The sequence below is a fragment of the Mixophyes fleayi genome, chromosome 3, assembly GCF_038048845.1.
Source record: "Mixophyes fleayi isolate aMixFle1 chromosome 3, aMixFle1.hap1, whole genome shotgun sequence".
Taxonomy (NCBI): Eukaryota; Metazoa; Chordata; class Amphibia; order Anura; family Limnodynastidae; genus Mixophyes; species Mixophyes fleayi.
In genome coordinates, this window is record NC_134404.1 from 123,510,562 (window position 1) to 123,654,740 (window position 144,179).

At 40.1% G+C, this 144,179-nt stretch overlaps 2 protein-coding genes across 3 annotated transcripts; one reads left to right on the plus strand and one right to left on the minus strand.

Annotated features, from left to right (window-relative positions):
• Positions 1-27,389: 27,389 nt before the first annotated feature.
• UTS2B (urotensin 2B) lies at positions 27,390-40,105 on the plus strand. The gene is made up of 5 exons (XM_075200584.1): positions 27,390-27,489; positions 31,842-31,943; positions 35,699-35,736; positions 37,878-37,971; positions 39,853-40,105. The coding sequence occupies exons 1-5, from the start codon at positions 27,390-27,392 to the stop codon at positions 39,876-39,878; spliced, it is 360 nt and encodes a 119-aa protein (XP_075056685.1). The 3' UTR covers positions 39,879-40,105.
• A 2,031-nt stretch (positions 40,106-42,136) lies between these two features.
• On the minus strand, positions 42,137-85,654 carry OSTN (osteocrin). 2 transcript variants are annotated; one of them, XM_075202291.1, is made up of 6 exons: positions 85,583-85,654; positions 71,662-71,748; positions 65,496-65,710; positions 62,310-62,366; positions 51,586-51,682; positions 42,137-46,656 (listed from the first exon to the last, which is right to left on the minus strand). In XM_075202291.1, the coding sequence occupies exons 2-5, from the start codon at positions 71,746-71,748 to the stop codon at positions 51,598-51,600; spliced, it is 444 nt and encodes a 147-aa protein (XP_075058392.1). In that variant the 5' UTR covers positions 85,583-85,654; the 3' UTR covers positions 42,137-46,656; positions 51,586-51,597. The 2 variants fall into 2 exon arrangements, with proteins under 2 accessions (XP_075058392.1, XP_075058394.1); XM_075202293.1 differs by lacking the exon at positions 62,310-62,366.
• Positions 85,655-144,179: the final 58,525 nt, after the last annotated feature.

Consider the following 144,179-nt stretch of genomic DNA (forward strand, 5'->3'; position numbering starts at 1 on the left):
ACAAGCTGTGCATGCTTGTATTTCTTTTTGTGTAACAGTCTGGAGATGTGAAGAGTTAACCCTTTGCTTGCTGGTGTGGGTCTTGCTAGTCTGTGAGCAGCTAGAAGCCTTGTGTGCCAGTGTGGGAAACTATATTGGGGTCCTATTGCCCGTATTCAATAGGTGGTGGCATACCTAAAGTGTGTGAGGTGTGAGCGCTGTTTGGGGGCGATTCATTATGTCTATAACCTGTGTGATAAGTAAAGAGAGACTGCAGGCTGGAATTGTGTGACCTCATTTAGCAAACACCCTAAAGTCACGGCAGCTCGGAGCGTGTTCGTGACAAATTGGTGGCATATCAGTGGGATTATTTAATTTCTTAGAGTATTAAGTGCATGATTTAAGCAATTAACCCTTGCACGTATAAACTTATTGTAACCTTGCGAGGAATACACTAGTTTTACAAGGATAAAACTCAGGACTTATTATTATTTTTAAAGACATACATACAAAGCAGTTTCCTTCCCTATCTCTGTTTTTCTTTCCTATCTTTTATTTTGCAACGTAACTGAGGAGATGGCTGCGGCATATAAACGCATGACAAAGGAAGCTCTGATTTTACATTGTGAGGATGAAGGAATTCCCACTAGTGGCATAAGCAAGGAATAATTGATAGAAGCTCTAGTGGAGAGAGACCAGCACCAAATCATAAATGTGTCCCAGGATGGGCACAGCCAGTATTCAGAAGCGGACCTGACTGTGTATCAGGGGCAGGCTGGCCAGGGGGGCCGCTCAATCTTACCGCTGATAGGGTCGGGCAGTAGTCCGGCTGGCCGCCCCCCGGATAGAATATCTTCTGTTTTTACCGGCGACCAGGTGAGAAATTTGAGAAGGAGACTGCTCTATAATTTCAGTGTCAGAATGTGAAATGCCAGACTTACATATAGCACTCCTCAGGATTCTGTTAGTGCCTAAGTTGTTCTTCAGCCTCAGTGTGTTTTTCATGCACTGTTGTGACTGTTTTGGATATAACAGATCTACACTCTATGGAAGAAGGTGGTGAATGGGAACTTAAGGAACAATCATGACTCTGTTGGGCACTCTCTTTTGCAATGGGCATTTTAGTACATATACAAGCAGTAGCAGGACCCCTACTAGCCAAATGTGGGCATGCTCTGAGTCTTTTCTTGCCACTACAATTTGGACACATCACCACATTCATCAATTACTTTTCCCTTAATCCTTACATCAAGAGCTGATATTTTCTTTGAGATAAAAACAGTATCTCAAACAGTATTGACAAACAGTGTTTGGATTTTTAGGATGCTTTCTTACACTTTGTTCTTATATGACTGTTTTAACTAGTAGAGCTTGAAAAAGTACTACTACTGCCAGCACTAGTTCTGGTATGCTCCTGATCTGTAGACTGATCAGTGGTTGACATGAGGAGTCACACTACTTGAAGTTGGAGTTATTTGTATCTGTCAACACACCAGTTGAACGTCCAATGTGATAAGAAAAGGACGGACTGTTACCTTTTAATTCTTCTGACACATCTTCACAATATAATTCAAATTTAGACTATTTGATTCTTAAAATAAATCTTTTTTGGGGGGGGGGGGGGCTGCTGGTCAGAGTCAAAGAGCACCCTGATTTTGGGCAACTAAATACTTCAAATGACACTGATACTGCCTCTCACACAATTGCTTTATATTAATACACTTGGAATTTTAAAAGCAAGAAATCTATTTGTTTTTTTGGGGTGTGCTGCTCAGTCACCCTGTTTTTTCTGAACTAAATAGTTCAGATGTCTATACTATATTTACTATAATATACTATTACAACAACCAGTAACTACAGCTTGTCTACTCTTCACTTTCTGGCACCCAGTTGAGCAACACACAATTTTAGTAGACTGATCTCTAAATAAACTGCAATACTATCACAGCTATTGCAATGTAAATTTCCTCTTTCACCCTGCCCAACCCTCTTCAAGCATTTTTCTTAGCAGCTTAGCACTATTCTGAGGTGGCCTTCTATGAGCCCTGATCTGAATCCTATTGAACTTCTATGGCAAGAGCTGAAATGGGGCAGCACGCTGGCTTAATGGTTAGCACTTCTGCCTCAAAGCACTGAAAGTATGAGTTCAATTCCCGACTATGGTCCTTATCTGTATGGAGTTTGTGTGGGTTTCCTCGGGGTGCTCCAGTTTCCTCCCATACTCCAAAAACATAGTGGTAGGTTAATTGGATGCTATCAAATTGACCATAGTCTCTCCCTCTATGTGTGTGTGTGTGTGTGTATGTTAGGAAACTTAGACTGTAAGCTCCAATGGGGCATTCACTGATGTGAATGAGTTCTTTGTACAGCGCTGCGAAATTAATGGCACTATATAAATATCTGCTGTTGATAATGATGAAACATGCAGTAGGGGGAAGGCATTCATCGAACCTGAGACAGCTGGAGGAGTTTACTAAAGGAGAGTGGGCCAAACTAACTGTTGACAGGTGCAGAAGTCTCATTGAAAGCTAGAGAAATCGCTTGATTGCAGTGATTGCTGATAAAGGTTGCGCAACAAAATATTAAGTTAGGGGTGGTCCCTTAAGTAAAGATGGATGACAATTACTTTTGTAAGTTTCAAGTTATTTTAAAGAGAAATATGGATACCTCTTTTTTGGTGGAAGGGTGCCTACAAATTTGTTCATGTCAATATGAACAATGAATTAGCTTTGCTTATATTAGCAGGAGGCCCTTATGATACCTCAGAGACCAGAGCCGTAACTAGGGTGGTGCGGGCGGTGCCGTTGCCCAGGGCGCAAGCCCAAGGGGGCGCTGCAGCTGCCCGCTACCTGGCTCTGTATCTTTTGCCTTCTACTTCCGCAAACCGTTCCAAATGCCGAACTTCCTGTCAGTGGAACGCACATGCGTTCTACTGCGTAAGTAGAAGGCTGAAGATCTATCATGTTCTATCACCAGGTGGGAAGCAGCGCTCAATATACAAAACTAAAACCTTTTGAGGCCACTTTAGGAAATACCAGGTTTTTTTTCTACATCCAACAAATCTCTATATCCAGGGGCAGCGGTCACTTGACTATTGTTATTTACCTGTTATTATTCAGGTTCTTTATAGCTACAACATGGTAGCGTTATTAATACAGAAAACACTGTAATTCAACGTTGTGATAAATTCTGATACTAACTAAATGCTGCATAACTATATATGTTTATACTAAATTATAGTTTATTTAGTAAAAGCTGTAAACATGTTTTTAAATAGAATTTTGACTTTTCAAAATTCTATGCTGCTACAAGTGTTACTGGCTTCATTTTTAAGTGTACTTTTCCTAATGACTTGTCATTTTTCTGTCAATTATGGATGTGCCCTACCCCAAATATAAATCTGCAAATACATTTTAAATTTGCTTCCCCTTCCAATGCAACATGGTTTTGCCTTACTCGCTTACTGTTGCTTAACATTCCTTAATGAATCAGGCCCATAGTGTGCCCCCTATTTAAAAATTGGTAATGTGAACTTTATCCAGGGCCCACAAATGGTTAAAAAAAACAAAATCCATGCTCCATATATAGAGTGAAACTTGCTATACAAAGTTTTTTTCTAATTAGGGACTGACTGAAACTGAAAATCAGATATGGTAATAAAAACTCTTAAGTGCAGCTGTTATACCTTTATTTCTTTATTACTTAAAGCCTATAAAAAAAATACTAGTTTCAATGTTGCAATAGTTGTAGTGCATTCAGTATTTCAATGGAATGTACATTTTGAACACCTTTATGCAACCTTTTCCTGACAACCCACTATCAGAAGTCGTTATGTGGGTTTTTACTTGTGATTTATGTGTAACAAATAATATTGAGCACAAAACAGTGGTGCTGAAGCAGAGTGGGATGCATGCTAGTTTGTGTAGCTTATCTTGCCCAGAATGTAGGAGTAGGGTTATACCCCTATGCAGACTGGTGCTTGTGGAGAGACAGGACAGGGGAGGAAAGGGCTGTTCTAACGAAGCCCGAGTACAGTACAGGTGCATTGCTTAATTTTATCAATAAAATTCCACTGAGGCAGCGGAGCAATCCTCAGCTGCTCAGTGATATTGGGCTGGAGCGTTAAGGATTAATTTACCATTTCACTGAGCTGGTCTCTGCTGATCTGCGTCTAGTCACTTTGCGCGTGAGCAGTGGAACTGGAAGCTCGGAATTTATATAAATTGTTAATAATAGTTAAAAAAAAATATAAAAACATAAAAAAATAAATAAAATTTAATCATAGGAAAAATGCATTATTCAAAGAATAAAACATATTTTCCATGACTTACTTCTGTTATTGCCATCATCACAGAGTGATAATAGAACAGGTATTATGGCAGTATGCATACCACCTCAATCTTTGTTAAATAAGCTTCCCATTGCAAAGCATGGGGAATATATCAGCGGTGATAGCCAGCAAATCTTGCCACCAGTGGGGGTTGCTGCCAGCAATAGCAGTGTTATCACTGATGTTATCCCCTTGATGTAAAGGGCAATGCCCTTCGCCGGGAAAAACACCCATTTTCACCCATTGATACATTTTTGCTAAAGCACTGAATTACCAAAAAAATCTCCACACAACAACTCCTTATCAACTGTTTGCTGACTGTATGATGTGCAAGAAGGTTTTAAGCTTTAATATTGATGTCAACACATATTCTGCTTTGGTGCGGTGTCTGAATAAGAGGCTATATGCAAATATGGATGTATGGTTCCATGGGGTCAGTGGCAGAACTACCATTGGTGCAGTAGGTGCAGTGCACCGGCGTCCATGGAGATAATGGGGCCTGCTGCACGGCAGAAGCAGAGTGTCAGGGGCCGCGGTTCCCTCCTCCTCTCCTACCTACATCGGGAACCACAGCTCGCTAGTTCCGCCCCTGCATGGGGTGGTTAAAAAGCAACAGAAAGAAGAAAAAAAACCTCATGTAAATAAGCCATTGGGTTGTGTGATCCAGCTGCAATTCAGCTTTAATTTTCCTCTAATAAGATTAGTAATGACACAGATTTGCACCTGACCACAACCTGTATGCTATATTGCACAAATGACTGATCAGTGGTCTTGTTTCCTGTTACAACATTTGCTTTAACTCAAACATGTTCCTGTATTTATCCTTTTGCCTTTTTTCAGTTCCTCCTTGCCCTTTAGCTTACTTGTTATGTGCTTGACAATATTCCCCGTAATTATGAATTTTCTGTATGGATAAATTTAGCATGTTTATTTACATATAAGTCAAAATATAGCAATCATTCAGCGGTAATGTTCATTTTCCAAATATTTATTTTTAGCACTGGAAAGTTTTCTAAATAATTTTATTAAATATTGTTAATTTAACTAAACATTTTATTTGTGTCTTCTAATAATGGTTTGTAATGGTGTTACACCATTTTTTTTTAATCAAAACTGTTTTATTGAGTTTTATAGACAAAGGAGTAACCTACAAGAATATAGGGAATCCATGAAGACAGATAAATCAAATCTGCAAAATACAGTACAATAATGCAAACAAACAAAGCACATTCCAATCCAGTTTATGGGGAAACAAACATAGGAGCGCGAATGAGGGGGAGGTGGATAAAGGAGGGACGTATTTTCAAGAAAGCAAGGGAGAAAAATGATCTTTCTGAGAAAAAGGGTATGTGTGACAGGTTGCAAAGAAGGGATGAGGAAGGGCATGTAGGGAGGAAGAGGAAAGTCGCTGAGGGATTGAGTTGGAAAGTGAAAGAGCAGCCAAATAAGATTACACAGTGGACAGTGGAGGTTATCCTTCATAGAAGTTTGTCCATGGGTTCCATGTAGTTTGAGAAATGATGGGGGTATTATGCAAGTTGGCCGTGATACTCTCCATACGATATGTGGATCATATACTTTGTATGGTAGAGAACATAGAGGGTGGGGAGACATTGTTCTAGTGAGCCAATATAAGACATTTTGCTGCATTCAAAATATGTTATAACATTTCCCAAGGTGGCCGCAAATAGACCAACATTGGAGTGAGCAACTGGTATGTCTAAAAATGATCTGATTAAAATCAATAAGATCTATTTCAAGCATGATTATAAATCTACTCAGCACATGAGCTCTCTGCCTATGTGTGCCATCATCTTCCTACCACACCAACGGTCCCCAGTGTGATTTGGTCACTCACCCTTAGCTCTAAACCCCCATGACTACACTTCTACAAGGAATATCCTGTAGGTGGGAAGTACAGAGAGAACTGCAGGTAGGGATTAAAGAGGGGGAAAATTGTGCACAGCTCTCCCTTACACAAAGCTTTTTCAAATATTCTCCCTAGTTAAAGATAAGATTTTTTTTTTACTTTATTTTATATCTTTTTCTACCATATATTATATAAACTTTTCAATAAAATGTTGCTTTTTTTATTTGCTTAAATAAAGATAAACATTAAGAATACATATTATATGTAACATGCAATTGAAATCCATTCACTGAATGAGCTACTTGCCATAGAATTACTAATGGCTGGTTGCTCTTAAACTCTTAATAGCGCTAATCATTGGACCCCTTGAAGAGGCAGGAACTAAGTGATTTGTGTCCTGGCCCTCTGGTTGCTAGCATACTATGTTCAAAGTGAATACAGTTGGCCTCATTTACAGTTGGACATAAATCTATTTGTGAGATAAAAATGTGCATTTCCATACTGCATATGTGTACTAAAATGCATCCATATTTAGATTTCACCGTATCTTATACCTGCAGTCTCTTATGTCTATGAAGACTGAGTGGGGGTGGAAAGTGTACACGAAAGTGTTGTACACCCCCTGGAGATACAACCTAATGAGACTTGAACGCATTTCTAGATACTAGACACACTTATCTATTCGGTTTTCTTCCTTGTCACTTCCATTTGATTACTGCAGGCAAGGAGATTCCCATTGTATTTATAATGCGGTTATCAAATGTGGACATGATTGTAGTTCATTAAATTTTATAGGGAAATTGTGACGCCCTTAATAATAACACTGTCAAGACACTATTCTCTCTTATGTATGTGGCACTTGTTTTTTTCAGTGTATGAATTGGGTAGTATGACTTACACAATTATAACTACACTATGAAGCCAAATCCCTACACTATATGTGGGCTTAAGTATGCACATTTGTATGCTTGATGTAGAAATACTGCTGTTTTTTGAGTTGAACATATCTTGAAAAACGTGACTTACAATGCATACGTTAGACTGCATTTTTTGTGACCGAATGTTTATGCATCCATTTGGGCAGCAAACCTCATCAAAATCTAAATGCAGGCCAGTGTGCTTAATGTGATCAGTAACTGGGGGAAGTTGGGTGACCTAGTGACATCTTAGTATTGCTACACTGACTGCTGCCTGGACCTTAACTGTTTCCTGGACTCCGACTTCATTTTGATATCACAACCTTGTCCTGGTACTATATCCTACATTGTCTGCTCTATCCAACCCTGGAGGAGCTGGGCACCCATTTCTACCCATTGTCCTGTGTCCATGTTTAATAATTAGACTAAGGTGATAATTAATAATTTCTGTACACTACAATCAGTTGCAATACGATTATTATGCAACATAATTATTATCTAACTTTTAAATATGTTTAATGGATTTTCTAACTTTTCATATAAAATTTAAAGTTGTGAACAGCCTAAATAATGTTTTCAACATTTAAATGACCTCAAGTTTGGTATCATTCTGTTCGCATTTGCATGAGAACATGTCCGGTATTATCTATGTAGTGTTCGCACATTGCAAATACTAGTTATAATAATATCACTTTTCATACACCAAATAGCAAGTCAAGAGATGTCATAAAAGAACCAGTTTATACAGGTCTAGAGGCGTGAGCCTGAGGAAGGACACCTGACCAATTCAAGGAACAATGACCAGAGGAATAAAACAATGGGACATCAAGTACTTGGGAGGTCATGACTCATTGAACTATGAATGTGGACCTTAATACTGTAACTGTGTATCTTTGTGATGTCACTATTTTTACAACTGTACAGTGCATAAATTGTTCACCTCTGGCTTTGGAAACCAGAGCATTCTAAAAGAAGCTTGTGTTAATGCTAACAGCACAAGTGTATGCCTGCCAAACTTTGCCTTGTAATACTTTGTGAATAAAACCTGTGTGCTTTAGAATAACAGCAATCGCATTGGAGAATCTTTATTGCAAATGATGGATACGGACGTAACCATTTGGGGCTCGTGAGTGGACTCCACACTACTCCTAGGACTCGTAGACCTACGGATTTCGTTTTATCAACAATGGATAGAAAGGCATTACATGAGGTAAGAACGCATATCATTCTATACTTTTATTTACATCTTGTGTTGATAAGCTGAATTCCTACTTTAAGAATCTATCAGAGGTGCTGGAGTGAACCTAGAGGGACGAAGGTAAAATTGTTTTACATAGACCTATTTTGTAAATACTATGCATAGCATTAGTTTGATTAAAAGAGCATATTACATTTCTATACTGCCACAGATTGATATATAGAGATTCTGATGAGTTATAATAAAGTAAATTGTGAAACATATCTAGGAAAGAAAGTTGCCAACAATAGGAAATTTTACTAACAATATGATCATGTGTGTATGTGTGATGTGAAGCAAAGGGAATAATTTGTATTGGTGCACAACACGGACTGTTAATAGTACCATCTAGCCAAGTGATTAAAGTATAATATATTGTGTACCATAATATATTGTAAACTATATATATATATATATATATATATATATATATATATATATATATATATAATAATTTATATATTGTGAAATATTTTCGTATTCTATATAATCCATTTAAAGAGTATCCTCGCTGGGAAAAAAAAAAAAAGTTTCTAGATGTGAAGGCGTATCCTCACAGGAAGTAAGTTTCAAGGCTCCCCGGCAGACCAGTCCGACGCTGTCCCACCCTCATTTTCTGCTATAGACACCAATAACCATTTCCCACATGCTTGTGTGGCCCAGATTTCGGAAATCTGGGCCACACCAGTAATCTATAAATGGTTAAATTAACTAATAATCAGAATAAGAACCAAAAGTAAAAATGAATATATCTGTTACTAATAAAACTTTTTTTTTTTTTTAGACACGGCCAGATCTGTATTAATTTCTCCTCTAAATTTGTCTGTCACTAGGGAAACCATTCTATCTGTGGGAATAACAAGAGCGGTGCCTCATTGGCCCTTGATTGCATCAGCAGAAGTTACTATTGGACCATTGCAAACTAAATAATATTTTCTTCTAGCTGCAGCAGCCCCTACTGTTTTTATCGGTATCCTTATGGACTAAAGATGGACAGGACACAAGATTGATGGCTAATAAAGCTCCTGTTATGATTAAAAGAGAATGGGGGAGGGGCTACAGACTAGTACAAGATTTAAGGGGGATTAATAAAATAATTGAAAACCAATTCCAAGTAGTATCAGAATGACACCTTTAGAAAATCCAGCTGTCATTCTGATAGAAATCTCTTTTTCTGAAAACCATTTTATAATTATTGCTGTTTTCTTTTCTGTCCCTATACACCCTGACTGTTAGTACCTCTTTATTCTTTCTTATAAAGTAGCAGAAAGAGACACTTGGATCCATTCTACCCACTGCAGAAAAGTCAACAATCCAGAGAAGATTCAAGACCGAGGCTGACACTACAACCCTGTCACTCGTGAATCTGTTCCGTCAGCCAAGTATGTCGCAAGGTCTACTCTTCCATCATGGAGAGACAGTTTTCCTGATTTTCTTTTTGTAGTGTATTTCTCATCTTTATTTTTTTCCAGGGCAATCTATTTTTGCAATGGTGAGCAGGCGACAGTGATTAGTTTGAGTAATGATATTGATGTTGTGGAGGAGAATATGTTATCACAATCGGTTCAACCTAACACTTCATTCAGTTCAGGGGTAAGGAAAAGGTCTGCTAACCTTGGAGCTCGGAGACAGTGCGAGGGGCTATTGTCTGAAGAATACTGTATTTGTGTGTGACCCCATAATCAAAGAGAAGTGCATCCAGCAATGTCAGTCTAAAAATGATTTGAACCTGGGTGGACATCCATTAGATGATCATCATTAATCGGTGGGTAAGCTTTAAACCAAACTGATTGCTGGGTTCTCATGTGCCTCAGGGACAAAATAATGTGAAATTAGTACCATTTCCATTAAATATCTCTGAGGTTCTTGAATTACATTGGGGGAGACCAATAGAAGGGAGGTATAATATTACAAGATCCCTTAGTTTGACACTTTGTTAATACTCAGTAGACAAGTCTCTGTGTCTGAATTTTATGCATGCAAAGAAACTTGAGCATTGGGAAGCAGAACGGAACAATCAGACAATAGCCCGCTCCACAAGTGTTGGTAACAGCCCCGTTCATAACGTTAAAGTAAGTTCCTTCAAAAAGGCTGAAGGGTATTATAAACAAAGCTATGTTAATAGACATAAGAAAGTATTGGTTGGAAAAGCTAACTTTGTGTAAAACTATAACTGATCGTTTTGTACCTTATATCCTTCCAGATATATATTACATTTGTGGACAAAGGGCTTACAAATGGTTAACTCCGAGCTCCAAAGAAATATGTTTTCTAGGAAAGATAGTTTTCCCATGATAAAATGACTGACATTCACAGAACAATCTCACCTCCATACGTACACACACAATATGAAACAGCGTCAAAAGAAATATGATTCTGGGGAAGGACCCATAGCTGTAAATTTAATTACAGAATCCACAGGGTTTCAATTCTTGGTTGCATTGGACCTCACCAAGACTGCTCAGGGAACTCTAAATTATAAATATATATATATATGCAAACTCTTGCTAAACTAAGTCATAACATTACAGAGATGTGTGATGACATATTCAGGTATAAGGGAAAAGACCTGTAAGTTTACAAGAACTTGTAACCAAGAAGTAATTAGTACAGCATCTAATGGTACTAAATTATCTCACTGCTATTGCTGGTGAATATTGTGTGATGTTAAGCAAAAATTGAGTAAGTAGTCTCAAACCATGTTACAATGCAAGAGGTGCAAATTTGTTTTTATTTTGCACATAAGTTAAATACTGTCTGTTTTTTCATGTAGTACACAAATACTTTATAGCTTATTTGTGTGCTACATTAAAAAACAGACAGTATTTAACTTATGTGCAAAATAGAAAACTAATTTACATTGGTCGACTGGGAAAATAGTCCAGTAGAGTAAGACACGTATGGCCTGTTGTCTCTTTACCTGTATGTATTGCTGTTGCAAATTTCAGCTTATTACCTGGTGCCTATCAGAAGTTTTCTGTTGTATTCGGTAAGGAGACTGCCAATATTTCAGAGGGAAGATTTATTCCCTATTTACCCGGAGAGTAAGGCTATGGAGGAATACATTAAAGAAAATTTAGAGAAGGGGTTTACCAGCACATCCAAACCTCCTGCAGGACCCAGATTATTTATTGTCTCTAAAAAGATGGTGGTTTATCATCATCATCATCATCATAAATATCATCATCAACATTTATTTAAAAATTCATATAATTGCTGCAAATTCCATAGCGCTTTAAAATTGGGATATGCACTTGCATAGATTATAAAGGTCACTGTAAAATTACTGTCAATAATAAATACCTGTTACCTCTAATCTTTGAAATCTTTGACCAATTAAATGAGGTGGTTATTTTTTCTAAGATTAATTTTCAGGTGCTTTTACTGTAATTGGAATCAATGAAAGCAAGGAGAGGAAAACAGCATTCAGTACACACATTGCAAATTCTGAATATATTGTGATGCCATTTAGCTTTTATAATGCTGCAGTAGTTTTCCACGATCTTATTAATGAGGTGCTAAGAGGGCAGCAGTGGAGTTTGTATGTTCTTCCTGAGTTTGTGTGGATTTCCTCTGGGTGCTCCGGTTTCCTCCAACAGTCCAAACACATACAGGTAGCTTAATTGACTTCTGATAAAATGTGTGTGTGTGTGTGTGTGTGTGTTAACTCCTATAGGTCAGGGACTAATGTGAATGATTACATATTCTCTTTTCAGTGCTGTATAATACGATTGGTGATATATAAATAAACAATAATTATAAAGAATTCCTGGTTAGCATCTTGGTGGTTTATTTAGACAATATTCTCAATTTCTATTTCTTTGTTCTGAGCCTAGTTCTCCTAGTTCCCTTAGATTGTACGCTCCTCTGAGCAGGGCCATCTCTCCTCCTGTTTCCACCACTTCTAACTCTGCTCTCCAGCTACTTAGCCCTCCTCCTCGAGGGTCCTCCACCCCACGTCCACTCTCGCTCCCTCCTCCCCCCTGGGGGTCTCCCTGTCTTCCGCGCCCTCCTTCTTGGGCTCCGTTGTTTGCGGATCCTCCCTCCCCCTTCCCCGCCCTCTTTAGCTGTGCATTGAGCTTACTGAGTTGCTGTGTTTACTGTACTGTGCTGTCTCCCATTGTATTGTAATTTTGTTTGTCTCTGTACGGCGCTGCGGATGCCTTGTGGCGCCTTATAAATAAATATTAATAATAATAATAATAATGTCCAGATGGTCCTACAAAAGCTGAAAGAGAATCTATTGTATACCAAGATGGAAAAATGTAAGTACGAGATTCTTATTTCCTTTGGTGTATTAACACACAAAAGGGATTCGCCATGGATTCTGGTAAAGTCCAGGCAATTTTGGTGTGGGCACCATCCACCAATCTTAAGACTTTCAACAGATTGTTGGGCTTTGCTAATTATTACGGCACATTTATTAAATCCTTCTCTACAATAGTAACACATATAACAACTCTAACTAGGAAAAGGGCCAATCCAGCTTTGTAGACTATTTAAGCTCTGGCTGTCTTTGATTCTTTGAAGTCAGCTTTTACCTTGGCCATGATCCTCCAACGCTCTAAAGTTGAGGTGGACACTTTTGAATTAGCTGTGCTGTTTTTGCGCTAATGGATCCAGGTGATAAAAACCTGCATCCCTGTGCCTTTTTCTCTATAAAAGTTGGCCTCCCTGAGTTAAAGTATAATGTGCCAATTATCAACCTCTAACCTTATCAAGGCTTAATAGGCTCTCTTCTTTTCTATATTTAACTGACAGACTTGGGTCCAAGAATAAGAAAGCTGATGCCTTGTCCCTGAGTTTATTATGAGTATATATGGAGGTTCCAGAAAATATTGATATGATTCCTTCTAATCAGATATAAGCAGCTTTAACTCAGGATATTTCTAGGCAGCTATTACAGGCCCCGGATCAGTCCCCTGCGGACACCGCACCTTATTTTATTTGTTTCTAGAGCACTTAGATGGGCTGTTTTATCTGGAATCCATGAAAATAAGCTTGCTGGTCATTCTGGTATTTCTAATACCACCAAGCTCTGTCTGATTGCCCACTTTGAAGATGGATGTCAAGGATTTTGTACGGGCTTGTGAGGACTGTACCTGAAAAACAAATCCAAAGACTCTTCCTTATGGTCAACTCTTGCTTTACCCTTTCCCAAAGAAGCCTTGGTTCCCTCTTTTGGCAGATTTTATCATTGTTCTGCCCTCTTCTAAGGGTTTCAACTCCATCTGGGTCATAGTGGAATGGTTTAGCAAAATGTCCGACTTTGTACCTCTTACTTCTCCCCTCTATATTTCTCCCTTTGCCCCCTCCATGTCTCTCTCATTGCTGCCCCCTCTATATCTCTCCCATTGCCATCTCCATGTCTCCCATTGCCTCCTCCATGTCTCTTTCCATCGGTCCCTCCATGTCTCTCTTCCTCTGTCCCTCCATGTCTCTCTTATTGCAGCTCCCTCCATATCTCTCTCATTGCAGTCCCCTCCATGTCTATCTCATTGCAGCCCCCTACCTATAGCTCTGATTGCAGTTCCCTCTCTACAGTTCTCATTGCAGCCCCTTTCCTATAGTTCTCATTGCAGCCCCCTCCCTATAATTCTCATTGCAGCCCCCTTCCTATAATTCTCATTACAGCCCCCTCCCTATAGTTCCCATTACAGCCCACTACCTATAGTTCTTATTACAGCCCTCTCCCTATGGTTGTCATTACAGCTCCCTCCCTATAGTTCTCATTGCATCTCCCTCCCTAAAGTTCTCATTACAACCCCCACCCTCTAGATCTCTTTAGAGCTCCTTCCCTATAGTTCTCATTGCAATCCCTCCCTATAGCACTCATTATAGGTCCCTCCCTATAATTCACATTGCAGCTCCCTCCCTATAGTTCTTTTACAGCCTCCTCATTATGGTTCTCATTGCAGCCCCATCCCTATAGTTCTAATTTCAGTTCCCTCCCTATAGTTCTCGTTACAACCCCCTCCCTATAAATCTCCTTACAACCCCTTCCCTATAGTTCTCATTGCAACCCCATCCCTATAGTTCTCATTATAGGCCCCGCTATATAGTTCTTATTACAGACCTCTCCCTTTAGTTACCTTTACAGCCCACTCCATATAGCCCCCTGTGCCGCCCCCTTAATCTGGCCCTAACCAGATCTAATAATGTTAGTGTAAAGAGGAGATCTATTAGACTCTCCACTTACTTATTTATTTTTAAAAAAATAAATAAGAAAAGCCTTCAATAAAGAGTGAAAACTGTTGTAAAAGCAAAACAGATCATGAAAAATATAATGGCTGTCTCATTCATTTTATATGACGTGCTGTACACGTTCTGTAATTCAACTGTGCAAGAATGTGCCCCATTCCAGGAAAACTATGTGTTGTGACTTGTCTGGGGATGTGGTGTCGTGATGTGTCTGGGGGGGGGTGTCGTGATGTGTCTGGGGATGTGGTGTCGTGATGTGTCTGGGGGGGGGTGTCGTGATGTGTCTGGGGAGGGTGTGATGTGTCTGGGGAGGGCGTGATGTGGCTGGAGAGGGCGTGAAAAATATAAAGTTTTATTAAAATGCATGTATTATATACTGCATCTGTGTTATGTACTGGGTTCACTTTTTGCTCGACTTTCCATATTTTATGTACCTATACATTTTCCAAACAGATCCCAACATTGCGGGATCCAGAAAATAATCCAGTACCAGGTTCTGAAAGCTGCAATAACAGGTAGTAGCAATACAATTTTAATACATAATATGTCATTTCCATAGAGACGCAGCCACACCCCATGTTGACCATGCCCCCAACACTATGTGGTGGTCTCAAAAAGTTGCTGTACTAGGGAAACAAAAATTCCTCTTGGTGGCTCTGTGTGTACAGATGTGGGAGTACTATATACTTGTGTACAACTGAAGAGATATTGTACAGTGTAGCGTTACATAAACATACAATAACAGAATTTCTAATTCACTGGTGGTCTACAATATGGATGTGTTGGTTCGCCTAGGATCTATGGCTTTTAGAGGACCTAGAAATTCTCTTCTCAAACTCAGGAGCACATTTAACATTTTTGTGAGCTTGCGCAGTACGGAAATACATAAAAAAATTAAAAATAAAAAGAACATATGTGTAAATCTACAGCAAGTCCTAAGGAAGCATGGAATGAGGGAATGATGGAATGATGTATACTTCAATGACCTTGGGGTAATGTTCTAGCTGCGCTTTGCAAAATACATGGTTTAGGGTGAATGTCAACAAATTATTTATTATTTGTAACATACTGTAACTATTGCATATACCACATACCTACTATAATAACATATTACATGAAGGTCAAATAGAAAGCTGAATGGCGGATTTACAACACTATGAATTTATGAAGTGATTAAGAAACAATTAATTATAGCACTCAGTTCTTACGCATGCTGTTATTTTACATAATTGATCTGTTTTTTCTTCTATATTTGGTGCTCAGTCTGAATCAAAACTATCCATTAAAAGGAAGCTTGAAGTAATTGAACCTTAGCCACGACATTCAGATGGCAGTAAAAGGCTCTCTGATCAACATAGCTCTTAAATTGAAAAACAGCTTTTATGCTAATCATAGAGAAGAAGTTTGTTGTAAATTATATTATCTTTGATTTTCAGATTGAAGTTTAACTTGTATTATAGAGAGATGTTTGTATATTTCTGTTCTGGGGAGCAAAGTTGACAATTATTTTTAACAAAAAAAAGGCAGCTGTTGTCCTCACCACAGCCATCGTTTTATTTTCCTCTACTGCTGCTCTACTTTAGCAGCCCCTCTCTGCCAGTCTCTGTACTGGCACCCTGTCTTTTACAGATTTCAATGCAAACTCAGTCACACCTCTCACCCTACGTCTCCTGTCTCATTTCACATTCTCTCTGCCCCAATCTGCTCTGCCAGCGACTACTGCCTTACTACCCCATTGATTACAGTTTCTCACCCCCATCTCAAGGACTTAATCTGTCTCTCATACCAGCTCTACTCCCTCACTAAGGGCCACACTCTTTTTTTTTTTTTTTCTACCACTCTCCCCTGCAATGTAAGCTCTCATGGGCAGGCCTCTCTTTCCTTTAGTTCTCCTTTAACCATTACACTTTCTGACTAGTCCTCTAGACCTTCAGGCCTACTTCCCCTGCACATTTTCTGAAGCCCATGCTCCTAGGCACAAGCCCACAATACGTCTGTATTACTTATCACTTATGTTCACTGTCTAGTCATTAACTTTATCTGCAATAATATTTTCTCTGTTAACTTGCAGGTTTTTGTATAGCCATGTATAGTGCAATTATTTATTTTTCATAGCTGTCCGTGTATTATTATTATTATTATTAAGGGTCCACAGCACCGTACATAGGGGTATTGTGTATAAATGAAAATGTCCACTCTGTTCACCTCCTATGTACAGTAGAGATGAGCAGTTCAGATTCAAAAAATTCCAACAGAAGATCCGAAAGTTGGGGTTCCGAGTGAAACCAAGTCATTTCAGATCTCAAAACAAGGCAAAATGTAAATTCCAGGGAAACATCGATGTAAAACTTGCAAGTTTATATCTTCGTTATGTAATCCACCCTTGTTTTCTCATGCAATTTTAGAACAGATAGCGTGTAGGGAGTATGTTAGTTGCAGTGCTTTGCTCTGTAAATAGTGTTTAGGATGGAAATCTAGAATACAATGTACTATACTATACTAGTACTATACAGAATACTCTATACTAGTGCATAGACTGAGTTAGATATCATTCCGAACTAACTAGTATATTTAATGGTGAAAAACAGTGTGTTTTTGCTGTGTGACTATTATCAGCAGAACCCAAAAAACAATTAGATTTATTTATTTTAAAATGTTAAGCTTTTTTAATGAAAGAAATCTTGTGTGGGACAGTGACGTCTGTATTAAGTGGGAAAAAATTGGGAGTTTTGTGTTTGATGGTCAACATCTGAACCCCGCCAAAAAAAATCTATATTCTAAACTTTTTTTGTATTTTTAAATACTTGTCAAGTTGTTAAGGCTTATTCAGTGACATCTATTTTAAGTGGAGAAAAAAGGGAGTTTGCGTGTAAGGGTTTTTCTTGACATTTTTGACATTCAACGACCGAATGTAGAACATTGCAGCAACTGCAAAAAAAATGTCATCTGACAGGCCACCAATTGAAGCAAGCTCATTAAATAAATTAAACAACAGAAAACATTTAGTGTAAAAATGTTGACACCCTACGCACACACTAAATTTGGAATGTTAGCCAGCATGCATTATGGAGATTGAAGAGTCAGTAAGAATCAGATATCATTAGATGGACAGACGCATCAGTAGATATTTAGACAAGTAGATAACTAATTGTAAAGGGCTACGTAATTTGCTGTCACTATATAAACATATGTTAATGATAGATAAAGGTGGTCTGTATTCATACTAAAAAATTTAAAGACTACTAATATGCACTTCTCGATGGGTAGAGCGCAAAAGTGGAGCTTTCAAATACCTTGTTTTACTTAGGTGATTGTTTATGTTATGAGTAAGGTAGATGTGGGCCATAATGCTGTTCTTGTGAATCAAACAACGAGACTTGTTAGGTGGAGTGCACTCTATGGGTATGTAATGATAAGAAATTAATTTAATTAGATAAATTAAACCTCAAATAAAATTAGTTTAAGGTGCAAGAGATACAATTGTTGAAACACTACACACTAAATTTGCAATGTTAGACTGCATGCATCATGGATAGTGAAGGGGCAGTAACAATCAGATGTCATAAGATGGTGTGACTGGATGGGTATCATGCACCTCACCAGTTTAATTCCATTCTGATCCTTATGTACATTGGTTTCCCTTGGTTACTGCTATCTGCTGTACAGCTTGGTGTTCCTCTATCCTCGGACGCCATCTTGCCAAGTATTCTGCACATGCACAACACCGGGAACCTTTAAAACCTCTGCTCCGTGGTGATTGGATGATCACCAGCCAGTTCTCTTTATAAGGGTCCTCCTGCTTTCTATGGATGTCAGATCATCAGGTCTCCCTACCTGATAGGAAGCATCATCTTTGACTCCTGTTCGTGCTTATACTTACCTTTTATTTCTGACTTCATGGGTTAGACCGTTCATTAATCGGTTGCAGCGTCACTCATTATCGGTCCTGTTCCAGAGTTATAACACCTGTGGGGATCTCAGTGCTACTGGTCTCTGCAGTTCATTGCTTCACAACATTACCTGTTCAGCTTACTCCACAGTCAAGACCTGTGGCCTCACTGCAGAGAATTGATCATCATCGAACCTGTTCCAGAATTATAACACCTGTGTGGATCTCAGAACTTCTGCTCTCTGCAGCTCAGCACTTCACAGCTACGCCTGTTCAGCCTTACCTGCTGCTAAGACCTGTGACTATAGTGCTTCACTCAACATTCGTCCTTTTCCTGAATTACTACACTAGCGTATACCTCAGTCCTTCTGAGTCCTGCAGCTCATCGCTTCACAGCATCATTGTTCAGCTTATTTTGCTGTTAAGACCTGTGACTAAACTGCATTGCTCAGCATCTGTCCTGTTCCTGAGTTTCTACACTAATGCATACCTCGGTCCTTCTGAGTCCGGCAGTTCATCGCTTCACAGTACTACCTGCTCAGCTTATTCCATTATCAAGACTCGTGGCTATACTGCTGCTCATCGTACAGCATCCGTCCAGTTCCTGAATTTCCATATACCTGAGGCTACATTCCATTCTGCCTTACAACTACTTCGTGGTTCTCCAAATTATCTGCTCTGCGCCCCCTAGAGGACCGCGTCTTGTGGTTGAGAGCAGCTAAGACCATATTCCTTTGCGGAAATCCCTGGTGAATACCTCTCTTCCGTTAGACTTCGCACCTCTCTTGGGATAAACTGTCACTCAAGCAGAGATCAAGACCATTCCCACTATCAGGCTTTTGTGACAATGGGCTTACTTTTCCACAGTCTGTTGGGAAAGATGGATGAAGGGTTGTTCTTTTTACACAGTTTATCTGGGTTTCTTTCTCACCATCAGTAACCGACTGTTACTGACCACTTCTACTGGTGTCACCTTGCCACTAGACACTCGCTGACTGTGAATGTCAACTGCACAATAGTTGTAGGAGAATCTCTCTGCCACCACTAAGCCCCTCACGGCACCCAGAACCGATTACTTCTGAGTAGCTGGTATAGCTGATACAACACCTCTTAGGTGTGGGCTGGCTGGTACCTCCTGACCGTTTACTATGGATCAGGCCTGCTGGGTAGCGGGCAGTGTGTTGACACAGAGATGCTGGATTCAACACACGTCACCCTGCAAATGGATTAGAGTGTAAGCTCTTATCTGTTGGTCACAGGATATAGCAGGCAATAGGCGTCAGGCAGAATTTTCAAGCAGCGATGTTCATTGCACAATGATCCTGACAAGGACCTTTTCAAACTAGTTGATGGCACTAGTGATCATCCAGTAGTACAGATAGTATATTACAGCTCTTATATACTGTTTCTGACACACATGTTGGCAGAGGTTAACCCAGCCCCCTTCCTAGCTGGCCCCACAAAATCTGAGATATTACATCACATGTTTTAACATCAGGATGTAATATATTCTCTAAACTTGGATTTAACATCATTTAAAATTGACACATGTCACATCATTCTGTGATTTCCTAAATCACTTGCTGTTGCAATATTCATGTAGTTCACCTATCTTTTAAAGTGCTACGGAATTTGCTAGCGCTACATAAATGTTTATGATAATAGCCGGAGATGGCCTGCACCTGTACTAAAATACTTGAAAGACTACACACACAATAAATTTTAAACATAATAGGGCATCCATCATAGACACTGATGCTACAGAAACAGGCAGAGGTCTTTGGATGAACAGTGGTACGAATAAATAGAGTTAAATATTTATAAAAGTAAATAAACGAAGTTGGCCTGCACCCATACTAAATAATTCAAAGACTAGCACTATGACCTTCTTGATGAACAGAGAGTTAATCAGAGGCCTTGAGTGCAGCAAGAAAGCAAATGCAGCAATGGCAGAGTTTCAAAACCCTTCATTAAGACAAAAGTGGGCACAAGACCTTAACTACGAACAGCTACATTAATAGACATTTAAAAGATGATGAGAGTGCATAATGTTAAAAAGGGCAAGACCATAGTTTAACAAACCAAGCATTTCCTCGGCAGGGACTGACATATTTGTGGCTGAAATGCTTGATTTGTTTGGACCCCACAAAAGCCAACATTTTGGTTGTTGAACTGGAGAATAGATAGGGATGTTAAGAAATTAATCATGGGCATTTGGATAACAGTTGTCACTGGTCATCTTCCTCAATGGTGACAAATGACAATGTTATCATCACTTTCATCATCAGCACCATCAAAGATGTCTACATCAATTACATTTTCATTTAAAAAAAAAGAAGATACAACAAGTAGGTAACTGTTAGGCAGCATGTATGACACACTGGAGAGGGTTAGCAGCAATACTTTGACCAAAATTGGTGAAAATGTGGACAGTTGTCAAGAGATCATTAGATATTGACTGTAATTGACTGTTAATGTTATAAATAGTAATATAAAATCACATATTTTACCTCTTTTTCACTATTTTTAATCAACTCCAGATCCAAAACCAAAACCTTGGACAAAACCTGTAACAAAACCAAAACATGAAGACGTTTTAGAACAAAAGTCAAATCCAAAACCAAAACACGGGGGTCAGCTCAAATCTCTAATGTACAGCACTGAGGACTATTTGTGGCACCTTATAAAGCAAAGATGATAATAATAATAATAATGCAATCTCTTCCTTAAATAAATAAAAATGCAATGTGCAATAAAGACAATTCTGATGTCCCTTCAATCTCAAGATTAATTTATGATTAATTTAAGCCATAAACTGAGCAGTATTTTAGGAGAAAAACAAACCGTTTTCTCAAATGAAAGGTTATTTTTAAAGTGGTAGGAGGTTGGACTTTCGTGTGATGTTCACACTTTTTAACATTGCACATCTCCTGATTTTTTTTCTGCCTCTTCCAGAATCTAGGCCCATTTCTACCTTGTGGAGGCATCTCCAGAGCTTGGAAAGTAGGCATACAGCTAGAAGTGTGCTGGCTGGACCATGTAGCGACACTGATGTAAAACCAAAAGGATTCACAGTGCACATCCAGTACGCTTCATAAATTAACATTAGTGAAGGTGCAATGTCACAGATATACTACATATTCTGGTAACTTTTCTAAGACATACTTTGCCAAAAATTGAAATCATGTTTAAATGGTCAGGATATTATTAGGATATATAATACACTGGTTTAATTATTTGTTATCAAACTGTATTATAATTATAAAAGGCATATACTTATCGTCTCAAAACATTAGCGACAAATATTTACTGTAGTAATTCATTTAAGAAAAAACTTTTGTTCTAGATATGCCTTATTGAACAAATAAATCACCTATATGAATTAATTGAAAAGCATAAACATTTATTTTAGGGTTACCTGGTCTGTTGTCATAAAACAGCCGCCAATGTAGTCCTCTGTAGAACTGATTAGAAAGACAATAATAGCATATCCAAACATTCTGTGAAGTGAATCACTGTTGGTCATCTCCAGTACTCAGTTTTGTAATATCCTTGAGTGCCACTGGGTATAATTGGTGGTTTTATAGTTTACAACTGTTTAATTAAGTTGTGCTCAAAACAGACAGTCTTAAATCTAGAGATGTTCACTGACCCCCGTGTTCTGGTTTTGGTTTTGGTTTTGGCAAAACCGCCCTTGCATGTTTTGGTTTTGGTTTTGGATCCCATTTTTTTTCCCCTAAAATCCCTATTTTTTTTTCTGAAATCAAATATTTTTGCTCCCTCCCCCCTACATTATTATTAACCACAATAACACTAATTTCAAGTCATTTGCAGTCAATTTTGTCCACCTCACAGGTCACAATATTATTTTCATACACTTTCAAACAAAGACTGCAGATTTAGAAGACTAAGCCTGCCAGACGTATTATTTCTATTTCAGCAATGACAATTAGCAATGGAGCAATAGAGCTCTGCTGCATGTCACTGGAGACTTTAAAGAACACAGCTACCCCTCCTCTTTCTTTTCTACCTATGACGCTGCCCAACTGCACTAGAGACTGCCAAGAACTGTGCTACTACTTCTGTGTCCCTCTGTGAAATGCCACTGGATCACCGTGGAGGGCAGTACATAAAGAATCCAAAGCTTGCGAGATCCGACGACGTAACGATAACGGTTTGCCTCGTTTTCAATTCCAAATTTGCGCGAAAGTACCGAGCCGGCTCGGCTCAGTACTCGGATCTGCTAAATTCCGGTGTGTTCGGTTCTCGGGGAACCGAGCCTTAGCATCTCTACTTAAATCTACACTGTTAGTTTCTAAGGACTGAAGTGTAGAATTGTAGCACTATATAGTAGATTTTAGTCATGTGATGGTCTGGCTTAGGACTTGGAACACTACTTAGGACAAGTCAATTTCTGGCACAACAAGGTGAATATTTTGTGGAACAGTTTGAACACATTTTTAAATGACTATTATCCAGCTTTTGGTACCAAAATATCCAGGATTATTGTGTCTCAGAGCTGCTGGTCTTAATCTATATAGTTTAATTTACTTTATTACCAGTATTATTTGTGTTAAGTCCATTGGGCAGGGCCGGATTAACCCAAGGTCTAACTGGGCTAAAGCCCAGAGGCCCACATCTGGGAGGCCCTTGAAACTACTGAGCCTGTCACCCCCCACCCCATCCCTGATTGCTTACCTCCGACTTTCTTCTCTGTTCTTCCATCACTCACCCCCTGCTGTAGTCCTTCCACGGCGGGCAGGAGGGGGACCTGCATTGGCCCGGGGGCCTCCATTCTCGTAATCCGGCCCTGCCATTGGGGAACATATTTTTTAAATAAATAACACTAAAATTGAGTAGAACTTGTTTCTGGAATGTCTATATATAATGAGAGAGCAGAGCAAACAGCACAGTGAGTGTTATCAATCAGACTGCAGTGGATAAGGACTCCACAAGTTCTATTATAAGCTGCCTTTTTTACCACTCACAGCTATTAACACTATTCTCAGTAGACAATGTGCAGTGATGTAGATCAGACTGGTCTGTTTGTAGTAAAAATGTTATATCCTTGTAACTTACCAACGCGATCAACCCTAATCAAGGGCTTCCTTGGGGATGTGAATCATAGGGTAGAAAGGACCTGCCTGTAAAAGGTAAGTTTTGAGGGAGCATTTGAATAATTGTAGGTTGTGTGGGAAGAGTTTGGAGGGGCAAGGCAAGGAGTTCCATAGGATAAATAGATAAAGAATTCTTGGAGACAGGAGTGAGAGGAGGTTAGGTTGGAGAGGGCAGGACCAGCTTTACCATTAGACAGCTTTAGGCAGCTACCTAGGGCCCAAGGCTCGGCACAACTGAGGTCGGGAACTAAAATGAAGAATGTCTCAGAATGAGACGATCTTGTTCCATGTAATGCTGGTGGCTGAGCTTAACTATAATCTTTTCCACAGCCGTTGGTCACCACACAGCTTCAGAGTTACTTTGGCCCGGTCACTGATTGATCAGATGCAGGGGGGCAGGTGATTGGGGCGGTCACCATACCCCCAAGGCACACTGTCTCTTCCGGTTCAATGGGACACACTGTCCCTCTCTCCTCCTCACTGACTGTCGGCTGTGGCATCATCATCCCGTCCTGACACTGCACTTACTGGAGCAGCTGACAGAAAAGTAGACTGAAAAAATAAGACCATAGTAAGTTAAGCAAATAATTATGTGATAGGAGGGCACAGTGCGAAAATAGATACAGTGTCGCAGGAGGACACAGTGCAATAGGAGGGCACAGTGTGTAAAGAAAACACTGTGTGATAGGAGGGAACAGTGTGAAAATGTGGTAGCAGTGTGATAGGGGCAAAAACGTGATAAAGGGGGCAGCAGTGTGATAAGGGTCCAAGTGTAATGATGAGGGCACATTGTAATAGGAGGGCACAGTGTGAAAAAGGGTCAGCAGTGTGAATAGGGGACAACAGTATGATGAAGAAGGCCCAGTGTGAATTACAGGTAAGATAGTGAAGTCAGATAGCATTCTCAATTTATTATTCATTTACATTAAAATTAAAAAGAAAGAAGCCAGAGACAATCTGAAAGTTCTGAATATTAATATTTCATCAGTAATGGGTATGCAGACCAAATCTCACATCAAATAATACATTTTGTCTCTCCTGCCACTTGGTGTATCTTAGTCTGTTCTCCCTCCTTTTTTTGGGTTACCTCAATTAAAATGTATTCTACATCTACATACACTCTCTTTGTGAAATAATTACGGTCAATACTGTCTGGAATTATCTGTATGTTGGAGATTATTGTCATCAGTTATGTAAACTTTTGTGTCACACATATTATACATTATAATATTTCCAATGCGCACGAAAATACGTCCATGACAGGATGGACCGTCTATGCCAACGTCTTTTGTGTTGCTAGCAACTGGTTGGGCTTGCCTTGGCACCGTCCCCTTTCTTTATTCCAAATGCGCCCTCTAACCACAGTAGGAGGGTCTTAAGTTGCTGCCACCACTGGACTCCTTAGCAGCATCCAGAACAGCGTGTCTCTGGGTAACTGTCACTGCTAGTGTACCTCCTTGCTGGTACAACTGGGCTGGTACCATGACCTCTTGCCTTCAGATCAGGATTGCTGTAGATGGTACCCCTGGCCTATCACACTGGCCAGAGCTGCAGGTAGTGGGCAAAGCGTTGGTACTGGAAAGCTGGGTACAACCGCAAAACAGCCGGAAATGGATTAGATTTGGTCTAATCTGTAGGTCACAGGAATTAGGCGTCAAAGCAAGGTGCTTAAGCAGTGATGTTTATTAGCTCAGGAAGACCTAAAAAGGACAGTTACAGCCACTAGTTGAAGGTAGAATTGACATCCAGAAAGGTACAGATGGAATGATACATTTCACTACGAATCAGTGCTCTTTTTATACACATTTTGACATACGTCAGCAGGGGGTAACGCCGTCCCCTGATCCTTCCCTGCCCAACACGTCTGAGTTATTTTTAGTATCAGGACGCAATATGTTTCCCAAAACATAGATTTAAATGCAATGCAAAGTTAACAAAATTTCAACTAATCCTCTTTATCCCAAAACCTTCTGTGTGCATTATTCGGACAGGATCTGAGATGGAGGATAACAAACCACACAGACCGAGAGGCAGCACCCCCCACTATGTATAGAGGCTAAACAGATGAATTGGCCCCTGAGATGAAAAGTTCTAATTAGGATGAGGGAATTTCTTTAGAAAAATTATACAAATCCAATCATGGCTTCCTGTTTCAGAAGTTCCAAATCAATATATCAGAGATGAATGCATTTCCTATACAGAAATATAACAAAATCTAATAAAATAAGTACATTTCTAATACACAGTATCAAGAATCCGTACATTTGCAATGATATAATTTGGCACACTGTGCTAGTAATTTAAATATATTATTGCAATAAGTTATTTATAAATGATCCAGTCACAACGTCCATATCTAGATTTTTGCCTATCTTAAACTTGCCGCTCCTTACACCTGGAGAGGCAGAATGGGGGAGAGCAAGTGTAAGTTTAGTAACATTAGGTCATTTTTATTTGCACGTAGTACACACCCTGGGGGTGCAACATTTTTAGACATGGACGTATCCCCAGATAAACTAAAGAAGGTTTTTCTTTGGAGGGTATTGAGGCCTGGTGCAAAGCTATATGATGATGATGATGTCACCTACAGTATATAACCACATCTGATTGGCTGTTTCCGTATTGACTCCTTCAGCTGAATAATTAATGCATTGGGGCTAGCTTAGGAGCCGTCTATTCGAATTACTTGTCATTTTCTTTTGGACCAATAAAGGAAAGAAGATGCCCATTGCTTTTAAGAAGTTCTTAATACATTGACAAGTACTCAAATCAGACTGTTGTCGGCTTATTCTGTCAAGGTTTTTTTCCTGAAATGTAACAATTTGAATAGTTCGAAGCTTGCACCAGCTGTGGGAGAGGGAAAGAGTGCTAAAGGTCAGAGGAGAAAAGGAGTGGTTGGCCTGGGGTGTACCTCATGACGAGGCCACAGAAGTTTTCTCCAGGTCAAATTCAAATTCTAGATTGTATCTTTTTGAACTAAACACCAAAAATAATACTTTTATAAATTGGGCTAATATTAGCTGCACTCTGAAATAGAAGCAACAATAAAGCACCTGCACATGCAAACAATTTGGAAGACATCAATGAATACAGACCAAAAATTGTCATCTTCTTCTAGATAAGAAACTTTGGCAGAGAAAATGAGAAATATGACAATGACAGATAGCTGTAGAAAATCAAAGGGAAGAGGAGTCACACCTGAAGTCATGAGCAGCAGAGGACATCCATTCATCTAAAATTAATCAAACCACTGGTCAATTTCTGCACTGTGCTCTCTTAAGAAACACAATGTATTACAACTTCTCCTGACACTTCTGAAGACCTGCTATGTCTCTTTGATGAATTTCATATTTGTCTTTAATCTTTCTCCACTCCCCGTTTTATCATCTTCCTCACTGAACTAATCCAATAGCATCATGTTATGAGCTATCGAAGTCATCTTAAAGATCTTGGACCTAAAATCAATTTAATTAGTGATTCTTGAGCCTTCTTTGCGGCATTCATTACAAACATCTCATTGTAATTAAAATGAAAGCTTGGAAATGCAACAATAAATTACCATGAGCCTGCCACCAGTCCCTAATTTGTATTTACCGTGTGTATCCCAGCACTCATTTTATTGGTCATATTCTCGATAGATTGATCTAGGTCTGACGTCAAGAAATTCACGCAGTTCATTTGTCAGTTTTCCAAGAGTTTAATACCATTGACAGGATGAATGATTTTCATTGGGAGTTTTTGGAATATGACACAACTCCTAGAACCATTTAAAAGTGAGCTGACCTGGGGGAGATGCACATTCAAATCCCAGGTTCTCAGCACAGCTCCATCAACCAGAGGAGCAATATGATGGATAAAGCCACTTCTGTACATCTGTGCCTTGGGACATTAACTTTCCTGTTCATGATCTCTGTGCAGGCAGCTCAAGGGAAACCTTATTTAGTGCAAGGTAAGTATTCCATATTCTATAGTTTGGTTGCTGATATATGCTGTTATAGTATACTTCAGTCATAAAAGCCCATGATTATATCCAAATACTAAAACTGTATAAGTGTTTTATTTAAGGAAATGTGTTTTTTCATGCATTTTAAAAAAAATGAAATACATCATATATTGGAAATGTAGAAACATACAATAGTGATGGCAGATAACGACAAATTGGTCCATCTACAACCTGCACATTTTACTTATTAGTGAATTGTGTTTATATCAATGATTTGTTTATATTAAGCATGTTTAATGTTCCTTACTGTTGGCCCCCATCTATAGAAGTTTATTCCAAGCATCTACCCCCTTTTTAGTACAGTAGCATGTTTTACCTGTACTTCTGAGCGTGTCCCCACAAGCTTAAGACTCTGTCCCCTACTTATAGAAGTCAACTTGTTCTTGAAGATAACTCTTTTCTTAACTTTGTTGAAATATATTTACTTATGTCTGCAATCAATAGCCATGTAAAGATGATATGGTTCCCTGTCCTTTTAATCTAGCTATCTTTTAGACAGCATGTGACACAATTTTATACCTTTTCCATGATATGTGATACAGCCAGATAATCTACAACATTTATAATTCATAAATGAATATTTGATAGATGATTTATTGGAACACGAACACGCAGATCTGATCGAAGAGTTTTAACATCTACTCATAGCTGCACAGGCATGTTATATTTTTTGTCCAATTATATATATATATATATATATATATATATATATATATATATATATAATCTCTCTCTAAAGACTGCACAGCAATTAACTAAATTGAAATATTGATCTCTATGAAATGATTAGGCACCTGTGCATTAGTGTCTGTTTGCTATATGTTTGTTTATAATAATGACCTCTGAAGATAGAACAATGTCGACCATGCTATAAAATAAGGGACATTTGAACACAACACACTACATTTAAACGTTAATGGTGTAAAGAGTAAACATGCACTTGCTGCTACTAGCAATCTGAATTATGTATGAAATGTGCTTCATGGTTCATTAGATACATTTTTAATATCAGCAGTCAAGTGATCAGGTGTGGACTCTAGTCCTTCTATATGAGCTATGGACAATTTGAGGTACTGCAAGTTAGAATAATAGTTAATTTATCCAGTATGTTGCCAGATTTTATTTTGAAATGAAGAGCTGACAATGTTTAGTGTATGGTATATAGATAATTGGTATAACCTGACTGTAAGACTGGCTTGACTAGCAAGCAGAACTAATACTAGGAGCAAATTAAGTAGCTTATAGTTCTCAATAACATATGACTATGTTGCAAATTTGTAATAGATTGTGGCTCGTCTACTACTAAATTCCTTAATGAAATGGGACCATGAGCGTTATTTACTAATAATGCATTTAGGTATAAATTTGCACCAAACTGAAACAAGCAATAATACACGCTTCCATTGCGAATTAAAATTACACTAGACAGATAAAAGTTAATAGTTGCTTGGTTGCTAAAATATAATTCACATTTGCAACAAGATGTAAATAGCCCTCCATATCATATCCTTTTCTGAACTCCGCAGGAATCTAGATTTAAAGTGTAGTAATTGTTCATGCAGTTGCTATGGCTCAACAAACATAAAAACATTGCCCCTTGTAAAGATAAAATATTTCTCTAGAAATAAGCAAGATATGATTACTTCATAATCCATTCAAAATACTCAGGATGTAAGGATCGTGAAAGCATATGTGCCAACTTGATCAATATTACCCAGGACTAAATGTTCTTCACCCATTTTTCACTTCAATTTCCCAACTGAATTAAATGGCTGACTAGTGGTTGATGCATGCTGTATGTAGTAATAGTCCTTATATGTATTTAAACTGAAAATTATTTTGCACCTATAAAGCAAGTGTGTTTTATGCGCCCAATATGAAATAATTAGAGAGGCAGCTATTGGCAAATCTGGCGTTATAATCATTGCAGTGAGAGGTTGCCACCATAATAAAGCTTAAGCCTATCCTAAACCTATATTTCTTCTTTCACCCTGGAATTAAAAGAATTATAGGTCTGTGTACATATGTTTAATTTTAGTCACTAGAGTGCACCCTGTTACTTTACTTTAAATATGTTTCTTAATAGAAAGTGTATCATGTATGTAAAGCCTCATACACTTATATCATGCATATAAATCCTTGTCAGTACTATATATGTCTATGTGTAATTACATTATAGAAGTAGAATTTCCAGCAACCAAGGAAGGATAAAAGCTGCTTTTCGCTAATGGGAAATATTTCTGGCCAGACCCTTTCATCTCATTAATAGGCCAATTATCTCAGAATTCACCCTCCTTTGTCAAACCTCAGCAGAACCGATACCAGCAGGGGACCCCAAGAGAGGGATGCTGGGCATAAAACCCTAGGACATAAAACCCTAGGACATTTTTTAACAGTAATGGTTAACAATAGTGGTCCTTGTCAATTTAGCTCCACCAGAGGGAGACACAGGAAAAAGTTGTGTAGCTATCTGGGAATACAGGTTTCTAGCAGACCTCCGCGTGTGGTGGGCTAGGGAGGTCCAAGAAAGATTCAACAAAGATGTTGCAGTGGTATATTATGGTTTTGGGGCATCTTTTATTTAATAAAGTTGATTCTAAGATTGTGCGTGTGTTTACTTATTTTAGTCTTTTAGTAAATGTATACTTAGGGAGCTGTGTCCATTAAACGAGGACCACTGGGATGGCAAATATTCCATTCTATTGTTTTCAACTTTGTTCATTAACCCAGCCACTACAAACTAGGAGATTGGAAACAGCATTGGACGGGTAGCCTCTTGGAGGGGGTGCTTGCTTTCTTTTGTACACCTCTTATATACACCAGCCCTATGCTAATCAGTCTGGTGTTGGTTTCTATAGCAGGAACATCCCACGCTCCTGGTCTCATGGATATAGCTGAAGCCAGCCCGAGTTGTCTAGTGCTGGAGTTGGTTGTGGACTGGATATGATATGCTGCACCATTTTTATTTATTTATTGCTTTTAACAGCACAGATCCTGTGAAGTCATGGTCAGCATTGGGGTTAGGGTGATGGGCGTGTTATTTTGATTTTGCTAGAATGAAGTGGGAATGCAACAAAATGCCATGCCACCACAAAGGAATTACATTCCACTATGTCCCTGTCCTCTCCTACTGTTAATCTGTCACAATAATATCATCTTGTCATGTGACTTCTCCTTTCATGTGGTACGTCATATGCCCTGCACAGAACACTAAGAAGATATATAGGTGAGCAGAGGTCATGCGAGGCACATACTTGGGAGCAGCATATCATGTCAGACAGTACATACTGGTGTTTAATAAAAAAATAAATTCTGGGGATGTTCCAGGTAGTAATTTTGCACATAGGCCCATTGTATTCCGACCATGGCCTTATCTGTGAGGAGTTTGTATGTTCTCCACGTGTTTGCGTGGGTTTCCTCCGGGTGCTCCCGTTTCCTCCCACACTATAAAAACATACTAGTAGGTTAAGTGGCTGCTAACAAATTGACGCTAGTTTGTCTGTCTGTGTGTGTGTTAGGGAATTTAGACTGTAAGCCCCAATGGGACAGGGACTGATGTGAGTGAGTTCTCTGTACAGCGCTGCAGAATTAATGGTGCTATATAAATAAATGGTGATGATGATGATGATTGTATTCCTAAAACGCTCCTGCCAGGATCGCTATTCCTTAGGTCATAACAAAGGATCTTACTCAGTAATATATACTGGGAGTAATATACTAAGAGGAAACCCCTTTAATAGAGCCTGGGAACAGTCCTATCCCCTGTACTATCCAAATCAGACTGTCATTAGCACAGAGTTATTATTTGACATAAAATATATATGTATTGCTGCCCAACTTCCCCTATCGTACACGTTATCAACATTGCAGATATAATGTTTATGATTTTGCAACAATTTTAGTTCTCCATTCATTTTTTTTTTATTCCAGCTATGTGATGCTTTAATATCTTTTCTGTGAAGACTGATCCAGTTCATTCAGCATGTCATGTCATGTTTTTAGTACATTTCAGTGATCATGAATAAAAAACATTGTAATAGCATACAGAACACTAGGCATGATTTTTGATGATTCCTGTTTCTATCACTTATTAACTAAAGAATTGATGCAGCAAATAATTTGTTTATTCTGAAATGCATAATTACAAGTTTTGTCCATTGCCATTTTGCAATTTTCTCTTGACACGTTCTTGTGAAAGTTAGCTTAATTTGTAATTTTAAAAGAAAAGTGAAAATATAAAAAATATATTTTAGATTTAATTGTTGTAATTTTAATTGTTTAATATTTTTTTTTAATAGAAAATGAACTGTTTCCAGAGAAAGAAGATGTAAATCCCCAGGACATGCTCCTGACGCTTCTCCTTAATAAACACCTACCCCTCAGAAGACCCTCACATATTGGTAAGAAGTTCCTAGTATACAAAAGGAACTATGAAAAACATACAAAAGCAATAGAAATACAACTGACATAAAGACTCAATAGCAATTATTCAATTCAGTTCTATTTTATGGCAATTCCCTTAAAGCACTACATTTTGAAAATATTGAAACCCAATTCAAAACTTAAAAAAACTATGTTGCACTCTGGACTGGTGCTAGCATTTGCAGGGACCCCTTGCTGTGTCTTCACTGCACATGCACAGCTCTCCTGCACCAAACCGAGGTACCTATTTCGATCCCTTCTGTATTCAGATAAGGGACATGGAGGTTAAGGGAGAAGGTGCCCATGCTGGAAAATATGGTGGGTGGGTAGGGTAAGCCCGCCGTCCCCCTGCCACATTTGACATGTTCTGCTGTACCTGGTTGCACTAGTAACAATTTTTTTTATTGTTGAACCACAGAATGCATTTTACATGCATTTAACTATTGTATTTTCAAATGTGCATGTAAATCTCTTTCTCTTCCTTTGCAGTCCACACTATCCATCCATGTATTCTCTCCTCTTCACCTTCTTGTTGCTGTCATTTAGTGCCCCCGGGTCCAGTTTCCCAATTGACAATTTTGCAACCTGCCTCACTTATTTCCTATCCTTTGACCTGCCTACTATCATACTGGGTGATTTCAACATTCCCATTGATAACACCACTATCTCTGCTGCTGCTAAACTTCTTTCAAATAAGTCCTCCTTTGGTCTCTTCCAGTGCACTTTATCTCCCACCCACTGTGATGGATACTCCCTTGACCTTGTCTTCTTCCACTTCAGCTCCATCTCTAGCTTCTCTAACATGGCCTTCCCACTCTGACCACAACCTGCTTTTCTCCCCCCTGCACCCAAATCCACAAACACACAGCAACACCTAAATACTCTAGACCCAATCCAATTATTATTTTCACTAGTACAACTACTCTCTCCAATGACTACCCCATCCTGCGCTAATCAGTCTGCCTCTTTATACAACAAAACACTTACTTCAGCCAAAGACAATGCAGCTCCAGCTACCCCATATAGTATCCAATGATCTGAACCTCAACCATGGCATACCAAATATACCCACTACCTTTAAAAATATCGCTCCTATGCCTTACTGGTCTTCCCCAAAATAGACTCAAACCCCTACAATCTATTTTGCACGTAGCGGCAAGATTGATTTTCCTTGCAAATCTTTATTCCTCTGCTAAATCACTCTGTATGTCTCTACACTGGTTACCTGTTTTCTACCAAATCCAATATAAAATACTTTTACTAACCTACAACGCCATCAGCAAAGCTGCACCAACATACATCTCCTCTCTTGTCTCAAAATATCTCCCAACTCGCCAACTCCGTTCTGCACTAGATTTGCGTCTCTCAACCACACTCATTACATCCTCCCATTCCAGGTTACAGGACTTTTTTCGGGCGGCACCCACTCTATGGAATTCTCTCCCTCGCACAATAAGACTTTCCTCTGGTCTACAAACTTTCAAGCGTTCTTTGAAAACCCACCTTTTCAGACAAGCTTATAATATTCCTCAACCACCCTCTTAACCTCACTACATTACCCTATTACCACCCGTTACACAACTACCCCTTGACCAACATTGTTGTGTGACAGGGTCATTTAGCTTATGAGTCACTTTTACCTTTGCAGTCTGGCTGGGCCAAAATGCAAAATGTAGACTTAACCTCATGTGTCAAACTCCCATTGTCCCATAGATTGTAAGCTTGAAGCAGGGCCTTCTCACCTCTTTGTCTGTTATACCCACTTTGTTTATTAGTTTACTATGTTTGTCCCCAATTGTAAAGCGCTACGGAATATGTTGGCGCTATATAAATAAATGATGATGATGATGATGATGTGCCAACTTCCTCCACTATAAATTAAGTATGTAATCTTACAACACTGCCACTTTACTTGCCAAGCAAACAAACTTTGCTTCTTTAATATCTATCCAGTCTTCTAACTCCTATAGACTCCTTCAACTCGTTTTTCTGTCCACCTACACCTCCTCCCAATTCCTACCTCACAGCCCATGATTTTTCCAACTACTTCAAAGAAAAAAATTGACATAATTTGACAAGCTATTTCCTCATGTCTAATCATGCACACCCTCCAACCTTCTCCTACTCTTCACAGTTCATTCTCTCCAGTAACCAAAGACAAAGTCTCTGGACTCATCTCTTTATCTCATCCAACAGCCTTGCCCCTTCAACCCTTTTCCCTCTCAACTTTTCCGCTCACTCTCTCCCACTGCATAGTCACCAATAACTCACCTTTTTCACCTGTCTCCATCTTCTGACACAACCATCCTCTAAACACATGTTCATATCACCATTCCTAAAAAAATATCTCTTGACCCAGACTCTGTGTCCGACTACTGCTGTGTTTTTTCCCTCCCCTTCCCCTCCAACCAATTTAGCGACTTATGTACATCCATCTGTCTCATTTTCTCTTCTTTCACTCCACTCTCTGCAATTGGGCTACTGTCCCCAACATTGTACTGAGACTGCTCTCACAAAAATGATCAATGATGATCTACTTTCAGCAAAATCTAATGGTCACTTCACCATATTCCTCCTTCTGGATCTCTGTTCTCCTCCACAACTTCAACCCATTGGTCTTCATGACACTGTTCTGCCCTGGTTCACTTCCTACTTATCAAATTGTTAATTTGTATTTCTACCTCTGGCACATTCACCCTTCCACTCCCACTATATTTTCCGCTATGATTTTTTCACTGTACACATCTTCTCTTGTGGAACTAATTTGCTCATATGATCTCCAGTACCAACTCTACACTGGTGACACCCACATCCACCTCTCCATCTCACATCTCCTCTTCTTTGCTTTCTCATGTAAGTAAATATCTCTCTGTTACCTCCACAAGGGTGTTCCAACACTGCTTAAAGCTCAGCATGTCCAAAGCAGAGCTTTTCATTCTGCACCCCCCTCAGATCTCCCTCACCATCAATAACGCCACAATTTCCTCAGTCTCCTAAGCCCAATGCCTTAGTGTGACTTTATTCCTGACATCCAGTCTCTCTTCCAATTATGTCAAATCTGCCATAGAAATATTGCCAGAAAATGCCACTTTCTTACCCAAGATCCTACCAAAACTCTTATAACTTTCTCATTATGTCCCGCCTTGACTACTGCACCTTTCTTCTATTACCTCGCCCATCTGTCCCTGCTTCACTCCATCTTAAATGCAGCAGCAAGACTGATCTTCCTCTCTTGTCAATATATATCTACCACTCTCCTTTGCAACTCACTACACTGGATCCATATGTCATCCAGAATCCAATTCAAATTACTCAACCTTACCTACGAGGCCTTCAAAAAGACCACCCCTTACTACATCTCAAATCTTATCTCTGACCTACACTCCTTGCTCCTCTTGTTTCAGCTGTGCTCTCTTTTAATTAGTATATAAGGTCTATCATGAGCAGGACCCTCCCTACCCTTTTTTCATGCCTGCATTTATTTTATCTACCTTGTATGTCTCTTTTTAATGCATCTCCTGCTTTCCCCACTGACTGTCCGGAACTTTGGAGCACTGTGGCGCCTTACAAATCCACAATGATAATAGCAATAATGACGATAATGATAATAATATAATCATTTCTAATTAAATTGTTAGCTTGGTGAATAGACATTTGATATGATTATATTTCTGGTAACAAGAAGTAGCCAGCAAGTTTATAAATATTTGTCTGGTATTGTGTCTATTTGTAGAGATGGATCTGGAAAGCAAGTTAGAGCAACTAGAACAGGTAAGTTAGTATATAAAGATATGTTTTTTATAGCTGCATTCATTGATTCACTAATAACAAACAACAGTAATATTTAATGATTTAATAAATATGATTCATTTGTATAGTAAATTGACAATGCATTACCAATTTAACATTTAACAATCAAAGTAATAATTGTATGTACTTCTGGGGCAAAGCTATAAAATGAAAGAGAATTAAACCGAACATTCCTTTAAAAATGTGCATTTTTGTATACAAAATTTTAACCCATAAGCGCTGTTGTCATTAAATTTGCGTAATTGGTGTCTACCAGCTATAAGGATAGTTGTGTGATGAGACCACATAAGCAAGCCTATTTAGTAAGGACTCATTAGTTAAAATTAATTATAACATGTTTTGAACTCGTCATCTTTACTAAATAAAAAATGAAAAATTATTTTTCTATTTATTAAAAAACATAAAATTCAAACAATTGGCAGAGATAAACACTAGTACTTTGTATTTATACATACTGTAAATAAAACATGCTTGTTTCACATATGTAGTATACTGTATATCTAGTGTTGAACATGAGTATTATTATTTATTCTTATGCTTCATTTAATTATACCTTATTTATTAAGTCTTATTGCACTTTCCACCTGTCTACCTATAATCAATGTAAATTGTATCTACAATAGTGATAAATCAATGCTTACTAATGCTCCCAAGGTTGGAGATAATTGGAATAACATTAGAATAATATATGTATGGTAATCCTCAAGTGATGGACAAGTTTAGGAGGACATACTGTTCAAATCAACCAATTTAATGAATATATTGTTCACTAGAACTATTGCTTTTTATTTATCAAGGTTTATGCTAATTTGCATAGGTGACAGTAAAACGGGAGAAGGTGCTTTGGAATGTTTTTACCCAGCAGTAAAGCTCTGGGAGTTTTGCCGACAGTTGAGTGCTCTTAACTCTTCAATGAAGTTTAAAATTTAACAGAAATTTCCGTTCAATTTCTGGCTCTACTATCTACACCGTTGCTCTGCACAATTAGTACCACAAGGTCTATGCTAAAAGTCTACATAAGTTGAGGCATGGAATGAACAATAGGGATAACAGTATAGGTGGCAACACTGACACTTTATTATAGACATTAATATTCTTCCTCTAGCAGATGATCAAGTACTGGTAACATTGTTGTATTACTTTCTTAATAAGATGTTATTTATTTTATTGTAGTGGTTCATATCCATTTCATTATGGCTGAGTCTTCGTAATCCATTTTTTGTGTAGAATTATTGTGTATTGCCAATTCATAAATAAATATATACAACTATAATCATATTTTAATATGATCATTTTGCAGATATCTGTAATATTTTATTTTTCATTTCTTAAGATAAATATATGTAATATCTAGAAAACAGGACGCTAACTATGAATAGAACAACTTAGTGATTGGACACACCATTGACTCACATACTGTACATCAGCTAAGTCTAGGCTAAAAATTATTTTAAAAAATGTCTCCAGCTAGCAAAACATTGGTGGTCAATGGTGGTCCATGCCCATTGCCATTCAGAAGATACTACCCCTTCCTGTCTGTTTTCTTTAAATATCCTTTTTCTGTTGCAGGAAGTAGGAAACATTTGAGCTGTGTTGATTTCAGTGTTGATGAAATTGTGTGTCAAGACAACTAATTGTATGGCTGTAATGGCAGATAGCTCATCATCCACAAGTGACAGGTGTGGTAGGGGTATCACCCAACAGCAGTGGTCCAGGATATCAGATATCCCAGACATCCTGATAGTTGAGGTCTAGGAAGTTTACCATTAGATATTGAGGTTGGCTGAAAACCTCCTTTAACCTTGGATTAACCTTGGACCTGGATTATCTTTGTATGGTTTTGAATGTGGTGGAGATCTATTTTAGAAACCTCAAACCTCATACCTATTGCATTGATATTGTATCTTCATGTTTCTGCTTGACTTGAATAAAGCATCCTTACTTTCATTTAAAATGCATCTATAGTTAGTACAGTACTTTACCTGGCACGAGGAACACTATACTAATCCACATGAAATGTTATTTCTTTTATGTATTCTATAGTTAAATCTAATTGTGCTGTAACACATCTATAAAACTAAAACATTGTATATCTGATACAGCTGGAAAAACTGAAGGAACAGCTATTGGAAGATAAGACTGGAGATATGTCATACACCGTGGACAGGTTGTCAGCATCACATCCTAAGAAACGAGGTATGTGTTGTCTTTATGGATAAATTAAAATAATTTTGTTTAGAAAACTGATCATTAAAATTATGTAGTGTATGATTAATTCTAACCCATACATTACCTTTTTAGCCACCACTTCAGAAAAAATGTGACTCTAAAGAATGTATTAGACTTAATGACACTGACAGCCTCTAGAAATTATTTATCCTGTTGCTCGCTCATTAAGAAATAATGGCAAATAATATTATATATATATATATATACTGCACATGTATGTACATATACTTCTTACTATTATTTTGGCAATATTTTAAATGTATGTTAATAATTACAGCATTAAAATGTAATGGGGCATACAGTAGGGCACACATAATCATGTATTTACATTTAAAATGTTTTTCTTGCAATGTCTTGTATTTCTTGCAATAACAAAAATAGAAATGCAATTTAATAAAAAGTATAAAGGTTATGTCTTTACACACACCCACCTATGCGATTACATTCCACACAGAACCCAAGAGGGCTACTTTAAAGGGATGCCTGTAGTGTACAGTTTATTTACTATATATCATCATCATTGTTTATTTCTAAGCATAAATAGCAACGCTGTGGTTGTTTAGATGTTTACTAGGTCTCACTGGCCCATTTCAGCAACCACAAATCTGATTTCTCCATACTGTGTCAGGAAAGGAAATATGCATACTCATGATTATCCTTCAGGAGAAGATGACTGCAACCAGAGACATTCCTAATAAAGTTGTCACCTGAGAGTCCCCCAGTAAGCCTATAAGACTTCCAGACACCACTCTGGCTTAATATTCACTTATGGTTGATACACATGGTGTTAAAATCAAATGTTCATTGTGTGTTGTTAAATTGTGGTAAATGTATTTTAAAACTGATAGTCCATAAATAATGTAAGCAAACTGAGCTCTACACACACAATTGCTGACAAGCACTGGCTTTGCGTCAACTTCAATGTTGTCTGCAAGGTCCCCTAGTGTTGATGCTTGGTACAAAATAATGGCATTTAATTAGGCAATAAGTACACAGTGCACCGTTGTAGGGAATCACTGAAAATGTGCTTTGAATGCTATGTTAAAAGTGAGGTGACAAGATTTTTTTTAGCTTCCTTCAATGCCCATAACAGTGAAGTTCTAGGAGCACTGCAGGCAGTTGAGTGCTCTCTGCCAAGCTCCCATGGCCTCACTGCCCCAGTTACTAAGTCAAGTGTTCTGGGAAGTGAAGTACAAGAGCTCCAATCAGAGCCCCTGTCAGTGAGCTATACCGCACTGACATTGATGAATGTTCTCTGCACTGAGAGGTGACAGTGCGTCCTAACAAGAACCCTTTTTCTTTTTAAACTTCTCAAATTTTGCCTAAACATGCTGCCATGACAAAATACTCATTTTTCCTCATAATAAATTGCTCTACTGCCATGTGATCACTTTACTTTCTTCCCATAATACTTTGCAAAACATGTCTGATTGCCTACCACACTAAACGTTGCCCACACATTCCTGGCTATATAATCTGTCAAAAAGGACACATTTAGTATGTGATTAAATCTCCTGATGACCCAGGGCAGTGCTCAAGCCTTGGGCTCACACTCCACTCAAGGTCACCTAAATATTTTTATTTATTAACAAGTCATTGACCCATCTATGTAAAAATATACACAACAAACCTCATACTCCTCATCTTAACTTACTCTGTCTCTTATTAAAGGCATACTTGCTCCAAAGAGTTTGTCTGGGCATGCTTTGAGTTACTGGGTTCCAGGCTAGCACTAAAAACACCCCAATTATAATCTGTGATTGTATATATAGACTTATGTATGTTTTCATCTCACATCCCTTTGTTCAATGTTAGCTAATATCCTTGCTTTTTTCTGTCTTTCCACAGCTTGCTTTTGGAAATATTGTGTGTGAAGATTACCCAGGAGCAGAGAGCATATTCATTATAATTCTTATTAGAGCTTTGTCATATAGACCAAATGAAAAAGAACAACAATCAAAACCTGTGAAGTTATTTTTTAAGCAATGTTTGTAATTTAATTGTGTATATGGTGTTTGTCTTAGTGGAAAGTTACACATGACTCAGTATTGAACTCCTCATATTCTTGAGCTTCGTGGGCTTCACAATTCATTAAAAATATAGCATCACTTGTATCATTAGAAGTTATGAATTTATTACTGTGTTTTCAGTTACAGTTACATAATCCACTTTTGTCTTTATGATACAATGTATATTATTCTTTACAATATTACTTGTTAAGAGAGCAAGAAGCAAATTTTTGTTTCATTCGTTCAATAAAAATATATCAGTTATATATATATATATATATATACAAACTGTTCACATTTTCATAACTGGGATTCCTGGTGCTGTTACAGCTGCTCCTAATACTACAGAGGTTGCATCCTTTGACCTAGAAATGCAGCAAGACTACTACTTTTTGCTTTAGACCATATTGGCAGCACGGTGGCTTAGTGGCTAGCACTTCTGTCTCACAGCACTGGGGTCATGAGTTCGATTCCCAATCATAGCCTTATCTGTGTGGAGTTTGTATGTTCTGCCCGTGTTTGAGTGGGTTTTCTCCTGGTGCTCCGGTTTCCTTCCACACTCCAAAAACATACTGGCAGGTTAATTGGCTGCTATTAAATTGCCCTTAGTCTCTCTTGGTGTGTGTATGTATATAAATAGATGATGATGATTGCTAATTCAAATAAACATAAATACTGCAAGCAACTTACACAATTAACTAGGGGTTGGTATATTGTACATATCCAACACTTAAAAGACAATTAATTTTCAAAAATGTCATCTATGAATTATGAAAACAAAAATGTCATCTATGAATTATGAAAAATAAATAAATATATTGTTCAGTGTTAACCTGATATTCCACTGTAGCTCTGTTAAAATGTTAAAGTATACTGTCCTACTCCACAGCAGCTGAAGCTCCTCCCATATTCTGACCTGTCCCTAGCACATTGTGTTGGGCTGGGGCTGGAACTGTGACTGGAGCAACTGGCAGAAGATGTGACATCCACCACATCTTGGGAGGTGGACATGCTGCCTAAGGGGGCCCACTACCTCATCCATTAATTCAGCACCTTGGCCCCCCCACATCTCAGGAGTGGCTGCTGATTAGAAAGGGGGCCTTCCACGTTCCTTAATTCACTACAGACCCTCCCTCCCCTAATAAATATCTTTGGGACCCATACTGCTGTACTCTTGATGCTGGTCCTGTGTGTTACTTTCAATACTGGTCTGCAGCAGGGCTGGATTAAGATTTTTGGAGACACCAGGGCAAGTAGCTTGTGGGGTCCCCTGCAATTTAAACTTCATTGTCCAAAATGTTTGCCCAACCTGCGTATGATCAAGTTGAGCAAACTCGGCCTGCATACACAGCTCTCTTTGCCACACTGCAGAGGGGAGCCAATAGGCTTGTGTGGATCCATAATGTGTGACCTTGGTACTCTGCTGTGCAGATAGTATACTGCCTGCAGACAGCTTGATGATGATGACTATGATGTCACATAGGGAGTCTGTCTAGAGTTGTTAATGAATGTTTCATTCTAGTTGCTTGCTGTCAACATCCTTGAATGTGCTGTCAAGCAGACTTCCTTTCCCCAACCAGCACTGTGATTTGGAAGGATATATAGTTGAAAATATGTCATTGGGACTCACAGAATTTTCTGAAAATGCTATTTCTGGGGTCACAAAATATTTTTAGGCAAATATTAATTTAATTACAGATGTTATTTATGGATGGAATTACCCTTTAACATTGACTTCTTTCTGTAGTATATGGAACATACCAAATCATAAATCTATTTTTGCATTTATTAATATACACCCATAAAAGCAGAGGGGATTTTTAAGGGAGTTGAACATACTTGCACCTGTCTGCAAAAGACTGTTGGAAGTTAGGTTTTAGAATCATTATTTAAAACTAGAAATTCTCCCTTGTCTAAAAACCACACATGTTCTATACTTCTGCTAAAAACAAACATTGATGTGAACAGACAAAAATATAGGTCCTGTGTGGTCTCATTGTGGTTTAGTTATCATGGCTGCCAACTACTAATGTATCTTACCTCATTGTGTAAACGAAAAAGAAAACAGACCATTATTTTGTACTTTAACACATATATGAGAAAGAACACACACACAAAAATAATTTCCATTATTACATTTTATTTAAAACAAAAGTGTGTTGTGGAGTTTAACAGTAATAAAGGCAGAAGGGATGTGCCAATACATTTCTGAAAAAAATATACGTATTTAAAATGAACAGAACACTGCTCCTTCATTACAACTAATGACAAAATTGGTGTTATCATTACTGTGATGTTAAAACAGTGGTATTAAAGCGTACTTGATATCTTTAATGGACATTTGTTCAGAAAAATACAAACCAATAAAAAAAACATAAAAAACAGGCTTACATAAAGCTAGATGAGTACAAGTTGGAGGCGGAAGAGGTATGATTGAAAATTTTTTAAAACACTAATTTTAGTATAAAAGTGATTTATATAGCAAAATATATCGTACCTTTCCACCTTCAGATTCCTTCAACTTATTTTTTGCCTACGTCTTGTTGCAACAATAACGCAATACATTGCTTTTACATTCCTTCTTATTTCTCTTGATTTATGGTGTGCATTTATATCACAATGAGTTATATCTTTTTGTTGCCCTGGGCTATGCCACAGCTCTGCTATTCTCTGCACTCAATACATTTGTAGGTTTGGGACATATCCCAGAGATACAAAAAGAAACAACTCTGCCTGATGATATAAATATAAGTCTTGAAAGCACAAAAGCCAATAAATTAAAGTAATCTGAAGGTGGGAAACCACCTCCAGGGGCTGATCTATGCAGCTGTCTTCCCCACTCCTCTTACAGCCCTGGCCAAAAACCGAGGAGGTGGTATGTCCCAGACAGCCAATCCCAAGCCTCCCTTCGCTGCCACTTTAAGATGGTGAATTAAAATGATTTGCCAGTATGCTACAAGCAGCCGTTTTTCAAGGGGATCTGGCTGGGGAATTGGGTGGACTGCACTATCACCTTTTGCTAGATGATAGTGCAACTTTAATATGATGGCTCTCAATGGAGGACTGTACAGTCAAGTTTACTAGCAATCACTGTATGGAGGGAGTGCTATACTCATATAATACATAGTTGAACTACATTGCCCTGCAATGTGCCAGTGTCAACACCCTCTTAATAGCAGACATTGATATAACTGGACAAAAGAATACAGCATTCTATTTGTGTAAATACAAATCTACAAATCTGTTACATACATCAAAGTGTAGTGGTTAAACACTAATAATATATCTGTTATCTAGCATTCTGCAAGAATGAGTGTCTCGAAAATTAATAACAACTAACTATATTTGGTTCCTGATGGGGAATAAGTAATTACATATATTTTAAAGTGTTATGTATATCAGAAGAAAACATAGATAATCCTGCTCTCCAGTAGAGCAGATAAGAGAGAAGGTGATAACAGGAATAGGAGCTGCCTGACAAAGTACAATAAAAAGTCTAAAGCTGGCAATTTTATCAACCAACTTGACAGATGAGAAATGTCAGCTGAAAATCAGTTATCTAGAGACTGCGATCACTGTGTGTGTGTGTGGTTATCAGAAGCCGAGCTAATAGTGTCCAATAAGATCTGCATGTTCTTTATAACAATTTAACTGCTGGATCTGTTTAGTTTGGTACCTATGCTTGTGGCCATATTGGAATCCTAAGTGAATGGGGTGGAAAATGGTCTGGATTTGAATGTGTATGATGGCCAGCTTATGGCAACATGTCCTGTGAAATGTATCCAACAATGAAATAACGTAGATTGGTGACAGAGGACAGGGCATATTCCAATTATGGTTAAGAATTATGGAAGTTCTAGTCAAACAAAGGCTGCAACAATTATCCAAGGTGTCCTGGATGCTGCCTGGCATATAACTAATGAATTTTTAAAGTAATTGCAAAGTGAGTTGGGACTGAGTTACAGTCCCATATTTGAGTTACAGTCCCATATTTACAAATGCTAAGCATAACAAAAGCAGAAAAGTTTTAGTAATTAAACCCAAACAATAAAGCACACAAGAAAATTTGCAATTGCAATTTGTGAAAATACATTTTACAAACTGTTCTGCTGTTTAAAACCAGTGACCTGTCACATAGATCATGCAAACAAAAATAAAAGCATCATACAATGTATAACATGTTATTGTGGACCAGCCACTCCACATGCAAAGTCTAGCCACCCTGGGGTTTGCCTCATATTGTTATAGTTAGAACAAGTCATGCATAAAGTATTATTTTTATAACAAGAAACATATGTACATAATTTGAAGCAATTGGACCTATTTGTATCGTCAAAAATGTTGCTAAATTTAACTTGATTGTCACATTTTTCCATTACAAATCTATAATACATAATGAAATAAATGTTTTAGCAATTAAATCATTTGATGCAACTCAACCCAAGACAGTGTGGGCCTGAGTCATTAAGAAAAGTATTACAAAAAAGAAAAACATTTTCTCTGGGACAAACCCTGTTACAATGCGAGGGTTAGGTTATTATTTTGCACATAAGTTAAATACTGGCTGTTTTTTCATGTAGCACACAAATACTTGATAGCATTATTTTTACACTGAAAGTGAAAGTTGATCTAGGACATGTCCTATCCCAACTATAATCTGTCCCCCATATTTTAAGTTTATCTCCCCCTCCAATGCAACATGGTCTTGCCAAAATGGAAAGTTACTCCATTTTTTTTGCTTTGCTCTCTTTAATGACTCTATGTTTTTAGAGCATAAACTGCATTTTAAAGAGTACTAGTCACACAATTTTGAAAATGCAACATTATTAGTACAGCCTGAGTAAAAACCTAATTGTTATGCACATATATTACACATATATTATTTGTGAGAAATACAGTAATAAAACTGTGCCCTTGCCTCTTTGTCAAGCTCTGCCTGCTAACATGTCTTAGGCAATATATGAGGACATATACTTGTGTGACAAATGAAATATTCATTGTGATTGGTCAAGTCACTCAGCAGTTGTGGCGCTCACATCCAATCCTGGAAGGTCTTCTCCGGTTTGATCTGCCTAGCTGCTGCTAATCGCGATAAATACTGTAATGTGGCTGGGGGATTTCATCAATACAAGTTAGCTGTTGTTGTAGTCCTGTGAGTCAATCTCCAGGAAGTCTAAACTTATGTGATTATTCTGCCCCAATTAGCTGAAAACAGTTTGTTGATTCTCAGGAGCATGTGCACAAGTTCTTGACAGTATAAAGGATGTTCATACTGTCTTTAATATTCATGGATATGTATTTACACCTGCACAGAAGATGGTTAACTTCAAGCAGACATGTAAAAAGATTCAGTAGATGCTATATAGCCTTAGCACACAGAATATTTAACAGTTTTAGCTATATGTTGACTATTCAGGTATCTGTTTAATGTGCATTTGTGTGTAGGTGACAAGTATTCTTTAAAATTATGTTTTTTCTTTTGCATTGGCAAATAAACAGTTTGCAACTTTTGGTGGTGGTGTTATTAAATGGGACGATAAGCATGAACTATATGTCTATGCAAGTACTTGGTATGGATAGGTATACATACCATTCTTGTGCTAAACTTCAGTGAAATCAAATATGTTTTCTTCTACTTGTACACACAACACTATCAGGGTAAGGAAATGTACTTTTAATAAAGCAGACATGTAAATATTTATGTCTGTAGGTAAGGTAAGTATGAAGCAAACCGTATATATTTAAGGGGTTATATATCAGTACAGTTTAGTTTACTTTGAGTAGTATATTAGTATTTTATGGTGCCCAGTTCCAGCTCTTTAAATAACCAATAAGGTAGCCGGCCTGTGTCTAGAACAGGATTAGGTAACCTGTGCTTCTCCAGGTGCTGTGGAATTACATGTTGAACATACCGAGACTGACATTTAGGTGCGAGTATAGAGGATAGAGAAACACAGGCTGTCTGCATCTGCTCTAGAAGAAGTCATAGTTACTTAAAGTACATGTAATGCAATGTGAATCTTAGGTTACATAAGAAAAGGGAGGCAGAAATAGTCTTGAACTAGAGGATTACTACACAAATGAAAATCAGTTATATAAAAATTGTTTAAATAAATGGAAAATTTATACATTTGATATACATACAAATAACAGTGTTTCGGTAGGTAGAAGCTGGCTTAAAGTATACATGTCTTACATTATATGTGATTACTTGTATGAATGTTCCAAAAGTGAGTGGTGCTGTGTGTAGAGGGGGCATGAAATGCAGTGACACTCTATAATGTATTAAATCTATTAAAACTATGGTAAGATTCAATGCAGGATACATATTCTTATCCAATTGAATCACAAATGCTGATATTTGAGCCTAAAGAAACACAAATCCTACGGTGTTAAGATCTGATTACCAGGCAGTACAGTATTACACATACACCCTGTGACTTCAGAAGGCACACCCTGGCTGTAAAAGTTCTGATCTGATGGATTGAATCTATTATTGTTTTGACAGAGGATGTGAAATTGATTTATAGATGGTCAATTCATTAATCATTGTAACATAAATCAGAAGATGGAGCTCTGAAAGGTATTAGCAGAGTTTTGGTGGCATCTGAGATGTATCATATATCATCCTGGGTGTAAATACCTGCAAAAATAAAAACAGGCAGGAATTGTTCCACAAGGCAAGACAAAATGCCAAATAATGTATTCTTATTCCCATCCAATTTTCTAATTACAAAAAGTACTTATTTTGTAAGTGAATATGCTAGAACCATGCATAATGGTATTAAAATATGTTACCATCTCCCATTATAAAGCTAAGATCAACAACCTCTGCAGAGCTTTATAAATTGACTCAATTTATTTCTACAAATTAGTCACTGTGACACAGTGGAAAACTTACTGAACAATGTTACTGTTATGTCAAGCAAATTATATTAGAGAGAGAAGAACAACAATTCATTTGTATACAATTATATATATATATATATATATATATATATATATATATATTTGCTGTATATACTGCTATACATGTTCAGTGTAAATGTGAAGGTTGAATTAGTCTTGTGGTACTCATAGGCCTTAGATTAATCATGTAGGGCAGGAGGGAACTATATTAAATATTGCTCACACAGAACAGTTCCATGGCAATAAAATTGGTATACTGGCTTGTGAATCACTTATCCAGGAGTTTATGTTAGAAAAAAAGGCATTAGAACACAACCAATTCTGTGCAGTCAAGTCTTCTGCCAGATGCTAGTAACTTCCACAGAGGCTACACATAATTATGCATGTTAAGTGATATGGTGAGGGTCACAGTAAACTAAGGCTGTCCTATGATAGGTGAATCATGTAAGACAGAGGAGACTGCCTTTAGGAAAATACATATTCTAAATGAGCAATAACACTACTTAGTGGTAACACTAACAGGTTGTAGGGATCCCCTTTTCAAAGCATGCATAATTATACAGTATTGATGCAAATAAAGTATTCGTCCAGGGAGGACCATTCATTTGCAGCAAATAGTGATGACTACTATAATCACTTATTTCATCTGTTTAGTGTTGATTTACAATAGGATAAGTGCTCACTAACTCACGGGCCTCCTAATAACTTTATATTAAGATGATTGGTTCAGTCCACTTTTATGAGAAAGTGAGCAAGTAGGATATGGGGATACAGTGTTATATATATATTGCTCCCGTGTGCTCAAGCTTAATGAAGCTGCAATCATGGAAAACATAAAGGTCGCAGCAATACTCACCATCTTGTTCTGTGCAAATTTATGTAACTAAATGACTAACACTTCTGTATAAATTTTAATATAAAGACATAGGTGCTTCTGCTTCATAAAAGACAAGGGAACAACTTCATCCCAATTGTAAAGCGCTACGGAATTTGCTGGCACTATAGAAATAAATGTTGATGATGATTCCCTGGACTTTTATGAAACAATCATATAGAATGAGTCAGTCCTCTAAGTGCAAATTTAGAAGCGGCGGTATTTTAAATGTAACAGCCAAGCCCCAGAAGCTATAGGGAAGTTGATAGGTTTAAACTAATTGAAGCCCTAATTGTATATGCTTTTTAACACTATTTAATAAAACACAAAGGGGGGAATACAATTGGCCGTGTTACTTGAAAATGTAACGCGACCTGTGCATTATTACCTTTATTACGGTAATAGTGCGCGCAAATACCATTGTTACAGTAGTTTTAATGCTGGCTTTTTGCTCGCAACTCCCTGAGCTGCGAGCAGAAAGCCGGGTTAAACTTACCGTAATAACGGTAATAGCTTTAATGCAGCGGTACTTCAGGGGAATTGAATTCCACCCAAAGACATATTAAGTGACAGCACTTAATGGGCCTGAATCATAAAGGAGTGCAAAGCATAAAAAAGGAGTAAATGTGCACCTTGGCAAAACCATGTTGCATTAAAAGGGGAGGTAAAATGTAAAATGTGGGGACAGATTTATAGTTGGAATAGAGCATGTCCTAGATCAACATTACATTTCAGTGTAATAATAAAGCTAGCAAGTATTTGTGTGCTACATGAAAAAACAGCCAGTATTTACCTTATGTGCAAAAATAATAAACTAATTTGCAGTTGCACCCCTTGCATTGTAACATGGTTTATCCAGTAGCAATCTTACTCCCTTTTTTTTTTGCTTTTCTCTCCTTAATGACTCAGGCTCCATATGTCTTTGTATTTACTAAATATTGTTTAAAAGGATCTATAATTAAGGCTCTGTGCCCTCCATCTCTCCCATGTCACACACACTTATGGGACACACAGACACACATAATTGTGTCATACATTGGACATTTAAAATGTTTTAGGGGTCCGAGCTGTCTATGAAGAAGTAGGATTATCCTTATATGCTGCCAATTGACCTATATATTAAGGAGTGTCTCATCCCAAAGCAATATACATTATATTATTATTATTATTAATTTTTCATTTATAAGGCGCCACAAGGCGTCCGCAGCGCCGTACAGGGACATACAAATTACAATACAATGGGAGACAGCACAGTACAGTAAACAGTAAGCACAGTAACTCAGTAAGCTCAATGCACAGCTAGAGAGGGCGGGGAAGGGGGAGGGAGGATCCGTAAACGACGGGGCCCAAGAAGGAGGGCGCGGAAGGCAGGGAGACCCCCAGGGGGAGGAGGGAGCGAGAGTGGATGTGGGGTGGAGGACCCTCGAGGAGGAGGGCTAAGTAGCTGAAGAGCAGAGTTAAAAGTGGTGGAAACAGGAGGAGAGATGGCCCTGCTCAGAGGAGCATACAATCTAAGGGGAGGGGTGGACAGACAGAGACGCAGGGGAGAGAGGGAGAGTAGGGGGACGAAGGCAGAAGATAAGGTAGGAAGTTAAGTGGGAGACAGAAAGGCTTTAAGAAAAAGGTGGGTTTTTAGGGCCGTTTGAAACTGGACAGATTAGGGGAAGTTCTGATGGAGGGAGGGAGCTTGTTCCAGTGGAGGGGGGCAGTGCAGGCGAAGTCTTGGATACACGCGTGGGAGGAGGTTATAAGGGGGGAAGAGAGGCGACGGTCAGAGGCAGAACGGAGAGGGCGGGATGGAGCATGAATAGAGAGGAGGGTGGAGATGTAGGGCGCAGTGGAGTTGGCGAGGGCCTCGTAGGTGAGTGTGAGGAGCTTAAAGAGGATTCTGAAGGGGAATGGGAGCCAGTGAAGGGCTAGGTAGAGGGGGGAGACAGAAGAGGAGCGGCGAGAAAGGAAAATAAGCCTAGCGGCAGCGTTAAGAACAGTTCGAAGGGGATCGAGATGAGAGTGGGGGGAGATGATCAGAGAGTGGATAAGGCATTTGGTGGCATCTTGGGAGAGGAAGGGCCGGATGCGAGCGATGTTACACAGCTGGAAGCGGCAGGATTTAGCAAGAGAGAGGATGTAGGGGCCAAAGGAGAGAGAGGAGTTGATGATGACACCAAGGCAGTGAAGTTGGGGGACAGGGGAGATAGAGGTGTTGTCGACAGTGATGGAGAGGTCAGAAGGGGATGAGGTATGAGAGGGAGGAAATACTATGAGCTCAGTTTTAGCAAGGTTAAGTTTGAGGAATCGAGAGGACATCCAGGAGGAGATGGCAGAGAGGCAGGCGGACACCCTAGAGAGGAGGGAGGGAGGGAGAGAGATCAGGAGAGGAGAGGGATAGTTGAGTGTCGTCAGCGTGAAGGTGGTAGCTGAAGCCTAAGGAGCTGATGAGTTGACCCAGGGAGGAGGTGTATAGAGAGAATAGTAAGGGTCCCAGAACAGAGCCCTGAGGGACCCCGACTGGAAGGGTGGACGGGGGGGAGAGAGACCCAGAGGTGGTGACAGAGAAGGATCGGTGAGTAAGGTAAGAGGTGAACCAGGACAGGACTGGGCCGGAGAGGCCGAAAGACTGGAGGGTGTGAAGGAGGAGAGATGGTCAACGGTGTCGAAGGCTGCAGAGAGGTCAAGGAGGATGAGAAGGGATAAGTGGCCCCTGGCTTTAGCAGAGAGGAGGTCATTGGTGACTTTAGCCAGGGCAGTTTCAGTGGAGTGGAGGGGGCGGAAACCAGACTGGAGAGGATCAAGGAGGGAGTATTCAGAAAGGTAGGAGGTGAGACGGCTGCAGACGAGCCTCTCGAGAATTTTGGAGGCAAAAGGGAGAAGAGATATGGGGCGATAGTTCGAGAGAGAAGTGGGGTCGAGATTAGGTTTCTTAAGAATGGGGGATACGAGAGCATGTTTGAAGGAGATGGGGAAGATGCCAGTGAAGAGGGAGAGATTAAAGAGGTGGGCGAGGTGGGAGCAGGTGGTGGGAGAAAGGGAGCGAAGAAGGTGCACATAGAGGTGCACAGAAAAATGAGCAGATATTTCTGTCAAATCTCCGCTGCAAAGTGTCTCACGGACGTTCCGGAGACACTTCGTGGCTAATTGATTTTCCCCCTAAACTGACACACACACATGGGACACACAGACAGACACACATGGGACACACAGACAGACAAACGCAAGGGACACACAGACAGAGACACACAGACAGAGACAAACACACACAAGTAACACAGACAGAGACACACAAGGAACACACAGACAGAGACACACAAGGGACACACAGATAGAGATACACATGGGACAGACAGACACACATGGGACACACAAACAGAGACACACACAAGGGACACACAGACAGACACACACAAGGGCCACACAGACAGAGACACGCATGGAACACACAGACAGACACACACAAGGGACACACAGACAGACACACACATGGTACACACAGACAGACACACACAAGGGACACACAGACAGACACACACATGGGACACACAGACAGACACACACAAAGGACAGACAGACACACACATGGGGCACACAGACACACACAAGAGACACATAGACAGAGACACACATGGGACATACAGTGTGTACCCAACATTAGATAGAGCAGTGAGAAGTGGCGAAAAGTATACTGTTGTATACCAGACCACTTCTACTACTAGAATGGGTAATATTCTCTTCTGCTTATAAACTGATAAGACATTGTTGATAAAGAAGCAGAAAACATTTTGTGTTACTCACTATAACAATCTGTTAGCCTCTAGTACTAGCAAGGCGGTTTGTGCCAATTCGGTCAATTGGAATCCCATATTTCCTTTTTGGAAGATCCACCACTTTCCTGCAAACACAAAAACATTGTATCAGTCTGAGATGGAAGTCAGTAATCCAACATTTTCTTTTCTTCTGTTTTTCAAGGAGCACATTACATAGTTTTTGCTCTTTATAATTGTTACTTATGTGGATCTGGCTATAAAGAAGCTTGTGTGGTTTAGGGTGACATGTAAATTTTAGCACTGGAGTTAGAGTTCATTGAAACATTGTACCCTTTATTTAATCAGCCTGATGTACTACTTGCTCATCCATTCCCTACCCATGTTACAGCTGTTTCAGTCCTCTATCTCATCTTTACACTTTCAATTCTACTCACGGCTTTGTTTGCCATCACAAGTATAAAGAATTGAAACTGAGTTTCAACCACTCTCCTCTCTCATGATTCTGCAAAAACTCAGCTACTCCATCACCTCCTCTTTATTACTCTCCATTCAACATTTCCACCCACTCCCACCCACGTCTCCCACATCATTACTCCATGTTATCCAGACATCCAGGAATAAACTACATCTACTACAGCCTTACTCTGCGCTACTTCTCTGATTGCACAGTACATTGCAACTAGGTAATTCTTTTAATTCCTTATTTTTTTGCTATTGTCAGGAATCCCAATGTTTGCCAAATTATTTTTCTTCCTCTCCTTTCATGGCATTATATTTTGGATTATATCATCCCTCACCCATCCTGCAACACACACCTCTGTCCACATTGCCCCTTCATTACTTCACTCACCTCTAGTGAACACTCATGAAATGTCCTATTTAAATTTAATAGTTATAACAGCCTCACCCTTTCACCAGAAACTAAAAGGACACACTTCTTACAATCCTCTTTCCTATCTTTCTTCCTGCTTCTATTAGCTGGTGATATATCACCTAATCCAGGCCCCCCTCACTTCCCCCACACACATATATCTGTACACTACAGAAATCCAGCAAATCTCAAACCATCACCTGTCTCCCCTCTCTTCCAAAGTCCTTTAAATGTGCCCTTTGGAATGCATGCTCTGTTTTCAACAAACTTACCTCCATACACAAGCTCTTCCTCTCAAACAACCTTAACCTTCTAGAAATAACAAAAACATGGCTCACGCAAGCAGACACTGCCTCACCTACAGTTCTATCAAACGTCCCATCACTCACGTACACATCTTTTGAAGTTCATAGTATTAGGATTTTTAACCCATTCTCATTGCTTGTTACTGTCATCTATCGCCCCCTGGACCACACCAACAATTTCTTGAACACTTCACTGCATGGCTCCCTCACGTCTTATCCTCTGACATCCCCACCCTCATCATGGGTGATTTCAACATCCCTATTGCTAATTCACGTTCTAATGCTGCTTGCAGACTACTCTCTCTAACCTCCACACTTGACCTCTCCCAGTGAATTGAATCCGCTACTCATTAGGATGGCCACTGTCTTGATCTTGTTTTCTCTAGACTATGCTCAGATTCTGATTTCCTTAACACTCCTTTCCCCCTCTCGGATTATCTTCTTATTAGCTACTCACTCACCCCCAGTTCTTTACCCTCCCCAGTGTCAAACTCTTCCAAGCCTCCTCACACCCGCAGGAATATTAACGCTATTGATTTTCAACAGTTTTCCACCTCTATTCAACACCTTCTGTCCACAATTTCTATATTCTCCTTCCCTAATAGGGCAGTACCTCATTTTCACCAAACCCTAGCAACTGCCCTTGATCAAGTGGCTCCAGCGACTCAACATACTCCGCGTACACTTCGTTGCCAACCGTGGCACACTAAAGTAATACGAACTCTACAAAAACTTTCTCGTACAGCAGAACGCCACTGGCGTAAATCTTGTACCTCTAATGATTTCATCACATATACTGGTATCTACCACTCCTATTGAAATGCTCTGGACATTGCAAAACAAACATTCTTCCAATCTCTCATCTATGCTCAGGTTTCTAACCTGTTTTTAACACATTTAAAGCTCTTCTCAATCCTCCCACCCCAAGCCAGGATCTTTCTTCCTATTTCAAGGACAAAATAGATAAGATCAGACTTGAAGTGGTATCATCTCCCTCAACAAGCAATCAGCTCAATTCCTTTGTAGCACCCTCTGACACTCTTTATTCATTTGATCCCACAAATGAAGAGGAAGTTTCTACTCTCTTCTCATCTTCCTACTCTACCTCCTGTCCTCTTTATCCCGTTCACTAACAAATTGATGATGATGATGATGATAAAACCCAATATTGTGCATAATATATTTCAGTTAGTATTAGTGTGCCAATTATTAACAGCCCCAGGAATCCTTTCTTCAACATACCGTATATTTGATTAGTAAAGTCCTGGTATAGCCTGCTTTCCTCTGCAATTGTTTTTTTAACCATGCTAAAAGGGTCTCATGTATTTGTCTTGTTGTCAAACATGCAATACTTAACTGTAGTAGTGTGCCCCGCTCTTTTCTTTGTCGCTCTTTTCATTTATCTTTATATACCTTATATTACTTACTTTTCCTGCACTCAATTTTTTTTATAGTGGACCTTGGTGCAGTTTGGAGACTTCAAACTTAGAGATTTCCAATACAAAATAACCAATGTAGAGCAGGGAAAGCCTATTAGCTACATATTAAAGGAAATAATGCATCACTATGGGACAGGCCCCCTGCCCCTCAGCCCAGCCTGCCCCTGGTGTACAGCTACTTTGTCACCCATTGCCACATCATTGAATCACCACTATACATCCAGTTTAACAGCTCTACCCGAGCCTAACAGAAGCAAAGCTACACATTTTCATACTGCTTTTCCATGTCTGAACAGAAGGATATAAAATTTCTTTACCAAAATCTTTTGCATTTATATCAAAACCAAAAAGAAAGCAAAACCAAAAACAAATGGGAAATTAAATTTGACTATTAAATAGTACCCCCTTCAAGGAATGGCCCCTTCGAAGATTTTCTGATGACATCATTTATGAAACCACATGACAAGATACATCATTATTGATGTCACATGATCACATAAAACAAATAGACGCGGTAGTAATTCCTGTCGCCAGCAATAGGGCTTTTTGCCCTTTAAACAATAGACCCTACAAAATTCATTCAATATTTCTTTATTTTAATTCAACCTAGTGCCTGTGCTATCTTTCACGGCAGGCTAAGATCTCAGACATGCTACAAACCAAATAAATCAATGGTAAATTAAACTACGGTACTAGCTCTATTGGCATGTTGTGTGGCATGCTAGACATTCTGACATGCTGAAAATTATACCATGGTTATCTACTAACATAATGCAAATTAAGCTAATGTCAGAAGCACCCTGTAACAGATCAAAGGATGCTAGAATTCTCATTTCAGCTAAGCACAGCTCATTTTGCACAATTAATCGAATTTGCTCATTTTAATTTTTTTTTTAGGGTCTTCATTTCCAGGAAATATACACTCAAGGCCTGATGTTGATATAGGAGCAAAACAAAAAAAAAAAGGAGTAAATTTGCTTCTGGACAAACCGCAAGTGACTCATCAAGGAACGTGTCTGCCGCAGATTAATTGTGCGTATTGTACGCAAAATTAATCTGCGCATGCCCAGAACTGGACCATACGTGACTAAACACATCAACGTTCATTTCATCCTTGTACACAAAGGACACTTACTACAGCCTACAATTTCTGGGAGGGAACGGGGCGGTGAAGGGGCGTTTGCCCATGGTCACTGTATAGTAAGCGCACAGAGCCACAACCGAATCAAGCTCTGAGCATCTCAAAGTGACTTGTTTTTCTGGCGGATCTCTTGATCCAGCTTCAGGGCTAGTCTAAGGGGTATATTTTCTAAACTAAGGGTTTGAAAAAGTGGAGGTGTTGCCTATAGCAACCAGATTCTAGCTGTCATTTTGTTGAATGTACTAAATAAATGACAGCTAGAATCTGATTGGTTGCTATAGGCAACATCTCTACTTTATTAAACCTGCAGTTTGGTAAATATACCCCTAAGTCTTGATTACTAGTGATGACCGTCTCAAATGCCTGCTTTGACATGTTTGCAATCAGGAGCAACTGCAGTAATGTATTTTATGTAGACATTAAAATCATTCTAATAAACATATTTAATGGAAAAAAACATGTTTTTTGTTTTAAACTGTTTTGTCATTAATGCTTATATTATTGACAGGTGACATTTTTTTTTTTATGTGCGTTGTTTTGAGGATCTATATTCCACATAGGCATTGGACGTACCCTGCAATGTCAAGGTTTTACCAAGGTGAAAATGTGCTCTTTTTTTTTTTTGCCTTGCTCCTAACTCAGCATCAGGTCCTCAGTGTCCATACCCTGACTGGTTTATCAAACATTTTATTTAGAAGGTATTTCATTTATGCAGCGGTTACCTCTTGTTTGAAGTGTTCTGTCCTAGCTAGGTGTGAATTACAGAATACTAGCTTTGTTGAAAATCTAGCAGTATGTTAGTAATTATAGTTAACATAAACACAGCGACCCACAGGCTGTTTATTTTTGTGCTTTAATAAAGAAGCTATTCTGTACTATGTGCAGTAAAAATTCCTCTACTTGTAAGAACATTTATTTCTTAGACAACTCTGAACCTTACAGAGAGGACAGGGGGAAGTGCAGGACTATAAAGTGGACTCCAGCTTTGCCTTTCACTGGAATGTTAAACGTCTATGTTCGTGGATGGACAAGCTATCTAGTTTCTAGGGTGAAGATGCCAAGATGCGCCCTACTCCATAGCTTGATGATAAGCTTACAACAAAGAGCCAATTGCAGGGTGGCTAGTATACAAAATATAACTCATTACCTAGTGTCTAGTGTAGGCAGGGCCGGCGCCACCATTAGGCAGCTGCCTAGGGCGCCGGTCTCAGGGGGGCGGCACTGCGGCCGAGGAGACTATTAATAAAACAATTAAAACAATTAATAGTAGGTTAAGTTTAAGCGGGCGGCGCGATCGCCCAGGGCGGATCGTCCGCCCGCAATATAGTGCTCCTGCTGCAGACCTAAGCGGTGCTGCTATTGTGCAGCACCGCATTTTCAAATGTGCCCGGCGCCTGGCAGCATTGTGACGTCATGACGCTGCCAGTGTAGAGGAGCCGACAGGAGTGTGGCAGGAGTAAATACAGAGGAAAGAAGCAAGAAACAAGAGGCGGAGAAGAGAATGAAAGATAAGTAAAGGTGAGTATAGAAAGCGGGGAGGGGTAGTGAAAGTATGCAACAGAGAAACGGAGGGGAGGGTGAGAGAAGTATGCTGCAGAGAACCGAGGGGGGGGGGGGGGGGTGGATGCTACATAAAATGTATGTGGTGGGGGAGAATGCATGCTACAGAAAGTGTGTGTGGGTGGGATAATGGATGCTACAGAAAATGTATGGGGGAGAGAATAGATGCTACAGATAATGGGGGAGAATGGATGCTACAGAAAATGTGTGTTGGGGGGATGGATGCTACAGAAAATGTGTGTGTGGGGGATAATGCATGCTACAGAAAGTGTGTGTGGGGGGGATAATGGATGCTACAGAAAGTGTGTGTGGGCGGATAATGGATGCTACAGAAAATGTATGGGGGAGAGAATAGATGCTACAGATAATGGGGGGAGAATGGATGCTACAGAAAAATGTGTGTGGGAGGAGAATGGATGCTACAGAAAATGTGTGTGGGGGAGAATGAATGCTACAGAAAATGTGTTTGTGTGGGGGGAGAATGGATGCTACATAAAATGTGTGTGTGGTGGGAGAATGGATGGTACAAAAAATTGGGGAGGGGGAAGAGGCTGGAGAAAATGGGGATCCCGGGGATTACACTTATAAATGTCCTTAAGTTAGAGACTATGGAGTCTATGTACTAAAATAGTGCCGTGACAAATTGCAGCTATGCAAGGGCATATGTGACATATGTGAGAATAGCTAGTGGGCAGATGGGCATGTGTGAGAGAAGTTGGTGGGCAGCGGGATACATGTCAGTCTGTAACAGGTGAGTGATATAAAGTTTTCTTTTTTGTGTTTGTTTTGTTCTGAAATCTAACATCTAGAGCCTTCCCTCTAGATATCCTGTGTTTGCTCCTGGGCAGCAGTGAAGCCTGGACAGCATCCTGCACCAGACATCAGTGCTGCGTCAGACATCTGGACTGCATCCCAGCAAGCCAAGAGGAGGTAAGAGTTATTATTTTTCATTTTAGAAATGTCAAGTGTGTTAGGGGCTGTGAAATATTTTTTTTTTTTATTATTTGAGGGGGGGGGGGGGGGGTCGACAAGCTTAAGCTTTGCCTAGGGTGCCAAGCAACCTTGCACCTGCCCTGAGTGTAGGTAGCAAAGTTCATTGTTGGTCACTAGTATATAACACAGACCTCTACAGCGGCGCACGGAGGATTGTCGGGGGGGGTTTCCCCCTGCCGACCCAAAAACCCCCCCAAAAAACAGAGAGAGAGCTGCTGCGCATGTGCAGCAACTCCGTTTCGCCAGCGCTGTCCTATACAGCAGCTGCGGTGCTGTCTAAGAAGCATCTGCGGCGGTGCTGTATACAATACAGCACCGCTGCGGACGCTTCTTTGACAGCGCCGCGGCTGCTGTATAGGACAGTGGCCACTAGAGACTCAGAAACCCCCCCTGCGTGCGCCACTGCTCTATCAGGTGGGCTGTGTACAACAGAACCAATTACCTAGTGACCAGTATATAATAAAGCCCATTCCTTAGTTGCCCAGTGAACAATGCAGAGCCCATTCCCCAGAGAGGGTGCTCAGGCTGTGAGAGTGATTTTGCTGCATGAGCTCTGCTTCTGAGAATAGAGTCTTCATTGCCCATTGGACCATCGCCAACTGATAGCAGCTCTGTTTCTTCTCTCATTATGAGCTCTGGCAGCCCTTCATCAAATAATAGAAGCTAATTATGCTTAGTTTCCTGTTTGATGTTGAATTCTGCAGACAGAGTCCATTGTAGGAGAGAAAATAAAGCTAATATCAGCATATATTACAGAATCTGGACACTTCTACTATGTCTGAAGTGCTGGAAGAAATGATGGTAATTACTGAAATATGTATTATTTCATTTAGTCAGTCCAGAATATTTCAAATGAGAATAAGAATATGACTGGTTGGACAGTGTTACAGTTCATCCCCAATTTAAATCCCTGTTTGAAGATAATTTGAATACACACACAGGAAAATGTAATGAGGCTGTGTAAAGAGAAATTATCATATATAAGTGTATTTCTTCTCTACTGAGGAACTGCAACTAGTGCAAATCTGTGACGGTGCTAAAATAAATTTAACAAACATTAGGTTATCATTCTCACAACAAGTTGCAAAATAGTCCTAAAAATAATGATCCAAATAACAATTTGGACAATCCTAAAAGGAGCACTAAAATGGCATATTGAAGGCGTCAAGTTAAAGTACATCTTATTTACAAACAATGTATATGTGCTAAAGATAATTAGTAAATTTAGGCAACTTCTTTACCAGTTGCTGCTGAATTAAGCTAGCCACTAATAGCGGATACAAACATGTTTGCACTTAGCTTTTACATTGCCTTATTAAGTGAGCCTGAAGGATAGTTTTATTTGTGATGATCAGGGGCCGGCTCGCAAATTTTAGCCCCTTTTTAACATTTCCCGCACAGCTCTGAGTGCAATGAATTATTTAGAAAATCCACTAATTTATTTACTGCGTTATGAGCAGAGCACTTTGAGCAATAAACATTATCATCTTACTACTGAGAACCATCGCTAATATATATATGAATCAAATACTTAAGTAGTTGTGAATTTCCTTTTTTCAATTAATACTATTTTATAAAAAGATTATTTCCCACGCTATCACTAACAGTTGTTTCTTGGCTCCCTCTTGTGGAAAATCTTCATAATTGCACCTCACGACGTAATTTTCAGTATGACATTTCCACAAAGCTTTCTTGTATATTGAACAATTAGCAAAAAACATTCAAGTAAATAAAAGGACTTTAATAAAGCACAGGAAAGAACCACTATTCCATAGATACAGATTGTCATGATGATAGTGTGTTAGGTGAAGCCAAAGTCTTAAGGATACAAATATTGTTAATAGGAACACTCATGATGCAGATTTTTTACTGCACTGATGATATATGTAGGGAAGACATCAAACATAGCAAATACATGATGTCAGCATACAGGTATGCAAACATTTCCTAATGCTACCGTGATGAAGGCAGATGGTCTGAAGATGTAATGTAACTCCAGGGTTTGATAGATACATAACAAGAAACTTTAGCAGAATGTACAGTACATGGCATCTGGTGAGAAGTGCTGACTGCTGAACTGAACATACGAAATAAATCTGAAAGCAAACTATTCATCTGTTTTAAAGCAAGAACATTATAATCTTATGGGCTGTGATTTAATTGCAACCCTGAGGTCATGATGTTCTTGATGTTCAAAATTAGATTTTACTTTAACCTCCTATGAGCTCACTTATACATGTGTGCAGACAACATGCCTAGAAGACTACATAGAGTAGTCATTTCAGTAAACCAATAGTTACACAATAGAATCAGTACTTCTGTATAAAGATATATGGTAGATAGTTATGCTTAATGCATTACAACAGTCACATTTGTCAGTGTAGCTTTCTCCAATATTATAATAATGCCTTTATTGTTTATAGTGATTCTGTAAAGTTATATAAAAAATATTTATATTGAATCCATTGTCAGGTTCATTTCCAATTTGTTGTTTATAGTTTAATGAGCGTACAAAATTGAGGCTGTTATAAAGGTTGAATCATTGGCATTATCTGCTGTTCATTAGTGTGATCATTTCTGGAATGCAGATAGACAGGTGCAAAGAGCGAACTCATAATGATGCCCACGTGCATACATCACTTTATGGGACTACTGGGAAAATTTGCAGGCAGTCCTTGAGTATATATTCTTGGTGTGTATTCAGAGTGTGCAGGGCTTTAATGAAGGCTGCTTTAAGACATTAGTGAGCTCCCACACTCGTAAGTGAAGTAACTGTATCCCAAAACTAGAGTGTATTAAGTTTTATGGCCAAAAAAATACAGTTCTAGTTTTAGGGTTGTTGATAAGGAGTCTGAAATGAGAATGTGGATTGGTTCAGACATAAGACTTCAGTTAACGTTAATACTAGTAATAATAATATTATGTAAGGGTAGTTTTTTTTATTTTAAACAATTATTTGCCACAGCTAAGATTGTCTTGCTACCCTGCAATGGTTGCCTGACTTCCCATTACATCAGACACCATTACATTGAAATCTAGGTGCCTTCTACTCCAGGAGGTTCATTTTGTTTCGTTATCAAAACTATCCTTGTTTTAATGTGGAGGAAAGGGTTTGCTCCTAACTTGCAGAAATGGGAACAGGAATTTTTTTGGAAATAGTGATGTCAATGTAAACATGCTGTCTCAATGCCATATTATAAATAAAGCCTATTGTTGTACATTCATTATATGTTTTATATACATCCAATATAGCACATTTACATGTTTCCATTCTGCTTGTTTCTATCCATACAGAGATTCTCCACCTCTTCATATCATTTCATTTTTTTAGCATTTTGCAAGGAAGTTTATATATTTTATCATTCTATGATTACACTTACACTCAGTGGCTAAGTGGTTAGCACTTCTGCCTTACAGCACTGGGGCCATGAGTTCAATTCCAGACTATGGCCTTATCTGTGAGGAGTTTGTATGTTCTCCCCGTGCTTGCGTAGATTTCCTCCGGGTGCTTTGGTTTCCTCCCACACTCCAAAAACATACTGGTAGGTTAATTGGCTGCTAACAAATTGACCCTAGTCTGTGTGTGTGTGTGTGTGTGTGTGTGTATGTGTTAGGGAATTTAGACTGTAAGCCTCAATGGGAGAGGGACTGATTTGAGTGAGTTGTCTGTACAGCGCTGTGGAATTAATGGTGCTATATAAATAAATGGTAATAATAATAATACACTTAATCCTTTCTAATGCTAACTGAAAAAGCTTTTTTTAATAAATAGTTGATTTAGACGGTTGGCAAGTAGGAGGTTCTTGATATTACTATTCTTATGGTTGATGAAGTTCTTCAATTGGGTGTGAACCCCTAAAAGATTTTGGAACCAAGACCCTTCCTCTCTGAGGAGCACACCTGTACACTTCTCTCCACGAGTATTGCCATTGTTTAAATGTGGCCTCAAATCCCATCCAGTCAGGTGCTGTCATTTCTGTGCATTCTCACTGTGGTAATTAAAAAATGTTCTATGGTGGACATTGTCACGTTAGAGACAAGAATTTCTAGGATAAATTATGCGCTAACATGACCGAAAAGTGAGGTTAAAATAATAATTGTCTTGACCTATGGGAGACAGCAGTGGATATTACCTTAATTATTGGTGTTGGTATTGGACAAATATGATTGTATATTGTACATTTCTTCAGAAACATTTTACAAGAAAGCCAGCGCCAGGTAATAATATGTATTAATTATGTTTATTAAAATAATAACTATAATAATATTAAGTCATTTTGTTCAGTGGTCATTTAAGTGCAGCACAAGCTAGTGTTTACATCACTGTAGTGGATCAGGGAAATATAATTATGCAGGAAGTTGCTCCAATGTGCTTAGCATGAGAGTAAAGCAGAAAAGAAAGATTGTTATGTTTGTAAAGGAGAGAGAACACTACTGTCTTACCTTTTCTTGGGTGTCTGAACAGCTCTGTTTACATGGGAAAAGATGGGAGCTCGGAGCCTGGGGGTATAATCCGAATAAACTTCCTTAGGGATTGGGTAACTTTAACTTGCTCAAGCAGGCACAATACATTAGACAACAGTAGTCACATGATGGGGGGAATGGAACTCCCCATTCTGGTCCAGCCCCAACTTTTACATGTAAATATGTTATAGGCAGCAGCTTTGGATGCTCTGCGAAACATTTCAATATTTCAATTTGACATGCAGCATGTACATGAAAATAATTAAATATGGCCTATAAAACTTGTATGTGTTTGTGTATGAATTTATTTCAATAATGTTCCCATGTAAAGTTATTTTCAGGTTGATTTTACCCCAGGAAACCTTCAGCAGGGGATGCATGTTAGTGTTGGGCTTACTTTATGTCGCAATGTTTAGCTATGATAATTCTGTAAAATCACCCACTTATTCAAAACTCATTTTAACTCCAAATCATGAGGACCACATAGGGCTCATTTACATTGACAGATTTTCTTTGCACTGCAGTCTAGTAAATACATTTCAGGGGTTCGTAAATGTTAACTGAACTTTATTGAAGCAGCTTGTACTGACTTTAAGTGATTTTTTTCAAGAATTTTACCTTCACCACTTTGTACCTCTCTCCACCCTGGGAAAAGGGGGAATTGGGGGAGGGTGGTGTGGGTTAGAGTTTAAAGACGTTGACTTATGGTGTGACTTACCCAATGTTCAGACCTGAAAGGGGCAGGGCTTACAGGGATCCAGAAGGACTTTGTCAGGAAGTTACCTTGGTTAGGCTGATTTAGGAATATTTTGGTGAGTGGGAAGCGATGATTTGGGAGCTGGGCTTATTTTGTCCTGATAATTTTCCTGGATAAATGTTGGGTGACATGCTATACTGTCATAACTACCACCAATGCCGATTTCTGGGTTTCCCTTGGGTGGAAAGAAGTATGTCCTCAATTGAGGTGTTTTAGGCAGCACAATGTATGGTTTGGACAAAATTTGAGCAGATCTGGGATGTGACCTAAGTTGTCACAATTTGTTGACAGGTATGTTTTGTGCACAATATTTCTTTCCATTGAGGGCTGTGATTGGAACTTTTATTTCTACACAGTAGAGACTAAGTTTATTATTAGGAGGGTTGGGTTAGTGTCTAGGCTTGGGGTATTTTTAGGGCTGGCATGCCTAATGGCATGTCAAGTAGAAAAAGAGGGACACTTGCCTTGTAGAGTCACAAATACACTTACTGGGCACAGCAACTAAACCATTTATTAATGGAAATATGAAAAATACAGTGTTGAATAGATCATTTTCTTCCATGCAAAATATGGTATATGTGTCAGGTTGGTGGGGCTAAACGACAATACAAATAGCTGCAGGTTTTCTCTGTTTTATATTATGGTAATTTGGCAATGTATATTTTAACTGATATGAAACATTTTGCTGCCCTCCCCACACATATAGCTGAAAATGATGACTTTGTCTTATTATAGAAATGCCCCTAAAGAGAAGGAATGCAAAGTAAATGTAATCCCCTCGTATAATTGATAAATACAGTCCTGGCCACTCTGCATACATGGGAAAAAGCTATATCGAGTTGTTAGGGAAGCAACAGTGTGCTTTGACCAGCCAGGACTTTCTGTGCAGTATTGAGATGTTGTAAAAAAAAAAGCATATAGACTAGGACTAGAGTTAAATCTTTTACTATGTTAAGGATAAGATTATTGGTTGGGTTTAGGATTAGCACAAGCAATATACATATGTGCATTTCAGTTCAGCATACACTACCTACTAGTATAAACAAAAGCAAAGGGATGAAGTGGGAAAAATAAAAATATGAGGCACAATATGCTAATTTACTAACATAGTACATAAGCCCTAATGTATAGGCTGATTTGAGTTTGTGGGATATTTGGGTCGGTTCTTAGTCTGATGGATATAATGCTTTAGAGGGAGATTGGTGTATGGGGTAAGAGGAGTCTGGATAAGGTTCTGTGAAAAGGTGAGTTTAAAAGTTGAAACATTGAGGAACAATTTAAAGGAGCTAAGGAGAGAGAAGACACATATTTAAAGTCCGGTAGATGTGCGTATGAGTAGTACAAAAGTTATGGTGATTAACAGGACTTGGGGGTTATGTAGTGAACATAATGGATGAATGAGAATAGGGCTAGCTTTAGTCAGAACACAGTTCTAGGATGGGGTCAACCAATGCAGACATTAACCATTAGCATTACATTCATGAAGACTTTTAGGGTGCTCAAAGGTAAAAAGTAGGCATGCATTGCCTGGTGCGGACTAAATTTGACGAAGCCCAATATACCCTTAGAAAATTATTAATCTAACTAATGTCCATTACACAATACAGCCTCTCTCAATGCACAATGCACAGTCCCCCCACCTGATGGCCTTTATGTGGTGCAGACACAGACTTTCTGATAACATTTCAATGAACAGACCTAACCTGATGTCTAGTAATAATGTTCAGACCCCCAAACCGATGCCTACCTGTGAGCTCTGTTTAACACTGCAACACCCGTTCTGATATCCTTTGTACAATGAAAACTCAAATGTTAAAATCCATACCGATTCAACAATAAATAAACATACTGATCCCTCAAAAAGTTTGTGCTGTTTTGTCAACAGGGGTTGTGCATATGCAAAATGCCTGGCTGGGACATGTGACCTGTGTTCTGGGACTTCATTCAGGAAAGCCAGGCAGTACAACCAAGGACAGCATTGACTGATTTTGTTCAATGAACAGCACCAGCCAATTAGAATTTAGTGATTGGCTGCCGGCATACATTAAACTGTGTTGTCATTGACTGCTCTGTAGCCAAAGTGCGCATCAGATGGCAATAAACCATCGCATACCTGGGATGGTTAGCAAATATCTAAAAAATTTTAAAATAGTGTATGGGAGTCACCACAAGGGTTGGGAACCAAGACAATTGCCATCATTGCTATGGTCAGATGCCAGCCTGGTTTGGGAGAATACTTTAGTTGCATATGCAGAGAGGGCCTGATTTGTTGGTTCCTTTGTAGGGTTAGGACAGTTCTTTACCATTTATATGGTGTATGTGTTGTGCTTTTCAAAATATTTAGTGTTCAATTTAATGTTCTGTTAATCATATGCATGCACATATCTTTCAGCTACAAGGTAACTTACCTTTGTTTTCCCTTTATTTCAGTGGTGCCTGCTGAAATCCTGTCTAGAGGAGACCCAAAGCCAGGGAAGCTTCGTTTCTTCTTGGTCTCAATCACATCATTTTCCAGAGAGACAAGCTCGTCCAGAAGCAGGAGTTTAGCTGCCAAGTCTGCTGACTTCTCTTCACTCGAAACTGAACGTTGACCAACATCCAAAACAATTGAAGAGTCAAACCTCTGTACAGTAAAATGCAATTTGGAAGTAAACAAATGTTTTAAAATTTACTGTTTCAGATTACAGATGAGGTAAGTTATCTAAGCAAAAATACCTGTTTAAGATAAGAAGAGAGGAATATTGCACAGTTTTATATATGCAGGTAACATAAGGCATTGCTTATTGTTTCATTCTGTAAACTTCAAGAAGTGTATTTTGGCTGTTGACTGCTATCTGTCTCAACAAGAAGGTAGCTAAGGATCACACATGATCAGAAAACAGAGAAGCAGGACTGATCCTGACCAATCTACTGCCTGAGGCAGCAATAATATGATTACATTCTATTTCTCAAACAATCATAATCATAATTTGTTTTAGTGTGCTGTATATTCTGGCAAACATTGACACTTTAATGTATATTAGATACACTGTATCACCAAGATGAGAACTGTATAATAAATAATAATAATAATAATAATAATAATAATAATAATAAAAGGTGTACTTTTCAAAACTGCTTTCCAACATTTGACAACACTTATGAACACACATCCTTCATGGAATTCATATCTGAACGCAAAAGACATTTACGACTGTCTACGACTTGAGTATCAGAACAAGAGTATGGAAGGGGCAGAATCATTCCAACACAGATGCGGCCAATTCAAGTGCTCGGTTTCTCAAAAGTATGTTTGGTTTCAGCCGTATCGTTTGCACCCAATACAGGGAAGGTGTAAATGCTGACCCATAGTGATGACTCTCACAGCCTAGTGTTTCATTTAAAAAGTACACATATGTGTGCCACTAGTTAGCACAGAACATGTGTATGCCAGTAAGATAGACTATAAATATATATATATATATATATATATATATATATATATACACACACACTTATAGTATGCATTGAAAGCATCTTTATTATGTATTTAATGTAAAAATACATATTTCTGCAAACGATTATACTATTAGGAGTTCTTCAATTACAGTTTTTTTATGCATTCTGATGTGACATTTTATAGAAAATATGCTTGTATGTATATTGCAGTCTATTCTGTCCGTCTATATATGACAAGTACCATTTAGTAGAAATGTACTTACACCCAGATTCAAATCAAGACGCATCTTGAGATGCTTGGATATAAATACGGTCCGAATTAGGCTCAAGTTCCGTACTCTTTTTAATCATACTTGCCTACTCTCCTGGAATTTGCAGGAAGCTCCCGAATTTCGGGCAGTCCTTCCAGACTCCCAGACTCCCAGAAGAGTAGTCGAACCTCCCAGACCCTGTAAAATTCCGAAATTTTCCGCATTGAATAACCCCTGTCCCTCACTATTCAATAACTTGAATTTCTGTATTTTTTGTTAAGGGGCGGGGCTACAGTGATGTAATGATGACAACACTTCTCCTCCTTTTCTCTGTCACATGATCTGTACTCCGATCACCCGGAGTACAGATTTAAAAAGTAGGAAAGTATGTTTATACGTAACTTGCATGCAAATTGGGATCAGACTTAAATCAGGCCCATTGTATCCACAGTACCTCACACATTAGTTACATCAGCAGTGTCACATATGATTACACCAGCAGTGTCACACAGAGAATGCCAGTAGTATCGCATATTGGGCCTGATTCAAGAGTAAGCGTAACTTACGATTGAAGCGGAAGTGTTTGCATTATATGCGTATGTATATCATGTTCAGAGTTGAAGATGTGTCCATGTCTGAATGAGAAGCAGATGTGACTGCTTGACAACAAACACACCGCTCAGATATTAACATCCAACTTGTGGACATGTACAAAAACCTTTTATTTTATATAATAGAAGCACAATCTATGGTCGAGTGACTACTAAAGTCTCAATAAGCATCTACGAATCATTCACAAACTCTAATTATGCTAGTTCGGGTGTTCATCATCGTCATTATCCGCTACTTACACCTGCCCCTGACCACTGCAAATAAAACCGATTTTAAAACGTATGTGCATCTGTATGCAATTGCTTAAATCCACCTTACTGCACATTGCCTACATTAGAATACACATTCCCTCCTCCATCACGCCTCTTCAGATGAAAGGAGTCATAAGTGACAAACAGTCGCAGCTCTGAATAGCTGAAGTTGCATAAGTTCACTTTCTGAGGTTGCACAGTGCAAAAATACACAAAGATTTGCTATGCAAATGTACGTACGTCTCACTCTTAATCAGGCCCATTATATCCACAGAACCCTTACACATTCGTTACATCAGCAGTGTCACACACAGAATGCCAGTAGTGCAAAGTTGCCTGTAACAACCAATCAGATTCTAGCTGTTATTTTGTAGAATGTACTAAATAAATGATAACTAGATTCTGATTGGTTGCTATAGGCATCTCCACTTTTTCAAACCCACAGCTTGATAAATTTACCTCTAAGAGTTTGCATTGTGGGGGTGGAGACTGCACATCTTTGGAGGTTTTTCTGATTTTGTGGTAGTTTGCATAAACTTTCTAGCAGTGCAAAATGGGCAGATCCATACACCACGTCTAAAGTGGTTGTAGTCAGCCTCGGTTACTTATACACTGACATAAAAGAGGCTCTAACAAGATGTAATTTTGCAGACAAAAAGGAAATGTAATTTATTTGGGTGTGGTCAAAATGTGTTGGTATGTAGTACTTTGTGGTGATGTTTTCACTTTTACTGATATTCTCATTTCTGTTGCAGACCAACAGTGTGTGCGGCAGACAAACTTAAAAACCGGAATGGCGCATACAGTACATTGAATGTGTATAAAAGACTAATAGGCACTATTACATATGAAAAACATTTTGCCTCGTTGTATGTTTATACAGTTCATAAATCACTCCTATTGTATAGCAAAATTGACCGTTTCACTGGTTACTATTTAGACACATGATTCACGGACTAAACAGTATTCTTTATTGATGTACGCTACACTTAAAAAATGGAGCAATAGAGAGGACGATTTCTTCTCTCTGGAATAAATCACAGCAAGCAAACATAGACCTACCCTCACACAGGTCAAACCAGCCAATTGGGTTGAAGATTATAATTCACTAAGAGTTCACCCCTCACAATAAACTTCCTTCAAAATCTACAGTCCTCACTGAACTGCTCCCTGTAATCCATCACCAGGTACAGAGAAACAAAGCACCCAGGATCAGTCCGTTCTAGTGTCCTCAGATGAGTCTGACTCCTTAGATAAGAGCCAGGATATCCACAGCACCCTCCCTTCACTTTACATGTCCTCTAAGTACTTGTCATATTCCCCTTGATAAGAGCATTGGACACCCTGAAGCTAAATGCATTTTTTCAATCAAAACCTAAAATCATGACAGACTCCTAAGTCATCAAGGAAAGGAAAGCAAAAAAAGGAATAACTTTGCTCCTGGACAAACCATGTTACAATGCAAGGGGTGGAAATTAGTTTATTATTTTGTATGTAAGGAAAATACTGGCTGCCTTTAATGTAGCACACAAATACTTGATAGTCTTATTTTTACACTGAAATTTAAAGTTGATCTAGGAAATGCTCTACCCCAACTATAAATCTGTCCCCACATTTTAAAGTTAGCTCTCCCTCCAATGCAACATGGTTTTGTTAGGGTGCAAAGTTACTCCTTTTTTTTTGCTTCACTTTCCAGAATGACTCAGGTCCCATGTGTTTATAACAGGGGTACAAGCCACGAGCTCCATTAAATCCATTGGAAGACTTTAAACGAACTACAATTGTGTAATAAATGTTTAATAATAGCTAGTGACTACAGCATTGCAGTCTAAATGTTAGCCTCTAAAAGTGGTTCAGTGATGTAAAAGATGCTCCTTGCCTTGCTCAGGCATTCTGTATTGCCTACAGGATAAGTTGTGATTAGAAAAACTTGCATGCATGGACAATAATCATCTGCTTGCTCCCCTATTATAATAGACTTACCTATACAGCCATCGTATAGGATTGTGCTCAATGAATCATTGTTGGTTTCTGCCGTATCATTGCCCAATACAGGGCAGGTGTAAATGCTGACTGATAATGATGACTGACACGGCATAGTCTTTGATTTAAAAGTACAAGAACAGAGCATCCGATAGGAGGCTTTCCCAACGTTGCTTTCACTTACCCTAAAACTCTGGTGACTGTCGCAAAGTGACATTGCACAGGCGTGACCTAAGGTCATGCATGCGCAAAGCGACTTTGCGTTAGTCCCCATTGACTGTTATGGGGACTGCTGTTTAATGCGGTAATTTGACCAATGCAGGAGATATCTCCTGCATTAGGCTTTTCTTAAATTACAATTTCACTTAAAAATGTCTAAACCATATGGAAAAAACAGCTTCCACATGGTTTAGGGGTTCATAAATTGGCCCGTATGTCACAAGCAAAGCAACTGACTATCTGCATCATTCAGATATATTTGTTAGCACTTTGCAGCAATGTGCATACCAGGTGCGGGCTGGCAATTTCAGCCCGGGGGGCGCACAGGCGGCCGCATCACATGACACGGGATGCGGCCGCGTCATTGATGACGCGGCCGCATCGCGTGTCATTTGATGCGGCCGCCGGTAAAAATATCGGTGATTCTGAGCGGCCTGGGGGGGCGATGCCCCCCTGCCCCCCAGCCCAGCCCGTCCCTGGTGCATACATTACATTATCTTTATTTCTCATAAAAGCACTATTATGCCATGAGGATTTTGCTGTATTTTGTTAATCCCAAAACCAAATAGTTCTTTGTAATGCAAAGGTACCTTTATAAAAGTGTTATTAGGTGTTAAAAAAACACATAACTAAACATAGTTTTAAATAGTCTCATAATGACATATTATTAGTATGTTGTAGCTGTCTGACCAGAAGAACACTTTTTTCTGTATCAAGGCTGCAATATTTCTGTGTATGTAGTGTAAATGTATGTTATATGTGCTGTATTTGATATGTTCTTGCACGTCATAACAGCTCAGACAGTGTTATAAATGTACCTGTGTGAGTGAAATATAAATGAAAAATACCTCCTATATAGGTATTACATATTGGGACATTGTCTTACATTGACCTTGGTCTTATAAGTATATGATTGGCACTCAGTTCATTAGTGCTATGCCAATCACACCACCATCACCTGGCTGAAAACTTACATGCTGTAATCTAGGAGGGGAATGAGCAAAGAGGAAAAATGATGAAACAAAAAAGACATCTCTATTGGCACCGCTACCCGTAAGATGCCTATATGGAAAATATAGCTCTGTAGGAACAATGCTCCCAGCATCAGGTGTTACACATTCGTAAGCAACAGAGAAGAAGATCTTTCGGCTACATTACTTTACCTTTTGTTTGCTGATGTAATGTCTCTTGTAATGACGTGTGTAAGTCACTCCATAATTTAATGCAACTTATGCCTTTTACAGATTACGTTTTGGGTCTATGTAAAAAGCCCATGAAAAAATTGAATTATCTTCCTTAGTGTCTTGGAGACAATACATTATCTTACTACTTGCATCTTAAGAGCAACAAACTATACTGAAAAACTATGTGTATCTCGCTGCATTAAATGTCAGTATTACACATGAATATTGGTCTGAATGCATACTTGCCAACATTTTAAAGTAAGTTTTAGTGACAGGTTCTAGGCAAGTCCATCTAATCACCTCATGCATAGTACTGTCAAGGCAGACCAATCCCCATCAACATACTGTATATCTACTGAACTTGGCAATAATGTTATGTTTTTGCAGTTTAATTACTCTCATTCAATAAATATTTACATAGGAAGTCAGCATCAAATGAATTGGTCATTAGATTTGCAGCAAATATTCAGAAGAAGAGAAATTTTACTTAGCATTTGGTCAGATTTGAAAAACATTTCCATGGACAAAAAATTCTATGGACAAATCTCGGAACCCTGGAACTGTCCCTTTAAGTTAGGGACAGTTGGCAACCATGGTATTGGAAGTAAAATGATTCTACAGTACTTACTGCCCTACCTCTGTAGAAGCCTCAATGTAACCCGTCCACTTCAGTAGAGTAACAGCAAGGAAAATGTAGGCGCTCACATTGCTCCATTCCAGCATCTGTAAAGCAGATTAATGAATATATATACATATATATATATATATATATATATATATATATATATATATATATATATATATATTACAAAAGATTAGCATCAGATTTCTGGATTAGACTAAAAAGATAGCAAAATATCTATATCTTTGAATTAATACTAGCAATGATTTACAAAGCGCTAACAATTCCTGTGGGTAATTTGCATACAAACAGAAGGAGCTGGCAATCTAAGGTGATTGGGAGAACAGATGACATGCAATATCTTAAAAACCGAAATAGAGGTCAAAGTTACAATAAAATATATGTGATTAGCCTACATGCACACATAGACTTTATGAACATGTAAATGTATTCAGTCCTGGATTAGGAGAGGAAATATAAATTAAATTAAAATTCACCGAAGCTTTAAACGGATAAAATACATATTCTAGAAATGTATTATTTTGAACAGTTCCTGGCATTGAATCCACATTTAGAGTGAAATTTCAATCAGAGCCTCACATTTGAATTAAACATTCGCTGTAATAGGTTTTACCAGCATAATAATGCATCTTTATATTTAAGCTGTACAGTGACATTGGCAACAAATGGTGATTTGCAATAAGAGGTACTGGATCCAACATTAAACAGTTTTGCCCAAAAGTAAAAATAAATAAATAAACAAACATATATTAAAATAAAATAAAAAGCTAGACAATTTTAACAATATACAAAAGTTTATATTGTGCGGTCTAAACATCTGGGTAAACTTTAGCTTGTATTTCAGCTTGAGGGTAATATTTGATCACCCTTTACTAATTGTACAGTGCTGAGATAATTATTGGTGCTTTAGAAATTCTGGTTGATAAAATAATAACAAATTGTGACGATTCACAATGAAGTACTGTAAGTGGGCTGTGAGCACAAAGGCAATTAAATAGAGAGCTGTGTAAAGTGATTTAATTACATTTAGAAGGATTCAAGATCAATAAAGTGATGAAAGGAACTTATGAGAACTTTTCCTTGAAAGCTCTGAATAAATTGCAGATGGGCAACACTTTCAAATTACACATAAACATCAATGATAATTTTGCACAACAAAGACATGGTTACATTTATAAACATAAGTAAACGCTGATCCAGAGAAATTGAAATACTTTTTAAGATTTGGTATGAAATATTTATTCCCAATCGCAATGAAAATGGAAACTGGCACCAATCATGTTTTATGTGTCCTTCCATGGATCACCAGTGGAGAAACATCTCTGAGAAATACATAGTTTTTTCAAACTCAGAAAATTAATTTTCATAAAATATATTTCTATAGTACCTTATCTCCATACTGGAGTATCTGGTGATCTCCCAGTTCTGTAATACAGAACAGCAATTCAATAAATCTCATCATCTCTAAATTGCGGCAGAGGGGGCGTGAACAAGAGAACCAACTGCAAGACTCAGTCTCTCAATTGTGGCTTGTGATTGGTCCTGCTGCTAACACTTCACTCCCTACTTTTTTGTCTGGGGCTAAAATGGATATATGTAGAAGCCTGCAGATCTTTGGCGAAGGGGAAGGGTCATGGAGGAAAATTATTTTGTAAGTGATAGTGTGGGTTTAAAAACCTATATTCTATAAATGTAAACATTGCAAACATGGTTAATCATGAGATATGAGATAGGAATATTTGACTTAATATTTAATAAGGTTTACATTATTGTGACAGACCCGGGCCTTATATTGGGAATATCATGCCAACCTGGTCTGTCATAAGTGGGCCAATTGAACAACTGTGGTCCACTCTGTTATTAAATGCTGCCCGGTGGCCAGATCTGTTATTGCTGTGGTGTCCAGAGAGGGAGGGAGAGACAGCTCACAGGAAGTGTGAAACAGCTGTGGACTATGTGACATGCAAAAAGAGTGGAAGGGGTTAAAAATAGAAAGGTCAGGACCTTATCTAAAATCATGAGGTGGACTCTCCCTGTTTGCTAACTATCGCTCCAGCAACTCTTCAACACAGTCTGAATGGCACCATCACTGCAGGTGGGAGTTCACTGAAATCATGCTCTATTTACACCCCTGTTACCACCCAAACTCTTCACACCACCAATCACAAGAGGACAATGATCCAGGGAGGTGGCCAGGATTGGTTGTCTTGTGAGAAGGGACAAAAAAGAGATGTCTGGGGGGGGGGGGGGGGGGTGTTGTTGGAGAATCTTGAGAGTGTAAGGACTTGAACTGATTGAGAGGAACTGTATTCTCTAAGGGCCAGAAAGGAATGCTTGAAGCAGGAGCTTCTCAGGACAGATCAGACAGTGTACCTCTGGGACTGATTCTGTCACCACTCCATCAGGAGACACTCATAGATTCTGGGTATGTGGTAAGCCTACATCGGTAGAGAGTCTAATACCCAGGGTCCCACCAAGCCGGTGAAGAGTTGGCAGAGCGGCTGGGATCAGCAAGATACACAGAACTACCTTACGGATCAGAACCTTTGGTCCACTTGGACTTTCAGCTGTGAATTTTATTACCAGGAGTTTGGGCCTGCTAGGACTCTGTGCTGGGAGGTAACCTGCTGGGGAGTTTGTTGGGGAGTTTTGTACTTGCACAGGTGATTTTCTGACATTTGCTATATTTGGTGGGGGAAGAAGTTTCTCACTGTTGTATTTTACTAAGTGTGTGCACTTTGTTTAATAATAGGGATTATTATCACTTTTTTGTCTCTTACCTGTGTGACCTGTGAACCTAGAGGTATCTAGTGAGCTTTGGTTCCAATCCCAGTGTCCTCACAATTATTGTGATGGATCTTTAATTCATAGGTATATAATGTATATGTATTCAGAACTGTGCTGTACTTCATTATTCAGAATACAATCCTAACCCACAGTCCTACGATTGGTCAATCAGGGATTACATGCAGACTGAGAGACCAATCAGGAAATTCTCAGCATTACAAATACTACCTAAGACGGACAGCTTAAAAGTACTTTCTTGAAAAAGTCTGTTCCACAGATGAGGCGCCCACTAATACAGGATATCCGGTTCAGCGCGTGCGTTCCACAATGGAATGCACATGGTCATTTTCATCCATGTACACATCGCTGATCTTCACTGGGTACACAGCCAAGTACATCACGCCTACTAACGGCAAGTATACAATCTCTTGTCACCACCTTACTATTGCATCAGCAACTTTGTGGACAACAACGACAGCAATAGTACATTACGATTGACTTTACTCCTTTTTAACTCCCAAAGCAGCATTGTTGGATAATACAGCACCATATATCGTACATTGGCTGGACACTTGTGTTTTTGTTATTCCTCTAGAATTTTTCAAGGAATGGATTGTATTGTGATTGGGAACTTTTGAGGTTGAACTTTTTTAGACTCCTACACTGTCATGTATACGTATATCAATTTGTGAAAAATAGCTGTGGCATTTTGGGATTGTGGACCACAGAGCTGGACTATTAACAATTAATTATTTTTATGAGGATTTTTATTATGATGCAATATCACAAGATGGAGGTTTATATGGTATATGATTATGATGTTTTATGTTGTTCTTAAGATTTTTTATGCTTGATATGTTTTTATATGATGTCAATAAATTTGCTTTTATATATAAACCAGTATCCTTTGAGTTAGATTAAGCAACCATCATTAGGAATTGTCAGTGAGGGATATATAGGATCCAATTTATCCTAATCAAAAAGGTTCTGCACTTTGTGACAATCAGTTGGTGTAAGACATTAGTTGTCATCACTCAATACATTCTGTATCAACCCATGATTAATTATTATACACGTTCTTTGTCATACCGCAACTGATTCAGACACACTTAATCATAGGAATATCATAACTAAAGTCAATGAGCGCCTACCTGTTTCTTTTATCTATATTTCATTTTTCATCTAAAAAATGCTTTTATATATTTTTTTTACCACTATGAAATTAGGAACCTGGCATCCTTCATACTCATTGACAAAAAGAACTGCACTCTACCACCAGCTTGTGGATAATCAATAACTATTGATCAATCACTATTACAGACCATAACACAGAGCATGAACAGAGCAGAGTCATACCGGCACGCTTCTTTCATTCACTACAAACCCTCTGACTGCAATCTGAGATATGTATGAGAGATGCATTGTTCAAAAAAATCCCCCGCCTGCACACAACTGTACTGTCTCTAACCTGATGTGTTACTATTACATCCGAGTCCTAGATTGAAACATAATAATATATCACACTTGCCCATTCTTCCACAATATCTGGAAGACTAAAAGGTTTATTTGAGAACACCCAGCAGGCATTTTTTGTAATAGGAAGCTTAAGGTGGGTGGAGACGTGACATAATGCTACAAATCACGTTATGATACATCTTGTCCTTCTCAGTGATGCTGAGTTAGGCGCAAAGCAAAAAATGGATCAAATTTGAACGTTGGCAAAACCATGTTGCTTTGGAGGGGGAGGCACATTTAAAATGTGGGGACCAACTTAAAGTTGGAATAGGGATGTGCACCGGCCACTTTTGGTGTCTCGTGTTTTGTGGTTTGGATTCGGATTTGCTTGAGGTTTTGGGTTTGGATTTGTTTCGCAAAACACCTGACGAAAGGTTTTGGTTCAGATTTAAGGTTTTGGATTCGGATTTATTTTGAAAAAAACATAAAAAGTGCTAAAAACCAGTTTTGTGTTTTTTTTTTCACTCCTACGCTATTATTAACCTCAATAACATTCAATAACAATCATTTCCACTAATTTCCAGTCTATTCTGAACACCTCACAATATTGTTTTTAGGCCAAAAGATTGCACCGAGGTAGCTTGAGCACATAATGCCAAAAAAAGAGGTACAAGATGGAATTGTTCTGGGCCCTCCCTCCCACCCCTCACGAGATTCGACGCGAGACTTGGATGACAGAGCCTCGTTTTCAATTTTTTGCCCGCCGGAAATATCCGAACAGTGCTCGGATCCCGTTCAGATCCGCACTGTTCGGGTGGGCTCGGATAAGCGGAATCCGAGCCCGCTCATCTCTAAGTTGGAATAGGGCATGTTCTAAATCAACTTAAATTTCAGTGTAAAAATAAAGCTATCAAGTATTTGTATGCTACATGAAAAAACAGCCAGTATTTACCTTGTGTGCAAAAAAATAATAATAATTTGCACCGCTTGTATTGTAACATGGTTCCTCCAGGAGCAAATGTAATCATTTTTCTTTGCTTTGCTCATAACTCTGCATCAAGGCCATGATGACCACATTATCACAACTGTGTGCCTTGCCTCTGCCACTCGATGATGCAAATGACATCATCAAGTCACTTATACTGTTCATAATATTAGGTAAGTATGTAATAAATATAATATAGATTTATTTAATGTTTTATTCACAGTTTTTTATATAGCGCTTACATATTACAAAGCACTTTACAGAGAATAATCATTTACATGAGTCCCTGTCCCAGTAGAGCTGTTAATCTATATTCCCGACTACACAGACACACATACACAAGGACTAATTTTGTCAGAAGCCAATCAACCACCTAGTGGAAATCGACCAAATGACAGAGCATACAAACTCCACACAGGTAGAGCCTGAGCCATTAAGGAGAGCAAGGCAAAAAAGGAGTAAATTTGCTCCTGGACAAACCATGCAAGGGGTGCAAATTAGTTTATTATTTTGCACGTAAGAAAAATACTGGCTACTTTTTCATGTAGCACACAAATACCTGATAGTTTTATTTTTTACACTGAAATTTAAAGTTAATCTAAGACATGCCCTACCTATATTTATAAATCTGTCCACACATTTTAAAGTTACCTCCCCCTCCAATGCAACATCGGTTTGTCAAGGATCAATGTTACTCCTTTTTTATGCTTTGCTCTCCTTAATGAGTCAGGCCTGTAGAGTCCAAGTTGCAATTGACCCCTTGAACCCACTGGTGTGAAGCAGCAATGCTAACCACTGTGCCACCATGCTTTCCGTATACGGCTAGAGAATTGTGTCATACAGAGACACACGGATATCATAACTGTAGTACTTGCACTTCATAAATACGTTTATCAATTAAAACATATATACATATATAGATTTATTTCTTGATATACAGTGATTTTTCAATTTATTATATAACTGAAGTTGGTGAATGTGCAATATTACCCAACACGCTTTCTTTATTCCATGTACAGAGTGCCTTGTTTAGTTTTGGTGTGTCTGATTCTTACAAACGCAGACTCCGATCAATCCTACAATAGAGTATCCATGAATAGTGTTAAATTATAACTGTATGCATGTAGAAGTATAAAGAGGCTCTATTGCCCCTTCGATAACCACATCCTGATTATTTGGACGTGAGGATGTAAAAATAAACGGGCAGCCTAAATACACACATTTAATATGGCTTAATGTGCTTGCTTGGGTTTATTCATCCAAAAGACTGGATTTCTTAAAATAGGATATGGTATACTAACAAAAATAAACCCTAGCACCTGCCTTACAAAAGACACTTGATTAAGCGGTTGAAATTAGACGCGTGCAGAATTTGGAAGTTGTAACATTTGCTGTCTCCGATTTCCTCACCCTGGCGCCCAAAACAAAATGCTGAGGTTAAAGGTGATTTAGGGGGAAATATATTTTTAGACTTCAGGCTATTTTTGGTATTTTTGGGGAGATCCAAACTTGTGACCTCTCCTGACTCCTTCACTGTGATGATATGTAGAACCTTTTCATTTTGCATTCCATATAAACCAATGGGCAACGCCTTGGCTTTCTGAAATATATATCAGACTATGGCGTTACCATTTGTATAATTACAATTCTTAAATAACTTGCAAAGTAAAAATTGAGGACAAGGTTACTGTATGTTTTTCAGATGGAATAAAGATATCAATTTAGTATAACTCTTTACTACTTTTAAATTTTAGGTACATTTTAAATATCTATTATTCACTACAAATCTCAAGGTTTTTTACTCCTATATAGCCACACCAATTGTGGGGTATCACTGGGAATACATGGTTTAGTCTACCACCAAAAATGCCATGTTGCTTTTTACAAAAACTGCGCTGTCTTTTTGTAGGATATTAATTTATTCTATTTTATTTACATTTTTATAGGGAAAACAGGCATACAATGCAAATGATGGAAGGGTTACAAAATACAGTAAGGATGCTTAACACAAAAGCTTGCATATTGTACATTACATCATGTAGAGAAATAGTCTGAGATTTCAGGGCAAATAAAATCCATTAGAGCGGCATATTTTCTTTGCACATTGAAGTTTGACAGCTCATATTACTTGTTTGAACATAATTTGGCATTTGCAGACCTGTGATATCTGAATTATTCTCCTGCACACTTTATAATAGATTATATCTACTGTTCGAGAACTAGACTTATTTATGGCTCTTAACCGTAGTTTACAACGTGTCAAGACTTTGTTGCTTGTCCAACTTAAACAGAGATGCAAGGAAACAGGCGAGTGAACATATTTCTGCCATAACGAGGCATAATAAACATCAGCATTACGATAAACCTGCAGCACTATAGAAGGCTTTGAAGTTAACAATAAAACATGGGGATCTACGTACAAAACTTTAAATGTGAGAAACCTTTTCACCATATGATTTTATATGCAAAATTAAGGTGCAATGGTGCATGCTGGAAAATTCTTAGAGATGAGCACAGCAATTTTCCATTCTAGTCGAATAGAATAAAATGTGTATAGTACGTTTATGTCTTAGAGTCATTATCGCATGTAATATTCCGAATTCACAAGTTTCTGTTTATTGAATAAGCAGCATCCCCGGGCTTGTATACTACTTGGTGGCAAATGTACAGTCATTACTTGTGCTGCAAGCTATGACTCATGTCTGGGGACTGACAAACAGATTAGAGGTAGGAATTAACCATTATTGTGCGGGCTCTCAGGTGCGCACGCAGGATTTCCCCCCCCCCACCCCCCCACCCAAAAAAAAAAGAAAAAACAGCGAGAGAGCTTCTGCGCATGCGCCCGCACATGCTCAGCAGCTCCGTTTCAGCAGCACTGTACTATACAGCAGCCTGCGGAGGTGCTGTATACAATACAGCACCGCCGCGGATGCTTCTTTGACAGCGCCGCGGCTGCTGTATAGTACAGTGCCGCTATGTGGGGTACTTCGTTAGAGGAGGTGAGGGGTTTCTGGAGACCCAGAAACCCCCCCTGCGAGCTCCCCTTGCTCGCCGTGTGTTATGCACTGTTTGTGTGTGTTTATGATGTTTTATAAGAGGGTATGTGTGATCTTTAATCAGCGCAAAATGAATCTCCCCAAAACTTGTACAATTCTTGCTAAATATAACAAAAATTGTATTATAACATATATACAAGCCTTTGGCATGTGACCTTGTGTTTGTTCTGTTATAGCTATTTTCTGGAAAGAAAACTAATGAAATGAATGAATTGCTTTATTCTTTATAAAAATCACTTTTTCAGCTGTCAATATTTTTAAAAAATTGTTAAAATGTTTTTCTTTACAATTTTGTCCTTGTACTAAGTAGAACTAAAAGTCCAAACAGGACAGGTAAGTTAACCATTACTACTCCTGCCCTGTATTGCCGAGGTGGCTGACTATCACTCCGCTGCCCCGGTTATATTTGATTGAAAAATTACGATGATAGGTGATGTTTTATCTCTGCAACAAGCAGAATAAAAAAAGTCAGCCTCATCGCCGCAACAGTATGGCTGGTCTTCTTGACAAGCAAAAAATGAACAGAAATGGTGTAGAAGGATATATTTTCATTTACATAATAATTATTGTTCCCTCTATGGTGAGCACTCTACAAATGGAAGGTAATGGGTTGCATTAACCAGCATATTTTCAATGTAGTCATTTGAGGTGAAGTTTGTATTGATTTTTTTTTTTCATTTCCAGAGTACACAGCTTAGAGCAGGCCAGGCCAACCTGTGGCTCTCCAGGTTTTATGATACTACAAGCCCCATCATGCTTTCAGTGTAGATAGCCAGCCAGTGGTTTACAAGGTTTTCTGGGACTTGTAGTTTCACAACACCTGGAGAGCCACAGGTTAGCCAGACTTGGCTTAGAGGGACCAACAAAGGTCATGTATCTTTAATAAAATGCTTATGTTAAATACTTTAACGTGTCTTAATGCTTAATTGTTTCATTCAACTTTTTTCCCTAAAATTCAAGATGACCCTATTGTGGTTGCTTTTTTAACATACCACCCAGTGTCTGCTGTTTCAATGTCCTGATACATCTGGAGTCCTCTGGAATTCTGCATAAAGCATTAATGAGAAAATATATGAAGTTTTTGTTGGGCCTCTCTGTCTGTATGTAGTACTCAGTATTGTTTTATTAATGTTTGTTCCCAATTGTAAAGCGCTACTGAATTTGCTGGCGCTATATAAATAAATGTTGTTGATGATGATGACCTACCAAAGAAGGACTACCGCCTAAGTGTTACTATACATACAGAGGTGGGGAAGCCAGGGAGAACATACGGTATGTCTAACAGTGAACATCTATTTATTATTATAATAAAATGGAGATTAATGATTTCTGTCATTACAACAAAGGGTAGTTATAAAATAAGAATATATTCTAATGAGAAAAATTTCAAATATATGGTTCAGTTACATTAACCATAAGAACAGAAATACTCTGACTAGAACCATTGATCAATGGCTTTTCACAAAAACAAGTGAACGCCTTGTAAAGATTTTTATTAACCGAATGTTTTTAAAACAAGTAATATAGAAAATTCCTTTTTTACAACACAACCTTTCTATTAGAAACTCAGAGGCATTATAAAATCTCTTCCATTTTTGAACCCACTATATTTCCATTTACTGTAAAGGAATGAGTCAGGGGGAAGTGACCACAAAACATTTCTTCCCCTGCCTGGAAATCAGAAAGAACTAAGGAAATAAATAACCAAAACTTCAAAGAGTGGGTTTACTTTACCTATTTGTCACTTTGTATAAATAAAATAAAAGATCTTTTTGCCATTTGATTCTAATAATGATAAATGTTTAATCATATACTAAGAGTGAAGGAAATTAGAGAATCATGCAGAAAATGTTCCATGGTAGCCTCTATTATATTATGTTGTAAGAGGGATGTTAGTAGGATCTACATTTACCTATCAAGTACATCAAGCTAGTTTTTTCAACATGTTACCTTAAAGGTAATATACCTGAGCAATTGTCTTGAAAGAGTTCATTGTCTGAATGTGTGGGGCGTCAACATTATCTAGCAAGCTAAGGGCTAACTGTATCCCATAAAGCAGGGGTCAGGGTCCTTTTTTACCTTTTATCCCCAAATATATTTAGATATGCCGACGTTATCCTCTTGATTTGAAAGGAAGGAAATCATATATTATTAATTATTGGAATTCAAAATTTGCTTGAATCTATTCAAAATTTCTTTGAAAGCTTCAACTTCAAAACTTCAGGTTTTGGAGAAATGATGTTGCTTCATTTTTGATACGAGAGCATCAATATTGGGGCATTTTGATGTCAGAGCAATTTGGATACAGCCTTCAGCGTCCAATCGATTTCTCTGCTTTGTTTTTATGCTCGTTAGAGTGGAAAATCCTTGTTCGCAAAGGTAGGTTGTTGCAAAAAGCAGCAACTTTTTGACTACTGCCTCATGAGCAATTTTGAATGCCTTTGCAGCTGTTGACATCCAAAAATATGAAAGATCTGCTTTGTTTTCAAATGCAATACGTGCTTTATTATTGCATCGAAGCTCAAGAAGTGCCTCTGCCAACCCTTGAGGCTCTTCTGGTACAACAGCAATTTCACATTTAAAGGTGGTTTACAATCATGTGAATCGGCAACATTACCCCCAGGAATTTCATTTTTACCCCATTTGGGGTAATTTACCCCTGTTCCCTGACCACAGCCATAAAGGTATCTTCATGCGTCTGTAAAACTACATTATACATTCACATTTTTGAGATAACACCTTTACCCCAACCACTCCACACAGCAGAATGAATTTACTATCATTATCCCAGATCTATTTACTACAAATTCGACTAATAATGATAATTACAAATATAGTTTGGAACGGCAAGAGGCGGAACCCAAATATTGCATTTCCAAACAGTTTCCGTGACACAGTCTGTTCTATGGATCTCAATGGAGGACTTTCCTCATCTCTTTGTATCATTTACTATGAATGAAAAGAATATTACAAGTCACAGAATGGTTAACAGGTTGAGTGCTTTTAAACAGATCTCTGAGGTGACTTTTAGTAAAAATTATCGTAATGGGCATTAAAGAGATAACATCAGAATTCTCGGTTAATACAGATATTTTTTGCAGGAATTTATACATCTATTAATATCAATTGTTTATTACAAATGTATAGTTTGATTGGTTCTAATCTAAATATATTATGGATAATAACGGAAGCTAGAAAAGTATACTGAAAACTGTACAGGTAAGTAGTATTGACATCTGTTGTTTTCTACAAATTAACTTCGCTCATTCTTTGAATGGTGAAAGACCTGTTTAAAAATGTCAAAAAAATTTCACCTCACCAGCTATGACACTATAAAAGTGAGCAGCTGTGACAATACTGGGTGAGAGACAAATTTTTAACAAGTTTTACCATAATTACCTGTAGTTTAATACACAGAAATGGTGCCGTTTATAGTGTGCCAGAGTAATTAGCTTTGCATGCTATTTCCATCAGGTATTGTTAAGAACAAATTTAAATCCCGCACAGGCACATAGGATTTGAAATACATTTTTAGCTAGCTACATCACAAATCAGAACACTTTAATTGCACCTAAATAATCTGAAAACGCTTGTAGGACTGTCCTTCATTTCTGTTCAGCAATAACTTCCCGCTGTAATCCAAGGTCACTTATTAATTTATACTACAGTATCTACCTATCGGATAATACACAGGACCTTATAAATAAGAATTTAATATATACACAGCTGTTCTTATGTGGTTTATATTTTTAATTACTATAAATACTTACCTTAATTATATGTTGAAAATTAAGTTTTTCATCAGTTTTATCCATCAGTTAATAATTTAAAATTCAAATGTTAACTTTGAAGGCCCGGATAAGCTTAAATTGATTATCTGAACACTGCATTTCTACAGCAAGTGTTATATTGACACCTGGTGATTCATGTCTTTATTATTATTATTTCTTGTGCTGTTCATGTGTTACCATTTAACATTGTGTTACTAAAACATTATTTCCTACTATATAACGTGTAAGAAGGATATTATAATAAATATAATTAATGTAGTGTATTATTACCAGTACTATCTGTCCTATGCATTTTAAAAAATAAACAAATAGAGACAAACAGAATAATTTTTCTGGATTACAGACAATTCTAACCTACTTACATTTCATTGTTCAAGTTAGTGGCAAAATGTTTATCATGAAATATCTCTATAGTTGCTGCTTTATTTAGATTAAATGATTGTTTTGCTGTTGCTCCTCTTCAAGTTAGAATAATATTTATAAAATAGCAGGCAGGTGATATTCGTTGTTTTTTTGCTATAGCATTGAACTATTATTCAAATAAAATATGAATTAGAAACAGAACACGTAGATGTTCTATTTTAAAGCATGCATGTTTCATACATAAAATATTGACACCGTTTTTAAGATGGATAGTATATAAGATATTTACAGACCCAATTGTTTTTCTACACTGCCACAAATTATTTACATTTATTTTGCTTGATAATTGTAATAAAACTACATTATTGGCTAAAAAAACAATAGCACACATAAAAATGTAGTTATCACTTCTATTTATATACTGCTTTCAAACACACTTTTGAATTGAACTTTTTTTTGCTAGGTTAATGTAAATAATCTTTACTTTGCACACTTTTTCCACATGTACAGTAATGTCTGAGCTTAATCTGGGCTCATACACAGTAGAGTGAACAATGAAGTGGGTGATGGCTATGCTGTGTTTAGTAAGCAGATAGTAATGCATGATAAAACACAAATGTCATTTTTACATTTTTATGCCAGACCACTGTATAAAAATACATCATATAATATTATAATCATTTTGATTAAAATTATATAGGTCTGTTTAATATTTTTTTATCTTATCTTTTATGATGAATATGTCATGTAAAGCAGTGTTTTAGTTGTGGCTTTACAGTGTTGCTATATCACTATATTATTAAATTTAATATAATATTTATATCTCGCTCCCTAAAAAATATGGAAAACCACAAATGACACCTGTGTGGGTTCCCAGAAACAGATTCCAGTCCAACTCCACAAATATAGTACCTGAATTCATCTATTATTCCTGAACTTCCCCAGTGCATATACGGATTTATAATAAAGTTAAAATATATGCTGAAGGGTTTAAAAACAAGACAAAATATATCCGGACAGAAGGGCCTGGTTTAATACAGAATCAAGAGGAGGGAAGTTACAATCACTAACAAGTATGGCAATACTTTATTTTTTATAAATTAAAGAACAGAATGGATAACTCAAAATAAATATCTCAAATGAATTTACTGCCAAGTAATTCAACATCGTATTTAATTCACTATTAACACGATACATTATTTTTCATTGCTTTTTTCTTCATAATTAAAATTGCAAAAACACTATTTGTTTTGCCTATAATAAAATATCATTGATATATTTTTATTTGGTGACTCTCACAACCTGGTACTTTTTGTCCCAAAATAGTACAGATATTAATTTGACCAAGAAAGAGCGAGTAACAACAAATGCTATAGCATCGTATGTAAATTTATAATGTACTAATAACATTTAATAGGCATGTTGTTATAAAGAAGAGAATATTATTTGTCACATTGCTTATCCCTCTCCCACTTACCTTGAAAAGAATTCAACTGATTGAACGTTTGCGTCTGCTGTGTGTATTCCTGTCTCCTCCTCCTCCTGTTTAATCCTTGCTTTTTGAGCTTGTTGTGAGAGATTTTATAGACCCTGCTCCAGCCTCCACACTCCAATCCCTGCCTAGGTTTCTCTTACATCATTTTTTAGAGATTTTCCACTGATCTTTATTTTAAGACTGTGCTTCCTCTGTGTAACTCACTATCCTTTTTACCTTTGTTCCCTTTTTATTGTAGGCTGCAGATGACCACTGTTAAACGCAAAAAAAAATAAAAATGAAATAATGTGCTGGGAAGCATCAGCGTTCGTTTACTGCAGTCATAATACATACACATGTCTTATCTATACCTATGTTTTTGCAACTAGTTAATATAAGGATTGCATTTTTTTATCACGGTTGTGTTTGATATGTATATATGTAGATCTAGGTCACTTGCTGTAAAAATTATCCTCACTGTGTTAGTGGCATATGCTGGAAACATCTCAGCTGTGTGTCTGATGGTAAATAATCTGTAATTACAATGCTTATTTCATTTTGCCGCTGCATTCCACTTGATATATCCAAACCTCAGAAAATAGGCTAGTTTCTGGAGCTAAAACAAAAGTAATAGAATCAATCATTATTCTGAATTGTGGTTTTATGCTTTTTCATTTTTACTTGTAGTGATTATTTTATATCCATATTTTCTTACTTTCTTTTAAGTGATGCATGCCAAAGCAATTTTATTCTGCCTAAATATGTTTGTGATAACAGAGTGTACTCAATTTGTTAAAGGGAAGTTGATTGATATGGATGAATCACCATTTTTTTTACAGGCTTTGTTCGCCTAAAAATAGACCCAAACGGGATTGATTTAAGTTAAAATGTATCAAAATAAAATGATGTTGAGTATGTAACACAGTAATGGGAGCTGGATTTATGCAGAATACTCCGACTCCCCAAAAGACGGATGCAATGTAGGGGAGGTGTTAGCCAAATTGTTGTAGAGAGTGCATCAAATGCTTACACATAGGATAGTGTCTATTTATTATTGGATGGGCTTACTCTCTAGTTCTGTAGCTTGCCAGCTTTATAGGGTTTTGCTAGATGTCAGTAACTTATCATCACTGGCAATTCCTATTGGTGCTCACCAGCACCAATAGCAGAGACTCTGTCCATTTGCAATTAATTTCTCCTCTAGCCAGATATGAGGTCAGAATATTACCATTGTAATATAACATACTAACAGTTGACATCATGCTATAGGTCTGAACACAAGAGCAGGTGGATGTCTATAGATGGGTCTTAAACATGGTATACATCAGTTTCTGGCTCCCTAAGAACTGTATCAATTTTATGTGAGTAGGGTTCACTAGTGTAATAACTTCTCTCTGTTTTTGACCAGCAGCCTTAGCAAAAGAATCTTGTTGTCAAGCTAACACTGTCCCCCATGAAAGCAAAAGCTGGAGCCAAGTGCCCACATTTAGAATACAGCCATAGATACAATTGTTCTACCTTAATGGGGAATTTACCTTTTTTTAGAACTGTTTTAACAAGGCTCCCCATGTAGCAAATATGTGAGCCTGTAGTCAGATTTATGGGAGAGGCATGGATGCAGATGTGGTGACTTCTAGCTTCAGCTAATGGAGGAACCCCATTATCTGATACATGAGACTCCCAGGTAAAGATAAACACTTTCTTCAAGCAAACTCACCCTTATCTACAAAGATTACTTTGTGAAGAAAATGGGAAAAGGTTGTTCAGACACTGCCATAACAATCCATGCTTATTAGTTCCCTACTCTTTTCCAGCTGTTCCTCACTACCACCTCCAAGCCGGTCTGTTTCTCCAGCAAAAAGTCCTATAGTACATCGTTAAGAGGGCATTGCTCCTTTTCATGCGTACAGATGTGTTATACTCACTGATAGGTGTCTATTGTGTATTTGGCTAAGTATTAGTATGTATGTATCTTACCAATACTATTCAGCCAACATACTCTGTTGTGAATCAAGTTTAATTTATGTATTATATATGCCCCTCTCTCTTCACTTCCCTTCCTTTCCCTACCCTTCCCTTCCTGCTTCCCTTCTGTACCCTTTCCTTCAAAAACAATAAAACCCATTGAAAAAGGAGATAAATGTCCCCATAAAAGATTAGAGAAATTTAAACATGGATTAATGAAAGTACAGTATACAATGTTCACTCCAGTGGAAATTAGTATGTAGTTCATATCTTTTGCACTAAAGTAAGTTTCATAATACCCTTCAAGGCTTTAGAGCCAGACTCCATTCATTTATTGTTTATATGTCCAATTTTTTAATTGGCAAGGAACAGATGAGTGTTAACATAGCGTCATTTGCAAAAAAGTTCCTAATTTACAACTAAACATTAAATCTAATAATTATGGAGAGAATTAATTTATAAACAACATGTGTCTTGATGCATCACAATGAATAGAGATAAAACCTAAATTTACTTCTACAAATTGCAATATATATTATAATATAGAGGATTAAAATGAATAAATACTCAAGAATGAGATTTGTGTTATGCAATGAAATGTTTAAATTGTGAATTTAGGATAGTTTTCCCGATATAGCCTGTCACTGCAACGTCTCATTCTCCTCCTTTGTAAACTGCCTTGAGGTGCTGGTAATTGAGAGTCATCACCCATTGAAGATGTAACAGTTATGCAGAGGGCTTCTACTTCCTAAAGTACATGTATATATATATATATATATATATATATATATATGTATGTATATGTATGTATATATATATATGTATGTATATGTATGTGTATGTATGTGTATATGTATGTGTATGAGTGTGTATATGTATATGTATGTATGCATGTATGTACGTACGTACGTACGCACGTATGTGTATGAGTGTGTATATGTGTATGTATGTATGTATGTATGTGTATATATATATATATATATATGTATATATATATATATATATATATATATATATATATGTATGTGTGTGTGTGTATATATATATATATATATATATATGTAGACAACAAGATATAAACACTGGCGCTCAATGCAGTATTGTATAAATGAAGTGATAAAGTTAAACCCACATATACACCTCTTCCATGTGAGGAGGCAGCCTTCCTTCAAAACTCTGGCTGGTAAGGCCGAAAATAGATGTGGTAGGTGCAACAGAAGGAGGGCGCAATAGTGATGTCAACAGATTATACTGAACAAGGTGGGTACAGAATAGGTTGGCATAAGGATGTGATACAAATCTCTGGGTTGGTATCCAACAATAATGTAGTTGAACCAGTTCACAAATCCAAACGCTAGACAGAATGTTCAAGCATGACAGTCACTGATGTAAAGATAGTCAATTTCTAATGCCACAGTATGAGGTGTGCTAGCTAACCATATGGAGCTCGTTGAACAGAAGTAATACTGTTTGCGATTCAACAGATAGACAGGATTAAGTGGAATTGCGTGTAACGATACAGTTCACCAGATAACAAATCAAATAGGTGGGAGCGTACCAGAAAGTAAAATAAAACCAGCTTATCTGTATCAGGGTCTCCGACAGGAAATCTCAGCTCCGTCTGGTGTGTCAGGAACAGGCAAAACAGCAACTGTGCTTCTGTGGGTTTGACAATCACAAGGTGGTGAAATCCTGGATCAGTTGTTTTGTAGCCTCTCACAGTCCAGTCCACAGAGTGCTTTGAAACCCAGCTGAGCCATTCACATGTCTGTCCTCTCATTCACTGGTTTCAGGAGTCATATATATATATATATGTATGTGTGTATGTATATATATATATATATATATATATATATTTATTTATTTGCCGTATGTGGATCATAGGCAGCTTGCAGGCCTTGGTTAGTGAGAAACGCTTTTGAATACTGAAGGCAATGTTTAGATTGATGCTGAGCAAATCAAGCACTTGTGTGTACATATTTTGCTTATTTTTTTAGGCTGTTAGCATTAAAGCACCAGGCTATAAGAAAACACTTTGAATGTGTAATATGTGCAATATCAAAATGGAGCCCTTACTGACAGATTCACAACGGCAGCGGTAGAAATGAGTGAGATTTTCAAAACTGTTCTGTGAAATATTCGCCTTGTTCTGCATTTGGCAGCAAATGGCAGAATTTGGTCTTAAGGGTTCCCAGTCCTACCACAACCACACCACACAGAAGAATGAATTGAACATTGTCATCTCAGATCTACTTATAGATTATAAATTTAGCAAATCAAAAATCAAGAAATACATTGTTGAATTGCATTCTGCAAAATGACAAAAAAAGCCCTCAACTTATAGTTTATATCTGTTGAACTTCGCACCTCTGGGTTTTTTTTTGTTTTTTGATAGCCGAAGGTCACCGCGGCTGTCAAAAAGTTTAAATACAGATACAAGTTTAAAAAAAAAAGTCCCCTCGCCTGACCACTATTAACCCTAGTGCTGCCAACCTACTGCTGGTTGTGTGAAAATCGGGGGAAAATTTGTGTGGGGTCCCCTCGATTTTCACATACCCAGCACTAGGCAAACCAGTCTGGGGTAGGTGGCACAATAGAAGGGGGACACGCGGCAGGGGTCCCCCTGCCATAATGACATACCAACCCCAGGCTGTTCAGCGCTGGGCTGGATTCCCTAGGGACTAGGGTCCACTGAAAAAAACGAGCGGGCCGCCCCTCTAAGAATAACCAGCCCAGTGCTGAAATGACTATGGCTCTTTGTACCTCCGTGGACTGTGGGTAGTAGGGTAATAACGGCAAAATGTATGTGAAAAAAACAAACAGACGCCATATCGTTTTGTGGAACTACAAGTCCCAGCCATGCCAGGGTGCCCTAAACAGTACCTGCTTGTAAAGTCCCAAATAATTTGTAATTCCACAGTCCCTGATTGTAAAGTCAAAATAATTTGTAATTCCAAAGTCCCTGCTTGTAAATATCTTCTGTTCTTCTTGGGAAAAAGTCCCCCTTGTTGCTTGCAGTTTTCTTTTCTGCCCAGTAGGGGTCCCATAGTTGTAATCCAAATCCCGCACATGCTTGAAAAAGAAATAAACCCAGTTTACAAACAACGCAAACTTCTGCTTGTACAGTGTACACGCAGACTGTCTTGCCTAGTGCTGGTTATGTGAAAATCGTGGGGACCCCACGCAAATTTTTACCCGATTTTCACGCAACCAGCTGTAGGCTGGTAGCACTAGGGTTAATAGTGGTCGGACGGGGGGACCCCATGCTTCTTTTTTTAAAACTTCCATCTGATTTTAAACTTTTGACAGCCGCCGGACCTCAGGCTGTATAGACAGACAGTGTAACAGTGATGTGTTTACTATACACTCTACAAGCAAGCAGCGTGTTGTCTATGGGATTTTTAACCTAAAGACAGGAGAGTTTGCTAAAACCGGGAGAGTTCGCTAAACTCGGGAGTGTTTGAAATCACAGCAAATTGCCAGTGATGACCAACGATTTTGAAAATCAGTGTAAAAATGCAGTTTGATACATTTGACGACTATGGGACTAAACTCGTGGGTTATCAGTCGCGATTTGCCGCGATTTTTGCTGGAAAAATCGGAACTTGATGCATTTACCCTCAGGTCTCATCTAGTAAGTAGTGACTCTGATTTTATTTCCTATTTTATTTTCTGAAACTTATTTGTGGAAAATTTATAGTATGTCTTGTTATAAACTATTTTTGTAATTAAGCCTTGGAAACATTTTTCAGATTAAATACATTTGATCTAGCGGGTTCTCTGTGATTCTTTTTGAACTTACGAAGCCCAGGGAGACTCATGCTATATGGGTATGTGATTTAAGTGTGAAATACTTATCCAGTGGGTTGTCATGGTCATTTAGTCTTTTGTTTGATCAGTAAAGCTTGTCCACGTATCCGTAGTTATGTGCATAGTCGGTACAAATGCAATTTGTAGGGGCTGACTTTCTGTTTGGTCTCCCGGTACAACTGAGGAATTGTTGTTCAGGAGAAATGGAATCCAGATAGAATATGGTAATATGAACACATGACCTGAATTAATCTGCTAAAAGCTGATACGTTGATAGCGCTACGGAATTTGCTGGCACTATATAAATTAATGTTGATGATGAATGTTGATGATGATAGTAGAAATTGGACACACATCTATTGCTAACATAGCTGTCATGGCTTTAGTGATCCTCTGTGTAACAGGATGCTGACTGTTTTAGATTGTAAGCTCCAATGGGGCAGGGACTGATGTAAATGAGTTCTCTGTATACAGCGCTGCAGAATTAGTGACGCTATATAAATATATAGATGATACATGATGATGATACAAACAAAACCAAAAATATAGATCTGTATGGCGCACTATGTGAACTAACTACACCAAATTAGGATTAATAAAATAAAAAAATATTATATTAAAGAAGACACTTAGTACCAAGTCAAGATTAGTAGCGCAGCTGTCAAGGGTTTGTGAAGCCCTGAAAATCAGAAACTAGATGAAAAAGAGAGTAAGACAGCACTAGAAATAATCTAGTATAACCACGAATAAAAAGAATAGTAGAAAACATACATTTATTATAACATATCATAATAATAAAACAATGATAAAAAAGATAAATAAAAACAATAAATAATAAATGATCGATCTCTCAATCCCTGCACGGAAACTGATAGAATGAGGAATAATGTAAATAGTAAACCAGCGCAATATTTGCAGATGTTTATGAGCTGAAGAAATAACCACAAATGGTCATCAAAAAAAATAATTATAATAAATCTATGGTACAGCGCTTAACCATGATAAAAAAATGTACAACGTCATGTAGCTACAGAGTCACGAGTCCTTATGGTTGCACAATGTGCTCCTCTCAGTCTGCTGACAAATGGCTAATAAATCTCCATACAGTGAAAAGATTCTCCCGGCACGTCTCTGTAAAACCTGTATCACATTCCAAACTGGTCACCAGCTTCGTGTTGAACCAATGGGACTTCCGTGTTAGAAAACAGAGTTGAGAAACTTGGCCCTTCGCTCCAATGAAGTTGGGGGCTATCACAGCATGTGAACAAGATTCTATGTAATTCTACTATTCCTTAGCATCGTGGTTATACTAGATTAGTTCCAGCACTGTCCTAGATGATGATGATGATGGCTGTCATACTTGGTACCACTTGCAAACTCTTGCTTCACAGACAAGTGTGTTTAAAACTATGCTTACTCTTCTTGGTCCCCTTCTGCAAAGAAGTTTCCGCCCCAGCAGCAGCAGCATCTGTAGAGCAAGGATGTCTCTTGGGAATCATGGATTTACATTTAAAAATTGAATGTTGGATTACGTTTTAATAATGAGGAGGTTGATGAGGAAGGTGTTGACTGTGAAGATTGCATGTGCTAGCTATCCATTCTGCTGCTAGCTGATGCTAGACTGTTTGTTTCTATAAAAGCTTTTTCAGCTTTTGATAAATTACTTGAATGAATTCAGTGGAAATGACATAACAGGGTGGAGGTGTCTAGATGGTAAACACCCCTACTTCTCTTATAGTGCTGTCACAAAATTGTACTTTCGCTAATTAGTTTACAAAAATACTAATATACTATTACTGTCAGTAGTCACTGATTGTCTACTCTTCACTGTCTCACACCTACTTTATCAACACACAATACCAGCACAGTAGTCTGGTAACAAATAGTTAGGATTTTTCCAGCAAATCACAGCTATTTTGATATACATTGCCTCCTTCACCCTTTCTAATCCTCTACACCCATCTTTATGAGTATACAATTGCAGAAACAACCTCCATACATGCTATCAATTGTAAATTGGCAATTGAGAACAGGAGGAATGGCTATATATATATATATATATATATATATAGAAGATCTCAATCCCAAAAATGTTTAGATCTGAATTTTGCGCAAGAAAACCTCACGACTTGGTTCAACTTGGTATCCCAAAATTCGGATTTCTCAGAATTCACACTGCTCATTTCTCATGGAAGACCAAGGGTAAATAAGCTGCAGTACTGGGAATGATCTCTGTATATGGTTCTGTGCAGCATAAGGCAGGTTACTCATGCTTGCAGCTGATACTGAGGCAGGTTGGGCCTGAGATAATAAGAGGCATATCTGCCGATTTTGTGCATATTGTCCTCAAAATCCCTGTGCACATGCTCAGAACCGGACAATACGCAACAGAACACAGCCATGTCCAAGTACTCTTCGAGTGCAAACGACACTTACTGCAGCCTACCATATAGTGGAGGGAATGGGGTGGGAAATGGGTGGATGCACAAAGTCAATGTCCAGTAAATGCGTTCCACACCCAAGTCAAACTAATGTGCACACAGAAGTGCGCTGATCTTTTGCTGTATCCCTTGCTCCAGCCAGTGGTCTAGTCAAAGTCCCATTTACTAGTTGTGACAGCTGAGTGTGCATGTAAAAACATTTGTTTGCAATCAGGTGCAGCTGTAAAAATGTCTGTTATGTACATTAGTTATTAAGAACACCCTAATAAATTTTTCTAGAAAAAAACAAACAAATATTTCTTCAAAAAATGTCCATATATAATCATAAATATATTATAATATTGACATGTAACATTAATTGAATATATATATTTTTGAGATTTTGTATTCCTCATAGGTATTGTACGTATCCTGCAGTGTCTGGTCTAGTATAGCAGAGTGCACCCATAGTCATCACCACATGTATCTTTAGATGCATTCCTTGATGACTTTGGTAGTATGCAGACCTGAGTTACGTACATGCAGTTTAAAACAAATACACGCTGCACTCAGTGTGTTTGCCTTAATGATTCAAGCCTGTTGAGTGCATCATACGAGTGCAGTGGTAGGGCATGAAATAGTATCACAAAATAAAATGTATAGATAGAGATCGGATGTAAATGCTGCCAATTTTTAGTATAACACAAGTTCCTAAGCAAGGTTCCAAAGAATAATTTATAAGAGAAAATAACTATGGCAATGTTCAATGCAGGCAACACTGTAGAAATCAAAAGTCGGGGCAGTCAACATAACAGCAAGGACAGAAAATAGACCAGGAATCAGAAACAGAGCAGAAGCCAAAGATATGCTGAGATCAGGAATCATACAACATTAAAACAAAACATTAGCAGGTCCAGTGAATAGTCTACGAGGTATGTCTATTAAATAACGAGACTGTGATTCCACCTAGTAAACAAAGCAGTCAGAACCGGTTATAACTGCATACGTAGTAACCTTGAACCGGTCTGAACCTGCATGACAAGCTGCAACACTCTATGACGTTCAGTTGATTGTGAGTCGCCATTTAGTTTTTTTGTTTATTTCTGTAGAGTGCCGAAAATAAGTTTAAAAGTTGAACAACGTGTCAATTTGAAATTCTTAATAAAATTGCACAAAACACCAACAGAATGTTTTCAAATGCTTACTACGGCCTGTGGGAATGACTGCCTGTCTCGTGCGTGTGTGTTTGAGTGGCACAAAAGATTTAGCGAGAGAATGTCGAAGATGATGAATGCTCTGGACGACCTTGCACTTCAACAACCGAAGAAAATGTAGAAAAAATCAGTCAGATTGCTCAAAAAGACCTGACTCAGTGTTCAAATGATGGCTGAATCCGTGAACATTGACAAAGACACCCTATAGAAGATTTGATGCGTGAGGATCTTAACATGACTAAAATTTGTGCAAAGATGGTTCCAAGGGTTCTCACACCAGAGCAAAACAACATTGCAAGGAAGGTTGTGTTGATATTCTGCAGCAACCTGACACAGATCCAAACCTGTTTCATAAAATAATCACTTGTGATGAGACCTGGATCTTCCAGTATGATCCTGAAACCAAAAGACAGTCAATGCACTGGAAAACACAGTCATCACCAAGAATGAAAAAAGCTTGTCAAAGCAAGTCAAAATTCAAAGCAATGCTCATTGTTTTTTTCGATATCAGGGGTGTAATTTTTGAAGAATGGGTTCCAGAAAGCACAACAGTTAATCAGCATTATTACAAGGAAGTTTTGCAAAATCTGAGAGATGTTTGTATACACCAATTTCTCACTTAGGATGCCACTAAAATAATCATTATCTCTAATTGTCACTAACCTCTCATACTGATCATTTTCTGCTGCCTCATTTTGCAAATCAATACACTTAATTCCAATTCTATTCCAAATAAAATGTAATGATCTAACACAGTTCCAGCTGGCATCACTTACTTAATCTATTTTAAAAATTGATCCCATCGTGACTCATTGAATGGAATCTACCACAAAATTTTAGACTGTTTCTAAGACTCCAACCTCCAAATGCTTCCCCAGAAACATTTCCTTATTAAAAAATACCACAATGAAATGTTTTAGTTCACCATTCCTCTTTATATGTGTTATGTGCGTTGTCTACCCATATTTTACATATGTTGGTATTCCTATCTCCTTAGTTTGGAAGCGGTGTCACTCAGCATCATCATTGCTACACATTAATATGTATGTGATGTTCATGTGGGTACACTGAATAGTGCTGTATCTAGTTGAAGGAGTGGCACAGAGTGAGTTTCCTTCATCTAGAGGGACCAAACAGTGTGGGTAATACAATGTTGTAGGTTGTACTCCATGCTCTGTGTTTCCACAATAAATTCATGTTAATGCTAACACTGGCTTATTTTATAAACTTCAGTGCAGGAAACACATTCTATGCAGACCATCCTTGTTCTAGTATAACTATTGTGGTTCATTTGTAAGGCAATTCCACCGCTCTGGCAGTGGGGACAACAGAGAATGTATAAAGCAAAGTTAAGGTAGATAAAAAGAATACAGATGTGAAAACCAAGGGTAGCAACAGCTCTCCTCATGAGAGTACAATCTAGTTAAAAGAGAGCAGAACTGAGACAAGAAGAATGAGGGTGGCTCAAAGTGGACATTGTGGTGGTAGGATAGGAGTACCAGTGTGAGTAGTATAGGATAGCATAGGTTCTAGCTCTAGAGTGGGAGTAGGACAGGATCTAGTAAAGAAATGGGTTTTCAGAGAGTGCTTAAAGATTTGAAGGCTGGGGAGAAGTCCTGGTATGGAATTCCAAAGGTGTGTAATGGGAGAAGTCATGTAGGCAGGATGGAATGTTGGTTATCAAAAATGAGGCAAGATGCACAAAGTAGAGCTAACAGGGAGAGTATTTTTAGATGAGATTTGAGATGTTCTGGAGAACACTGGGTTCCAGTGTAAAACTAAGAGGGAATGAAGAAGATTGCAAGATTTGGAATGTATGAAGGGGTGGTGTTGTTGAGGACTGAGTGAGGGTGAATAATTTGAATTGGCTTTTAGAGGATTTGGACAGCCAGTATACAGATTTGAAGATCAGTTTTGATGGACCAGTTATGATGGATTTAAATTGGAAAAGATGGGTGAAGGGAATAACAGATAGGAGGAGGTTGCATTAGTTGAAAAGGTGGCGAAAGAATCGATAAGAGCTTTGGTTACATCTTATGCGAGGAAAGGGAATATGCTAGCAATATATAAATAATGATGGAAAAGGGAAAAATAGGATACACAAAGAGGGCATTATAGAGAGGCTAATGGCAATAAGGAAGGCTGCCAGGCCAATTGAAAGAGCTGCCAGTCTAATAGAGAAAGCTGGCAGTTTACCAAAGAGAGTTGCCAGAATCACAGTGGGAACTGCTAGTATCAGAGTGAAAGCTACCAATTTAGAGAGGGATCTGCTAGTGTCAGAAAACAAGCTGCCAGTGCCAGATATGGAGCTGTTACAGAGGTCCAGAAGAAGTACATATCTGTTCCAGATGTCCAGAGATATTTCAGAATCATACCAGTTGTCTGTATAGTGTCCTGGCTTTGTTCCAGTTATTACAGGTGCTGTAATTTGCTACTTACTACTATTTGGCCTAGTGATGAAAATTTCTCCAAAACCATACAGCCCTTGGATCTCTGCTTCATCTTCCCACCAGGTCTCCATGATCCAGTGTACATGCAAATGAGGTAATCCGCTAAATATTGCAACATACCATATACTAGGCTGACCTGAATAAAACTGCCAGGATTACTCGTCCCCTCAACTTCTACACATATTTATGGCCATTACCATGGCCATAAATATGACATTTTCATATTTTCATAGTCATTATTGTTGGAATTACTACCCCATCATCTTCTTCTTCAAGAAATATATATATTATCTTTGCTAGTTATTAGAGAGGGACTTTGAGTGGCTCATTTATAGTTGGACACATTTGCTGCCGAATTTACATGTAATCATGATGTTGACACATATTAGATACCAGGGCCGGACTGGGAATAAAAATCAGCCCTGGCATTTAAAGCACACAGGCCCACATGTTGTGGGCTCCATGCACTATATTGTTGCACACTGATGCTGGCGCAGTGCACGTTGCTGGTGCTGTACAACATGATGTAGTATGAGTGTGTGTGTGGGGGGGGGAGAATTATTTCTCCTAATGACCCTCAACATTACATTGTTAGCACCCCAATTATATCAATAAATACCATGACAATACATTATTAGTGCCCAAATTACAGCAATAAATAACCCACCACACACACTCATACTACATCAATCACCCCCACATTACAGCAACCGGCATCACCCCCCACATTACAGCAACCGGCATCACCCCCACATTACAGCAACCAGCATCACCCCCACCTTACAGCAACCAGCATCACCCCCCACATTACAGCATCCGGCATCACCCCCCACATTACAGCAACCAGCATCACCCCCACATTACAGCAACCGGCATCACCCCCCACATTACAGAAACCGGCATCACCCCCCACATTACAGCAACCAGCATCACCCCCACATTACAGCAACTAGCATCACCCCCACATTACAGCAACCAGCATCACCCACACATTACAGCAACCAGCATCACCCCCACATTACAGCAACCAGCATCACCCACACATTACAGCAACCAGCATCACCCCCACATTACAGCAATACCCTCTCCTACTTATTAACAATACTAAGCCCCAAACACACTACAGCATTGCCACCACCACATACTACAGCAATACCACCAATTATACAGGCGCCACTGTAGGAAACCATTGTTTTGCTTTTTTCAAATCTCCCACAAAATAGCAACAACAGAGTACTTACACACATATAGGTAACAGATACCCTTTTTCCTCAATTAAATAGTAATGGCAGAATTTTCATGAATCATTCCACATGAAATAAAACTCTAACATATATCTAAAAAAACATAATTATTGAATGATCATTTGAACCCACACAGCCGCATTAAAAGTATTTCCATCTACAGCAAAATGTCAGAGAAAAGAAAATATTTTTTTTACTAACTTTTTCTAGTAACTGGATATGCGTCTTTTCTATTCATTTTAAATAACACAGTATATAAATTAAGGGCGATATTGGAGGTGGGTGAGAGATAATTGGTTGTGAACCATCAGTTTGATGGAAAACAGATAGGAAATATTTAGATTATTTACCTGGAGACGTCTACCCCCTTAACTCACAGGCAGGGCCGACAAGAGGATTTTTGGGCCACGATACAGCAACTTCTTTGGGCTCCCATCATATTAAACAATGAAAGACTTGCCTTTGGCAAAAGTTCATATTATGCCACACCGTAGTGTGCCCAGTTCATATTATGCCACATCATAGTGCCCCAAGGCCATATTATGCCACAATATTGTCCCCAAATAATATTATGCCATAGTAGTGCCCCCAAATCATTAGTAGTGCCCAGACAAAAACTCATTCTCAAATAAAAATTGGTACAACATTTCAGATACTGAGAGTGTGAATCCCAGGAGCAGCTTAATACACCATTTACAATGCAAACAAAAATAGATATATTGACACAATCACAGATAAAATTTATGACAAGCAATGTTTTTTCCTCCTAATTAAAAATCTCTGTACAGATAGATATGCAAGAAATATTACAGCGCAATAATGAACATTACATAGTGTTTTAAACGTCATTGGATACACAGTAGTGCCCCCAGTTCATGAAAAGATGGTTAAAAACACATTGCACATGGGAAAATATATGAACTTACCTGATTATGGTATTCTGAGTTCTTTTCTCCTACTTGGCACGCTGGGCGAGGAGGGATCCGCAGCTGTCAACTCACACAGGCAGTCGGGAGCAGGAACAGAGGGCAGTGGTCGAAGCGGAAATTTAGAAGTGGGGGTATGGAAAATATAAGTGAATGGAGTATGAAGGCTTGATTTTTTTTTATTTATTTTTTTTAACACCTGTCCCCTCTGTGCATTCCCATTCTTCACTACTACTTGTGTTTTATGATAGCTGCATCCCTGACATTCACATTCTTAAGATGTCTCTCCCTTTACACTTTATTTTACCTATGCCCCTGCACCATCTTCTCCTTTATCCCTCTCACTTAACCCCCTGCACCACCTTCTCCCCTGACTCTCTCACCCCTCTCCCAGCACCCCCTACCCCCTGGCTCTCTCACCCCCCTCCCAGCACCTCCTTCCCCTTTGGCTCTCTCACCCCCTCTCCCAGCAGCCCCTACCACCCTGGGTCTCTCACCCCCTCTGCCAGCAACCCCTACCACCCTGGGTCTCTCACCCCCTCTCCCAGTAGCCCGTACCACCCTGGCTCTCTGACCCCCTCTCCCAGCAGCCCCTACCACCCTGGCTCTCTGACCCCCTCTCCCAGCAGCCCCTACCACCCTGGCTCTCTCACCCCCTCTCCCAGCAGCCCCTACCACCCTGGCTCTCTCACCCCCTCTTCCAGCAGCCCCTACCCCCCCTGGATCTCTCACCCCCTCTCCCAGCAGCCCCTACCCCCCCTGGGTCTCTCACCTCCTCTCCCAGCAGCCCCTACCCCCCCTGGGTCTCTCACCCCCTCTCCCAGCAGCCCCTACCCCCCCTGGATCTCTCACCCCCTCTCCAAGCAGCCCCTACCACCCTGGGTCTCTCACCCCCTCTCCCAGTAGCCCCTACCCCCCCTGGATCTCTCAATCCATCTCCCAGCAGCCCCTACCACCCTGGGTCTCTCACCCGCTCTCCCAGCAGCCCCTACCACCCTGGGTCTCTCACCCCCTCTCCCAGCAGCCCCTACCCCCCTGGATCTCTCAGCCCATCTCCCAGCAGCCCCTACCACCGTGGGTCTCTCAAACCCTCTCCCAGCAGCCCCTACCACCCTGGGTCTCTCACCCCCTCTTCCAGCAGCCCCTACCCCCCCTGGATCTCTCAGCCCATCTCCCAGCAGCCCCTACCACCCTGGGTCTCTCAAACCCTCTCCCAGCAGCCCCTACCACCCTGGGTCTCTCACCCCCTCTCCCAGCAGCCCCTACCCCCCCTGGGTCTCTCACCCCCTCTCCCAGCAGCCCCTACCCCCCTGGGTCTCTCACCCCCTCTCCCAGCAGCCCCTACCCCCCTGGATCTCTCACCCCCTCTCCCAGCAGCCCCTACCACCCTGGGTCTCTCACCCCCTCTCCCAGCAGCCCCTACCCCCTGGGTCTCTCACCCCCTCTCCCAGTAGCCCCTACCCCCCTGGATCTCTCAGCCCCTCTCCCAGCAGCCCCTACCACCCTGGGTCTCTCACCCCCTCTTCCAGCAGCCCCTACCACCCTGGGTCTCTCACCCCCCCTCTACCAGCAGCCCCTACCCCCCTGGGTCTCTCACCCCCTCTCCCAGCAGCCCCTACCCCCCTGGATCTCTCAGCCCATCTCCCAGCAGCCCCTACCACCCTGGGTCTCTCACCCCCTCTCCCAGCAGCCCCTACCCCCCCTGGATCTCTCAACCCATCTCCCAGCAGCCCCTACCACCCTGGGTCTCTCACCCTCTCTCCCAGCAGCCCCTACCACCCTGGGTCTCTCAAACCCTCTCCCAGCAGCCCCTACCACCCTGGGTCTCTCACCCCCTCTCCCAGCAGCCCCTACCCCCCCTGGATCTCTCAGCCCATCTCCCAGCAGCCCCTACCACCCTGGGTCTCTCAAACCCTCTCCCAGCAGCCCCTACCACCCTGGGTCTCTCACCCCCTCTCCCAGCAGCCCCTACCCCCCCTGGATCTCTCAGCCCATCTCCCAGCAGCCCCTACCACCCTGGCCTTCTCACACTCATGCAACTCGCGGCACCCCCGCGACCCCCCCCCCCCCCCGAAATTTGTGGCACCCCCGCAACCCCCCCCCCCGAAAATCGCGGTTATATAGATGTAGGGCATCTATATAACTACTCCTTGATTATATCTGCAGGTTTGCCAAATTTCAACCTCCATACCATATGGTCTATATATTAAGCCAATATAAGTACAATATTAATGTGCATCCAGATCATTTTAATCACAATTTTTATCTATGAGCACAATTTTACCCTATATTTCGCTTTTGAAATTTATGACAATAAAAGTTATGTTTTAAGAGGGTACTTATACTTGTTCAATTAAAGGTTAATTTCAGAGGATTGAGTGCACCTAATTAAAAGAAACTTCTGTTCTTTTCTGTTCAATATGATACGATTGTGTTTCTAGGAAGCACCCCAGCGAAATATGTCTATTTATTTATCATTATCATAATATATATGTATTAACGCTGGGATCGAATCCTCCAGTTGGTGCAGTAGAATAACCCCTTTTTCTGTACATATTAGATACATCAATCAACTTGGTGATGATGACCGGTGTTTTAATAAAAATAAGTTAAACACACAGCATGTCCCACCCCAAGAGCAAACTAAGCCCCCGTGCCGATAGCCTGATCTGGTTATCGCTAATTCTGGGGGATAAGCAGGATATCCCTCACCCACACTCATCTCTCATTCTACTCTGCTCCTCCCCACTTATGTTTCATTGCATCCACCTCTCATCTCTTCTTTCCTTTATATGCATCCCTCACCTTTTCATCTCCCTGTCTTAGTCACTGCTCTGTTCACTGTCACTGGGGCTCCTTCTGCTTTACACCTCTCCCCATCCAGTGATTCCCATCGTCCTGATCTTCTAACCTTCTTCCCCCTTGGATCTCCCGAAAATCTCTCCCTCCCAATCCCCTTACTTTCTCCAGATATGTTCCATAGCAGGTTCACTTGGTCTTTAATTATGTCTAGCCCTCGCTTGTTCATTCACACCCTCCACTTCCTCCTTCCAGCTCCCTATCCACTAGACCCCTCACCCATATCTCTTCCACCCACGTCTCCCTCCCCACCTCCCTCCTAATGTTTACAGACAGTGACATCTCTCCTAACACAGGGCCCTTTCCTCATCCCATTCCCCCTCCCAATTTTCTACCTATATCTGCATTTTTGCAATCCCGCAAACCTTACCTACATCTCTCGACTTCCCTCCCTACCCTTGTCCTCTGCTCTCATTATACCCTGTAATGACCTGGTAAGGCTGTTACCCTTTACAACTGCACCCACACCTCTGCCCTGAAGTCTGCTGTCCCACCTACAACTCTTAGCCTTCGATGATCTAAACCCAACTGTGGCTCCTCATACAGACCAGGTAACTGCAAAAATGCTCTTGTACCACAGAGCTCCACTAAAGGAAACCTCGCTCTCATCCTGACTTCATTTCAAATTCACCCTGTCATTTTACAACATTGCCTTATCTCTATCCAAATAGTCCAACAAATCTCCTCCTTTGCCCTCTCCTTCCTCTCCCCCTTGTCACTCTCCATTCTTAACTTTATCACCCACTTCGCCTACAAAATTGATTCTATCAAGAAAACTTCTATGTTTCACTTTCAGTACCCTCACCTACTACCCTCCTACTCTTACCAATCCACCATGTGCTACTTTCCCCTCCATTTCTATACATATTCTTATTTTATCTCCTTCCCCATCTACTTCCTCCCTTGACCTTATTCCCTCTCAAATCCTTTGCTCCCTCTCTACCAATGCCTGCTCCCACCTCATCCACCTCTTTAACTTTTCCATCTTCACTGGCATATTCCTTTCTTCCTTTAAACATGCCCTTGTCTTACCCATCCTTCAAAAACCCAACCACCACCCAATCTCTCTTCTCTCCTTCTCAATCCGCTTGTCTATAACATATCATCAACTTCCGCTAACACCATATTTGCTGTAGATGAGCACTCTTTCTCTACGTCATGAGACAATAATTCCTTTCACTTATTAATGTGACTACTCTAATTTATTGGGTGCCCATATTAGCTCACTTGAATTGTTCTACCTACATGCTAGCAGCACTAAAATTACCCAAAGACGCACTCACATATTTATCGCAGCATTTCCATAATGACAGCTAATCATCATTATTGCCCCAAAGCCTAGTCCCTTAGCCATCTTTACTTAACCAATTGATAGTACTAGCATCTCCATCAGATTCTATATGATCCTTTTCTGATCCTTATACTTTGTTCAAAACATTTAAAGCTACAATTTGCAAGTTACGATTAAAATCCTCATGTCTTTCTCATATGCCATTTTTAATAATGCCACTTTTAATAATGCATCTGACCCTTCCTCTCTCAGGATGCCACCAAAACTATCATCCACGCACTCATTATCTCCCGCCTCGACTACTGCAACCTCCTCCTTACTGGCCTCCCTCTCTCCCACCTTGCCCCCCTCCGCTCTATTCTCAATGCGGCAGATAGACTAATCTTCCTCTCTCGCCGCTCCTTCTCCGCTTCCCCTCCCTGCCTTGCCCTCCACTGGCTCCCCATCCCCTTCAGAATCCTGTTCAAACTCCTGACCACCACGTACAAGGCCCTCTCCCAGTCTACTGCCCCCTATATCTCTAACTTCCTCTCCATTCACATTCCTGCCCGCTCCCTGCGCTCGGCAAATGACCGTCGCCTCTCCTCCACCCTGGTCACCTCATCCCACTCCAGAATCCAGGACTTCTCCCGTGTAGCCCCCCTTCACTGGAACGACCTCCCCCGCTCCATCCGTCTCTCTCCCAATCTAAGCTCTTTCAAACGGGCACCCAAAACCCACCTGTTCCTTAAAGCCTACCAATCTTCCACCTAACTCGTCCTACCTGCCCCTCTTCTCTCCCTTACACGTCAACTGGCTCCCTTTGTGCTTGAGTTTTGTTCACCCTCCCTTAGGATGTAAGCTCATTTGAGCAGGGCCCTCTTCCCTCCTGTCTCCATACCTGTTCTTCTGCTCCGTCTGTACTGCATCAGCCTGCCTGGAGCCTCTGAAGTTTGGTATTTATTGTTTACTGTTCAGTTATGTCTCACCCTGTATAGTCTACTGTTTGTACTGTGTACGGCGCTGCGGAACTCTTCTGGCGCCTAACAAATAAAGGATAATAATAATAGTAATAATAATGCAACTTTTTACTAATTGGTAAAATATCAGCTTGTGGTTTTTCTTCTGTCTGGTGTATTGGAAATTCAGCTATTCAATGCTTCAAACCTGGAAGATGCTCCATTTCCCATTAACACTCTTCCCGGGTTTCTCATTGCCCATATTTTAATAAACAGTTTTTGTTTTATGTTTACAGATTTCCATGCAGCAGGTCCCTTTTATATTGCTTCTCTTAACTTTTTGATTATAGAACCTCCACCTTTGTTGAGTTCCTAAATATCCCTTTTGCATCTCTACCCCCACTATTTCCCATCTGTCTTAATTATTTCCTGTTGTATTCTAAACAAAGATGAAATTATATCTTAAAAAACACTATCAGAGCTTTTACAAATGTGCAGTTACTTAATGGAAAAGCACTTCAAAATATTATACTTCAGTACCTTTATTCAAAATGGTATGTCACAAATTATATAGTTAAATTGTAAGTTCTTGGCAGCGGATCCTCTTTATTTGTTTTTGATCCTTTGTACTATATACCATGTTATTAATATACTTACATACAGAGGCGGAACTAGCGAGTTGTGGTCCCCTGTGCAGGGAGGAGGGAACTAGGGCCTCTGACCATCTGCACCTGCCATGCAGTAGGCCCCATTAGCTCCATGGGCCCTGATGCACAGCACCTGCCGCACCAATGGTATTTCCGAGAGCACATCTTGTACTGCATTAAAAATACAAAAATGTAGTTGGTGAGATTTTATGTGAATTTCTTTATCTGCAAGTTCTTCTGTCACTAGCAGGTCAATTTATTATGGTGTGGTAATAAAATATGTTTTCTATTGCAGCTTATCACAGAGTTAGAAAATCTCGTATTAACGTAATTTATCCTTCAGTTATGGCCATATGAACTGAGTGATACAAACATCCTGAGATAGAGGACTTTGGCGGTACAGGTAATATGATATACGGTGCATATGCAACAATTAATTAGTGATGTATATGTGCACTTAGAGAAAGTGGGTCAAGCTGTATATATAGTAAGAGGCTACTTAACCTAATAGCTGAACACACACATCTAACTTTTTTAAAATCATAATTTGTCATAGCACTAAATGTTTAGCCATGACTGTTCCCTATTTTTCTTTCTTTTCTTCTTTTTTTCTTCTTTTCATCTGGATCCTTGACATGTATTTTATTGAAGTAGATGTTGATTTGTATACTGACTTTTCTTATTCCCAAACCACCCAGATTTTTGTAAAATGACTTCCAGGAATTAAAAGTGGTTTCAAAGGAACATTTGGATTGAAGCATTAATATTTTCTGGCCCTGTGTAAGACTCCAGTGAAAATACTCATATTTCTAAATTAGTTTATGTTTCAATGATATTTCTAGTGTAGCACTGCAATTATCTTAATATCCTAATCTCCCTTTTACTCTCTGTTTGTTCCAATAGCTTGTGCCCATAGTAACAGCTGCTGGCAATGAGAAACTATCTGTATTTCATAGTTCAATCTTAGTGACCATGTTAACTTAAGATCTGAAGTTCAACTAAAGTAAACCCTTCATTATGGTACATGACAGGGAGGAGACTGTTAGGTGTGGCTCGTGTTAAGTTTGAAATCAGTGTTACTGGAAAACCAAACATGCATCTCTGTTTTATGCAAATATACTTTAAATATACTTTATACATGAAATACTGTGATGGTTTTTAATGCATTCTTTTGTCTGTATAATGCTGTTGTAGAGGTTTTCCATACTGCAGTTGTATGTATTCAAGGGTTCTGTTATTGTATATTTTGTATTATAATACTGGTTTTGCATACTGTTGATGGTTTCTTTTATGCTTTTAGATTTTTTTTATTGTACAATAGAATATAAAATAAAAATATTTTGGAATAAACTGGTATATGAATTAATATTTTTTTTTACATCCTATACATCACAATCATAAGAAAATACAATAGATATATTCTGTTTACTCATAATATTTTGTGCTTTACTATTGCATTAGGAAGAATGACTTCCTTCAGTTATTTATAGCATAATTTAACTCAATAAATGAACTCAATAACATAACTCCATAGGTGCTTTTAAACTGAATCCTAACAATAAATTGCAAGCGCCATTACACTCTCCTCTTACTTATTTTTTGTTTTTTTGGTAAAAGTTTAGAAGTATCTAGGTCCAGAGTATGTGTGTTAAATATGGAGTAGAGGGGATCAGAGGGGAGGTGGGTTGGTTAAGCCCACAATCCTGGAGATACCCACTAGGTTTAGCAATTACATTTCTTCTAAACATATTTTTTTTCCCAAGGTAATATAAAGTTAGCTCAGTTGAGTTACATATTTTTATAATGTTAGATTACACTTTCATCCAATGCCTCTGTATAAAGGCCCATTTTTGTGTAGATTTCGTCAACTCCTTTTTCGGTGTCTGGGAGAGTGGCTCTTTCATCAAAATAGAGACTTTCTAATAAATTTATTTTAACTGTTCCTAAAAAAGAGGATAAAGGAAATGTCCATTGCCCTAATATAGCTTTCTTAGCTGTAGTAGCTATAACTGCCGATAGCAGCTTAATATTACTTGTTGGTTGCTTCCAAGGGTTGGAATTAGAAAATAAAAGGGTTTTTTGATCTTTTTGTAGGTTCATATTGAATTTATTGAATCAAAAATTAAAAAATGTGTAATTAATTCAAACAACAATCATATTACAAATCTTTTTAAGCTTCCTTCAACACCATAAATTGTGATATAGGTTTGAATTTTGTCTCTTGGTTCCTCCTCTACAATATGATTATGCTGGTTTACTGTTATATATTGTGACAAACCACCATTCAGCTGAGCCTGCATGATCTGTATATGACAAGAGGTCATAAATGAAAATGATTTAAAACCCTTTAAGTTATACTTTACCCTTCTCTATTAATCTAAAACTGACACTATCAAGATTTATTTTCAAAGATTAAAGTTATCATTAACCAAACAACCCCTTGTATTTCAATTATGTAGCATTTAAGAACTATGATATCTGCCATGTGAATTTGACAGGCAGAACTTTTTTAGATGTAATTTAATACAACAAGCTAGCTACAATGCTTAAGGTGTAAAATAAGACAGCAAAATCAAACACAATAATATAAAGTTATACAAGTGAGTTTCTAATAAAATACAATGTAGAAATTCAAAAATATAAAACATTTACACAATCTCCCTATCTGTTGCAGGAGAACGCAGAAACATGAACCTATTACCAAACACATATTGGCCTCCTGCAATATGACAATTTTGATAACATACAGTGACCATTTGAACATACTTTTTCAGCCCAGCCCTCGTATCCCTTGAGTTAACTAGAAGAGGGCGAAAACAACCTTTTATGACATCCAGTGCTCACACAATTTAGTGGGATATTCTGAAAGATGACATATTCCTTTGCCTATAGATCATAGGAATATTATTTTACCTCCAATCAACTATTCACAAATTTACACACAGATACATATGAAATATGCCACTATTAGGTATTGTTATGATTTCTAGTGATTTCAGGAAGCAGCAACAGAAGTATAATAAACCAAATGTCTTTATTCAGGCAAAATACATAAACAAGGATTCAGTTCGTGGGATATGCAGATTTCCAGTTAGCAGTATAAACAGGTATAACTGAAAGCCACAGATATGAACAGGTGTGATCAACGGCAGGAGAGTCCAGAGAGCAACAGGTTCCAGGTAATGACAGATACAGTTAAATAGTAGGGACAAGTATAATAAGTTACCCCAGTCCAGGAGGCACAAGACTGTCCAGGGAAGCAGACAAACTGAGTGCAGTGACCAAGCAGACATCAGGCAACAAGAGTTCTAGCAGAATCCAATAGCCAGGCAGAGGTCCGGGTCACAAGCAAATAAAAATAGTCCAGTAATCAAGCAGCGGTCAGGGCAACAGGAAAACAAGCAGCGTCCAGGAATCAGGCAGAGGGTCACAACAGGAGATCGAACAGCAGAAAAGCAGAACAGGAACAGGGATAAACAGGAGACCAGCAACAGCCAGATAAAAACAATGAACTGAACTGAGCACAGGTTGAGGCAGGTATTTGAAGCTGTGAGACAGGTGCAGTTCTAATTAGGCAAGGAGGTTAACTCCTACAGGCATGGTGTAAAGTTCACTACGAATTATGAACATTGTTTTTTTTAAAGTTTACTGTCACATATTAATATATAGGACAGGCTGAGCTGCACAGCTAGTATTCCATTTGGGGCTTCAAAATGACTTTATATCTGCTGACCCACTTTGGAGTTGTGTCATAAACATCAGCTCCCAAAGCAATGACATAACCCTTCAGTTTAGCTGACTATACACACAGCCTGTTGACACCTCCTTGCTAAGGGAAAAGACAGACACCTTCACATACAACACTCACCTTAGATGAAGCTGGGCAAATGCACAGTGGAAATGGTAGATTAACTGTTTGTGTACACAATAAATTCACAATTTATATCTGGGGGGTAGCAAATATTCACATATTTATATTTTTTATTTTATTTACTCGTGGTTAAGCCCTAATCATAACATATATGCTCTGTTAATAAATTTATTGTGCACTTCCTGTAGCATGAAGGAACTGAGGGATTTCATTACATTTTCAAAGTATTCTATACTGTTTCTGGACCTTTCAAATCAGTAAAATCTTTTTTTTTTTTTAAATCCAGTATTTTTATTGAAATTTTTTAAGATATAAACATACTAAACAACAAAAAGAAAAGAAAAACAATCGCATACATATCAGAATTAAATGACGGAATTTACAAGATTACATTAAAGCATAATAATAATAAATGTGCTATATTTATTCAGGATCATACATCGTAAATGCTTATACATAAGTATGTTACACATGCAGGGTTTATTACATGGACTCAGATACTTATTATAAGAACTGCGGTAGCCATACATTTAAGTAGATAGAGCATCTGTACTAGATGACATAGGATAGAATGGAGACTCTAACCATCTGTACCATATATTCTCAAATTCCTTCAGAGCCTGTCTGCTAGTATAAACAAATCTCTCGTGCCTTATGGTGGTATTGACCAGTGCCCTCCAATTTTTAACCGTGGGACTCGTCGGGGCCAACCACAGCCTCACTATACAGACCTTAGCCAACATCAATAACTGTGAAATGTACATTTTTGTCAGTTTATTAACTTTCCCCTTCAATCGGAGCCCAAAGAGACAAGTGGCCGGTGAACTAAGAGACACTTCAATTCCAGTAACCTGAATACATCTCCTGATCCTTCGCCAGAAGATTTGTATACATGAACACTCCCATAGAAGGTGCCAAAAGTTAGCATTGATCGAATTGCATTTCGGACAGTTAGCGGTAGCATCCGGGCGAAATTTTGCCAATCTAATAGGGGTAAAGTAGGCCCTGTGTAAGATAAACACCTGTATTTGTTGAAATTTTAATGATGAAGTATAACCTTTAGTACTGTCTGTAACCATTTCCCACTCCTTGTCTAATAAAAAGGGCCAATATCTATTTCCCACTGATTCCTCAAACCATCCAAATCATCTGCAGTGGATTCATACAGAAGACATGAATACATTCGAGAGATCAGACCTCTATAACCCAAGGCCTGTAATTGTTTCCTCAGTGGATCCACCCCAAACACCAAAGTCTCCCCTTTAAATTGTGTGTCTAGGGTGTGTCGTAACTGAAGGTAAGAATAAAACATTGTTCTGGGTACAGAGAATTCCCCAACCAACTGTTCGAAGGATTTAAATACATTTGTATCATAAAGCTGACCTACCGACACCACACCCAACCGAGACCACTCCCTGGCCCTCTTCACTGTATTCAACTTCTTAAATTTCTTTGCCCCCCAGATAGGAGTATATGGATCAATGTCAGTTTGTTTCATTATTTTATTACAGATTGTACAAATCTTAACTGCCTGAATCAGGAGCGGAGGAGCCCGCATACCAAGCCGCCCCGCCAGCAGTGACGGTAAGGGAGTGTGATTAGAATTAAATTGGTGTACCAACACCCAATGTAGCTCATGGTAATCGGGGTCCGAAACCCATGCCTTAAGGTGGACCAATTGAGAGGCAAAATAATATAATTTCAAGTTAGGAAGATCTGGATCTATACAGCGAGCTGAGCTTGACCTTAGCCCTTCCCCCTCCCCAAACCAATGAAATCAAATAGCTATCAATGCATCGGAAAATGGAGGGTGGAATATATACAGGTGACTGCTGGAGTATATATAAAAACTTTGGCTGCACCATCATCTTAATTAAATTTATCCTACCGGAGACAGAAAGTGGGAGCTTCTTCCATACATGAGTTTTTTCTTTAATGCATTTAATCTGGGGCCGCAAATTAAGTTCTACATATTCAGCGGGGGTATTAGAGATCCATATTCCCAAGTATTTGAATTTCGATGCCCATTTTAACTGTAAGCCTTCTGGCATTGTCACGGGACACTCCCATCCCAGAGGGAACACGCTAGATTTATCCCAATTAATTTTTAGGCCGGAAAAAACCCCGAATCCATCAACCACCCGCAGCAAATGTTTTAGGGAAGTGTCGTGATCTGAAAGGAACAACAGCATATCATCTGCATATAATGCCACCTTATCCTCTCTGTGCTCTGATCTAAGTCCCACAATTTCTCTATCATGCCGGATCTTACAGGCCAGCGGCTCTATTGCTATTGGAAACAGGGCCGGAGACAACGGGCATCCCTGTCTAGTACCCCGCTCTAATTGAAATTGTTGAGAAAGATGCCCATTGACACAGACCCGCGCCACTGGATGTGAATACAAAAGTTTAACCCATTTTATAAATTCCGGGCCCACTCCAAATCGGGACAATACCTCCCACAGGTATGGCCATTCCACCGAGTCAAACGCCTTGGCTGCGTCCAAGGACACCACAACTTCGCTCTCAGAAGAGGGTGACCGCACCTGCAGGAGAGTATACAGCCTTCTAAGATTGATAGATGTGGACTTGCCCGGCATAAATCCCGTCTGATCCGGATGAATTAATTCCAGCACCACTCTACTTAACCTCAAAGCCAGTAATTTTGCTAGAATCTTAACATCATTTGACAAAAGTGAAATCGGGCAGTAGGACTCAGGGTACAACAAATCTTTCCCTGACTTAGGCAGCACCACCACTATTGCCTCTGCCATTGAAGGGGAAAGAGCGCCAATCTCACCCAGCTCGCTGAATGTATCCAACAACCTAGACACAAAAAAGGGCCGGTGTTTTTTATATAATTCAATTGGGATTCCATCTACTCCAGGGGCTTTACAATTAGGGAATGACATAATAGCTATATAAATCTCTTCAAGAGTAAAGGGTGAGTCCAAAAACTCCCTGCTATCATCGGAGAGGACAGGAAGGGAGATACCATTCAAATACTGCTGTAACGTATCCATGTCATATCTGACCTGTGACTTATATGTATTCGTGTAATATTTATGAAATACCTCAACAATATCAGGCATCAGATACTTCTTAACCCCACTGTCATCACAGATAACCGGTACTGCTGCATCTGCCCTCTCCGCCCTTGTCAGATAAGCCAGGAAGCTACCATTTCTATCGTCCTCTGCATATCGTATATGCTTAGAAAACAGAAATTTACGTTTGGATTTCTCAAATACATACTCTACCCACTCTCTCTGGGCCAACTGCCATGTTCCCCTTGCAACCTCAGTTTTGTCTGCAATGTATTGTGCTTCTAAGGATTTACACTTTTTCTCTAATATCTATCTATCACCGTGTAAGTGAGTCTCCAATAGACAAACAATATCAGGATCATTTTTTCTAATTTGTCTTAGTACAAGAGAACGTTTCACAGCATTATTTAGGCCCCGCACATTCCAGGAGAGAATTTTCAGCTCCTTATCAGATGTACCAGAATACATATAATAGTAGTCCCTCTTATCTCATTACCCCACATCCCACACCCCTGCAGAGCATACATTGACATACTTATAAGCACATATAATCCTTGTCTATATATTTGCGATAACATTAAAACTACCCACAACTTAAATAACTTTAATACTAAACCCATACCCCCACCCTGTATACTCCACCCAACTTAAGTATACCTTAAACCCTAACTAAAATTACCTTAAGATATTCAGCAGGCCAGCACACTACCAAAAAAGGTCACCCGCCAACCCGCAAAATACCAGAAGATAGCGGAAGGAAAAGGAAGGAAGGAAAAGGGGCGAATTGAGACAAGAGAGGTAAAGAATGGCCTTAAAGCCATGGGCTCTCCAGCCCATTACATATTTTTTTTTTTTTTTTTACAGTGGACCTTTCAATATTAGTTTGAAAATCACAGACCCCACCTGAGCGAAATACATTTTTTTTTTTTTCTTTGTACCACAGAAGAGAAATTACATTATGTATAGCAAATACCATGCATAATATCAATGACAAATCAGCAATGTCCAAAGGACTATCAGGAGAGACATAAGAAAGTACTCATCCAGCATCAGCGTCCAGCATCAGTGTCCAGCATCAGCGTCCAGCATCAGCGTCCAGCAGCAGCTAGGCGGTCCAACCAAATTGCAGCCTCTCGGGGAGTATCAAAAAAGGATGTACGGCCCTCCGAAACCACTCTCAACCGGGCAGGGAAAATAATGGCATATGGGATCTGTAAATCTCTCAATCTTCTCTTCACCGGAATGAAATGAGCCCTGTTCTTTTGTACATCCAGAGCGAAATCAGGATACATTGCTACTCGCTGACCATTGTATTCCACTGAACCTTTCTGCCTAGCCAAGCGTAGAATGGTATCTCGGTCACGATAGTGCAACAATTTGGCTATGAAGGTGCGTGGGGGGGCTCCAGGAGGGGGTGCTTGAGTTGGAATACGGTGGGCCCGCTCCACTGCGAATTGGGCTGTAAATGAATCTGTACCAAACAATTGGATTAACCATTTTTCCAAGAAGGATTCTGGGGAGACACCTTCTGCCTTCTCGGGCAATCCAACCAACCAAATGTTGCTGCGACGCAAACGCCCCTCCATATCCGTAAGCTTTTGTTTAAACAGAGAGGCTTGCGACTCCAGACTCTCCAACCGGCCCGCAACTGGTGCAGAAGTGTCCTCCAATGTAGACACACGTGTCTCCACTTCACCCATTCTCTCCCTGATTTTTAGCACGTCTTGCCGGAGAAGAGAGAGGTCCACCTGCACCTCTCCTATTTTATCTGTAACACGCTTTTCAGATGCCCCAATGGCCTGCAGGACCTGCTGTAATGTAACTTCAGGGTCCGCCAGTGGAGCCGACAAAGGGGGGGTAACGGGATGTGATGCATCTCCTGAACCAGAGGCTGTAGTGGAGGAGCGAGCAAAGCGGTCCAATTTTCCCACTGCGGTGGACTGGTTATGTTTGCCCATAATTTCACAGGAAAGATGGGATGATATTTATCCTATAAGTTTATATGCAACCCTGTAACCTGTATAACTTTAATTACATATAGGTGTACAGCTCAGATTGTATTGCTAGCAGTGCATTGCAGCCAGTTATCTTCACAGAGAAAGGTATATCTCCTCCAACAACACTGATAATGATAATCAAATAAGTCCAGAGCCCAATTCAGTTACTCCTCACTTGTACGAGGATATAAATGTACCTGTATGAGATGGATATCACAGGCTGTGTTCACCTAGGCCAGTATGTGGTATTACAGAGGCGCTATGTCCCAGCAGTCATCAACTGCCACAAACTGCCACAGACTGCCTGTAGTATTCCTCTACCCAGATGCTCAACTCTTTTTCGCCCAGTCTCGGGTAAAATGGCAAGAGCACTATCAAAACAGGTACACTATGTACAGCAACTATTCGGATGCACAGTTTTGGGTCCAAAAGTTTCTTTATTCCACTATAACGGAGATCAACAGGATATCTGGGATGGAGAGCTCGTAACTGTGCTTGCTACTCCATGCTCGTCCAGGCCACGCCCCCAGTAAAATCTTTTTACCACTCCTTCCATGTTTTTAACCAACATGACTGAATATCAGTTTCTCTGAGATTTATTGACATTTATTTTCCAAACTCAGACTAAAACTAATGTTTCCCCATATTGTTATAAATCTTGGAACCGATAGGTTCCTCCCATATGATATATTTACATCAATCCAAACCTTGTTAATATCCTTAAATAAATAAGATGTAATGTGCTATATACTTCAAGGCTGTTATTCAAAAATGGAAAAAATTTTTTTGCACTCCTATACTTTTTCATGTAATGTTCCCGCTCCAGAAGCCCATCTGATATATACCTAAATAGGGCTGCACAAGTGTAATCCATCACACCAGGAAGCTCTGTACTCCCTTGTTCCTGTTATGAGCCGCGGCTCCCCGAAGGGCCGCCGCGACTCACATCTGCCAGCGCCGGGTGTCCCGGCCGTCTCCATGACGACCGGAACGTCACTTCCTCCTCCTACGTCCCGGTTGCCTGGGCAAACAACCGGGATGCTGTTACTCTACTGCTGCAGCGCCCAGCCAGTGATCTAACACCCGGGCGCATGCAAGCAGGAAAAAATAATGCTGGCTGCATAGTGCTGTAAGACTCTGTTAGAGGTTTTTAGTAGGAAGTCTCTGGGCGCTTTTCTGATGTAGGATTCTGTTGTCAGGTAGCAGGGAGGAGTCTCTCTGGTTCACAATCTCATTGGCTCTCCTTGCTATTTAAGGCAGTGAGGACAGAGCCTCATTGGCAGTTATAGCTTCCTGTGTAGCTAGGCTCCTGTTCCTGTATTCCTGCTCCTGTGCTCTATTGTAGTTGGATTTCCCGTGTATGACCCCTGGCTTGTTTCTTGACCTCGTTGTATTGCTAGTGACCCCTGACCTCGGCTTGTTATCTGGTATCGCTGCCTGCTGCCAGCCCTTGACCTTTTGCTTGGATCTCACTCTGCTGTGTACTGCTTTGCTACCCCAGGGTTCTCCCCAGTCAGTGCACATTACACGACCCTCCGTTCGTCTGCAGCCAAGTCTGTCCCCACCTCTAGGGACTCCAGCGAACACCAGACTTCGGAGCAGACTCCGGGTTTTGTCGTGCTGACTGAAGGAGTTCCTAACATTATAACTGGCCCAAAAATAAAGACGATCCTATTTTCCACCGATAGAGCCCAGTCCGGCTCAAGTCTTAGCTGGGCAGATCCAGGCTGTTTCGCAAGTGGTTCAGGACCTTTCGCTCAGGCTTTCTGCTCAGGAAGAAGCCACCAAGGCCTCACAAGCAACTCTGGCACCTGAGCCGAAGTTAAATCTTCCGGACCGTTTCTCTGGAGATAGAACTTTGTTCCAAAACTTTAAAGAGGGCTGCAAGCTATATTTCCGTCTCAGGCCCCGTTCCTCGGGCTCGGAGCAGCAGAGGGTCGGTATTATCATCTCCTTACTTCAAGGCGATCCCCAATCCTGGGCGTTCAGTCTGACTCCTGTTTATTCAGCTCTACAGTCCGTAGACGCCTTCTTCAATGCACTTGGTCTCTTATATAATGATCCAGACAGGGTGGCCTCAGTCGAGTCACACCTAAGAGCGCTGAAACAAGGGCGTCGGACAGCAGAGGAGTATTGTGCCGAGTTCCGACGTTGGTCGGTCGACAGTCAGTGGAATGACCCGGCACTACGGAGTCAGTTCCGGCTTGCGCTCTCGGAGCAGATAAAGGACTCCTTAGTCCAGTATCCTTCATCACCTTCCTTGGAGGCTTAATGCAATTAGTTATTAAAATTGACCACAGGATTAAGGAAAGGAAGTCCGAGAAGGAGGCTGCCTTGCCACCCTGGTCCTCTCCAGCCGTCTGCCCAGTTCCTCAGGATTTACCAGAGCCCATGCAGTTAGGGGCTTATCGCCTGTCCCCTGAGGAAAAGTCCAGGCGGCGGTCACAGGGGCTATGTCTCTACTGTGGCAATAAGGGCCACCTCCTGCGTAACTGCCCTAACAAGGTGGGAAAAGACCAGGCCTAGGAGTAAAGGAAGAGGTACGCCTAGGTCTCCAAATGGTCTCTTACAAGAATTCCGTCCTTTTTCCTGCTCGGATCATGTATGGTAATAGATCCGTTTCCATCTCTGCTTTTCTAGACAGTGGTGCAGCTGGAAAATTTTGGGATGTAAACTTTGCCAAGACACTTGGTATTCCTTCCGTAAACTTGGACTCAGAAATCACGGTCTGCGGACTGAACGGTAGACCGTTAACTGACGGAAGGATCTCATGTCAAACTCCTCCTCTGCATCTTACCGTGGGAGCTCTCCATTCTGAAGTCCTCTCGTTCTTCTTGATTCCCTGTTCCTCCGTACCATTGATCCTAGGGCATCCCTGGCTCCAACTTCACAACCCTCACATCGATTGGAGCACGGGGGAAATCGAAGGAGTTCCTAACAGTTCCCTGTTTCTTAATACTTTGTTTATTGCTATTCTGGGTTTTCTGTTTTGCCATATAAAGCAAAATAATAATTTGAGCATTTATAGATAACTGTTTTAATTAGACTGACCAATAGCATGTGGATTAGATAGGCCAACTTGGGGAAAACAAGCAGAGATAGATTTCAATGTCTCCAATTTCCTAGGATTTAAGATATTATATATAACACTAAAATAAAGTTGAATATATACAGGTTTATTAGTTTAGATGGGATAAATACTCTTAAATATTTCAATTTATTTATAGTAAGTTTAAACTGAGATGTTATTAATGGAGATTTAGTATGAGCCTGTCAGGGCCATCAAATCCAATTTGCTAATGTTTATTGTATAGCCAGCAAAGGAGCAAAAACAGTTAGAATATTTATAATTTCTAGGATGGATATTTTCACTTTTGAGACCAGTATAAAATCACATCTGCAAATAAAGCCTGGTTATTCCAAAAGTTTCCTACTCAGATGCCCATATACTTTATGAATTACCTTAAAGTTATTGCTAGTGACCAGATCTTGAGAACTTGGGATCAGATGTTCCAGACAAGTCCAGTAAATGTATAATGGCTAATATTTACCTTACACTGGTTAGTTTTCCCGCATACAAATCCAGTTTGGTTTCTATTTATGAATCCAGGTAAGACTATATTCAGCTTCTCACCTAGAAGTTTAGTAAATATTTTGCAATCAACATCTAAAATACAAAGTGGTCTATTTGTTCTGCATCTCTTCTTGGATTTCATAATATCTTTATGATTGGACGGTCAAAAAGTGCAGTCTGTTGAAATTCAGTTGAAAATGCTTTGCAAGATGCCATTTATATGTTCCTGAAGAGGTTTATAGCTGTTTAGATCATGGTGTTTTAAAAGATGTTAAATGTTTTATTGCTTTGCTATCTTCTTTATCACTTTTCAGAGAGTTCAGGATTTCAATTTGCTGTCTTGTAACTTATGGCAGTTAATTATGTCCTGGAAGGCTTTACCTAAATGTAGTCTTGTTTATAAAGGTTTTCTTAGAATTCCTTAAGTATGTTTATTCTTTACTTCATGCATTTCCTTTCATTTATGCATTAAATCCCTCTCTCTTACAAAAAGCTATTATGTTGGTATTGTACCTCTCGCCTCATAGTAAATTGGAAAGAAGTCTGCCTAATTTATTCTTCTATTTATAGAATTTGTTTTTGGTGAGCCCCAGTTAGCTCCTTCTATCACATATTCCCCAAATTGGATTAACTTGTATTTTCCTATGTAAGATATAATTTCTTCTTTTGTTACCACTTTTACAGATGGCAAGAATCATAGCAGGTAATCTTTATGCTCCTGATTAGACTGTGATTAAAAGCACCAAGTGGCTTGCAATATGTTTCTGAATTCTGTTTACGTTGTTAAACTGGTTGGGAATCTCCATTGTATGTGTCCTCCAAGAGCGCTTGTTCCCTTGACCTTTAAAGTTTAAATATGAACAGTAGTTACTATAGATAAGAGGCACTGCCCTTTAGCTAGATCAGTGCATGAGCATATAAATTTATATGCTCCATATTAATTTCAACTATTTTAGTCATTACAGTACTGGATACTAAGAAGTAAGCACTTCATTGCAGTGAAGTGTGTGCAGCTGAGATACAGGTATATACCAAAGCTATTGGGTGCCTCACTATCCCTATAATTACCATTTTCAGGTATTTAGCAATATAATTGACAATAATTTTAGGTTGGTGTTTATGTCCTGAAGTGATCCCGACATATCCAGCTGTTGTGATGCCATTACATTGACCCCCCATCATTAAATTTGAGCCCATACATGCATACAGTTTAATTCAAACATTTCATAATAATGTTTTACTGTAGTTATTGAGTTAATAGACATTACATAAAGTATATCTTATTCATCCTATTTGTTAATGGCAGAGTAGCGTGACATCCTCAATTGCTAGAACTACTTGTCAAGATATTCACCTTTAGCAGCCTCCTTTCTGAGGTACTTAATGCATTCCATAGTACTCGGTTGCCCCAGGACCTAAGTTTGGGTAGTAGCAGTTGTTGGCAGCTGTCGGTCTAGCACTTGCCGGGTGGAGTGGACAGAACGTGTTCGGAGATAGTGAGCAACCAGGATGTTAACATCAGAACTCAGATCCAAACATGCAGGATTTTTTGACTTATGGAGTAGACTGCTCACGGTAAGTGAGCAAACAGAATGCTGGCTGCAGTACTCAGAGCCAGATAGGCAGGGATAAATGCAGAGTAATAAACAGGACAAGGTCTGGAGCAGCAGAATCCTTAAAGCATGACAGAGGTCAGGGCAGGTAGAGATATGTATGGAGATTCAAACACTGATAATAGAATAAGTCAGGATACAAGACACACTCGGTCAAGTTGAAAATATCACCAGCATTATTATGCTGCTAGGAATAGATTTATAAAGTCAGCAGCACCTTTCAGAAACTGCAGGATAATTAGCTGTGTGGGCGTGATAAGTAAATAGCTGATCCTATCAGACTGGGATGTGAAGAAAAGCTTGCTGCTATTTACCTAGCAACCAGTTGAATCATTTATACTACAACATGGATATAGCAATAATGCACAGATGACAGATCAGACACACAGGCTCTCAATTATTTTTTATTCAGAGAATGGGGACAGTTTTGGATAGCTTAAATTTTATTCAACTGGGGCTTAACCAAACATCTTCTTATGGTAAAGTCTAACTTCTTCCATTACTAGGCAACAATTATTCGGGTTGGCTGCCAGCCATACCTTTCTAAGTGAGTCCAACACTACCTGATCTCTATCTAAGTGAGAGTCTCAATCTGGACTGTGAATCACAACATAATCCAGATAGGCCACTGCATAATGTCTGTGGGCAACAATTTATGCATTGCACGCTGGAAGATTGCTGGGGCCCGATGTAATCCAAATGGCAACATATTAGATTGATAGAGCCCTTCTGGAATAGAGAAGGCTGTTTTTCTTTTGTGCTGTTGGTCAATGGAACTGTCCAATAATCTTTTGTCAAATGAAGTGTGGTGAGATATCTGGCTGTTCCTAACCTTTCTATCAGCTCATCCACATGCAGTATGAGGTAGGCATCAAATTTGGACACTGGATTCAGCTTACGAAAATCGTTACAGAAGCGTAGGCTGCCATCTGGTTTCGGGATTAATACTCTGGGGCTGGACCACTCAATGGTCCTCCTTGGAAATAGCCTCTCTCTGGACTTCGGGTATTCCATATAGTTTTAAGTTAAACTTGATCCCTAGCTCTGTAACAATGTTGTGTTTTATTATGGTGGCTTGGTCGAGTAGCTCTGAAAATACATCCCTATTCTTCCAGGGTTTTATTAGGTTAACATGGTAAATTTGCTCAGGCTTTCTTTTCCCCGGCTGATACACTTGATAGTTAACCTCATTCACTTTTTCCCTGATCTCAAACGGGCCCTGCCATTTAGCCAAAACCTGCTTTCTACTGTGGGCAATAGAACCAGAACTCTGTCCCCAGGTGTAAAGGTATGTACATTGGCGTTCCTATTATACACCCTCTGTTAAGTGTGTTGGGCCTGTTCCATGTGCTCCTTGACAATGGGCACAACAGCAGTAATCAGGCCCTGCATCTGAGACACGTGTTCAATAACACTTTTTTACGGAGTGGGTTGCCTTCCCCATGTTTATTTTGCCACATCCAGCAATCCTATAGGGTGTCTCCCATATAATAGATCAAAAGAAGAGAAGCCGGTAGAGGACTGATGAACTTCTCTAGTGGCCAGTAATAAATATGGCAACAAATGGTCTCAGTTTTTCACATCTCTGTCTACAACATTTTAAGCATGTTTTTAAGATTTTATTGAGTCTTTCTATAAAACCATTAGTCTGGGGATGATAAACTGATGTTGTAAGGTGAGTGACTTTAAACAATTTACACATTTCTTTCATGATTCTAGACATGATGGGGATGCCTTGGTCAGAATTTCTTTAGGTATTCCTACCCAGCTGAAAACATTTCTCTAGCAATCATATTGGATGGAATATTGTGCAAGGGTATTGATAGTGGGTAATATAATACATTATTACTTGGACATACAGATGCCCCCAAGCAGACTTTAACAAGCACCCAACACGGTTCATTGCTATCCTGTCAAATAGGACCTCTATAACAGGCATGGACACTGAAATGGGGTCTTGGAGCATGATACCCCTGGCCAAAAGTTCCACTGCAAGTTCATATCAGTGGGTTTTTTTTGCCCTTAAGTGTCATCATCATCATCATCGTCAACATTTATTTATATAGCACCAGCAAATTCCGTAGCGCTTTACAATTGGGAACAAATATTACTAAAGCAATACTGGGTAATACATACAGACAGAGAGGTAAGAGAACCCTGCTCGCAAGCTTACAATCTATGGGACAATGGGAGTTTGAAACACAAGGGCATGTGCTACATCATATTGCAGACTGGACCAGCTAGAATGCAAAGGTAAAAGTATTGAGTGTCCTGTGTGTAGCAATGTTGGTCAGAGGGTTGTTGTCTTGTGTTAGCTGTGTAGAGGGTGGTAATAGGGTAAACTAGAGAGATTAAGATGGTGGTTGTGGAATATTATAAGCTTGTCTGAAGAGGTGGGTTTTCACACAACGCTTGAAGGTTTGAAGACTAGAGGAAAGTCTTACTGTGCGAGTAGGGCTGCCAAGAGGAATTGAGGGCCCCGGTACAACAAATTCATGGGGCCCCCCTTATAGCTGAGTAAGCAAAAAAAATTTGCATGGACCTAGGACCTAGGATTAAGCCTTGTGGTATTCCAACTGATGAAGGGAGCGGAGCAGAGGTGGATCCAGAGAAAGTAACACTGAAAGAGCGATTAGATATATAGGATGAGAACCAGGATAGGGAAGTGCCTTGAAGACCTAGGGATTGTAGCGTCTGTATGAGGAGAGCATGGTCAACAGTGTAATTGAGCCGATTGCTTGTGATATCATTTCAAGTCTGATCTTATCAATTTTGTCCTTGGAATAGGAAGCAAGATCCTGGGCACTGATGGTTGTGTCCTGCTGTGATGTGACCATGAGTTTGGTCTAACACAGTTCTCCTATATGAGCGGGGAACTACCAGTTGTTCTATCACATCTTCATCCTTTTTTGTCACTTGGTACAGATGCTCATTACGAATGGCCATGTGTGGGTAAGTAACCCTGTCATTGGTGGATTTTACTGGCTTCCCATTAAAGACTTTCACATTCTCTCTGGCTTTAACTAGGGTGGGGTATCTTAACTGCTATGATGCAAAGAGTTCTTACTTCACCTTAAGGTTAGGCATACTTTAAGCTCTGTCTATTGCTTCTCCTGCCCTGCAGGAGGTGCCTCATTTTGGTCATCATTATACCGTAATTCCCCAGCAATACTAGTAAACTGTAATGGCTCAGTGAGTTCACAGGACACACTCACTGTTAGAGGACCATCAGTACAGTCAAACAGCTTTATACCCTTCACATCGGAGACCATAAAGAGATTCACTTAACTTACAAAAATAGAGAAAATGTCTCTTTATTATAGCGTAATATAGTAAAAGGAAGAGACCACCTCTACTTTAACAGGGAGAGAAGGGGGAACGAAGGCAGATACAGGGAAGGGGGAGAGGCAAAAGATAAGGTAGGAAGTTAACTGGGAGACTGGACGGCTTTGAGAAAAAGGTGGGTTTTTAAAGCCCGTTTGAAACTGTACAGATTAGGTTATGTTCTGATGGAGGGAAGGAGCTTGTTCCAATAAAGGGGGGCAGCACGGGAGAAGTCTTGGATACGCGCATGAGAGGAGGTAATCAGAGGGGAAGAGAAGCGACGGTCATTGACAGATAAGAGAGGACGGGATGGAGCGTGAATAGAGAGGAGGTTGGAGATGTAGGGAGCAGTGGAGTTGGCAAGGGCCTTGTATGTGAGTGTGAGGAACTTGAACAGGATTCTGTAGGGGAAGTGGAGCCAGTGAAGGCTTGGTAGAGGGGGGAGACAGACGAGGAGCGGAGAGAAAGGAAGCTAAGCCTAGTGGCTGTGTTAAGTACAGATTGAAGGGGAGCGAGATGAGAGTGGGGGAGGCAAGTAAGGAGAAGGTTTCAGTAGTCCAAGTGGGAGATGATCAGAGAGTGAATAAGACATTTGGTGGCATCTTGGGAGAGGAAGGGCCAGAGGCGTGCAATGTTACACAGCTGGAAGCGCAGGATTTAGCAAGAGAGAGACTGTGAGGGGCAAAGGAGAGAGAGGAGTCGAGGGTGACACCGAGGCAGTGAATTTGGGGGACAGGGGAGATAGAGGAGGTGTCGACAGTGATAGAGAGGTCAGAAGGGGGTGAGGTATGAAGAGGAGAAAAGTCAATGAGATCAGTTTTGGTGAGGTTAAGCTTGAGGAATCTAGAGGACATCCAGAAGTAGATGGCAGAGAGGCAGTCAGGCAGCCTAGAGATAAGGGAGAGAGATCAGGAGAGGAGAGGTAGAGTTGAGTGTCGCAGCATAAAGATGATACTTGAGGCCGTAGGAGTTGATGAGTTCCCCCAGGGAAGATGTGTATAGTGAGAAGAGTAAGGGTCCAAGAACAGAGCCTTGTGGGACCCTGACTGCAAGGGTGGAATGGGGGAGAGAGACCCAGAGGTGGTGGCAGAGAAAGATCGGTCTGCAAGGAAAGAGGTGAACCAGGACAGGATGGGGCCAGAGAGGCCAAAGGTGTGGAGGAGGAGAGGGTGGTCAACGGTGTCAAAGGCTGCTGAGAGATCAAAGAGGATGAGAAGGCAGAAGTGGCTCCTGGCTTTAGCAGAGAGGAGGTCATTGGTAACTTTAGCCATGGCAGTTTCAGTGTAGTGAAGGGGGCGGAAACTGGACTGGAGAGGATCAAGGAGGGAGTGTTCAGAAAGGTAGGAGGTGAGACGGCAGCAGATGAGCCTCTCGAGTATTTTGGAGGCAAAGGGGAGAAGAGATATGGGGCGATAGTTGGAGAGAGAAGTGGGTCAAGATTAGGTTTCTTTAGAATGGGAGATAAGAGAGCATGTTTGAAGGAAGTGGGGAAGATGCCAAAGGAGAGGGAAAGATTAAAGAGGTGAGCGAGGTGGGAGCAGATGGTGGGGGAAAGGGAGCGAAGAAGGTGGGAGGCGTTAGGATCCAGGGGACAGGTAGAAAGGGGGGTGATGAAATGAGAAAGTGGACTTCTTCACCTGTGGTGGGGCGGAAGGAGTGGAGGGATAGGTGACTAGGGGGAGAGGATGGAAGAGTGGGGAGGTGGATGAAAGAGTGGAGGAGGAGAATTCAAGTCGGATGGCCTTTGGAGGAGAATAAGGAGGCGTAGTCGGTGGCAGTCAGGGAGGAGGGGGGGACGGGGACGGGGCCAGGAGAGTGTTGAAGGTGGTGAAAAAGCGGTGGGGGTTAGAGGACTGGGTAGAGATGAGGGATTTAAAGAAAGATTGTTTAGCGAGTGAGAGGGCAGAACTGTAGGATGAGAGGATGAACTTAAAATTGAGGAAGTCAGCCAGGGAGCTGAATTTTCTCCAGTGGCGTTCAGCGGTACGGGTGCATTTTTGGAGGAAGCGGGTAAATTTGGAGTGCCAGTGTTGGGGTTTGGAGCAGCAAGTGTGGACGGAGTGGGCGGGGGCAACTGCATCAAGAGCGGGGGTGAGGGTGAGATTGTAGAGGGAGACCGCCTGGTTGGGGCAGGCCTGGGAGGAAAGGGGAGAATCAAGAGAGGAGGACAGAGTGGCCAGATCAAGAGCGTCAAGGTTGTGTATGGACGGAGTGGGTTTGGGCAGGGGGAGGGGGGCAGGAGAAGAGGAGAGTGAGAAGGAGAGGAGATGGTGGTCAGATAGAGGAAAGGGAGAAATGGAGAAGTCAGAGAGACTACATAGGCAGGAGAAGACAAGTTCAAGGGAGTGGGTAGAGGAGGAGGTCCATTGAGTGAGACCAAGGGAGAAAGAAAGGGTGAGCAGTTTGATGAAAGCAGGGTCGGTGGGGTTGTCGATGGGGAAGTTAAAGTCGCCGAGTATGATAGAGGGGAGGTCAGAGGAGAGGTGGTGGGGAAGCCAGGCAGCAAAGTTGTCAAGGAAAAGGGAGGTGGAGCCAGGGGGGCGGTAGATGACAGTGATGCGGAGATTAATGGGGTAGAAGAGGCGGATAGAGTGGGCTTCAAAGGAGGAGAAGGAGAGGGAGGGTTCAGGGGGGATGACACAAAAAGTACAGGTGGAGGATAGGAGGAAGCCCATTCTAATGCATGGGCGGGCACCAGACCTAACAGAGTGGGTGAAGGAGAGGCCACCATAGGAGAGGGCAGCAGGGGAGGCAGTGTCGAAATCGGAGAGCCAGGCTTCAGTAATGGCAAGAAGGTTGAGGGAGTTGGATAGAAAGAGGTCATGGAGAGCAGTAAGTTTGTTGCGGACGGATCTAGCGTTCCAGAGGGCACAGGAAAAAGGGGGAGAGGAAAGGGGGAGATGGGAATGAGATTGGCAAGATGAGCATTGCGTGGGGAAGTGCGGGTAGGAGCGGGTGAGGTGGGGCAGGGGGAGAGTATGCGCATGGAACGAGAGCGGGGAGGCATAGTAGGGAGAGAGAGGAGGGGGGGAGGTGACAGAGGGGAGGAGGGAGGGCAGAAGAGAGGCTGGAGGGAGGAGGAAGGGTGACCTAAAGAGAATGGGATGAATTTGGTTAGAGAGGCCTAGTATGAAGGTAAGATATTCATTAGACCACACAATAGTCTATATTCTCCTTTCCTTTAGAGGTGGAATTTATGGTAGTCACTCATTTACAGAGGTATATAAAACCACTTGTATAATTCCTTTACAATTTCAGTTAAACATTCAAAGAAATGTACTCTTCAGGAGAAAAGCCACTTTTAAAACTTCTTAAAAATCAACAAATATTCTTTATCACCAAAAGTTAAATTAATAAAAGCATAAATGAATTTCAAAATTCAATGTTGTATACTGTCTCCGATCCCTGTATAAGAGTACTCTTACCCCACTTGATAGACTACAGGCATGCAAGGAGCTTAATTAGAGCAAAGTAGAAATAACAGGGTGCCAGCAGCTTTTAAATTGTTATAGATAACACATTGGTCAGGAATATTCTGTAGTGTGTACCCAGCCTAAGAATTTTAAACTTGGGTCATTGATATCTATCAGACTAAATAATTAATTGTTACCAATGTAAATTTAATCTGTTCAAAAAAAAATGTATGGATTTTTTAAAAGCCAATATTTCCCAAAATGGAAGAGAAACTGTTGATTATCAATAAAGTCATAACAGAATAATCTGGATCTCAGACTGGGATCCTTTGTGTTATACATTATAATAGAAATCTTCCAGGCACTAGATGCTCAAAAATATCAACTATTAGCATTACTGAAAATCATCCCCAAAGGACAGAATCTAAATCTTATAATTCTCCATTATGTGATTGTTCATAATTACCTCTGTGTAATGTAATTATAAGACTAAATTGTACCATATGTGGCAACTACATCTAATAATAAATAACACTGTGCTGCTATGTGTGGAATAAGCAGTTGAGATAACCCCTATACCAATATCTCCTATTCTTTCATTATATTGATTACATAATTAGTCTAAACAGTCAAATTACTTCATTCTCGTCTAAACTTCAATAAAAATAAGGATTGGCTTCCTCAATGCACTGTAAGCACCTGTAAGTGAAGTGCAAAATAAGGGGAAAAGGGAGAGCAAACACATTGAATTCTATAGACTCATCGAGACCCTCTGGATGTAAAGAGTGGAGTGAAAAAAGGACTCTCTAAGACAGAGTCTCCTGAATCTATTTCTTCCATGTGATGTGTTTTTTAACAATTTCCACCCCCGTGATTCTGAGACCCATAAGGTTGCCCTTATGTGCCTGGGAAAAATGTTTTAAAATGATGTGTGTCATGAGTCTACTAATAATATAATCCTGTGCTCCCTAAACCATTTCTTCAAAATCCTTGTACTATATACTGCAGGTTCCAAGAACACTGCAGTACATAGATAACATAGGTCTAACTTTATACAAAATTTTTAAAAGTTCAAAGAGGATACTGTGTAAGAGGTTCTATCTTTTATAAACTCTTTTACATGCTCTTTTTATGCATAAAGCATTTTAGACAGATTTTTATCAGTGAGATATATTGTAGTTTTTGATAGAGATGTTCACTGACCCCATGTTTTGGTTTTGGTTTTGAATCTGGATTAACTTCGTGCCTTGGTTTTGGTTTTGGTTTTGGCAAAACCGTCTTTGCGTGTTTCGCTTTTTGTTTTGGTTTTGGATCTGTATTTTTTAGAAAAAAAAGGTAAAGTATGCTAAAATCACATAATTTTGCTCTTTTTTTGTTCCTACATTATTTTTAACCTCAATAACACTAATTTCCAGTCATTTCCACTCAATTTTGAACACCTCACAGGTCACAATATTATATTCATACACTTTCGGACAAAGACTGTAGCGAGCTAAGTGAAAGAACAACAACACAAACACACTGCAGTTCATAGTACATCTAGGAAAACACTGCCACACAGCAGTGGCAGAAAAGAAAAGTGGTGCAAGTTGGAATTGTTCTTGGGCCCTTCCACCCACCCTTATGTAAGATATTGAAAAGGACATGTACAGTTTAACAAACCAAGTGCTCTAGCGACAAGGAGTGCAACTTTTATGGCTGAAGTGCTTGGTTTGATAGGGCCCCCACAAAACAAGCTAACAATGGGCTTAAGGCACCTAAGCAAACAGTGCTGTTAATGAACTCTACTGTGGCAAGTCATACACCAGTGGAAGCAGTTTTTGCCAGTGATAAGAAGAAGGCCATTGTCATGCCTGGGCATAAGACCAAAAAATCCACCTCTTATGTGTGGAATTATTTTTACCCAAATTCCTGACAACAGTTGTCTAGTCTTTTGTAGCATTGTAAAGCTACAGTCAGTAACTTAACCATCTAGGAACCTCATTCATGTTACGCCAATTAAAGCGAGTTCATGGAAAGCGTTTGTGAAAATCAGAAACTTATGCTAAAAAATAACAACAAGCAGTCCAGTATCAGCTACCTCCCTTCTCTCAGCTAGATCCCAGCACCTACAATCTACACCCACAACACCTTCCTCATCAATATCCTCAGTAGTGATCGGAAATAGTCATGCATCCGATGACTTCTCCCCTATTCAGGACTCCTCAGAAGAATCCTTGAGCGTTAGACCCACTGCTGCTGCTCCTGCTGCTGGGGTGGTTCTTCAACCCAGAAGCAGTCAAAGAAGAAGACTACTAGTAGTTTACAACAATTGACTGTTAAACAACCTTTTGCAAGAGGAAGCAAGATTAGCAACTCTCAACCAGTCACACAGCGGATAACAAGCACCATGGCGACTATACTAGTATTAGATCTGCATCCAATATCCACCATTAATGCAGCAGGAATAAGACAGTTAATTGAGGTCCTGTGTCCCCCTTACCAAATTCCATCTCAATACCATTTTACTAGACAAGCAATTCCTTACCTGCAGCAGGAGGTTGCAAAAATGAAAATTATTGGGCTACAAAATGCCATTCCACCCACTGTACACTTAACAACAGATATGGGGACAAGTGGAACTGGGAAAACTAAAGATTATATGACTGTGACATCGCACTGGGTTGGTAAATCGCCTTCAACAGCAGGAACAGCAGCAGCATCTAACAAACAACGCCAGATTTTTCAGAGGCAGGATACTCTGTGTATCATCTGCTTCACTAAGAGGTATATGATTATTATTATTATCGTAGATTCGTAAAGCGCCACAGTGCTCCACAGCGCCGTACAGTATTAAAGACAAGGACATACATAAAACAGTACATATGTAAAACAAAAACAGACAAGGCCAACAAAATGAATGGAGACATGAAAACAAAGGGTGTCACGACTGTTAGTGGGTGTATGACTGGTAGGAGGTACCTGCTGTTGTTGGCGCAACTCAGAGGAAGGCGCGGAGTCTAACGTGCCCCTGGTATTCACCAGGAACCCCCGCAAGGAAGTATGGACTCCGCTGCAGGGACACGCAGGTCGCGGTCCTTCCTAGAGTCCACAGCGAGATACAAGGGGGTGTCAGACAGGCCGGTTCAGCAACGTTCAGGTAGAGGAGGTACAAAAGGGAAATCCAGAAGAATGGTGAGGCAAGCCGAGTCGGTAATCTTCAGGGAGCGCAGTACAAAGGCAGAATCCAGATAGGGGTGGTCAAACGGTCCGGGTCAAAAGGGTCACAGGCAGCACGAGGAAGGTCAGGAACAATATAGCAACTGGTACACAGAAACGCTGGAGGCAGGAAGACCTGATACTCTGGCACTGGTAGGAGGGCCAGAGAAGGTTTAAATACTGGAGTGCTCCAATAGAATCAGCGCTGCAGCGCTGTCATCCTCAGCGCCGGGAATCACTATAGCGTCCCGTTGCCTAGCAACGGGTCGCGCTGTCTGCAGAGGTCAGGCGGCCGAGGATCCGGAAATGACGCGTCTGGTTGCCTAGCAACCAGACGCGCGATCATACAGTCAGGCGGCCGTGCGGACGGCGCCTGACAGTATACCCTCCTCTTCCTCCTCCTGTTTGAAGGAACTTCTTGAGAATTCTAGGAGCGTGAAGGTCCTGTTTGTCCACCCATGATCTCTCCTCTGAGCCAAATCCTTTCCAATGGACCAGAAATTGCTGTTTGCCACGAAGAATGCGAGAAGCCAAGATCCGACTGACTTCGAATTCAGTTCCAGAAGAGGTTTGTATTGGTGGGGGACGACCGGGAGGTCGATAGAATTTATTGAGTACCAGTGGTCGTAGTAATGAGACATGAAAAGTATTATGACATCTCAGAGAAGGAGGAAGTTTCAATTTGAAGCATACAGGATTAATGACTTGCATGATGGTGTACGGGCCAATAAATCGAGGAGCCATCTTCATAGAAGGAACCTTTAGTCTTAGGTCCCGGGTGGATAGCCATACCTGGTCTCCCACCTTTAAGAGAGGAGTGGCCCTCCGATGACGATCTGCAAAGATCTTGTGATGCTGAGTAGCCTTGAGTAAAGCCGTCTTAGTCTTAGCCCAAATGAGAGAAAATTCCCGATAAAGAGTATCTACGGCTGGAACCGGTGAAGAGGATACTGGAAAAGGATCCGGAAACACAGGGTGACTTCCGTATACAATAAAGAACGGAGAGAATCCGGTAGACTCATGAATGTGTTGATTATGGGAGAACTCCGCCCAAGGAAGGAATTGAGACCATTTATTCTGGTTGTCGGAGGTAAAACAGCGGAGGAATGTCTCGAGATCCTGATTGATTCGCTCCGTCTGTCCGTTGGTTTGCGGATGGTATCCCGAAGAGAATTTCAATTCTATGTTTACTCTTTTACAAAAGGTTCTCCAAAACTGGGATGTGAATTGGACTCCGCGGTCCGAAATGATCTCCTTCGGGCACCCATGTAGTCTGAATATCTCCTTGATAAAGATATCTGCCAGACGACTGGCCGTGGGCAGTCCAGTTAGAGGAATAAAATGTGCCATCTTCGAAAATCGATCAATAACCACCCAGATAGTGGTAAACCCTGCACTGAGGGGTAGGTCTGTGATAAAATCCATGGCCACACTTTCCCAAGGAGCATCGGGGATAGGAAGTGGACGAAGAAGGCCTGCCGGGACTCTTCTACAAGTTTTGTGTTGAGCACAAGTAGTGCAGGAAGCAATAAATCTCTCAATATCGGCACGTACATTAGGCCACCAGAAGCGTCGGCAAAGCAGCGATGTTGTCTTCTTTATTCCAGCATGGCCGGCAATGCGGGATGAATGAGCCCACTGCAGGGTCTTGAACCGGAGATGGGGTTCCACAAATGACCGGCCTGGAGGAGGAGAGGACGTTTTGGTCCTAGTAAGGGCTACGATATTAGAAGGATCAATAATATGCTGCGGAACCAATGGTCTTAAACGATCGGAATCGTCAAATGAGCGAGATAATGCATCGGCACGTCCATTCTTGGCTCCCGGGCAGAATGTGAGTTTCATGTCAAATCGAGCAAAGAAGGATGCCCAGCGGGCTTGCCGAGGATTAAGGCAACGAGCCTCTTGAATGAACACTAGATTCCGATGGTCGGTAAACACAGTAACAGGAAATATAGCCCCCTCCAACAGATGTCGCCACTCCTCCAGAGCCGCCTTGATGGCCAGTAATTCCTTGTCCCCTATTCCATAATTACATTCGCTGGGAAGAAATCGTCTGGAGAAAAACCCACACGGGTTGTGTGAGCCAGCCGGAGACTCTTGAAAAAGCACCGCCCCAATGCCTACTGAGGATGCATCTACCTCTAGGAAGAAAGGTCGTTCTTGATCTGGCTGGGACAGAACTGGGGCTGAAGAGAATGCTTTCTTTAACGTTATGAAGGCAGACATGGCCTCCGAAGACCAGACCCTAGGGTTGGCAGTCTTCCTGGTTAACGCTGTAATGGGGGCTATAATGGTGGAGAATCCCTGAATAAATTGGCGATAATAGTTTGCAAAGCCGATGAACCTTTGAATGGCTTTAAGGCCTTGTGGCTGAGGCCAGTCCAGAATAGCTGACACCTTGGTGGGATCCATACAAAGACCTTGACTCGACACGATGAAACCAAGAAAAGATACCTGACTAATCTCAAACACACATTTCTCCAGCTTGCAATAGAGGTGGTGTTTCCGAAGTCTACGTAAGACCTCCTTTACTTGTTCCCGATGAGTCTTCAGATCTTTAGAAAATATTAATATATCGTCTAGATATACTACCACAGAAGTGTATAACAGGTCATGAAAGATATCGTTAACGAAGGTTTGGAAGATGGCTGGGGCGTTGCAGAGGCCGAAGGGCATCACCAGGTACTCGAAATGTCCATCTCTGGTGTTAAAGGCCGTTTTCCATTCGTCTCCTTCCTTGATGCGAATTAAATTATAGGCCCCACGGAGATCTAATTTGGAAAAGATTTGAGATCCACTGAGTTTATCAAAGAGGTCGGAGATGAGAGGTAGTGGATATCGATTTTTGACAGTGATGCGGTTGAGAGGACGATAATCAATACAAGGCCGGAGAGACCCATCCTTCTTCTTAACAAAAAAAAAACCTGCACCCGCTGGGGAAGTAGATTTGCGGATAAATCCCCGTTTCAGGTTTTCTGAAATATATTGAGACATGGCTGACGTCTCTGGACGAGATAAAGGGTAGGTCCGCCCTTTGGGGATGGGTTGGTCAGGAGATAAAACAATAGCGCAATCCCAGGGACGATGAGGAGGCAAGATCTCCGCTTCCACTTTACTGAATACATCCTGGAATTCCATATAGGCCTCAGGAAGGTGGGTTAGCTCGGACTGAGCCATACTTGACATTTAGGAGGCAAGACTCTAGACAGACATTCAAAGCGACATCCTTCACCCCATGACATAACTTGAGCGTGGTCCCAATCCATCTGAGGAGAATGTCTTCTCAGCCATGGTAGCCCCAAGATGAGGGGATTAATGGACCTCGGCAACACCAAAAGTTGGATCATTTCGCTGTGAAGTACTCCTACCCTCAACCGAACAGGAGAAGTCACGGAGGAGATGGAGCCGTGAGTGACACGACTTCCGTCGACTGCCGTCAGAGATAACGGTTGGGGCAATGGGTTCAGAGGTATTTGGAGCTGCGAAGCTAGATCCGCCGAAATGAAGTTCCCGGAGGAGCCGGAGTCCACAAAGGCCGTGGTGGAAAAGGTACCCTTGGGGGTGCTCAGGATGACAGCCATCTGAAATTCTGGAGAATTTTCTTTAGCATAGGGAGCAACTGTGGATTCTCCTAAAACGGCCTCCCCGCCACCGTTTAGGAGGAAGAGTTTCCCGGTTTCTTGGGACAAACTCTTAGCAGGTGTCCCGGATCTCCACAATACAGACACAGGCGTTGTTTGAAGCGTCTCTCCCTCTCTTCAAGGGATAATTTAGAGCGTCCTACTTGCATTGGTTCGTCCACTGGCAGGATGGGATTTTGGAACTGGGGTGCTAGCCGTGGTATGAACCGTTTGCCAGGAGAGCGTTCCTGCGTGCGCTCTTGGTAACGCAAATCCACCTTGATGCACATGGAGATGAGAGAATCTAACTCAGCCGGGAGTTCTCTGGAAATTAACTCATCTTTAATCCGGTCCACCAGACCTTGCCAAAAGGTTGCCACCAGTGCTTCGTTATTCCATTTTAACTCGGAAGCCAGGGTTCGGAATTGAACTGCGTATTGCCCCACGGACAGGTCACCTTGGCGGAGGTTTAACAAGCTGGTAGCTGCAGAAGCAACTCTTCCGGGATCATCGAAGACTTTCCTGAAAGCTTCAATGAAAGAGTTGGAGTTATGAAGAAGTGGACCCCCTTGTTCCCATAAAGGTGAGGCCCAGGCAAGGGCTTGACCACTGAGGAGGGAGATGAGAAAAGCTACTTTGGTGCGTTCTGAAGAAAAGGCCCCTGGGTTGCACTCAAATTGGATGGCACATTGGTTCAGAAAGCCCCTGCACTTCTTGGGATCACCGTCAAACTTTTCGGGTGTCGGGATGCGTACACCGGAGGCCGCTGTAGAGACCGTAACCACACTGGATGCTGTGGATGCCGCAGAGGTTATGGCTGGTGTAGCGGGTGCAGCATTCTGAAATGTATCGAAGCGGGTAGCAATCCCTTGGACACATTGTAGAAGATGCGCTTGGGCTGCTTCTTGTTGCTCCACTCGTTGGGCCAAATGCAGAAGTAGGTCACGAGCAGACGGTTCACCAGACCCCTCCGTTGTCATGGCCAGAGTATACTGTCACGACTGTTAGTGGGTGTATGACTGGTAGGAGGTACCTGCTGTTGTTGGCGCAACTCAGAGGAAGGCGCGGAGTCTAACGTGCCCCTGGTATTCACCAGGAACCCCCGCAAGGAAGTATGGACTCCGCTGCAGGGACACGCAGGTCGCGGTCCTTCCTAGAGTCCACAGCGAGATACAAGGGGGTGTCAGACAGGCCGGTTCAGCAACGTTCAGGTAGAGGAGGTACAAAAGGGAAATCCAGAAGAATGGTGAGGCAAGCCGAGTCGGTAATCTTCAGGGAGCGCAGTACAAAGGCAGAATCCAGATAGGGGTGGTCAAACGGTCCGGGTCAAAAGGGTCACAGGCAGCACGAGGAAGGTCAGGAACAATATAGCAACTGGTACACAGAAACGCTGGAGGCAGGAAGACCTGATACTCTGGCACTGGTAGGAGGGCCAGAGAAGGTTTAAATACTGGAGTGCTCCAATAGAATCAGCGCTGCAGCGCTGTCATCCTCAGCGCCGGGAATCACTATAGCGTCCCGTTGCCTAGCAACGGGTCGCGCTGTCTGCAGAGGTCAGGCGGCCGAGGATCCGGAAATGACGCGTCTGGTTGCCTAGCAACCAGACGCGCGATCATACAGTCAGGCGGCCGTGCGGACGGCGCCTGACAAAGGGTAAGGAGGACCCTGCTCATTAGAGAGCTTACATTCTAAAGGGAAGAGAGCACAGCTGAAACAAGAGGTGTGAATGTGGCTCAGAGAGGAGATTTGGATAGTTGTGTTGGTGCTTTAGTGTGAATAGTGTTATTGAGGATAAGGTCACCTCTAAACAAGAGATGGGTTTTCAAGGAGCATCAAAAGATTTGAAGGCTGTGGGAAAGTCTGATTGAGCGTGGTAGGGAATTCCATAAGTGGGGAGCAGCACGGGAGAAGTCTTGTAGGCGGAAGTGAGAGGTGGTTATCAGAGAAGAGACAAGGCGCAGATCAGAGGTGATACCCCTGACAACCTGTTTAAAAATCTAAGGGATGTCATTGCAACATAGCTTATTCTGCTTGGACTCTCCTGAGGATATGTGATTTCTGATAACGCCACCAATATTGTTAGAGCATTATAGCGTGGGGAAATCCATCACATTCCCTGTTTTTCCCTGTTTTGCTCACACAATCAACTTGGTGGTACAGAACTTTTTAAAAAATTACTATAACATGTCTATTGTCTATGTCCCGAAATATTTAATTTTCAACATTCTGCAACAGCATGTAGGAGAATGTAGGAGAATGCAGCAACTGCAAGAAGAATAGAATTTAGGAGGAATGTACTTTAGTCCAGCGCAGTGGAGTATACTTTCGTCAGGTGCAGGCTTGGATGGCGGTCAGGGGGGCATTTGCACCCTGCGCTGGTCCCATAGTGGGCTATATTGGACTGGGTCAATGGACCACCTGCAGTTTTTTCCTTTAAAACGTTCCAAATAGGCTGCTGAGTCTGCTCCCCGGGGCTAAAATTTTCCAGCCCTCCCCTGCTTTCTGTGCTGTGCAAGGTGCTGAAACCGAAGTAGTCACCTGTGAAGAGAGTACAGACACTGTTAGCTTGAGTCAAGTTATTCCCCTAACTAGACTTTTGAGGGCGGTACTTATAGAATCCAAAAGGCGCGAGATCCGACGACATAACAATGATGTTTTGCCTCATTTTCAATTCCGAGGGCCCGCGAAAGTACCGAGCCCTCTTGCTGAGAGAAGGGAGCTAGCTGATGCTGGTATTCTTGTTAATATTTTGAGTAGAATGGCATGGTGGCAATTGTATGTTTTCCTAGAGTAAACTTCCACCTTTATTAGAGAGGTGTTTATTTCTTTAAAAAGATACATGCTTTTTATTTACATTTTTGTTTCCATGACTTAAAATCACTAAGCAATTGAACATAGGCTTTAGCACATGAGGTAGAGGGATTAGTATCATCATGACTGAGACTGGAGAGTGACAAGAACAATGTGACTGAAGACTGGAGAGTGACAAGGTCACTGCCACCCCTCCTATTTCTGTATGAGCTATGGCACAATAGAATGTCACTGGAGACTTTTAAGAACACTGACAGCCCTATTATTACAATTTCTGTTTCAACACTGAACCCTGCCACCTCTCCTGTTTCTGAGTTAGCTATGGCACAATAAAATGTGACTGGAGACTTTTAATAACACTGTCAGCCCTATTATTTGAATTTCTGTTTCAGTACTAAACACTGCCACCTCTCCTATTTCTGGGTGAGCTATGACACAGTACAATTCTACTGCAGATTTTAAAGAACACTACCAACCCTATTATTTCTATTTTAGCAGTGACAATTAGCAATGGAGCTGTTCTGTTTGTGTGTTAGCTATATAAAACAGTACAATGTGACTGCAGATTTAGAACAAGACTGCCAGCCCTATTATTTATAATTAAACAATGGCAATTACCAATGGAGCAAGGGAGGTGTCCTGTTTGTGTGTTATCTATATAACACAGTACAATGTGACTGCAGATTTAGAACAAGACTGCCAGCCCAATTATTTCTATTTCAGCAATGACAATTAGCAATGGAGGTGTCCTGTTTCTGTGTGAGCTATAACTCAGTTGAATGTCACTGGAGACTTTGAAAAACACTGCTACCTCTCCTCTTTCTTTTCTAGCCATCTGCACTAGAGACTGGCAAGAACCGTGCTACCCCTTCTGTGTCTCTCTGTGAAATGGCGCTGGATAACTGTGGAGGGCGGTACTTACAGAATCCAAAAGGCACGAGATCCGACGACATAACAATGATGTTTTGCCTCCTTTTCAATTCCGAGGGCCCGTGAAAGTACCGAGCCCTCGGATCTGTTAAGTTCAGGTTGGTTCGATTCTCGATCATTGTTGATGATTATTTATTTTTTAATGGTCTCTTGTCTGGTTGTTGTATTATGTGTGTTTTAATAAATCGTAGTATAAGTCAATTCTTTGGCTAATTTTATTCTACCATATTGACCACTATTGAACAACCACTCATGTTTTCAACGACTGTTGTTTGTTTATATATTGAGCACATATATCTTTAATTATACAGTTTATTTACTAGTGCCTGAAATTTTTGTTTTACTTCTGTGATATATCTAAATGCACTATCTATCTATCTATCTACCTATCTATCTATCTATCTATCTATCTATCTATCTATCTATCTATCTATCTATCTATCTATCTATCTTCAAGCTTTTCCAGCATCAATTGCTCCACCGACAGAAAACACAAGCATTTTAGACCATAAGCTCCTCCCCAGCTCTATTCTGATAGACAGATGTCATATCTATGTCTTTTCCTCCCTGCATTGACACCCTGCACCTCCCCTAAATAAAGCTGATTAAGACAAGTGTGTTTTGTTTATATATATAATAGCACTGATATTTCAATTAGTGCTGATATATCAAATAGTGCTGATATAGCTAATAACACTGATATTTCAAATAGTGATACTTTTAAAAGGGCTGAAGTTTCTTACAGCACTGATATTTCTAATAGGGCTGATATTTCTAATAGTACTGATATGTCCAATAACACTTATATTTCTAATAGGACTGATATGCCAAATAGTGTTGCTATTCTTAATAAGGTACTACTGAAGACCAGAGCTAGACTCGATTTGTGGCTCTCCATACTCGTTCCCTGTGAACCGCTGTTGGTGGGTTCTCTACCCAAGTCCACCAGAGCCGCCCAGTCCACAGCGAGGAGGCTGTGAGCTAGGACTGACAGCTCTTAGAGGCATGTGGCATACAACTAGAGGATGACCGCTTTTTCTACCCATTCAGCTTCTGCCACACACTGCTAGCGGTTCGCCATTCCATTCCTGGCTGAAGGGACACTTCTGGGGAAACATGCTGAAGCATCAGCCATGTTGTAATGCCTCTACATCGAAGAGCATCATCTAATCTCCCTCCACGAGGAGGCTATGGGAGGCCATTTTACTGACTCTTCCTGCACAGCACAGGCCTGTTGTCACCCATGGGACCAGTTTTTATAGGAACCCACACTCCCTTCTGCAAGTGTCTCTCTATGTTGGGGGATAAGAACCATAAGTATAGGTTCAATGACCGTATATTCATAAAATCTGGTTGCAAACACCTCAACTTAAACCTATAGCTCAGTTCCTAATATCCAACTCAGCTCCTTATGCTCATTGGGTTCTTCCAATGCAGGTGGCCCAGTATCCCAGCACAAGGTAGCCCACTAAGGGACCGGTCCAGGGGGGCAGATGCCTTTGATGACTATATTGGGCCGGCATGTAATAAACCTTCATCAGCATCCCTCTTTGTTGGAACAACCACTGAATGATACTGCTCATAGATGTGTTTCAGGAACTGTTTATTTATTTAATGAGCCTCATTTCTGTTATGAAGTTTGACTAGCCTCCATTCTTTTCTCAACCCGTCTGATTCGCTGTCACCAAGTGCCATGAACAAACATTGTGCTTTAACCCTCATTATGTATAAATCTACTGTCAAAGGGCGCAAGGTCGCTGCTGGTGAAATCACACAACATTTCTCTAGGCAAGATAAAGTTACTTCTTTGCCCCTACCATCCTCCCCTTCATGGATGCACTCTGAGTCCAGCCAGGGATATTTTGCTGTCCTTTCTACTAAAGCCAGCTGATATTCTCAATAAGGCAGTTACGCAATTTAATAGTTGACCGTACTGACTCATTTTACGCTGATGTATTAAAAGCTATTGGGGGCTTGAAAATGTAAATGACTGCCATTTCAAAGAGCCACTGCTCTGGGCAGCAAAGTTGACTCCACACTTAAATTTCTAAACAAGGCATCTATCTCCTGAGAGAGAACGACTTCCTGAAAGATACATATGAGGATTTCAGGAATGACATAAAAAATTAGCGACTTCTTAATGTACCCGTATTGGTGGAACCAGTGGTGGAACTACCATTGGTGCAGCAGGTGTGGTGCATCGGAGCCCATGGAGATAATGGCCCTGCTGCACGGGATACTAGTGAGTTGTGGGTCCCCGGTTCCCTCCTCCCCACTTTCCTGCACCGGGGGCCCACAGCTCACTAGTTCCACCCCTGGGTGGAGCCTAGGATTTGGAACAATGTATCTGTAGAATTTTCTCCTTTCTGGATCCTTCCCCCCTTCCAATTCAGATTGAAAGGGTGCACATGGCCCTGAGACCTCGTCTAAAAGACTCTTATCCCTCCAGGGATGTTATACTGCGATTGCTTTTGTTTAAAACTAAAGACGTGATATCCTCAGTGGTCAGGAACTCTCCATATGTATTATTTGAAGGATGTTGGATCCAGGTTGTCCAAGATCTCATGCCTTCTACTATCGCAAAAAGCAACGTGACCTCTGAGATGTTCCCCTTCCTTCTCTTGGTGGATGTGGAGGGTAAACAGGCATCCATTCAGACATTTAAAGAAGGAAAAGACTTAATCCACCAGCTCAACCTTCATCATAATACTTGGGACACACAGCCTGACTGCCAATGTTCCCTTTCACAACCACCATGATTTTCTTCCTGTAGCATTCCCATCATGGGAATGGCAGTTTTGTTGTCTTCATTTACCATGCTCGATTTTAGTATTACGATTATTATTTTATATTATTATTTATTTATTTATAACACACCCCAGATTCCATAGGATACAGAAGCAAGTAACAAATAGATGAGGTAATACATACAAGTAGTGCAAATGAGTGTGAGCAATGCTATGGGGACTCACACATAGTGCAGCAAAAGATGTGACACGATGAATGAGGAAGTCAGACAGTAGACAGGCGTGGGATAATAGATATAGAGGACCCTGCCAGCGAGAGATTACATTCTAGAGGGAGGGGGCGCGAGAGACAGTGGGACCAACTGGGCAGAGATGGAGATGGCAAACGAGGAAGAGGAAGTGATGGATAGAATGGTTAGGAGGTGGTAGGATAGGCGAGCTACCATCACTTCTTATCCCTTCTCACTCTTTAACCCTGTACTATCAGCTCTATACTTCCCAAACCCTCCATTGTCTCTAGTTGGGGGGACTTCTGTTTTCTCCTACAGGCTACCGACTTCTGTCAATAAGAGTATTTTAATCTAGTCACCATGTCATTTACATACCATTTACAATGTCAAAGGTTTGAATAAGCCTCAAAAAAATGGTCCTTGTTGTTCAAATCCATCCATAAACTTAATGATGATATTGTCTTTTTGCAGGAATCGCAGGTTCTCCACGGTGAACTACACCTTTCTTATGACAAAAAAAGTGTTGTAGTAGTTTCCTTTGTTATATCAGACTCTAATGCTGACCTTGAGGGCTGTTTCCTCATACTCACAGGCAAAATCGGACATCCGGATATCACTAGCTTATATGTATGCACCCAACAAAGATCAGTCAGGCTTCTTCCACCATTTTTTCACCACTTTACATCACATGTGTAGGGGTTTACTCCTGGTTGGTGGTGATTTTAACACTATTCTGTCACCTAACTCCTTTTCATGGATTGAAAATGTTCCTGGGCTGCACTCATTTCTTCCAGCACATTACTCAGGCTGATATACTCCACGATACTCCCCAATACCTGGTCCGATCTCTACATACTTTCGCTGTCAATTGGTTTGATACAGAGTCCTGTGGGGTGAACTTCATGTAGAATGAAGAGAAATGAGTTTCTCCTCAGGTTACTCCACTTTAAATAGACTATATTGACCTCTATTAAAAACTACTTTGACCTTAATTTAAATCCAAACGTTTCATTACCGACGGTGTGGGAGGCCCATAAGGCAGTGATCCACAGTGAAATTCTTAAATTCTTAAATTTGATTCTTACAGGAAGAAGCAGCATTTTGAAGATTTTAATAAACTCTCTGTCCTATTATGTGATCTGGAAGCTCTCCACAAACAAACTCCACATCTCTGTTGAAACAAATCCTGAAAATTATGGGGGGACTCAAGACTATTCAGGCGGGACAGACTGAAAGCAGTCTACGCTGGCTTAACCAGACTTTCTATGCAAAAGATGATAAAGCTGATTCACTGCTTACAAACAGATTGAGAGCAAAAAGGGCCTTGCAGGCCATTACGGCATTACAGATAAAAGGGTGCACTGACCTTTGACCCGAGGATAATTAATGACTTGTTTAGATCCTATTATGATGAATTGCACAATTTATAGAACCTTAATCTCTCTCCTGGAGTTGATATCTCAGCAATTCACTCCTATCTTAAGAAGTCCTCCTCAACTATCTCTGACGGCGAAATTACTTTGGTCCTTAAACTTCAAAAACCTTCTAAGGCCCCAATATCCGATGGGTTCACAAGGTCTTACTACAAGTCATTTGCAGGGGAATTTTTGCCCTAGTTGTCCACCATGTAATATGTTACACTGCATGGTGGTAAGTTCCATCGGGATTCCACTCTTTCTAGCATTATAGTCATCCCTTAACTGAATAAAGATCCATCCAACTGCTCCAATTAAAGACCAATTTCGCTTCTTTGCGGGTGTTAAATTAGATCCTGGCGAACCGCTTCAGTAATTATAGGACCTTCCTGAATGGGGTCAACATGATGGCATAGTGGTTAGCACTATGTGTGGAGTTTGTATATATGTTTGCGTTTGTGTCCTCCCACATTCCACAATCATAATATTAGGTATTAAATTAACCTTAGTCTCTCTCAGTGGGTGTGTGGGTGTGTATATTATGTAATTTAGACTATAAGCTCCTATGGGGCAGATACTGATGTGAGTGAGTTCTCTGTACAGTGCTGTGGAATAAGTGGCGCTATATTAATAGCTGCTGTTGTGATATTAGTCACCCCACACTAGACAGTCACTGGATAATACCAGGTGAACCATTGATATCATCAAGCATATTAACAAAAGTAAAAACCCCTCTGTTATTCTGGCGTTAGATGCCGAAAAGGCATTTGATAGGCTCTAGTGGCCCTTTCCAAACCTTGCAGCATTATGGCCTTCGTGGCCTATTTAGGCGCCCCTCCTCGGGTCTGACTTCCTCACTTTCACACTAAGCAACAGGACTGGACAGTGGTGTTTTCTTTCGCCTTTACTCTATGCCTTATGTATCGAATCCCTTGCCACCACAATTGGCCTGAACCCTGATATCACGGGTATTCATATCGGGCCCTCCCGCTTTAAATTGTCCCTATTTACAGACCCTTTGCAATCTTTTAACTTTTGTACCCAACCTTTTAAAGAGCTAATGGCACATGGTTTGTTGTCAGGGTACAAGATTAACAATTTCAAATCTTAATCCCTAGCCCCTGTAATTAATATCCTTGAGGTGAAATTCGATTTACAATGGAGACCCCTGCCTCTCTGGTACTTGGGCATTCAAGTCACTAGAGTCAAAACAGTTATTCCTTGTGAATTATTCCCCCCGCCGGAACTCCATTAAACGTGATCTTGTCAATTTGAGCCCGCTTTTCATCTCATGGAACTATTGGATTAGCGTAGTAAAGATGAATAGTTTGCCTCATTTACTCTATCTATTCTAGACCCTATCCATCTCGGCCCCAGCAACATTTTTTGCCACCTTGCAAACACTTTGTTGTAAATGCATCTGGCATGGCAAGAAGCCGCAGATTAAGTGTTTATGCCTTGCTAAAGCTGGGTACACACTACAGAAATTTCAACCAACTTTTTATGCCGAGTGATTTTACATGCGATCGATGTTCCGATCGCTCGGTCCATTGACTGCATACACACTAGACTTGTTTAGGACGATAAAGGGAAGAGCGAACGTCCCTTTAGCGACTTTTTACAGCCATGTTGTCGTGAGCGATGACTGTAATTTCGTACTCACTGTTGTGGATCGGTCCAAAGTTTATACACACTACACAACAGAAACGAGATTGGAATGAAATTATTTAATGGTATGACCAACCAAATGAGGCGACAATCGTCCATTTGGGCCAACTTTTGAACGAGCGGTCGTATGTCGGCTGATTTAGCCGATTATTGGATGAAAACTGTGTAGCGTGTACCCAGCTTAAGTCTTCATCATCATGAGGCTTTGGCCTGCCCATATTTGAACAATATTATCAGGCAGTAAACCTTACTCACATAATTTCTTGGCAATCTGACCCTGGGGTCAAACTTTGGGTGGAACTTGAAAATACTCTCACTCTCAACCATTCTTTAAAATTTCTCCCCTGGCTCCCCAGAAATCATAGACCAGCCTCAACATATTCCTAACCAACTCTACGATTTACCCTAGATCTCTGGGATGAATTCACTGAATACCCTTCTCCTTTTACGCAGTTGTGGAAACATCCCTTATTTACAGTTGGCAACTCACTGACATATGCCTTACCCTGGCAGCAAGTGGGTATCACCCAATTCACACATATAGTGGGAGAATACGTTCCTCAGACATTCTCAGACCTCCTCAAAAAAAGCAGTCCTTCCATCATCCTTACACTTCTCCTATTTGCAAATAAAAGGTTTCATTCAGGTGCAGTGTTAAAGTGCTAAGTGCAGACAATGTATGTACTGGGTGGGCTTTCCAGATCTTGTTTCCCTTATGCATCATTCCATTCTGTCTACTGAAGACATGCCGTTGGAGCCTTTTGAGGTTGTGTTGGAATCTGATACTGGGAGATTCTTGGACTGGGTGGGGGGTGGTCACTTATTAGATTTTGTAATGCTAAATTCCCTCTATAAAAGAAAATGCGTACAAAATTTACCCCAGATTGTACATGGTGCCCAACAAGCTCCAAAGAATATACCCTGGGACTTTTGATCACTGTTGGAGGGCATGTGGGGGCATTAGATCTTTCCACCATAGTTGGTGGCAATGCCCCCTTGTTTCTATTCTGTGGGTCCCGATAGTTAATCTTCTGACCCAGATTTTGGACATTCGCGAGACTACTGATCCATTGGTTATGTTATTGTGATATCCTCTGAAATCAATTTCTAAACATAATGACAAACTGATACATGTTTGTGCAGCAGCACACATATAGATAGCTAAGAATTGAAAGCTCTCCCGTCCTCCATGCCTCCAAGCAGTGGTGTCTTGTATCTGGTACATAGTAGCTATGGAGTATATTACCTGTCTGTTGCACAATAAGATCACCCAGTGTCACAAGGTCTGGTACTTATGGTATACCTACTACCATTCTCCATTGCTTGGCTCCCTGTGATCCAACTAATCTATTTCTCTCTACTTTTGGAGTAAGTC

Bases quoted from the DNA above. Each gene is read 5' to 3' on its own strand.
- OSTN (XM_075202291.1), bottom strand. From the start codon at position 71,748: ATGCTGGAATGGAGCAATGTGAGCGCCTACATTTTCCTTGCTGTTACT. The intron at 62,367-65,495 runs GTAAGTTACCTT...TTATACCCCCAG, and splicing joins GAAATAAAGGGAAAACAAAG to GCTCCGAGCTCCCATCTTTT. The intron at 51,683-62,309 runs GTAAGACAGTAG...TTGTGTTTGCAG, and splicing joins GTTCAGACACCCAAGAAAAG to GAAAGTGGTGGATCTTCCAA.
- UTS2B (XM_075200584.1), top strand. From the start codon at position 27,390: ATGGATAAAGCCACTTCTGTACATCTGTGCCTTGGGACATTAACTTTC. The intron at 27,490-31,841 runs GTAAGTATTCCA...TTTTTTTAATAG, and splicing joins GAAACCTTATTTAGTGCAAG to AAAATGAACTGTTTCCAGAG. The intron at 35,737-37,877 runs GTAAGTTAGTAT...TATCTGATACAG, and splicing joins AGTTAGAGCAACTAGAACAG to CTGGAAAAACTGAAGGAACA.